General features: G+C 48.2%; 4 protein-coding genes across 9 annotated transcripts in view; all 4 read left to right on the top strand.

Moving 5' to 3' along the window:
* Nucleotides 1–7,579: 7,579 nt before the first annotated feature.
* On the top strand, nucleotides 7,580–50,441 carry ATL3 (atlastin GTPase 3). 2 transcript variants are annotated; one of them, XM_077323621.1, is made up of 13 exons: nucleotides 7,580–7,732; nucleotides 17,630–17,847; nucleotides 29,469–29,612; nucleotides 30,358–30,462; nucleotides 32,207–32,257; nucleotides 33,112–33,168; nucleotides 34,330–34,422; nucleotides 37,309–37,447; nucleotides 40,096–40,223; nucleotides 41,958–42,014; nucleotides 43,181–43,252; nucleotides 44,840–45,271; nucleotides 47,511–50,441. In XM_077323621.1, the coding sequence occupies exons 2-13, from the start codon at nucleotides 17,641–17,643 to the stop codon at nucleotides 47,595–47,597; spliced, it is 1,572 nt and encodes a 523-aa protein (XP_077179736.1). In that variant the 5' UTR covers nucleotides 7,580–7,732; nucleotides 17,630–17,640; the 3' UTR covers nucleotides 47,598–50,441. The 2 variants fall into 2 exon arrangements, with proteins under 2 accessions (XP_077179736.1, XP_077179726.1); XM_077323611.1 differs by lacking the exons at nucleotides 7,580–7,732; nucleotides 17,630–17,847; nucleotides 29,469–29,612; nucleotides 30,358–30,462 and adding an exon at nucleotides 31,007–31,486.
* Nucleotides 50,442–54,475: 4,034 nt separating this feature from the next.
* On the top strand, nucleotides 54,476–73,443 carry LOC143830691 (phospholipase A and acyltransferase 3-like). Of its 3 annotated transcripts, none has more exons than XM_077323559.1 (5): nucleotides 54,476–54,630; nucleotides 65,148–65,233; nucleotides 67,069–67,171; nucleotides 68,971–69,239; nucleotides 71,396–73,443. In XM_077323559.1, the coding sequence occupies exons 2-5, from the start codon at nucleotides 65,177–65,179 to the stop codon at nucleotides 71,495–71,497; spliced, it is 531 nt and encodes a 176-aa protein (XP_077179674.1). In that variant the 5' UTR covers nucleotides 54,476–54,630; nucleotides 65,148–65,176; the 3' UTR covers nucleotides 71,498–73,443. The 3 variants fall into 3 exon arrangements, with proteins under 3 accessions (XP_077179674.1, XP_077179683.1, XP_077179665.1); XM_077323568.1 differs by having other exon boundaries at nucleotides 54,532–54,728; XM_077323550.1 differs by lacking the exon at nucleotides 54,476–54,630 and adding an exon at nucleotides 60,671–61,735.
* Nucleotides 73,444–77,667: 4,224 nt separating this feature from the next.
* On the top strand, nucleotides 77,668–92,765 carry LOC143830707 (phospholipase A and acyltransferase 3-like). 3 transcript variants are annotated; one of them, XM_077323599.1, is made up of 4 exons: nucleotides 77,668–77,801; nucleotides 83,115–83,217; nucleotides 90,756–91,024; nucleotides 92,495–92,765. In XM_077323599.1, the coding sequence occupies exons 1-4, from the start codon at nucleotides 77,787–77,789 to the stop codon at nucleotides 92,603–92,605; spliced, it is 498 nt and encodes a 165-aa protein (XP_077179714.1). In that variant the 5' UTR covers nucleotides 77,668–77,786; the 3' UTR covers nucleotides 92,606–92,765. The 3 variants fall into 3 exon arrangements, with proteins under 3 accessions (XP_077179714.1, XP_077179705.1, XP_077179696.1); XM_077323590.1 differs by lacking the exon at nucleotides 77,668–77,801 and adding an exon at nucleotides 81,888–82,350; XM_077323581.1 differs by lacking the exon at nucleotides 77,668–77,801 and adding an exon at nucleotides 82,901–82,966.
* A 3,806-nt stretch (nucleotides 92,766–96,571) lies between these two features.
* The window catches only part of LOC143832208 (phospholipase A and acyltransferase 5-like), a 23,803-nt gene continuing 10,309 nt past the window's right edge, over nucleotides 96,572–110,065 (top strand). The window contains exons 1-3 of the mRNA XM_077326283.1: nucleotides 96,572–96,642; nucleotides 100,100–100,213; nucleotides 108,624–108,726. Of these exons, the coding sequence (XP_077182398.1) occupies nucleotides 100,151–100,213; nucleotides 108,624–108,726 (166 nt within the window). The 5' untranslated portion in view covers nucleotides 96,572–96,642; nucleotides 100,100–100,150. The remainder of the gene's footprint in view (nucleotides 96,643–100,099; nucleotides 100,214–108,623; nucleotides 108,727–110,065) is intronic.

The raw sequence follows: 110,065 nt of genomic DNA, 5'->3' as shown, positions 1-110,065 counted from the left end.
CGGTGCTTGCACAGGGGATACCTTTACCTTTACCTATTGGGTTAAATAATTGGTCCCCAACCTTGATGAACCTGTGAGCCCCTTTCGAAAGATGACACACCATCGTGTAGCTTTTTTCAACCTTTTGACCATGAAAGGGCCCCTGAAATAATTTTTCAGGCTTGGAGGAGCCCTGGAAGTGATGTCAGCTGGCCACGCCTCCCTGCCATAGACCCTGGAAATGACATCACATGCATTAGCAGGCAGGCTTGAGAAGACTGAGGGGGGAAAGACAAGTGTTGGTTTAAGGAAGGAGTATGCGTGCAGGCTCTTCTCCAGGACTCCCTGGAGAAGAGCCTAATGCTGGGAGCGATTGAGGGCAAAAGAAGAAGGGGATGACAGAGAATGAGGTGGCTGGATGGAGTCACTGAAGCAGTCGGTGCAAACTTAAATGGACTCTGGGGAATGGTAGAGGACAGGAAGGCCTGGAGGGTCATTGTCCATGGGGTCGCGATGGCTCATACACGACTTCGCACCCAACAACAACAACAATGCGTGCAGGCTCCACTCTCTTCCAGACAGAGAAACCAGGAGAGAACTCACTCATTCTCTGGGTGGAGGAAATTACCGTTCTCTAGCTTGTGGCCGAATTCATTAAGGCAGGAGGGGAAAGCTATGGAACCCCTCTGGAGCTCCTGCGCATCCCTGGGGGTCCATGGACCGTGATTGGGAAATATGCTTGCACCTTCCTGCAGAACTGGGCCCTTGCAGCAATTTTTTTAAAGCTAATTTTTTCTTCTACAATGGCGTTGGTGACTAGGGGAGGCATGACAGGTGAAAGAAGAAGGCCCAGGCCAAATTGCTAGGGTCACACAAGAAGTGACTTAATCAGACTGTACTGTAACTGCAGTGCTCTGCTATTTGGGCAAAGGCTCTGGTAAAAATGGCTTCTACCATAACATTTTTGCTCAAAACCCAAAATGTTGTCCAGACATCAATGGCACGATGAGATCACTTCCTCTGCATCACCAGTGATGTGGCCTGAACTACCTTCTTTCTCCTGGGACATCCCAGCTGATTGGCAGCCAGGGGGGACCTGGTGGCAGGAGACCCCCACCTCTACCAGGCAGTCTGACAACCTTAGATTGGATCCCTGTCTACAAAATGTGTAGTTTGGCTGTGACGTTCTAAAAGCTCAGTAGGACTTGCTTCTGACTCAGTGTGATTGAGCTGCATGCCTAAAACCCTTAATTGATTTAACTGGAATTTCTGCTGAAGTCATCAGATCTTCCCAACTGGAATGTATTTTTATAATTCAGGTGGACGTTACTGACAATTTAGGTCACTTTTCAAAACAGGAATTTATGTTCATCAGGCCAGAATCTCCAGAATCTTCCTGTGCACATGTTGAAGAAGCTTTCAACCACCAGGCATAGGAGTGCCAGCCTCCAGGTGGAAGCTGGAGAAGAAAGACAAGAGTTGAGATGGTGCGAAAGAGGTTTAAATTTGGAGATCAGAGGAAGTTTAAAAGATGATGGTGATGATGAGCAGAAGTCCATGAAGAGAGAAACAGCAAGATGAACCAGTGACAGATCAGGGTGTGTTTTGTGGATCCAAGAACAGCACTCATTAGATTGTGTACAGTGTGGTTTTAAATAACCCAAAATTTATCCTAAGGCCTGGTTGGGATGGTTAGCCCTTAAAACAATGTGTTTGAACTATTTCCTGGTACGAAATAAAGAAACAGACTAGCTAATGGTTCTAAAAAGTCTGTGGCAAAGAAACCTTGATAAAGTTAAAGGGAAACCTCCTGAGTCAGGTCATTCAAAAAGGGTTTTCTCAGGCAGTTGCAACATTGGAATTTGTACCTGAATAGGTGTTTCAGGGTGGCTGAGCCACTTTGGTAAAATGGGTTTGACTATCCTGGTGCACATGAATTGGGAAATCAATGGTAGATAATTTAAGCAGGGAAGAAATCACCAAAATAATTGTTCCAGATGTTGAGAAAGCACTGTGGACTATCTGAGAGGATTAGCAAACTGTTGGAGATCATTATACCTTTGTTTGAGGTGGTCCTGGTTGAGGAAAAGCCCCCCTGTGTAATTAATTATGTTATTCTGTGACAGCTAGAATCCTCTTGCTGGAGTTTAACATCTCACTAATGAAAATATGGTATATCTCTGGCACACAAACATGCCTGTGCAAACTCCCTGGGCTGGTTTAGCCATAATTGGCTAAGGTGTATCAAAAATACTATTGTGAGGGGGAGGTTTGCGAACAAACCTTGTGCACAGGGAGGGGTCCTGGGGTCCAAAGCAGAAGAAGAAGAAGAGGAAGAGGAGCAGCAGCAGGAGGAGGAAGAAGAACCCTTCTTCTTCTTCAAATTACAATATCCAGCCATATGAATCCTCCCACCTGCCTTTTTCTCCCAGTTGATCAAGCTTTATTACAGTCGTTCAGACCAGGTTATCTTTTTCACCCACCTTTCATCACTGGTAGGCTTCTGTCATGCTAAGCCTTTGAACCTAAATATTTCTGCAGGTATAACTGGCTGATATCCATTGATGCTTATTTATTTTATAATTTGTCCTCAGCTTTGAGTCTCAAAGAGATAGAATAATAGAGTTGGAAGGGACCTCATGGGCCATCTAGTCCAACCCCCTGCACAATGCAGGACACCCACAACCCTCTTGCTCCTCCACTGTAACCTGCCACCCCCTTGAGCCTTCAGAGAATCAGCCTCTCCATCAGATGGCTATCCAGCCTCTGTTTAAAAATCTCCAAAGATGTAGAACCCACCACCTCCTAAGGAAGCCTGTTCCACTGAGAAACCGCTCTGTCAGGAACTTCTTCCTGATGTTTAGACGGAATTTCTTTTGAATTCATTTCATCCCATTGGATCTGGTCCGTCCCTCTGGGGCAAGAGAGAACAACTCTGCTCCATCCTCTATATCAGTGGTCTGCCAACCTTTTTATCACTGGGGACCGGTCAATGCTTGACAATTTTACTGAGGCCTGGGGGGGAAGTAGTCTTTTGCCGAGGGACGTTGCTGCCTCCTGAGCCCCTGCTCCACTTACTTTCTCGCTGGTGCCCCTGACTTCCCACTGCCCACTGGGGGCGCTGCCAGCAGCAGCTGCACAGTGCCGTGCCAAGGGGGGTGCCCCAGCTATGGCGGCTGCCAGAAAGCACTAAACGTGAGCTGGCGGCAGAGTGGCAGGGCAGCACTTGAGGCAGCAGCTGGGGTGGACGAGGAGGAGCCGCAGCCTGGTACCGACTGATCTACAGCGCAGTACCGCTCCCCGGACTGGGGACTGGAGACCACTGCTCTATATGGCACCCTTTTAAATACTTGAAGATGGCTATCAGATCCCCTCTAAGTGGTCCCCTCTCCAGGCTAAACAGACCAAGTTCCCCCAACCATTCCTCATATGTCTTGGTCTCCAAACCCCTCGCCATCTTTGTTGCCCTCTTCTGGACACGCACCAGTTTGTCTACATCCCTCCTCAACTGGGGTGCCCAAAATTGAACACAGTACTCCAAGTGAGTACGAACCAGTGCAGAGTAAAGTTGTACCATCACCTCCCGTGATCTGGACACGATACTCCATTTGATACAGCCCAAAATCCCATTTGCCTTTTTAGCCACCAAGTCACACTGTTGACTCATTTTCAAGACTGCTAGATCCTTTTCGCACATGCTACTACCAAGACAAGTCTCCCCCATCCTGTACTGGTGCATATATAGTATAGTATCCTATATTGGGATATATATAGTATAGTATAGATCAGGGGTAGTCACACTGCGGCCCTCCAGATATCCATGAACTACAATTCCCAGGAGCCCCTGCCAGCATTAGCTGGCAGGGGGCTCCTGGGAATTGTAGTCCATGGACATCTGGAGGACCACAGTTTGACTACCCCTGGTATAGATAGTATAGTGGAAACTATGATGGTAATGGACAGGATGAACAATAAAACTGGATTGCTCAAATGAGACAATAGCGAAACAGAAACTCAGTAAAAAGGTAAAGGTATCCCCTGTGCAAGCACCGAGTCATGTCTGACCCTTGGGGTGACGCCCTCTAGCGTTTTCATGGCAGACTCAATACGGGGTGGTTTGCCAGTGCCTTCCCCAGTAGTACATTGCATAAACTAGATTTCACAATGCGACAGCAAAGAGCCAGTAACCCAGATTTCAGAATTCCAGGATGCTGAACTACACACAGTGTACAGCAGCTAGGCCAGGGGTCACCAAATTGTGGCTCTCCAGTTGTCCATGGACTACAGTTTCCATGATCCCCTGTCAGCATGTGCTCACTGGAATTGTGTTCCATGGACATCTGGAAAGCAACAGTTTGGTTACCTCTGCAGTAGGTAATGCAGTATGAAGGGGGGGGGGTTTGAGGAAAATAAGTAGTGCAGTTAACCATCACGTAGGACCTTGGAGATCTATAAACACCACTGATCTTTAGACTGCCATGATCAGTTTCCCTAGAGAAAATGGCTGCTTTGACAGTGGATCCCATACTCATGGTTGCCAACTTCCAGGTTGTGGCTTGAGCTCACGACTGCTCTCCAGGCTACCGACATCAGTTCCCTTAGAGAAAATGGCAGCTGTGGAAAGAGGACAGACTCCATAGCATTATACCCCACTGAGGTCCCAGGCACCACACCCACACCCACACCTCCAAGAATTTCCCAACTTGGAGTTTGCAGTCTTTGAAAGAATGCTGGCTTTCCTTTTGGAAGTCCCTCTGGCACAGTCCTATTTTACTACATCCATATTCCTTCTCTGCAAACATCGTCCCAGAACAGTTCCATTTTACACACACCGAGGAATGAGGAAAGTGATTAGGGCTGGCAGATCCACTGGTAAGGAACTGAATGTGTGTAGCCAGATCTAGGCTGGAAATCTGAAGATTTATGGGTGGAGCCTGGGGAGGGCAGGGACCTCACTGGAGTACATAGAGCCCACACTCCAAAGCATCTATTCTGTGGGGGAACTGATGTCTGTAGCCAGGAGATCAGCTGTCATTTTGGGGTATCTCCAGGTCTGACCTGGAGGCTGGAATCCATCCTCTGGCGTTCAGTTGTAATTCCAGGAGATCTCCAGGCCCTTGCCTTCCAGTTCATAACCTTACTAGAAATGAATGGATTTAAGCATTTTAAAAATGCTCTCCCAAAGGCACAATAAACATCAGAAGAGCTTTGCTGGATGAGACCAGAGGTCCATCAAGTCCCACATTTTGTTCCCATGGTGGCTGACCAGCTGCCTCTAGGAAGCCCACAAGCACTTTGGCTGCACTAACATACTCCCACCTGTGTTCCCCGGCCACTGATAAAAAAAGATACTTGAGCAATGACTGAGCAGGGCCAGATTTAGGGATCCCAGCCTCTAGGTCTGGCCTGGGGATCCCCTGGAATGGCGGCTCATCTCCAGACTGCTGATATCAGTTCCCCTGGAGAAAATGGCTGCTTTTGGGGGGTGGATTCTATGGCATTGTACCCCACCAAGGTCCCTAGCCTCCCCAGGCTCTATCCTCAAGTCTCCAGGAGTTCCCCAATCTGGCAGCCCTGCCCTCCATCCCCTGCTGGTGGCCAGGTGGGACCCAGTCAGATTCCCCAAAAAGGGGGACTTCCTCTTGAATCTGTGGGAAACAGTCCACCCATTTTATGCCAGACTAGAAATGTGTTAGCATTTCAGGTGTCACTTAGACCCCCTATGTATTGTCTCTAGTGAGCAGGGATGGTTAGACTGTGTCACTATGCAAACTGAACGAGAGATGGACTTAGTCACTCTTTTTTTTTCTGGGAAGAAGTTATGATTCATATCAATTTAATATTATAATGTTCATTGATTTTGGAGGACGTCTATACATTATTTGCCTGTCTCTTGGATGCTAACCAATGGTCAACAGAAATGGACCCTCTGTGCAGCTCACAGACTTGTATTACAGCATTGGAAAGATTGGACTGAGGGCCTTCGAACTCTACCTAATATTTGAATGCACGGCACATAGACGGCAATTTGGCCTGGACTTATTTTTAGATATTTGGAAACTGTTTCTAGAAACAGTATGTCTTCCACCCACATTGTATTTACTTTTTATTTTCACTTTATGGATATATGTATAAACATGTTTTTTGAATGTTTCTGGGTTTTTTTTGAAATAAATTAAAAAGGAATAATAATAAATAACTAGATCAGGTGAATCTGAGTGATCAATACATGTTAAAAGCCTGTATATTTGTAATTACTCTGTGTAATCTGCTTCCAGTCCAAGTGAGAAAGGTGAGAAATAAATAAATATGTGAGTGACTGAAGGAAAGTTGGGATAATTTAAAATTTAAATTTAAAAGTTAAAATATATAAGCTGTTGTCTGTTTTTTAAAAACAGACCCTGAGTATTTTCTTTACTTGTTCCCATTTTTTAGTATCATAACGGAGCAGAAAGGTTTTTCAGAGGACAAGGAAGGGCGGTCTAGACTGGCAGCATTAATAATACAGTGCCAGGCAGAATAATCGCAGCGTACGTCTGTTGATTTTAATAGGGCAGAGCAACTCTGCAAAAGGGCTGCTTTGTAAATAAAGTTAAGATCCTTCACACAAAGGCCTGTGTAAGCTGAGTGCGATAAGGGCGAAAAGGAAAGATAACGTCAACGCGGCTATCATCCTGAAGGTTTTATGTATGTTATTCTTTGTTTGGTTACATTTAAACACTTCAATTGATTAATAGGGTAGCCTGTATAATTCAGGATGATAGTGTCTGACAGGAAGTCTTGCTCTGTGAACTGGGTAGCCCGAGGCTAGCCTGATCTGGTCAGATCTTGGAAGCGAAGCAAGGACAGTCCTGATTTGGACGGGAGAGCACCAAGGAATACGAGGGTCCTGAATCTCTTGCGTTGACAACCCCATGGGATTGCCATGACAGGGAGATGGGTGGGTCTCAGAAGAGCAAGATTCGAGTCCACCTTAAAACCCCACCCGATTTGTAGGGCATTTGGTTTCCAGGGTGGGGAGGGAACCTGAATTCTTATAAAGTTTATACCCTGGAAATCTTGTGGGTCTTTAAGGATGCTCCTGGACGTGAATCTTACTCACTGAGGATGAGGTTGCTAGCTTGGGGGGGGGGGGGGGGGGGGGCTGGTGTTCCCGGCTCTCGGCCGTGAGACACGTGCGAAGCAAGCAGGGGAAGCTTTTGCTGGTTGCTTTCTGCCAACGTGCCAGGAAACAGGTTGCATAATCGACTTCTGCCTGTCATAGGCTGCTGTTAACAGTCCCGGAGCAGAGCGCCTAGAAGCGACACAAATGGACTTCATTTCCCAGCATGCCACTTCAGCGCGCCTCTACTAGGCGGGGTGGGGGGTAATGTCCGGGCCTGGTAGTTTTTTTGCCCGCTGTCCCCATTCCCCCCGTTTTTCCGCTCTAAAACTACACCTCCCAAGATGCACCGATCATAAACGGATGGCCAAAAACAGTTCCCCGACGTTCCCTTTCCTTTCGGGAATTGTAGTTCCAGAGGCCTCCCTCCGCGAGTCCTTGCAACGAGGCGGACGGCCGCCTGCGGACTCCGATTCCCATCATGCCTTTCGCCTCCCCTTTCCCGCCCGCTCGCCCCGCTCCATGCCTGCAGGGGGCTCCGCCTCGGTGGTTCTGCGGGACCAAATGGGATTGGGGCGGGAGGTAGGAGGTGGCTCGATGTTATTCCTTCGGAGGTGGTAGCTGCGAGAGCCGTCAAGCTGGCGGCGGCCGGTAATGGGCCCTTTTGCACTTATGGGGAACGTGGGACCCCCGTGTAAGGCTGGGTGAGATCCCTGGGGCATCTTGCGAAGAGCCCCCGGCGGGGACGGGGAGCTTCGTGCAGGGATCGGAGTGGGGCTGCGTCCCGCGAAAGTTGGGGCGCCCGTGGCGGGGAGAGCTTGGGATGCGGGCGGACGGAGATCCGGACTCTTCGGTCTAAGCGAATGCAGGGAGCCCCCTAGAGGGGTGATGCGGTGAGAATGCACGCAGCCCATGGATGCCAGCCTCCCGGTGGGACCTGGGGATCTCCCGGGATTGAAACTCATACTTGGGGCTACAGAGATCAGTTCCCCCGGAGAAAAGGGGTGCTTTGGAGGGTGGTCTCTGTGGCCTTGTACCCCACTGAGGTCCCTGTTCCCTCCAGGTTCGACCCCCAAATCTCCAAGAGTTAACCAACTTGGACCTGACAGTCCCGCCCCCGCTTCCCATCCCCTGCCGGAGGCCAGGGGGGACCTGGCAACCCTGACGCAGCTCCGTGTATGGATCGGATATGAACTTCGGTCCCTTGTAGGGATCTGGCACATAGGGGGGAAAAGATCAATGCAGCCCTGTAGAAGGATTGTGGGGACTTTTGGGAAGGCCACATGGGGAAAGATGGAGATGCCCAGAGATGGGGACCCTCCAGCAGGTATAGGACACATTGCCCCATAGATGCATGGGGAGAGTTTGGGATTAAGATGAGGCCTTCTGTCCGATGCTTCTCTCTCCTTTTTAAGAAGAGAATTTGGAGTTAGCTATATGGATGTGGTCAGAAGTGGAGCAGGAGGCCCTCTACGACTGGAGTGGAGACCTTGGACTCTGAGAGCCACTGGTGTTCCTATTGGTTCAGGAGGCTCTGTATGTGGGTGGGGATCCTTTGTGGGAAGAATGCATGGAGCCCCCCTGTGTAGATGGAACTGTCAATGGTAAAGAATTCATAGTACTTTCTGTATATATTGCGAGAGTTTGAGCCCATATAGGAACAAGGTGCCTGTGGTGAAGGATGCATGGAGTATGGTATAAGGATGGTGTAGGGATTTCTTGCGGCGATTGGGGCTTTTGACATTACGGGGGCATAGGGGTGGAGAGACCGTGGGGCTGTTTACGGAATGGACACAGGATAGACCAAGGTGTATGTTGGGATGTTTGGAAAGGACGCTGTTCCGCCATACTGCGCAAGGTAGATTCCTCAAGAGGGATTTCTCAATGCTTTCTGGAGTTCCTCTTAGGTTATTGGTCCATACTCAAGCTTGTTGGCAATCCCAGTTGGTAATGCAACCGTGACTTTCCTCGGTTGCCTGCCCCGTGCCCTGGATACACTTCCAAGAAAGTCTTCTTGCAGCAAAGAACTATGGAACTCCCTGCTGCAAGATGTAATCTATGAGTGTAAAAGGGTGGAGGGGAGTTGGACTTGCCTGAAGGAGGAATGAAATGCTAGGAGGAATTGTGACTGCAGCTGTGCAGTATGCTTGTGGGTACCAGATCCAGAGGCCTTCATGCCCAGGAGCCAGCTTGGTGTAGTGGTTAGGAGTGCAGACTTCTAATCTGGCATGCCGGGCTCGATTCTGCACTCCCCTACATGCAGCCAGCTGGGTGACCTTGGGCTCGCCACGGCACTGATAAAACTGTTTTGACCGAGCAGTGATATCAGGGCTCTCTCAGCCTCACCCACCTCACAGGGTGTCTGTTGTGGGGAGAGGAAAGGGAACGTGACTGTAAGCTGCTTTGAGCCTCATTCAGGTAGAGAAAAGCGGCATATAAGAACCAACTCTTCTTGTGACTGTCTGGAGGAATCTGGCTGGCCACTGTTGGAAACAGAACGCACGGACAACAAGAACAAAAATGACCCGTGGGTTTGTGCCAAGCATCTGCCAGGCCACATCGAGGGTTGGGCCTCTGATTGGTGGAGCAGAGGAAATTATTTCGGAGACCTATTTAGCAGAGAATCCTTCGTTGGAAATGAAAAGCAATGGCGGATCTTCATGCCGCTTAATGCAAACCAGGCCCGGGTTTTGAGATGTTGAATGCAGGGAGTGGTTTGAATTTCTGACTCACAGCAGTCAGGCACTGGCAAAACTTGTGGTATGTGAGTGCATTTCTCTCTCCCTCTTGGCTTGGGTGTGTGTCGAGTCTCTCTCCTCTTCCTTTCACCTCTTGTCTTCCTTTCACGGAAGTTTTTCTTCCCTAAGGCTGGCGAAACCGCCTTGCAGCTTGCCAGAAGAGCTTAAGACCAGTTAACCCTTTGCGCAGAATCCTGGTGGCTGGATTATTTTCCTTTTGTTTTGGAGCGGGGCTGGCGAATTGGCCGTGCTGCCCAGACATTTAGCAGGGCCTAAAAAGCAATCCGCAGCTATTTGGCATTGGGTGTTCCTGCAAAGCAGAGTATTTTTAAAAAGTCTACCCCTCCTTAAGACGGTTGTTTAATCTCATCCTGCTGCCTCTGCTCATTAGATGGAAAACTGGAAGGGAGGGAGAAGACCTCCTTCTCCCCAGCAGTTGGGCAGCCCAGAAAAAGGTTCGCCAGGTGACTTACCAGTGCATTCCTCCCACAGTCAAGGGAGTGGTTCTTTCTGAATAAGCCTAGTCTTTCAATATGCCTCTAGCCTTGTGCCTAGCCCTGCTCTGATGCAATTATCCCTGTAATTTATTTCAAATATTGATATGCCCGCATTTTTCTGGAGTTCTGCCATGTGGTTCCTCTGTGCTGGAATCCTTGACTCACCATCCCCCAGTGGCTTCCTCTCACAACCTCTGTAGTGCTGCTAGCCTCTCTCGTTTGTTGCCATACCCTGCGAACGCATGAAACTCCCTTTTACTGAATCGAAACCTGGGTCCTGCGAGGTCAGGACTGCAGGGATTTTCAGCCACGAGGCCATTTGTGGCTCCTCCCCTTTTCACTCCGTACAGGTATATCATTGACCATTTTGAAAGGGGGAGGGCAGGTCGACCTGATGGGCATATCACCTGATAAATGTTTAACAAACTCTCACCCATCCGGGAAACCCTTCCAGGGCCGTCAAGAAACCCTGGGGCAGGGTAGTCAAACTGCGGCCCTCCAGATGTCCATGTACTACAATTACCATGAACCCCTGCTAGTGAATGCTGGGGAACGTGTCAATACAGACTGGTATCCCCATACCTATGTGTACATCTGTGTCACAATCTATTGATTGATTGGCTGTTTTGAGAAAGGCTGTATTTGGCTGTGACACAGATGTAACAGAACTGATTTTTGCTATATATCCCCTGTCATGTAAGAAGATCATAGTCTGACGAAGGGTGCTTGCACTCGAAAGCTCACGCCTTGAATAAATCTTTGTTGGTCTTAAAGGTGCTACTGGACTCTGATTTTATTGTGCTACTTTAAACCAACACGGCTACCCATTTGAATCTATTCATAAAAGCAAGTCACTGCAGGCAGTCTCCCCCCCCCCTCCTTTCCCCGACAAGTCATAGCTGACCTATGGTGACCCATAGGGTTTTCAAGGCGAGAATTATTCTGAGGTAGCTTGACATTGTCTGCCATGGTGATGTCCTGAGGCAGAGTCTAGCCAGATATGTACTTTTGCAGTACAGTCTGCTTAGCTCTCATAAAAGTCAAATTTGGCCCATGTAGCTGGTCTCCCATCCAAATACTGACCGTGGCTGTCCCAGTTTAGCTTTAAAGATCTGATGAGATCAGGCTAGTCTGGGCTATCTAGTTCAGAGCAACACCCACAATACAAGGCTACAAAACTCTTGCATTATAAAGGTCCCCTCCTGTTCTGTTCTGTTCTGTTCTAATTCTAATCGCTTTATTAAAAGACCACATCCAATATTTCATTCTGCAGAATTACAGTGGAAGACTTCATGATCTCAAGTATTTCTTATTTTGTGCAGTGGTTAGGAGCGCCAACTTCTAATCTGGCGAGCTGGGCTTGCTTCCCTGCAAAGTAGCATCTTCAGGAGATTTTGCTTAGATCAGCAAAGGTGTCACAGTGGAGCGTGGCTTGGTTAAGCATAACTTTGTGGGATTTTAGTCCCCTGGGATGGTTTTCATTCCGAACTCAGGTGTGTTTTGTTTTCCAATCTGGTCACTAGGGTGTTGAGTTTCCCAGGTAGGAGAAACAGAGGTTGTGATGCTATTTCATTTGGCCAGTCAAGACAAAGAGAGAAGAGAGGAACCGGATGTCTTGCTGACAGACTTGTTTTGACCTCGTGGTAGAGAACAAGCAGGCTGGGAAAGTTCATAGAATCGCAGAATCATAGAGTTGAGAGGGGCCATACAGGTCATCTAGTCCAATCCCCTGCTCAATGCAGGATCAGCCTAAAGCATTGGATGGTACAGTGGGAGGACGGGGGACTGGTGGGAGTACTGGGTTTTGATCCCTACACAGCCATAAAATACCATTAGTCCTGGATCCACAATAGACCCCTGCAGAAATATATATGTGCTAGGACTTGTATAGGTACTTTATAGGAACTCCAGGCAGCTCACAACATAAGTAATTTGAAGAGTTGGTTCTTATATGCCTGTTTTTCTCTACCCAAAGGAGTCTCAAAGCAGTTTACAACCTCCTTCCCTTTCCTCTCCCCACAACAGACACCTTGTGAGGGAGGTGAGGCTGAGAGAGCCCTGATATTACTGAAGAAGAGTTGGTTCTTATATGCCACTTTTCTCTACCCAAAGGAGTCTCAAAGCGGCTTACAGTCGCCTTCCCTTTCCTCTCCCCACGACAGACACCCTGTGAGGGAGGGGAGGCTGAGAAAGCCCTGAGATTACTGCTTGGTCAGAACAGCTTTATCAGTGCTGTGGCGAGCCCAAGGTCACCCAGCTGGTTGCATATGGGGGAGTGCGGAATCAAACCTAGCTGGCCACGTTATTTAATAATAGTAACATAAAATGAAAGACATTAAAACTGCTAGTTAATATCAAAACCTTAGACTGCTGGTAGGCAGAAGAACTAATCAAATGCCATCATGAATCAAACTGCCTTCAGCCATAGCAAAGGTGACGGATCCGATTTAGGGCAGTTTTCCCAAGATTTTGTGGGCCATCAGGAGGGCCATGTATGGCATGCTGGGCCCACAACTTAAGCGTGGGGGGTCAGCAATTAGCTTCAGCCTGCATTAGAATTCACTTGCATATTTGGTATCTGGAAGCAGTTATATTTAAGGCAATTTATTTTTACTGGTTGATAAAGGAGGGTGACTCGGTTAGCAAGTCCTGTTCTGCTTACAGCCTTTGACAAGTGCAAAAAGAAAATTGGACTTGATGTGAACAAAGGGTGACTTTTTCTTTTAAAAAAAGGATGGAAAATACCAGCCCCTCCCATCCTTTCTTTCCTGACTAAATGGGGTTATTGCTTCCTCTTAGCTACTGTTGGCTGGGCTGCTGTTGCTTTTAACACCTTCATGAGAAGCATGATTACAAAAACTGAAGCCTTCCCCGTTATAACACACCCAAGCGGAGGAAAGCAGCACCGGTTGAATTGGCACGTGCGGTGTCATAGAACGATTTAGTGGTGGTAGGGAGAGCAGGCAGAGAAAAGTTGGCAGTTTTGAAATACGGAACACGAATTCTAAACATGCTAAATCGATCAGGAGAGCGCAAAGGATTCTGGGCAAGCATCTCTCTTTGGAACTCGGCCTAGAGAGCCTTGTGGTGGTGGTTGCCATGGAGATAGGGTTGTGATTTCCTGGATATTCCCCCCCCCCCTCTTCTGAACAGGGATGCTGTGTTTTGAGTCTCTTGCTTTTTTTGGTTTGGAAGCTCATGAAAACCCGGAGGAAGAAGATGGCTTTGCCACGGAAGCCCCCATGCTCAAATCCTGGGCCCAGCATTCACCTGATGGCCCACAAAATCTCAGGCAGTGTCCGCCAAGGCAGTTTTCAGCTTGGCATTGTGGAGAAAGGAGTGGTCCCTTACATGCTGAGAGCCTTTGAGGGTTCGATGAGGATGACCCGGAGCCTGGAGACAAAGCCCTATGAGGAAAGGCTGGGGAATGTTCAGCCTGGAGAAGAAGAGGTTGAGAGGGGACTGAATTGCTGTCTTTTTGGAAAGGTTGTCCCTTGGAAGAGGGCAGGGAGCGGTTCCTGTTGGCAGCAGTGGAGAGGACCTGCAGTAATAACTTTAAACGATGTGTAGATTCTTATCCTGGATGCTTGAGGTTGATCCTGCGTTGAGCAGGGGGCTGATTGCCTGTTGGGCTCCTTCTAAATCTATGGCCCTAGAACATAAGAACGTAAGGGAAGCCATGATGGAACAGGCCAATGGCCCATCCACCCCAACGTTTTGTCACACGGGGGCCAAAACCCAGATGCTAGGCTTTGACCCTTGGAATGCGTGGATGGATGGTGAGAAGATGTTATGTGTGGGTTTTCATTCACTTGGTTGCGATTGCCAAAATTGATTTCCGTGGTAGTCTGGGTGCATGCCCACGCCTGAAGATTTCCTTCTACTGTCAGAGCATTGGTCTTTTGAGGTCAGAATCTTCTGACAGGAAGTGGCTCTCAGGCAAAAGTCTTTAACATTAGCTATTAATAGAGTCTTTTAACTAAACATGCCAGGGCTTGAACCTGGACCTTTGTACATGCAAAGAAGATGTGATGTATGCAAAGAAGATATGCCACTGCTTACCCACAGCCCCACCAGTGCATGGGGCTGTGAACAAGATACGACATCAGTAGACCACAGTCGAAATACCAGCTGGCCAGAGAGGAAAGCTGTGTGTTCTGTCCTGTCCTAGTTATTTCCTTGCTTTTTTGTTTTTTTTTCCAGTAAGTTTTAAGAAAAACAAACCATACTAGGAGATTGTTTCATCTTGATAAGCTACTTTAAAGAATCCAGGGCTAGAAAGTCAATTTGTACATGGACAGAAGCACTGTATTGTATGTACATTTGAGATTCCATTTTCAAAACTGTCTCTGATTCCATTTGCTCAGAAAAGGCTCACACAGTCCCTCATAGAAGTCCCTGCCTTATGTTGCTACCCATCCTAAATTTGAAGGTGAGGGCGCACACAGCAGTGTACCTGACCCAGGTTTTAGCAAGATGGTAGGTTGATATAGGAATGGAAGGCCCTTCAAATGCCTTCACCTTAGGTCATTTGGCTCTACAAGTGGCCTCTAGTACTTTGAATCAAACATTGTAGGCTTTGGGCAGTCCACAGAGATCTTTGCAAACTGCTGCTGGATTCTCAACCAATGGAATTAACTAGGCCATTTTCTTGCAGTGTTCATTACAGTAATCGAACGTGCAGTAACCTAATAATTATATTAATCAGGTAATTAATTTTAAACAGCCTCAGGGGCTCAAAATGCAGTGAATATTGCCTAGGAGAATTATAATAACTCTAATTAACCATGGCTATTTCCAGATCAGGTGTGTCCTATCCCAGATATTGGTCTTGGCGGCAATACCAAAGAGGTCCAGACAAAAACAAAACCCACAAAAAACCAAAGGCCAGGGGAAAGCTTACATTCCTTGCTGTCACCCTCTGCCAGTGGACTCTTCTACCTGGACTATGGGAAAGTGGTGAAACTTGACCTCAGTCTTAGCTGACAGTGTACTGCAGCCTTTCTCAACCTTTTTACCCTTGAGAACCCCCTGAAACATTATTCGGGCTTCGAGAACCCCCAGAAGTGGCACGACCATGCAGAATATGCATAGAGCAGAACATGCGTAGAGCAGGGGGTTGGACTAGATGGCCTGTATGGCCCCTTCCAACTCTATGATTCTAATACGGGAGGGAAGCATAGCTGTATGCGTGCCCACCTGGGGCCCCTCTCTTTCCCACCCCCCTCCAGGCCCATCATTGGCTGTTTTGGAGGGGGGAGCAGGTTGACATGACCATATATGGTCATATCTCCCGATAAATGTTTAACAATTAAAAAAAATATTAAAAATTAATTAACTCCACCCATTGGGGAAACCCAGAGTCGTCAGGAAACCCCAGGGTTGAAACCCTGGTTGAAAAAGCCGGTTGTACTGGAACTTTTTCACTATGGAGAAGTACAAATTTATTTGGCATGGTGACCCATCCAGGGCAGGTGATGGTCTTGACACCCATCTAGTTCAGCCATCCATTTTCTACCCATGTCTAATAGGATGTTTCTGAGAAGCATCTCACATAGGGGTGGAGCTGTCCCCATTGCAAACCTCCACAACTGGCATTCCGAAATGTTTGTGGCGGCTACTTTCATTCATTCATTCATTCATTCATTCATTCATTCATTCATTCATTCATTCATTCATTCATTCATTCATTCATTCATTCATTCATTCATTCATTCATTCCACCCTACCATAAGGCTCAGGGTGGTTCTCATAGAACATAAAGAACAATACATTGTACTCTGTGACTATATTGAATAAAGGTAACAGTAATAATAATAGCAATAAACAGAAAATAACACAGACCCGTGGTTGGTCAGCATATAGGTTCAAGGGAGGGAGGTTCGGGGGCCCAGTCGACGTTTAGCTATGGTTGACCTCAACTGAATGCCTGGCGGAGGAGCTCCCTTTTGCAGGCCCTGTGGAACTGTTTCCTTCTCCATTACTTTCTCTACCCCCCCCCCCCCCCCAAGATTCTAAGAATTCCACTTAAAGGACCATCAGGGCACATTTTGCTTGGTCCACATGGATATGCAGTGAAGGAAAAATACCAGCTAATGTATGACATGGAAGGTGTTGTTTCCAGGGCCAGCTCTTGGTTCCTCAAATACAGAAAAGAGAAAATGGAAAAGTCAGGGTGGCCATTAGGGAGGCGGGCTGCAACCCACTTTCAGAGGCTTTGCAACACGCTTTGGGATCCTGACCCACCGCTTGGGTAACACTACTAGGACAGTGGCCTGAAGCTATCTTGCAGCAGAAGTATCCTGCACCTCACTAGAGAGTTTGATAGCTAACAGATTTGGTAGAGCAGCAGAAGGCTGAAAGGAGGAACATATAGCCGCTGTGATGTAATGGTTAGAGTGCTGGGCTAAGACTGGAAGCTGTAGTGGAACATGACAGGGCGATTCTTAATTGTCAGATGTGTGTCTGTTAGCTGTGAGACATTAATGTGGTACATGCATGGTGACTAAGCATGCAAAATTTCTGGAAGTTTTGCAGCCCTAGAGAAAAATCTGCTTTTCCCCCAGGGGGAAAACCCCACAGATATTTTGCGGAAACCTTCAAATATATGTAAAATATATGCATATATTGGGGAAACCTTCAAATATATGCAATAATTTCTTTCCCAGCTGACCCAGGGAGCCACCCTAAGCAGGTCTGCTGGAAATTACTGATTGGGGTTAGCTTGCAGAAAAAAATGCATAACTGTTAGCTAAACATAGGAGTCCGCAATGCGGTGCCCCTGGGTGTCATGGTGTCTGCAGAAAAGGATTAAGTGGAGCTTTTCCCCAGCAAGGGTTCTGATTGGCTATTGGAGACTCGCTTGCTGGTTTTTTAAAATGGCAGCAGCTGCCAGCACAGCACAAGGATCGTCACTGTGTGACAAGGTTAGTCATGGCAGCCATTTTGTGGCTGGCTTTGCCTCCCGTGGCAGCCATTTTGTGGCTGTGCATACCACTCTTCGTTAAAATTCCAAAGTTGATACCAGGCCCATAAAGGCTGGCGACTCTGACTTACCATATAAAATTGTGGAAAAATTTGAAGCCTTTGGAAAAAACTCTGCCCCCATGGACAGAGAGATTTTGGGGAAACTTGATATGTATGCAGCAGTATTTGTTGAGGCACCCTGTCACACCTCGCAAACTTTGAAGTCGGACTGCAGTGTCCTGTCTGTTGTGGCTCCCGGATACTTTGGGAGAGGAGTCAGCCTTGTTGGTCTACCTGTTGACATGTGCTCACTCCTCCTGTCCCTTTTTGTCCTTTGGTTCCCGCAGGGGGAGATGCCATGGCGCTGGGAAAGCCAGGCCCAGTGCAGATTGTGCTGGTGCACAAAGAAGAGCACTCCTTCGAACTGGACGAGAAGGCGCTGAGTCAAGTCCTGCTGCAGGATGCCATCCGTGACCTGGATGTGGTGGTCGTGTCGGTGGCCGGGGCCTTCCGCAAGGGCAAGTCCTTCCTCTTGGATTTCCTGTTGCGCTACATGTACATGCAGGTGAGGCCTTTACCAGCTGGCTCTAGTCTGGGTTTGAGTGGACCATGATTTGGGGAGAAGTGTGGAACCCATGGCAGAGGCTGCCGGCTTTTAGCAGTGGCGGTGGCACTGAGGGAGATGTGCTGCAAAGATGGCTGGGGAAAAGCCTTTAATTGGCCCTTAGTGGGGAAGGGCCCTTCCAGTGCGGGCCAGTGAGAGGACCCCCGGTTGGTTCTTAGAAGAAGAAGACTTGGTTCTTATATGCTGCTTTTCTCTACCTGAAGGAGTCTCAAAGCGGCTTACATTCACCTTCCCTTTCCTCTCCCCACAACAGACACCCTGTGAGGGAGGGGAGGCTGAGAGAGCCCTGATATTACTGCTCAGTCAGAACATTTTTATCAGGGCTGTGGTGAGCCCTAGCTGGCTGCATGTGGAGGAGCAGGGGATCAAACCTGGCTCACCAGATTAGAAGCCAGTAGCACCTTTAAGACCAACAAAGATTTATTCAAGGCGTGAGCTTTCGAGTGCAAGCACTCTTCATCAGACTAAGAGCTGAGCTTTGAGATTACTGCTCGGTCAGAACAGCTTTATCAGCTGGCTGCATGTGGAGGAAGGGAAAATGAAACCTGGCTCGCCAGATTAGAAGCTGCCACTCTAAACCACTACACCAAGCTGGCTCTCTCAATGTGCTTTCTGATGGCATGCCAGCCCACCAAAGTAGCTTTCAGGGGGGAGGGCTGGAATGTCGTTAGAAGGACCCGTCATATTTTATTATATAACAGGAGATAGAAGAAGATAAGATACATGAAAGAAAGAAAATGAACAAAATAATCTGAACATCAAGTAAGTAACTCTAGCAGAGTTTCCCCCTTGATTAATATGTTTGTGTGTAAAGCTGAGAACCAACTTGGTGTAGTGGTAAAGGGCGGTAGCTTCTAATCTGGAGAGCTGCTCCACATGCAGCCATCTGGGTGATCTTGGGCTCTTCACAGTCCTGATAATGCTTTGGATGCTTTAGGATGCTTAGGGCTGATCCTGCGTAGAGCAGGGGGTTGGACTAGATGGCCTGTATGGTCCCTTCCAACTCTATGATTCTATGATTCTATGATAATGCCGTTCTCACAGAGCAGTCCTGTCAGAGCCCTCTAGGCCCCACCTACCTCACAGTCTCACGCGATTGTAAGCCACTTTGAGACTCCTTCAAGTAGTGAAAAGCAGGATATAAGTAGTGAAAAGCAGGATATAAAAACCAACTCTTCTTCTAAAGCACCGTCATGTTGCAGTCAAGTTAACGGCAATCCGGTAGATTCTGCAAGGCAGGAGGTGAACAGAAGTGGTTTGCCATTGCTGCCCTCTGCATAGTGAGAGGAGACGACTGATTTATAACTATCTTCAAGTATTTAAAAGGCTGCCATATAGAGGATGGGGCAGAGTTGTTCTCTCTTGCTCCAGAGGGACGGACCAGATCCAATGGGATGAAATTAGTTCAAAAGAAATTCTGTCTAAACATCCGGAAGATGTTCCTGACAGTTAGAGTGGTTTCTCAATGGAACCGGCTTCCTCAGGAGGTGGTGGTCTCTCCATCTTTGGAAATTTTTAAGCAGAGGCTAGATAGCCATCTGACGGAGAGGCTGATTCTGTGAAGGTTCAAGGGGGTGGCAGGTTAGAGTGAATGAGCGAGAGGGTTGGGAGTGTCCTGCATAGTGCAGGGGGTTGGGCTAGATGACCCATGAGGTCCCTTCCAACTCTATGATTCTATGATTCTATGACCCGGGAATTCCTTGGTGGTCTCCCATCCAAGGACTAACAAGGGCCAACTGTGTTTAGCTTCCAAGGTCTGACTAGATCAGGTTTGCAAGGGCCTCTCTGCTCAGGACTACTCAATTTAAAATAGGTCTGAGCCAGAAGAGCAGGTTTCCTTATGGTGGAAGGGAAGGATAGCAGGAAGGGAAGGACGCAGATGATGAAAGGATGCAAAGTTGTATACCAGCAATCAGGTTTGGATTGATTCCCAGCTAATATCTTATGAGAAGTCAATCTCTCCTTCAAAGCTAAAAGCCCCGCTGGAGTGTCGTCACTGCAGGCTGAAGACGTATTTGGCTTTCGCCCAACGGGGAAAAATTGAACGTGTTCTTTGTCTGGGAAGACATGTAAGGAATGGACATCCTTAGTCCTGTTTTTAAAAGATTAAAAAATTGATGAGAAAGAACTGCAGAATCCAGGAGTAGCTGGAGTGAGCAGAGTAGCTAAGCCATGGAGTGGTGTTCTGGGATTCTCCAAGATCCTTGCGATCATCTGGCCTGGAAGACGATTTCTTCCTGATCCTAAAGTGGCAATCAGCATTACCCATGGCATATAAGAAAGGGGCGTGAGAGCCCAGCGCATCCCTTTCCTCCCTTTCATGATCTGCCTAATTGGATCGTGATCCTACTGGCCTGCTTGATGGCGTTGTTGTGAAAATTGCTGTGAATGAACATTAATTTATTTATAATTTATTAATATTCACATTTATTAACTGCCACCGCTGGCTTGTGCCGGTTTGCAATAAAAATCATTAAAATCCACATCCTTATCCATGGTTCCTCTATATATTTGTGAAACAGCCTTGGGGGTGGAACATGTCCAGCTATCCAAGTTGGAATAGGGCCAATCAGGGTGAGGCCAGCAACGCTGGCTGCACCCTGATTGGCCCTGCCCCTACAGCTCCTGCCCTCCCTTCCTGGACGCTAGCCACGTTCCTCTCAGATGCGCCAGAGACACACACACAGAGCCCTGCCAGACTTAACACGAGCCCTTATTCCCTCCTATTGCTCCTGCTGTGAGGGAGGGAGAGAGAGACGCAGAGAGAGCTGCCCCAAGCTGCTGACAGACACAGAGAGAGCTGCCATTGCTGTGACAGAGGGAGAGACAGACAGACAGAGGGCTGCCCCAGACTGCAAACCAGCCCTCCTTCACTCCTACAAACCAGCCCTAATTACCTGCTTTGCCTTCTGCGAGGCACACCAAGACCAGCAGCGAGGAGAGACAGACAGACAGAGAGAGATCTGCACCTCCTAGTGTCTCCTGGGTCCTAGCGCCCATTGCATTCCTGATTGCAGTGGGCTTTCTTGCTAGTAATACATAAAACAAGAATCCAATACTGGTGGCAAAATCTATAGACCTCCTCTCTCCCACCCATCCATGCCCTACCACAACAGCCACCACCGCCCTGGGATCTACTGGTGATATTGGGCCTATACAGGGGGGGACCCAGTCTTCCTAGCCTGGCCTCAACCAAATTCCTGGTGGAAGAGGTCCGTCTTGCAGACCCTGTGGAACACTGACAGCACCGTCAGGACCCTCAGCTCTTCCGGGAGTTCATTCCACCAGATAGGGGCCAGGACTGAAAAGGCCCTGGCCCTGGTCAAGGCCAGGTGTGTTTCCCGGTAGCCGGGGACAACTAGCAGATTCATACCCGCAGAGCAAAGAGCACTGCGAGGGGCATAAGGAGACAAGCAGTCCCTCATGTATGTTCTAAGAGAACTGTGATTGGTTCAAGGTCACCCAGCTGTCTGCTTGTGGAGGAGAAGTGGGGAATCTAACCGGGTTCTCCAGATTAGAGTCTGCCATTTTTAACCCCTATACCACGCTGGTTCCTAAGTACTTTTTTCTTGAAATCTATTTTGACTGGGTTGTGTGGGCCCATTCTCTAAAAGCAACACCTCCCATTAGCAGAACATACCTGTAGGCTCCTTCCCTAGGCCATCATAGTGAAAAAGTCCTTGCTATCAAGCTTATATTGAGAATTTGCCAAATCAATAAATGCGAGAACGAGTTCTCAGAAAGTTGGTCTGCTTATGATCTCTCAAATGGTATCACTTCTGCCATATCTGCAGGTTGTTTTCCCTTTCAGATTTTGGTTATCAGTCCTGTCCTGACAGAAATCCACTTAGCACTGCTGTTAACAAATCCCGTCCCAGCTGCTGGTGTTTGCTTCTCAATTCACTCATGCAGAAATGCACACAGACTGGTTCGGTGGGTTGTAAGGCAAAGCCTAATGAATCATCTGCATACTTGCAGATTAATTCTTTTTCCGAAATATTCTGACCCTAGGATGTTCCCCGCCAAATATGGAAGAAGCCTACTTTGGTTTGGGAGCCTGGCCAGCCCTTTGGCAACGGGTCTAGAGGACTTTTTACACTGCAGTTTTGAAGTCCCATCCGTTTTAAAGCTTCTTGTGAGAAACAGATGCCTTCTTTCATAGATGTAGGAGGAGGACTTGGTATAACAAGAGCTTAGAGGAGCAGTTGAGGGTCTGACTGTCTTACGAGAGTGCTGCTGGTAGAAATGGAAGAGCCTCTGACGGTTTTCCAGTGTCCAAAAAACCCTCTGGAATGGCTTGATTTGTGTGCTGTGATTTTTTGCACAGAGCAGTGGGCTAAGGAAATCTCTACAGTAGGCTTTGATGACCAGGCTTTCGTGGGACCCTGGGATTTCTGGACGGCCCTGGAAGGGTTTCCCATATGGGTGGGAGTTAACTTTATATATTATTTAATTTTTTAAAAACCTTTATCGGGTGATATGACCCTATATGGTCATGTTGACCCTCCCACAAATGGCCAATGATGGGCTTGGAGGGGGTGGGAAGGGGCGGGGCCGTGGGGGTGGGTGTGTCCACAGCTCTGCTTCCCAACTATATTCTGCATGATCATGCCACTTCTGGGGTTTCACAAAGCCTGAAGAAGGTTTCAGGGGTTTCTCAGTGGTTAAATAGTTGAGAAAGGCTGCCATATATGGTCATGTCAACCTGCCCTCCCCGCCCAAAATGGCCACTGATAGGCCTGGAGGGGGTGGGAAGAGGAGAGGCCCTGGATGGGTGTGTACCATACTTCCCAACCATATTCTGCACGCTTGTACTGCTTCTCGGGTGTCTCGAAGTCTGAAGAATGTTTCAGGGGTTTCTCAATGGTAAAAAAGTTGAGAAAGGCTGATCTAAAGCAGTGGTCCCCAACCCTTTCATCACCGGGGACCACTCAACGCTTGACAATTTTACTGAGGCCCGGTGGGGGGGGGGTAGTTTACTTCTCTACTCTCGACCACTGCCCTAACGCTCTCTGATCACTATGGTCATGTTTAAACATCCCTTCAAAATAAGATACAGACACGCTACAACAATGAACATAAGGAACATTTTATTTTCATGGAAATTTTAATTCATGACAATGAAAAATCAATGGGAACCCTGAGCTTGTTTCTCTACAACGAGATAGTCCCATCTGGGACTGATGGGAGACAATGACACCCAAAGTGTGTTGTAAAGGGCCGGGGGGGGGGGGGGGAGAAGGCGTCCTTCAGGGCCCACCTCCAATTAGTTGACAGACCACATGTGGTCCGCGGCCCACACGTTGGGGATTGCTAATCTAAAGCATAACAAAAATTCAGTCCGATAGCACCTTTAAGACGAACAGAGATTTATTCAAGGCGTGAGCTTTCGAGTGCAGGCACTGTTCCTCAGACACGTTTAGGATGCCGTGATACATCGATCAGTGATTCAGTAATAGGGAGCTGGTGCAGAGTAGTGGTTAGGAGACCAGGGTATGTTTTGGGACGTCCCGAGTTCAAGTCATGCCTCTGTAAAGCAGGGCGGTGTTCTCCCCGCTCTGCAAATGGACGTCTGAGAAGCTTGCCCAGGGCCACCAAAGGCACTTGTGACAAGACCACTGGAAGTGTCACAAAACAAGATGATGAGTGTAAAATGACCTGACTGTTGCTGTAGAAACACCTAGCAAATTGAATAACCCAGATTAGTCCTCTCTCTTTAGAGCTTGGTACCTGAGTCTGATTGGCCACGGTCAATACTTGAGCGGGAGACACCATGGAAGATGAGGGTTGCTACACAGAGGATGACAGGGCGAGCCGCCTCTGTTCATCTCTTTACTCACGACGGGTGGCCATAACTCGTTTGTGACTTGACAGCTTGGCGCTTCTTTCATTGCATGGCATGGAGAACCATCCCCAGTTGTTTTGTCTCCAGCAGCTGGTATTCAGAAGTTGTTGTTGTAGTGAGGTGCGAAGTTGTGTCCGACCCATTGCGACCCCACGGACAAGGATCCTCCAGGCCTTCCTGCCCTCTACCATTCCCCGGAGTCCATTTAAGTTTGCACCTACTGGGGATAATTAACTCTCTTGTACACCCCTGGAGAAAGAGCTACTTGCCACTGGCCTTCTCTCTGGTGCTCTTTTTACAATAGTGTTTCCTGCATTGTACAGAGAGTTGGACTAGATGGCTCTGGAGGTCCCTTCAAACTCTATGATATCATTCTAGGTCTATGTAGTACAGAGAACCACTATCAGCATCAAAAATTATAAAGTATTTATTTTAAAAAAGAAATGTTTGCAAGCATACACTTAGCACAACACCAGACTGAGCAAAGCATTAAAAAGGAATAGGTCAAATACAATTCCTCTGTCCCCCTCTCTATACATGCTCTATAAGATGTTAAAATTGCGATCAGGTTCCTTAGCTTAGGCTGTTATTGTTGTTGTTAGGTGCGAAGTCGTGTCCGACCCATCACGACCCCATGGACAATGATCCTCCAGGCCTTCCTGTCCTCTACCATTCCCCGGAGTCCATTTAAGTTTGCACCGACTGCTTCAGTGACTCCATCCAGCCACCTCATTCTCTGTCATCCCCTTCTTCTTTTGCCCTCGATCGCTCCCAGCATTAGGCTCTTCTCCAGGGAGTCCTTCCTTCTCATGAGGTGGCCAAAGAGTTTGAGTTTCATCTTCAGGATCTGGTCTTCTAAGGAGCAGTCAGGGCTGATCTCCTCCAGGACTGACCGGTTTATTCGCCTTGCAGTCCAAGGGACTCGCAAGAGTCTTCTCCAGCACCAGAGTTCAAAAGCCTCAATTCTTTGATGCTCGTCCTTCCTTATGGTCCAACTTTCACAGCCATATATTGCAACTGGGACAGCACTCGACAGCACTTGACAACACTTCAGTATTATTACTATGAATTAATAATACTTGAGAAAGGCCATGACAAATTTTCCTCAGTTCTAGGAGCCGGCCCTCAAATTAGCTAGATTTGTTTTTCTGTGGGATGGAGTGGGTTGCTGAAGAGTGAAGCTGGTCCTTTAGTAAATCTCCTCAAGGACATGGGCCTTTGGTTTGGAGCGCTGTTGAGCCCCAAGTTAGACCTGTAAGTCTGAGCACCTTAGACAAATAAATGGTGGGAGGAAATGGATTGAATTCCATACTTAGCCCCATTCTACATAAATAACAGAGTAGCCCAGGTGAATGGCTGGTCTTACACGTTATGAAGAAGAAGAAGAGTTGGTTCTTATAGGCCTCTTTTCTCAACCCGAAGGAGGCTCAGAGCGGCTTACAGTCACCTTCCCTTCCCTCTCCCCACAACAGACACCCTGTGAGGTGGGTGAGGCTGAGAGAGCCCTGATATCACTGCTCGGTCAGAACAGCTTTATCAGTGCCATGGTGAGCCCAAGGTCACCCAGCTGGCTGCATGTGGAGGAGGAGTGCAGTATCAAACCCGGCTCGCCAGATTAGAAGTGCGCAATCCTAACCACTACACCAAGCTGGCTCTCTGACTGGAATTCTTATATTGCCCATCAAGTTGCCAGTTTATTCCCTAGCTGCTATGAGGATGCATGGGTTAGCAGTGATAATGATCATGAACTAATTTCATCCTGATTCTGTTTAAGTTCATGATTATTTATTAGCTTGCTTTCCGATGCGTATATTTGCATTAGCTAAAAAGGTAAAAGGTAAAGATATCCCCTGTGCAAGCACCAGGTCATGTCTGACCCTTGGGGTGACGCCCTCCAGCGTTTTCATGGCAGACTCAATACGGGGTGGTTTGCCAGTGCCTTCCCCAGTCATTACCGTTTACCCCCCAGCAAGCTGGGTACTCATTTGACCGACCTCGGAAGGATGGAAGGCTGAGTCAACCTTGAGCCGGCTGCTGGGATCGAACTCCCAGCCCCATGGTCAGAGCTTCAGATAGCATGTCTGCTGCCTTACCACTCTGCGCCACAAGAGGCTCTTATTGCATTAGCTAGCTATGTAGTATTATAGTGTCGTCTCTGCGTAAGGAAGTTTCTGGACGGGGCTTCAGACGCTAAGTTGGATTTCATCCAAAGATGAACGACTGCCTCAGTCACACCCCCGGGTCACTCCGAATGCCACCCTTAAAACGCAGTTGCCAAGTTGTGGCTTCGTTAAACTTTTGGCCCTCGCTTGAAGACGGGCCCATTGAGCCGGTGAAGGAAAATGCCATAGAGAGCAAAATCAAATATGTGGCGTACTTTAGTACAGGGGTAGTCAACCTGTGGTCCTCCAGATGTCCATGGACTACAATTCCCATGAGCCCCTGCCAGCAAGCGCTGGCAGGGGCTCATGGGAATTGTAGTCCATGGACATCTGGAGGACCACAGGTTGACTACCCCTGCTTTAGTACGCCGCTGATGTAAACGTGACTGGCTTAGTGTTCTCGTGAATGACTGTCACTTTCAACCAACCAGAGGCTCACCTGTGAGGGATAGAAACGGTCTATATTGGAAAAGAAAGTCCTGTTTTGAATCGGTCTCATCTCTAACCTGGGGGTGGCGCTCTAGGTGGGAATAGTGAAGAAGAGAAACATTGCCATTTATACCCTGCTTTCTTCCCCAGTGGGATCCCAAAGCAGCTCACCCGTTCTCCTGTCCGACATTCTGCCCTCACAACAACTCTAAGAAGGAGGCTAGGCTGAGACGGTATCTGCAACAGGCCATGAGTGTATTTAAGCAGAAGATCAGAGATACTGGCAGCCAGTGGGATATAGCTAGAGCTCCTGGATTCCAGGTTCCAGCCAGAAATAAATAAGTTCTTTCCCTGGCTTTCTTTCCCTGACTTGCTCTGGGGAACAGCAAACAAGAAAAGCCCTTACTTAGCAGTACAGGAAGACCGTTACAAGAAAATCCCTTTATCTCCAAGGCTGTGTCCCTGGGCAAGTGGGCAGAGAGAAACAGTGGAGCATTTTTGACTTTATTGCCCCCTATACACCATGCAGTGAGATAGGTTATTGCAACCAGTGTTGGAAATATTTTCGGGCCTGTCCTCAGTAGGATAGATGAAAAAACTGCTGAGTGATAAGGACCATCATAGTGCAGCTTATACTGCTGAAATTTGTGCAGTTGCTATTAAGGTACTTATTAATCTAAGGATAATAAGAATATTTGTACACTGTTATGTGGTTTTACCGTCTCTGTTTTTTTGCTCGTATGTTTCAGCGACTTTTAAATTATTTAAAGAGAGCCAGCTTGGTTCAGTAGTTAAGACTGATGGTTGCACGGAACCAGTGCTTGCAAGGATCTGTGCCATTGATGAGCAGAGCTTTCTCCTGGCATAAGGAACTTGCTCTTGAAACAACCCCAAACCCAGTCTGATGTAGTGGTTAAGAGCGGTGGCTTCTAATCTGGTGAGCTAGGTTTGATTCCCTGCTCCTCCACATGCAGCCAGCTGGGTGACCTTGGGCTCGCCACAGCCCTGATTAAAATGTTCTGACTGAGCAGTAATATCAGGACTCTGTCAGCCTCACCTCCCTCACAGGGTGTCTGTTGTGGGGAGAGGAAAGGGAAGGCGATTGTAAGCCTCTCTGAGACTCCTTCGGGTAGAGAAAAGCAGCATAGAAGAACGAACTCTTCTTCTTCAGTAATATCAGGGCTGTTGTTGGCTGAGAAGGTGTGACTGGCCCAAGGTCACCTAGCAACCTTCCATGGCACCCATGGGGATTCAAACCCAGGTCTCCCATTTGCTGACACCCTTAACTATTCCTTGTTAACTAGATTCTTAGCGCAGCCATAGGCACCATGGAGCCAGACCCCAGTGCCGCCATAAGCTAAGCCAAGCGACGAAGGATTTGAGTTTTTAAAAGGTTTTGTCTCTTCGCTTGACTGCCTCTCCTCTGATTGCTTTTACTTCTCCTTAACCCTAGTTTGACCCCTAATTTCTGCCCCACTCCTACAAAGCAGTGAGATGTTTTACTCCCACATCCAAATAGAGGTACTGGACTAATTGGCTTCCATTAAACCATCCTTTCTCAACTTTTTTACCATTTAGAAATCCCTGAAATATTCTTCAGGCTTTGAGGAACCCCCCAAAATGGCACAATTATACAGAATTCTGGAGATAGTTTTTTGGGGGTCAGTTGGACATGAAATTGGGGTCACTCTAGGTGGGCAGGTAGTTGTGAGTTCCTAAATTGTGCACGGGGTTGGACTCGATGACCCAGGAAGTCCTTTCCAATGCTATGATTCTATGAATATGGTTGGAAGGTTTACCTGTGTATATGCCCACCTGGGGCTCATCCCCTTCTCCCTGCAGGCCCATCATTGGCCATTTCAGGAAGGGGTGGGTGGGTCAATATGGTCATATCACCAGATAAATAATTTAAAATTTAAAAAATATATAAGATTAATTAACTCCTACCCATTTGGGAAACTCTTCCAAGGCTGGCAAGAAGCCCCAGGGTTTCACAGAACCCTGGCTGAGAAAGCCTGAATTAATCTTTTAAAACAAGTAGCTCCAAGTAGCTCCAGGATCTCTCTGATAAAAGTTGTCTTTCTGATATTACAAATGAATGAATTGAGAGTTCAGTCTTTTGAATACCAGCAGATCAGACAGCAGACCCTGGGAGAATTTTATCTTTTAGTGAAGTAAAAAATAAAGAGAACAGTTGTCTTTATTAGACAAGAGCTTTGGAAAGACAAGTGAAAATTAACCCTCTAGTTACTGCAAAATCAAAAGCCAAAACGATCAAATCACTTCCTTTCTCCAACCATGTTAGAGTATGTAAAATTTAAATGGAGGCTGCAGCTAAGGCAGTAGTCCCCAACCACCAGGCTACAGCTCCCTCTCCCCGCCCCCCCCACAGTGAGAAACCTCCCAGGCCATAAGCAAATCGGTCGCCAAAGCTTCTTTTTGCGGGAGGGGGGGAGAGGGAAGCGTGGCCGCAAATGCGCATGCGCGGCAGTTTCGTGCATGCTCGGGAAGTGCCGTGCATGCTCGGAAGTGCTGCGCATGCACATTGCGACCATGCATGGCGCAAATGCGCATGCGCGGACCAGCCGCACGTGCGCTTTTGTGGCAGTGCATGGTGCAAACACGCATGCGCGGACCTGCCGCACATGCGCGGTGGCTGGATTGCCCTACCCCCCCACTGGGCATTGATCAGAGGGGTTTGACTAGATGGCCTTCATGGCCCAACTCTATGATTCTTCTGAAAATTCCATCCAGAGACATTTTATTTGCTTATCACAACTCATGTTTGTCGAAAAATGGCAGTCTTGCCTTAATGCTGCAGAGCTTTTGAATGCTAACAGAGTTCCATACGATTAAAGTTGAAAAACGCAAAGATGTAAACTCTGACCAAGAGCAAAGGGGTGACGATGAAATGCCTAGGTCCCATGGCAACCTGATGGCTGGGATTTGTGGAACCTTGTGCTAAGTGCTATTCTCATTGGATTATATTAATATTTGGATTGGATTGTCTACAAGGTGGCTGGTTTCTCATAATATTTGTTTCCATTGAATTTGCCTGTATCATTGGTCAAGCCCTCTTGGTGGTTAAGAGGCAGCCCTTTATGCAGAGTTCTGTTTTTCCGTAGAAAGAAGGGGGCAGTTCCAATTGGCTGGGAGAAGACAATGAACCCCTGACGGGTTTCTCCTGGCGTGGTGGCTCCGACCCTGAAACCACTGGTATCCAGATCTGGAGTGAGGTGTTTATTGTGGAGAAACCAAGTGGCAAGAAGGTAAAAGCAGTGTGGTGGTGGTACGAATTAGAGCCTGTCTTCAGAGGCCAGATTTTCAGTTTATAAAGGGGACCCTTGACAGACTCTTTCATCTAGTGTTTTGGTTGCCTACAGGCTGTTTCGTCTCCCTTTTGCCATTTGCAAACTATATTTATTTGATTTCTTCCCATCCTTTTGACCCCCATTAGCTCTTTGCAGTGGGTATAGCTATAAAGGTGGTTTCTCAGATATGCAAGATTTAGACAGTGGATGGCCTTTGGGTAAGAATCAGTACCTTACACTTGATCCGGAATTCAACTGGGAGCCAGCGCAGTTGTTGGCGCATGGGTCGAATGCGTGCCCTCCAGGACCGATGGTTTGGTTCAGCATATGTTAGCTTCTTTTGTGGCAGCATATGGCAGCTTCATGTGAGTTTTTCAGGGGCGATGGTTCAGTGATAGAACATCTGCTTGGCATGCAGAAAGTCCCGGTTTGATCCCTGGCATCTCCCGTTAAAGGGATCAGGCAGTAGGTGACGTGAAAAACCCCAGTTTGAGACTCTAGAGAGCTGTTGCCAAACTCGGTAGACATTACTGACCCAAAATCTGATTTGGTGCAAGGCAGCAGTTTTAATGGAAACTCTTGCTTCTCTGCTGGCAAGGTCGGGTCATTCCATTCACTGTTCTGAGGGATACACGGGAGGGTTTTTTTCTTCTTCATCTCCTTTTCTTACCCTTTGACACCCCTGCCACCCCCCGGCTGACAGGTAGCTGTCGTGCTGATGGACACCCAAGGAGCCTTCGACAGCCAGTCGACCGTCAAGGACTGCGCCACCATCTTTGCTCTCAGCACCATGACGAGTTCTGTCCAGGTGAGCCTCCCTGTTCTTGTTCTGCAGAGGAAGCAATACTGTCATTTACAGGCACGTGAGGGTTCAGTGAAAGCTAATTTGTCTGACTCGACAGTTATCGAGGGAGGGGGGACTGCAGCGTCCGGATAACTGAAACAGGATCATTACTGAGAAGGTCATGAATAACTCAAGCAGAAGGTCCAGGTGTGGTGCAGACAAAGGAGGAATTGGGGCGCAGGAAGCGTGTCAGGCCCGACTGAACCAGGGAATTCTGTCTGACAGCCATTTATCTCTGGCCTTCTAGGCATCTCGCAGTTCGAGGTATGCAAATACCAGCTAAAATCGACATCAGTTAAAGCAAATCAGATCAGGCAGACAGGCCGGTAATGAAAGCAGCTGCGAAATAAGCAGGCTGTGACAGACAGCTAACGGCTGATGCGTCAGTTGGGCCTGAAGACTTTGATTGACAGGGAGTTCAAAGGGAATTCTGCCGTTGACCTGAGGGAGTGGCAGTTGAGAGTTAGGAAGGAGGGAAGAAGGAAGGTGGAGGGAGTAGAGAGAGGGGGGAGAATGAAAGACTAAGAGGGGAGGGGTCCTAAAACAGGGAAATGGAACCAGTAGTCCTTTCCTGAGGGAAATAGCTCAGAGGAAAGGGGAGTGATCCCTGTCAAGTGTTAAAGAAGGAAAATTGGAACCTGCGTGTATAATGCCTGCATCTTTAGTAATTTTGTAACTGATTAACGGTTCCATTTTTGTGACAAATTATTTATTGGATATCATTATATGAAGTTTTTCTCGTTCCTGGTCTTTTCACCTGCCGAGTTTAAAACTGAAACCTCCGTGACAGTCTGACGTGAGAGTGAAGTGAGACAGGTTATGTGCGGTGAAATCGTAGCAGCCTCTCGTGTGTCATATTCCGACCTATACCAAAGAAGGCTTTAAACATCTTGGGCTGTGTGTGATGGAGGGCAAACAGAAACACAGAAGAAAAAGGAGTTGCTTGGCTAAGGAAGGGGGGAAAAGGAAGCGGGGAACCATCAGACAGGTAATGGGTGATAGAACTTTAGTGTTCCTCATCAAAAACATGAGGGGGAAGCTATAGAAATCTGGAAATTCATGTCTCGATTGTGCAAATGAGTAGCGCTTAGCATTACTACTCAAGGCTGGCCAAACCGTGGCTCTCCAGATGTCCGTGGGCTATACGTGTTTTAAAGAAACAATTATTTCAGAGGATAACTGAGTTGGTCTGTAGTAGATCGGCTCTCTTCGAGTCCGGTAGCACCTTAGAGACCAAGATGATTTTTGTGGCATGAGCTTTGAAAGTCAAAGCTCCCTTGGACCGTTTACGCACTGGAGGTTTCATGTCGGGCTGGAGTTTTAGTCGTGGCAGGTTGCCCCACCTCTTCCTGCACCCACACGGGGGAGCATTTGGCCCAGTGCACCTCATCCGCTCCCAATCTGTGCTCCTGCATTAGAGTTGGGGCAGTGAATTTCCCAGTGCATAAATGGTCTTGGCCAGAAACAAGTAGGAAATAAATGTGTCTCTTTGCAAGCTAGCTGCGTTTCCTTGCAGAAAAATATCTTGTGGATAAAGCTTACTTTGTCAGTGCCACGATTAATCTGTTATATTTTGGAGGTGCCACAGATCTTGCAGACTTGGTGTTTTTTGCTGCAAAACAGTAACATGTCTGTGGCATGGATCAGCATTTTATTTATTTTATATAACTGAGCAATGTGTTTTGTCCCTTCCCTTCCTTTTTTTTAGATCTATAACTTGTCCCAGAACATACAGGAAGATGACCTACAGCAGCTGCAGGTAGGCAGGTTTACGGATGAAATGTTTGCGATGAGGCATGCGAGGTGCTGTACTGAAATGGGCATTATTCCGACGTCCAGAATTTACAAGGCTGTGTATATTCTGTGATTCTGCCTGCGAGCAAAACCCCAAAGAAGGTGGTCCCACTGCAAATCTCAGCTTTAAGAACAATCCGGTTTTCAGTCTTTATACCTGAGAGAAATCTCAAACGCCCAGTGAATTTCTGAATGAGACTTCCAGGACAAGGTTTCAGGATAACTTGGGTTTGAGCTCAATCGTTGAGCACTCGCTTTATGGGCAGGAGGTCCCAGGTTTAATCCTTGTCATTTCCAGGTAAAGGATCTCAGGTAACAGGTGCTGGGAAAGTTCTTTCTGCACCCCAAACTCTGGACAGGGCCCTTCTTGGTAGAGCAGATAGTACTAACTTGGAAGTCAATGGTTCACGTTCATTTAAGGCAAAATAAATCAAATACTTAATAAGGCATATTGGACATCATCAAAATGAGTTTCGTCTGTTGCTGGTTGTGGCCATGGTTCAGTGGTAGGAGGCGTGCTTTGCAGGCAGAAGGTCCCAGCTTTGTTCTTTGGTACCATCAGTTACCAAGTGGTGGAAAACAGCCGTTCTCTGTCTGACACCCCAAAGGTTTGTTGGCAAGCTGAAATGGCCTGCCAAGGATAGACAAACCAATGGTTTTCATAAAGCCACTGGAAATATTCAAGTGCTGCAGGAGGTCCTCCACCCAGTTCGCCCTTTCTGGCTGTTACAAAAGAGCCTCTCAAAGTGTACATGGCTGCCATTGTCTTGCCTTAATGACCAAACAAGCTTGCAGAATGTCTTTTGTCTCCCTTTCTAGCTCTTCACGGAGTACGGCCGGCTGGCCATGGATGAGATTTTCCTCAAACCATTCCAGGTATGCGTGCACATGGGGAAGGCACACCTGGGCCTTGTCCTGCGACGCTGCTTGTCGCATCTCACGCTTGGAAGAAGAAGAAGAAGAACGATGATCAGGACCCAGATCGTTGCAGTCAATGTACTTGTTGATATGCTCATGCCAAACTAGACAGGAGCATTGATCTGGGTTGGGAATAGCGGCTCAGTGGCATACCCTGAAGGATGAGACTGAATTGGATCCTTTTCTTTCCTGCTGGCTGATTATACTGGTGGTTTTATTCTGGGGTCCCCAGCCTTTTTTGAGACTTTTTTGGAACTCTTACACCGAGCAGTAGGCACAACTACAAAATTACTGCTGCGGGAGAGAGACACAGCTAGAAAATGGCTGCCACAACTTAACTGTCAGACTCATAGGGAATTTCCTTGTGCTGCACGGACAGCTGCTGACAAAGGGACTTTGCACAGTCAATCAAATTTCAAGTGGCCAGTCAGAAGCCTTGCTGGGCAAAAGCCCTACCCACTTTATGAAGCACTTGGCAGACTCCAACAAAGGTGATGGTGGGCTCTAGGGCAGTGGTCCCCAATCCCCGGTCTGGAGACCGGTACCGGTCCGTAGATCATTTGGTACTGGTCCATGACTCCTCCTTGTCCTCCTCCCCGGCTGCTGCCTCGGGGGCTGCCTTGTCACTCTGCCGCCGGCTCACCTTTGGTGCTCTCTGGTGGCCACCATGGCTGGGGCTCCCCCTCGGCGTGGCACTTCACAGCTGCTGCTGGCAGCGCCCACCAGCAGGCGGCGGGAAGACAGGGGTGCCGGCAGGAAAGCAAGTGGAGCAGGGGCTCAGACAGCGGTGACATCCCTCGGCAAAAGAATACCCCACACCCTGGGCCTCAGTAAAATTGTCAAGCGTTGGCTGGTCCCCAGTGATAAAAAGGTTGGGGATCACTGCTCTAGGGGACCCCTGGTTTTCTGCCATTGGGTTTGACACTTATATTGTATTTGTAAGCTACTTTGTGGCTATGTGTCAACATGTGAACCCTTCATGTAGAAGCAGAGAGCAAGGGCTGAGACCCCCTACTCCACCCACTAGTTTAACCCATAGACACTAGTGGGTGGAGAGCTCTAAGCCCTTCCCTGCCATCATCTTTGTGTGTTGCTTAATGCCTTCCATCTTCCACGCAGACCCTGATGTTCCTGGTCCGAGACTGGAGCTTCCCCTACGAATATTCTTATGGCCTGGAGGGCGGCAGGCGGTTTCTGGAAAAGCGTCTGGAGGTAAAAACCAGTGGGAAGGCCAGCAGGGAGAGGCCCGTTGTGGCACTGTTTCGAAACTCATCAGCAGCATTTGATATTCAGTGAGAAATGGCAGTTTGGTTGGAATTTGAGGGTTTTTTTAAGGGCTGTTGCCCAGTTAATAACGTCCACGTCTCTCCTTTGGTCGAAGAGCAAGGCACAAACTTAATAATTTTTGTTATAGTATAAATTTAATAATTCCTAATCCAGACGATAGGCATGGCATTTTTTCAGAGCCTAAAAGAGATCGACCCGGGTTCAGGAAAGTAAAATTGAACTGTCTGTATAAAGGAAAAGAGGGACTGAAAAATCTAGACATTTAGGCAAGTGCAGGAAAGGATCAGTAAGGAAACCTGGCCAGTCAGACAAATACCGACGACATAAAAATGGTGCTAGAGGGCTCCCTTATCGAACCCCCCGGATGCTGGAGAAGAGAACAATCGAGTGACCCTCACCACTGCACTGCACTGCGCTTGGGCAGTAGAACCGGCATAGCTATTCCTAATTATCCACTCCAGTTTCTTGTCAGTTGTAGTTTGCTTCAGTTTAACCCATAGACTGCTTCTAGATAGGGAATCAAATGCGTAGGAAAGGTCTCCGAAGGCTGCATATAATAAGCCCTTCCTCAAAATGGCATACTGGATAATTGAATGAGATCAGACATGCCTGTGATTGAGCATCCTATGCCTCTATTGAAATCTCACCAGTTCCAGGCCAGCGATTTTCGAATTGGCCACCTGAGATTGAAGTCTGCTCCACAGAACTGCTGCGTAGATCTTTCTTCTGACTCAAAAAAAACAAATGGGTTGATAGTCCTTGGAACGGCCAGTTTGGTGTAGTGGTTAGGAGTGCAGACTTCTAATCTTGCAAGCCGGGTTTGAATCTGCGCTCCCCCACATGCAGCCAGCTGGGTGACCTTGGGCTTGCCACAGCACTGATAAAGCTGTTCTGACCGAGCAGTGATATCAGGGTTCTCTCAGCCTCACCCACCCCACAGGGTGTCCGTTGTGGGGAGAGGAAAGGGAAGGTTATTGTAAGCTGCTTTGAGCCTCCTTCGGGTAGAGGAAAGCGGCATATAAGAACCTACTCTTCTTCCTCTTCTTCTTCAGTAATATCAGGGCTCTCTCAACCTCACCCACCCCACAGGGTGTCTGTTGTGGGGAGAGGAAAGGGAAGGTGATTGTAAGCTGCTTTGAGCCTCCTTTGGGTAGAGGAAAGCGGCATATAAGAACCAACTCTTCTTCCTCTTCTTCTTCAGCTCTATGGATTGGGACGAGAACTCCATTCTGGGGGAATCCCACCAGTACAATTCACGCTAGTAAAGAGGTTAGCCCAGTGGTTCTTAACATGCCACAACCTTTTAATACAGTTCCTCATGTTGCGGTGACCCCCAACTATGCAAGTGTTCTTTCACAGAAATTAAACCGAAACTGACCAATGGCGTGAAGATCCATTGTTCATGATTGTATATAATTTTTTTCCCGGGGTTTCACAGTTCCGTTCTGTCTCTTATCCCCCTATACCGATTTCGCTCTCTTCCGCTGCTCCAGACAGATGAACGCTCTTTCTCAATCTACCCTGCAAGGCTGTTGTGTGGATGGTGTCCCCCTGGGCAAACTGCTTGCCCTGCCGCAACCCCTGTGAAAGGGTCGCTTGACCTCCAAAGGGGTCCCGGCCCCCAGGTTGAGAATCACTGGATTAGCGCAAAGAGGCACACGCTAGTCCATGTTATTAATAATACATTCTGCTGGAAGACCATCAGGGCCAGGGGCCTTTTGAGTACGGAGTCCTTTAATAAGGTTTGCGAGTTAATAAAATCTTAGTCAATTAATTTGCATACACTTGGATTTTTAAAATTTTTGTTAGCTCCCCCGAGACAGTGTGAGGCGTGGGATACAGATTAAATTAAAAAATAAAAAATAAAAACAGTCTACCTAAAAAGAAAAAGAAAAGGTGCTTTGGAAATGTGAAATGTTTGACTGGGATGGGTGTTTTATCTTCCATCTGTGGGATTCTTTATTTTTTTTATTGCCCGCCACTTGTGGCAGGTTACAATGTCCTCATTAAAAATCCTATTGAAACCTCCATTAAAAGGACAACGGACGCAATATCAAATACATAGCAGCAGGCGATAAATAAAGAAGAAGAAGAAGAAGAAGAAGAAGAAGAAGAAGAAGAAGAAGAAGAAGAGTTGGTTCTTATATGCCGCTTTTCCCTACCCGATGGAGGCTCAAAGCGGCTTACAATCACCTTTCCCTTCCTCTCCCCACAGCAGACACCCTGTGAGGTGGGTGAGGCTGAGGGAGCACTGATATCACTGCCTGGTCAGAACAGTTTTATCAGTGCCGTGGCGAGTCCAAGGTCACCCAGCTGGCTGCATGTGGAGGAGCGCAGAATCGAACCCAGCATGCCAGATTAGAAGTCCTCAATCCTAACCACTACACCAAACTGGCTCTGCACCCAAGACTAATACCCACTATTGTGGAGGAGAGAGGGCCTAGCTGGCAACGCCCAGGTGCTAACACCAGCCGCGGGGGGGGCGGGGCGGGGGGGGGCGTGATCTTCCAGTGATCTTCCTCACTGCCCTGGCCTCAGCTAAAGACTTGTGATTACTGGGGGGGTTTAATTTGAAAGTGATTTTCTTGTATTGTTATATTTTATTTTATCTTGTTGTGAGCTGCCTCAAGTCAACTTTGTCGGGAGGAGCAGGGTAGAAATTAAATTATATAAATAAATAAATGTCCTTGGACCCCCCGCCCCATGTAGGCCACTTTGGATGGAGGAAAGCAGAACACTTGATGTTTTGGGTTTTTTTAATACTTTAAGCCCAGTGCAGAATGACGTATTGGTCTCTCCCGTTCCCTCCAGGTGAAATCTCATCAGCACGAGGAGATCCAGAACGTTCGGAAGCACATCCACTCTTGCTTCGCCAAAGTCAACAGCTTCCTCTTGCCCCACCCTGGCCTCAAGGTGGCCACCAGCCCGAACTTTGACGGCCGCCTGAAAGGTAAGGGCTCGGTCTGTGTGCTCAAACTGCCCCCGCCCCACGGATTCATCTAGGCCAGGGGTAGTCAAACTGCGGCCCTCCAGATGTCCATGGACTACAATTCCCAGAAGCCCCTGCCAGCGAATGCTGGCAGGGCCTCCTGGGAATTGTAGTCCATGGACATCTGGAGGGCCGCAGTTTGACTACCCCTGATTCAGGCGGTCCTTGCGTGCAAAGATGCAGGCTCCATCTAAGCAGCACCACAAACTCGAGTTCTCCTTCAGTGGAGTCGAAGTCATCCTAGGTTTTTAGGTCACGCCTGTCACAGACATCACCCTCGGGGGGGCCAGGATACGCACACACTTGGCAAAGGTTTTTCTGCCAATAGACAAGCAGACAAAAATCACATCTCTGGTGGTGAGAGATTGCGCAAGCAAGGAGGTAGATCTGATGTACACGGCCTGATGATATCCATGCTGCCCTGGGCATGTTTTCATGCCTGGCCACTTCTATGGACCCTTCTTCCCTACCAGCAGGATATTGCGAAGAGACAGAACAGGAAGGTCATGATCCTGGCATCCCTAGGAGACAAGCTTCGCTAGTGGACATACTCTGCCCACATCAGGGGGGGCACGGAGTTTGTACAGCCGGCCCAGTTAATCGTGACAACCGACGCAAGCCAGTTCACACAGCATCAGCTGGCTAGACCTTTGAGTGGTCCACTTGATTCTGGGGGCCTTCCAGCACACCCATCACTTTCCGGGTCAACCAGGCGTACGAGTTGTAGGGTGAGATTCTGCCGGGAAATCACCCACAGCTTTCTCCACTAGAGCTCCTGTGTGAGAAATCTGCAGAGGTGGCCACATGGTCATCATTTCCCACCTTCGTCAAAGACTCCTTTATTGACCAGGTGGAATTGGCGGATGCGACCTTCGGCCGCAAGAGTGCTACAACAGGTGGAATGGGACTGACGGAACTGTCCCCCACCCTGGCGTGACCTTGGGTACAGCTATCCCCCTAGCATGACTTTGGCCCCACTGAAGGAGAACGAAACATTGGACCTTACCTGAAGGTTACTTCTCTTGTGTGGGGCAAAGTCGTCCACTTCCCATCCAAGCGAGGACGTTCACCAAGGGGGTCATGGAGGCCGCATGGACTGGCATACTGCGGCGAACAAGTAGCCAAGCAGAACGGCAGTACAGCGAACAGTGTGTCCAGGCATAACGATGCAGCAGGCCTTGGGCAAGACAGGAAAGTTCACTCACTGGTCACTCAGGAGGCTTGGCAGGAATTTGCATTTCAATTGCCCTACCTACCTGAGCGAGCAGAGGCGTGACCTAGCCACCTAGGATGACTTCGCCCCACTGAAGAGAAGAAACCTTCAGGTAAGGTCCAATGTTTCGTTTTGTGCAAACTGTCCATTAGAAATCAAACTGCAGTTGGGGACCTGAGATGCACTGCAGGCAAAAGGTGGCATTTTATTATGCAACTTCTCTACCACTCTCTCGTGATTAGACGTCCCGGGGCAGTATGCAGCTGCTCTCCTGCTTTCTCTTTGCCTCTGCTCAGCGTTCCTGTCTGTAGGCAAGTGGAACGACTGCTCTGTCTATGGTTTGTCAGTGCGGAGATTGTACCTGACTGACGTTTGCGCAGAACCAGTGCTTGGAAGGGTCTGTGCCATTGATGGCAGTGCTCTCCCCTGGCGCAAGGAACTTGCTCCTGACACAACCCCAAACCCAGCGTGGTGTCGTGGTTAAGAGCGGCAGCTTCTAATCTGGTGAGCCAGGTTCGAATCCATGCTCTCCCACATGCAGCCAGCTGGGTGACCTTGGGCTCACCACAGCACTGATAAAGCTGTTCTAACCTAGCAGTGATATCAGGGCTCTCTCAGTCTCACCTACCTCACAGCGTGTCTGTTGTGGGGAGAGGAAAGGGAAGGTGTTTGTAAGCCGCTTTGAGACTCCTTCAGGTAGAGAAAGTGGCATATAAGAACCAACTCTTCTTCTTCAGTAGTATCAGGGCTCTCTCAGCCTCACCCACCTCACAGGGTGTCTGTTGTGGGGAGAGGAAAGGGAAGGCGAATGTAAGCCGCTTTGAGACTCCTTCAGGTAGAGAAAGTGGCATATAAGAACCAACTCTTCTTCTTCAGTAATATCAGGGCTCTCTCAGACTCACCTCACTCACAGCGTGTCTGTTGTGGGGAGAGGAAAGGGAAGGCGAATGTAAGCCGCTTTGAGACTCCTTCAGGTAGAGAAAGTGGCATATAAGAACCAACTCTTCTTCAGTAGTATCAGGGCTCTCTCAGCCTCACCCACCTCACAGGGTGTCTGTTGTGGGGAGAGGAAGGGAAGGCAAATGTAAGCTGCTTTGAGACTCCTTTGGGTAGAAAAAAGGGGGTACAAAAACTAACTCTTCTAAATCATTATTTGATTTTTTTTGCTGCCACTGGAGAAGAACGAGGAATTATGCAGAGTGTTGAAAATTCTGAGAATTTTACTGTTCCCCCCCCCATTACTTTGTGATTTCACCTAGCATTACCACACTCTTTCAAATTCCTCCCTTCCATTGTTTAAGGCGAATCCTTTAAGATACACTTGTGCTCTGATCAGAAAGCACGTTGTCTCTTGAGCTTTTGAACCCTCTGATTGCTTGCTTTCCCTTTTCGGTAGACATTGCAGATGAATTCAAAGATCAGCTGAAGGACTTGATCCCTTTTGTTCTGGACCCTAGCCAGCTTTTGGAAAAGGAGATCAACGGTTCTAAAGTCACCTGCCGGGGTTTGCTGGAATACTTCAAGGTATATCATGTTGCAGGGTTGGCTTATAGTTGTAAACCTAATTTGAAAAAAACCTGAATTCCCCCCTTCCTCTGAGGAGCTCAGGGTGGTAAGTGGCATTTTCCCTTCCTTCATGAAAATAGTTTCAGAGACCCTCAGCTCTTGAAAGGTGCTCTGAAACTGTCGTTGGTCTCTAAGGTGTACCTGAACATGATAATGTGAAGGAAAGGCTAGATTTATCACAATTATTGTGTGAGGTAGGCTAGGCTGAGAAAGAACTTCCTCGGGTGGCTTCCTCGGGAGGTGGTGAGATCTCCATCTTTGGAAATCTTTAAACAGGGGCTAGATAGCCATCTGACGGAGAGGCTGATTTTGTAAAGGCTCATGGGGTGGCAGATTACAGTGGAGGAGCGATAAGGTTGTGAGTGTCCTGCATAGTGCAGGGGGTTGGACTAGATGACCCATGAGGTACCTTCCAACTCTATGATTCTATGATTCTATGAACGACTGCCCCAAAGTCACCCAGTGCCTTGGTAGAGTGGAGATTTGAGTTTCGTTCTAGAATCATAGAATCATAGAGTTGGAAGGGGCCATACAGGCCATCTAGTTCAACCCCCTGCTCAACGCAGGATCAGCCCTAAGCATCCTAAAGCATCCAAGAAAAGTGTGTATCCAACCTTTGCTTGAAGACTGCCAGTGAGGGGGAGCTCACCACCTCCTTAGGCAGCCTATTCCACTGCTGAACTACTCTGACTGTGAAAATTTTTTTCCTGATATCTAGCCTATATCATTGTACTTGTAGTTTAAACCCATTACTGCGTGTCCTCTCTTCTGCAGCCAACGGAAACAGCATCCTGCCCTCCTCCAAGTGACAACCTTTCGGATACTTAAAGAGAGCTATCATGTCCCCTCTCAACCTCCTTTTCTCCAGGCTGAACATTACCAAGTCCCTCAACCTATCTTCACAGGGCTTGGTCTCCCAGATCCTCATCTGACACTCTAGCCCAGGCTTTCTCAACCAGGGTTTCTTGATGGACCTGGAATGGTTTCCCCAATGGGTGGAAACCGCTCTGGGCAGTTTACAATAAGAATTGGCAATTTTTGAACTCATGACATTATGAACATTCTAACATCACAGCCTGCATAACATGCAACCGTTAACTACATAACCAAAAGTGCAACTGTTGCTTAATGGGCAGCCAAATCAGGAGCTGCCCTCTGCTGTATCTGTTGGGTGCAGCGGGTGGTAGGGAGGGGGTTTCTGGGGGGCCCTAGTCAGTGGTGTTTTATTGGTCTCAACTGAAGGCTTGGTGGGATAGTTCAATTTTCCAGGCTCCGCACAATTGTATTACCTCTGGCAGGACCCTGAACTCTTCTGGGAGCTCATTCATATATGTTTTTAATTTGCTAAAGATTTATCAGTGATATGATCATATGTGGTCACGTCAACCTGCTTCCCCCCTCCCAAAATGGCCAATGATGGGCCTGGAGGGGGTGGGAAGGGGAGGGGCCCAAGGTGGGCGTGTCCACAGCTCTGCTTCCCAACCATATTCTGCACAATCACCCCACTTCTGGAGTTTCTTGAACCCTGAAAAATATTTCAGGGGTTTCTCAGTGGTAAAAAAGTTGAGTAAGGCTGCTCTAGCCATTAACCATTCTTTCTCCTTAAGGTCTTTGCATATAAAGGATGAGAATTGCTCGAATTCTCATGCTATTTCTTTTGTTCACGGGCCATTTGCATTTACTAATTTCCAGGCTTATATCAAGATCTACCAAGGAGAAGATCTGCCTCACCCCAAGTCCATGTTGCAGGTGAGTCTTTTGGACACTTCCACACCTGATGAGTAACTTCTCATTGACGTTCAGTGTACTTTGCAATGGGATTTTTCCAGATGAAATGGCCAGATCCAATTGCAAACAATTGCTAAAGTGCATTTAAAGTGGATTGAAAGTGCACTATTCAGTGTATGTCTTGAGGTGAGGCTGAGAGAGCCCTGAGATCACTGCTTGGTCAAAACAAGCTCACCCAGCTGGCTCTATGTGGGGGAGCGCGAAATCAAACCCAGCTTGCCAGATTAGAAGAAGGTGGTGCAATCCTAACCACTGCACCAATCTGGGGACCACTGGAGGGAGCAAAACATTCATGAGACAGGACCCCCCCCCCCCCCCGCCCGAGCAAGTGAGGAAACTGAGAATATGGGAAGTACCTTTGTTTGACCTGGCTGAATCTCAGAGGTCCATTATTTTAATCATCCAGCCAAGTGTGCATGGCGGGATCTGAACTACAGGGAACTGCATGGAGCATACCTGGCTAGAGAAAGCAGAGCTTCTAATTGTGTGTGGGTGGCCCGTCCTCAGCAGTAACTCGACACAGGCTATAGCTTGGTGGGTGTAGGGCAGGGGTAGTCAACCTGTGGTCCTCCAGATGTACATGGACTAGACTTCCCAAGAGCCCCTGCCAGCAAATGCTGGTGTAGGGTTCATGCTTTCTGGAAGTTCCAGGATCATTCTCCAGCTGTTAAAGCACCCAGGAAAGACCTCATTTTCCTGCAGAGCCACTGGGCAGAACGGACCAGTGGTCTGACTTGATAGAAAGTACCTTCATATGGGAAGGAGCCAAGCCTAGAGCACAGGTGGGTGGAGATGTCTGTTTTTTCTGCCCTCTGTCCTATCATGTGCTGAATCTCTTCCTGTTCCTGGGAAGGTACTGGAGCACGGCATTGTTGGTGCAGCTGCTGATTGGGATGTGTGGGGTGTGCAATTCAGCTGCTTAGAAATAGCTTTTATTTTTAAAAGCACCCAGGTTTCTAGACCTTATGATTGCCAAGGTATGGTCAGAAGTGCGTGGGGGTGTCTACCACCTTTGAGGAGGGTACAGAAAGCTGCAGAGTTGGGCAGAGGACCCTCAGAGGTTCGTGGGAATAGAAGGGTGGAACTGTTGGCAAACGTAGACTGCCTTTGTTCTCCTATCCTCCCAGGCCACTGCTGAAGCCAATAACTTGGCTGCCGTCGCTTCGGCCAAGGACATGTATTACACCAACATGGAAAAGGTGAGAGGACTGCAGAAAAGGGCTTGCCGTGTGTGTGTGTGTGTGTGTGTGTGAGTGAACTGGGCATATCCATCCATGCATCCATCCACGCATCCACGCATCCATCCATGCATCCATCCATCCATCCATCCCTCCATCCATCCCTCCACCCATAAAAACAATAAAACATTCTGCAATCTCCGCTTCCCTCCCCTTTTGTAATCTAAACTGTAACCCAAGTCCTTGAAACTTCTCCCATATCTTCCCTTCCTGCACCTGCTTAGGAACATTGACCACACCCACCAACTCTTACTGGCTTAAGCTACCTGGCCCTCTACGGCTTTCTTGCCCAGGTAGACTCTGGGACACTTTCCACCTTGGATGTTCTACAAATCCATGCAGCTCACAGAATAGTCATCCTTTCTCAGTGCAGTGGCCAGCTTGGCGCTTCTTTCATTGCATGGCATGGAGAACCATCGCTTTAGCTGCTGTGGCTGGTGGTCTTGACTGCCTTCTCACTTGGATATGTGAAGCCTTTCTGTGCTGAATCAGACCATTGGTCCATCAAACTCAACAGTTCTCCACGGTGTCAGGCAGAGGTCTTTCACAACACCTTCAACCTGATCTTTACTAGAGATCTGGGGGATTGAACCTGGGACTGTCTGCATGCCAAACAGATGCTCTGCCACTGCCCCTCTTAGTAGTTTGAAGTTAACTACCTTGGTAGCTTGCTGGTCCTTTTAACTGGAGTTGCCAGGGATTGAACCTGGGACCTTTGGCATGCCAAGCAGTTGCTCTGCCAACTGAACCATGGCCCCTTCCCTCTCCTTCTTTGATTTGTCTGATCCCTTTTCAAAGGCACCTGTGCTGGTGGCTGCTGTTGCATCTGATGCCGGTGAATTCCCTAACACCGTGACACTGGGATGTCCCGCAAATGTGCAGTTACCCATTAATTTTCCCACTGACTTTTAGAGAATTTGCTTTTTTAAAAAAGCTGCTGTCCTCTTTTTAGGTTCAACAGTTTTAAATCTCCCCTGGGGGGACAAGTGTAGTGTAGTGGCTAAGAGCGCTAGACAAGGATCTGGGAGACCTTCATTCAAATCCCTGCTCTGCCACGGAATCCCGCTGGCTGACTTTGGGCCAGTCACACACCAGCCAACCTCACAGGAGTGTAGTGAGGATAAAATGGAGGAGAGAGGACAATGAGAGCCACTTAGGGTCTCCAATGGGGAGAAAGGTGGGGTGTAAACGCACGGATTATTTTCCCTACACTGAAATGGCTTTGTCCAGGGATCCCCAATGTGCTGCCCAGGGGCACCATGTGTCCTTCAGACACCTTTCCTGGCACCCACCAAAAGATTTTAGGAGGTGGGCGGGGCCAGGTGGGACTCTCGACCAGCAGGGCTTCAGATTGGCCAGATTTGATTGACCACATCATGAAGATCTTCCCTGGGTGACTGAAGGTCAGCTGTGGCAGCCTTTTTCGTGGATGACTCCGCCTCCTGCGACAGCCATTTTGCAGAATTCAAAAGGAGCCCATAAGCCCAAAAAGGTTGGGGACTCCTATTTTTGTGTCTGTCCACGAACCCCTCTTGCTCTTTCCTCCAGCTATGCGGCGGGGACAAGCCGTATGTCTCGCCAGAGCTGCTGGCGGAGAAGCATCGCATGCAGAGCACCCTGGCCCTGCAGCACTTCCAGCGCATCAAGAAGATGGGGGGCAAAGAGTTCAGCCAGCGCTACGAGGAGGAGCTGGTCCGGGAGATGGAAGAGCTCTTTGAGGACTTTAGCAAGCACAACCAGAGCAAGAACATCTTCAACACCTTCCGGACGCCTGCAATCATCTTCAGCGGCATCGTCTCCCTCTACCTGAGCTCCAGCATCACGGGCTACGTTGGCCTGGACATCGTCTCGCAGCTCTGCAACGTAGTGGTTGGGTTGCTGCTCATCTGTCTCCTGGCCTGGGGCTACATCCGCTACTCCGGCCAGTACCGCGAACTGGGCGTCGTCATCGACACCACGGCTGAGTTTGTGCTGGGAATGGTGAGTGCCCTGGGGCGGTAGGATTTGGGAAGGGAAGGGTGCTCGTGGTCTTTGTGGCGATCTGTGGTCAACATAAAGGCACAAGAAGAATAGAATCATAGAGTTGGATGGGATCTCCAGGGTTATCTAGTCCAACCCCCTGCACAATGCAGGAACTCACAACTACCTGCCCACCCACGGTGACCCCAGTTTCATGCCAAATGATCCCCCCACACACAACAAAAATCTCCAGAATCCAGCGTTACCTGGAGGGAATTCGCCTGCCATCCCAGAGTGGCAATCAGCCATTCCCTTGGTATGCAAGGAAGGGCCACAAGAGACAAACCCTGGCACATCCCTTCCTGCCCACCCACTCACCATCTGCGTAAGTTCATAAAATCAGCCTCTCTGTCAGATGGCTCTCCAGCCTCTGCTTAAAAACTTCCAAAGATGGAGAACCCACCACCTCCTGAGGAAGCCTGTTCCACTGAGAAACCGCTCTAACGGTTTGGAACTTCTTTCGGATGTTTAGCTGAAAAGTCTTGAATTAATCAGTAGTCTGACATATGGCCACCATTCGCTGAAATCCTCTGTTGGCACAAGATGGTATCAGTCTAGGCTGTGGTGTCTCTGTAGTGAACCTCCTGGACCTTGCTTTGGAAAGTAGTGCTGGTAAAAGCAGCACTGACCTGCAACTTAGTTGTTGGTTTGTAGCCATACTCGGGTTCACATTTATGTCTTGGTATTCAGGAGGAGGAGCTGTGTTGTCAGCTGCATTTAAGTGACTGTGAGCATTCTCCAGGGCATGATAGTATAGCTTATAGGAGGTTAGGCTTTGACCAAGAAGTCCGGGTTTCAGATACCTGTTTCACTGTAAAGCTGACTGCAAGTCACCTTGTAGTCTGATTGCTGCCATAAAATGCAGTAGCCTCCATGAAGCTGGAGGGAGGGTGGCTTTTCCTTCTCGGTTAAGGACTGAAAGGCATGGGTTGCACCCATGGATGGGGTTCCCTTTTTCAATTCATTTATTTATGGTCCTTCGACCAGCACATGGTGTTCCCTTTTCTCCCGTTCCCATTGGGCTGCCATGATGATCTATTAATTCTTTGCATCTACATCTTTGGTCATGCAGCCTGAGGCAGTATGCGTGGGGTTCTTGGGAAATCTCCCATCCAGGCACTGGTCAGCCCCTGTCCTGTGCTCTGTTTGTGTGCGTCTAGTGCTCATTTATGACAACCCCATAGGATTTCCAAGACAAGAAACGAACGGTGGTGCTTATACGAACATAACAGGAGCCATGTTGGATCAGGCCAGTGGCTCATCCAATCCAACACTCTGTGGCCAAATCCAGGTGCCATCAGAAGGTCCACCAGTGGGGCCAGAACTTCAGAAGCTTTCCCCTGCCGCCCCCCCCCCAGTACCAAGAATACAGAGAATCACTGCCCCAGACAGGTGATTTGCCATTGCCTACCTCAGCCTAGCAACTCTCATCCAGGCATTACCTTAACTTCCAAGATCTGACTCGACCGAGCCACCCAGGTCAATCTTGTTGAGCTTCTGCTAACCATCTTATTTTTCCTCCACCTATACCAGGGGTCCCCCAATGCAGTGCTCATGGGCACCATGTCACCTGTTGACACCTTTCCCAGCACTCACCAAGTGTTTTAGAAAGTGGGCGGGGCCAGGTGAGAGTTCTGATCAGCAGGGCTTTGATTGTCCACTGGAGACCGTATTTTTTAAATTTGATTGATTGTTGCATTTCTAGCTCACCACTCTCCGGAGACTCGTGGCGGAGTACAGTATATAAAACCCCATCAAACTCCCTAAAAACCCAATAACCATCAGACCCCCTAAAGCCCCCAGTAAAGCAAGATTGGTGGTATAATTCCTCCCCCCCCCCAACCTAACAGCAGTCTACCCCAAAGTGGGGTGCACAAGATGTTAGTTTGTAGCCTAACATTGCTTTGGCAATATTGCTTCACCCGCACAAAAACACATTTTTATTGTCAGGGGCATTTGAACACACTACTGTTCATTAAAAAAAACAAAAAAACCCAGATTCTTCTGCAAACCACATGGTCCACTGAGTTTGCAGAAAAATCCCTTCAGCCTCTGCATGGCCCTGATCCATGGATTTAGATATCCTCATATGGCAGCCACAGATAGCTAATAGCATAGAGATATCTTTTTCTGCTTAATTTTTTCTTGCCTTTTTAACCAGCTTATCATGCCTCTCTCATCTCCACTCTCTTCCTTCCAGGTGTCTTCCCAGCCGAATAGTTCCGCTCAGGCAACGCAAGCCAGTTCATCGTCCGGGACAAGTGCCAACGACAGAAAATCCCAGTAAGGTCTTAACACGAGAGGTCCAGACATCGCTGGGCTAAAGGCCATGGCCTCATTCCAGCCTGCAAACCCAGGCGCGGCTTTCCGGGCTTTCTACAGAGTACCTCCGAGCCCCTGGGCTCTGGATATTTTCCCTTTTTTGAATTATTTTTTAAAAAAAGAACCCTTTCCTGTTTATTTTGCTTCCTGCACTTTAACAAAGGAAAATAATGCAGCTTTAAAGTTCTTTCTGTACCAATTAGTGCCTTCCTCAGGGAAGGGAGGGGGGAGAGGGGAAAAACAACAACAATCCAAGTTGCTTTTGTCATTCCTTTGACCACCTGCTTTTGTCACTTTCTTCTGGACGCTTGTCAAGGAGAAGCGGTCGCAGCGCGGCCTCCCCCCCCCCTCGCTGGACCGCAAGCTGTTTGTCCATCTCCTTGCTGGGGCCCTTCCTTGGCTACATTCCGCCCACCGAGGACAACAGCGCAGGAGGCCGTGCAGTGCCCTGGGCCAAAAGAAAATATAAAAATTGAACCACACATTCCTTGACACCCCTCCCACCTCCCCTCTTTTGTGCCTTTTTGTGGATCGCACCTTGCACCTCTGACCGTGGAGGGGAAAACTCCCTTGACCCATCACTGCCTTAGAAGTCCACCTCCAGAAGCTTTTGTTGGGGGGCAGGGGAGAAGACCAAATACTTTGAGCATCCTCTGATTTCCCTGACCTATCGCTCCTTCCTCCTCCCTCATTTGCTTAATTCCTTTCAAGCTGTGTCCCCGTCTTCCCCTTCCTTGGATTCCGTTCATGTTCCAACTGTAGACTTTTTTGGGCTTTTCTGGCAGCCTGGGTGGGAGCCAGAGGCGTGGGTGATAAGCACCCATGTGGCTTATGTCGTGAGACCGCCGCTTATGTGGCTTATGTTTGATGTCGTGAGACCGCTGCTCCTTGCCCTCCTGTGCATGTTGTGATTCAGGAACGTGGGAATAGATCTATGCAGCTTCCGGCCTACCTGCCACTTACAGCGGCTCACTTGGAGTTTGTTAAACCATATACTTTGTCCTCCTGGGATGATAATGCAAGGGTGGTGCTTGGCAGACAGTGGCTCCAGACAGTCATTTTCTGCTAGCGGACAGGTAGGTGTAATTCTTTTAGCTCTCCCTTCGGGGTGCAAAGCCCTGATTTGTCCCTTACGCTGTTCCTGCGAGGAGCAGCGTTGTGGGGAGATCAGTGGGCTTGCTTAGGGATGGGGGGAGTCAGGAAAGTTGTACGCTGCTGACAGAGGCGCCTTTGTCAGCAGAAAATGTAGCCTAATTCCACCCGATTTGGTGAGGCCTGGGCTAGTTTCATCAGCGAAGTCAAACCTACAGCATTTCCTAGAGGGGTCTTGGTATCTGGAGAAATTTCTTGGAGATCTACCACCTGTTCTGCCCTAGGTGAGCGGTCAGAGATGCTAACTTTGGGGAAGGTTTTTGTTTTTTTTGCAGGGGGAAGGAAAGAGCTCTTCTTGCCCTACTGTCCTTGACCTGCCCCATTTCCAACCTGTTTCAACCTCCTTCTGCAATCAACTAAATCCTCCCCCCAAAAAAACCCTCATGACTGTTAGATTCTCTAGTCTGTAAGCCAGTAAGCTGGCTAGGCTTTAGAGGGACAACTAGAAGGTCTGATCACATGGTCTTGCTCTTGGATCTGGTGTCCTCCAAGGACCCATATCTCACCTGAATCGGTTTGTTCTTTTGTAAAAATCCCCCTTCCCCCAAATTGAGTGGTCCTTTCCCCCACCCAACTCTGTGCCACAGCTTCTCCATGTTTGTGGTTCGATAGCTTTATTAGATCAGGGGGCAGCCTCCTTTTTTTTCTGGCTGTGCTCCTCAGCAAGTTCCTTCGCCCTCTGCAGCACAACAGGCGTCCTTTCCTCCAGGCGGAAGCACAAACCTAACTCGCTCTGTGTCTGCACCTGTTGAATCAAGAGCCACCCGTGAGTGATCCTGTGGTGCGACCTTGTCATCCTTTTCACCCCGCATTCGGCAGCGTTCTCACTCTCGGTTCCCACATCCTCCCCCCCTGTATGTCCAGGTTCACAATACCATTCTCAGTCGCACCTTTCCCGTGGCTTGTCCATGTTCATTGTGACTGGGGTGGGGTTTTTCGAAAACTAGACCTTCAGGCTGCTCGCTCTGGAGGAGAGGGGTGATGGATCTCATCCCCTGAAGGCTCTTTCGGGGAGGGAATAACACCCACTTGATTTTCCTGCGTGCTGAAGACAGAGAGCCATGCACCTCTGCCATGCGTGCTTTTAAAAGCAGCAGAAAGGACATGGCTCCTCCTCCCCCCCCCCCCGTGTCCATTTAATACGCAAAACCAGCCTGCACAGGTTGTCAGGTGCTAAAATCTATGCCCCCCCTCCCCATTCTTTTTTCCCCTGTATAGGCTTGTGTTCTATAGTTAGAAGATTGCCTGCCAGTTTGAGAAGAGGTTTCAAGCACAAATCAGTTTGGAAGATTGGAAGTGTGCTTTTTGCACAAAGCATATCTTGAAAGGGGGAGGGAGGGCTTGGGCTCAAATCAGGGACTCGCTATCCCTCCCCAAGAAAGTTTTTAGAAATAATTGTTGGGCAAGGGGGGAAACAGTATCCCCTGTAACGTGTTTCTGTGGCCAAAGGTGGTATGCTGGCTCTCCTGTTGGGGAGAGCCCTCTGTTTCTGTGTGTAAGAAGCTCCCTGTCTGGCTCTTGTTTCGGCGTACACTAAACTCTGGCTGGGGACCAATGCTGTGGGGCGTCGCTGCCAAACTGTATTTATAAAGCGCAAAACAAAAAAATGCATTCCACTTTGAAATGGCAACAAATAAAGACCAAGATGCTGAAATCATGGCAGGCTGGAAATGTGTATGTATTTTGTTGGTTGCTGGGGATGGGGGAGGAGGGGGTGATGTGAAGAGAAACACCTTTCATGGTGAGATGGGTGGCTGGGTATTCCATGGTGGGTTTCCAGAGATTTTGCACATAATGGCACATTTGGGAGAACTCTTGGTGTCAACCGTCAGGAAAAAAAAATGGCTTGGATGGAGGGGTTAGACAGGTTAGTGAGGCTTCCACGGGAGGTGGTGGGTTCTCCATCTTTGGAAATTTTTAAACAGAGGCTGGATAGCCATCTGGCAGAGAGGCTGATTCTGTGAAGGTTCAAGGTGGTGGCAGGTTACAGTGGATGAGGGATTGGGATGTGAGATTCTCATATTCTATGATCCTACGATGTTGAATTTTTCAAATCTTCAATCAATTAAGCTTTAATGTATTTTAACCATACGGCAAACTGCCCCAAGCCCACCATGGGAGGATGGTGGTATAAAAATCCAATAATCATTTTCTTTGAAAACCCTACAGGGCTCCCCTTATGTTGAGCACTTATCTACCTTAATGGGTAGCTTTATTAGTCTCCCAGAATCATAGAGTTGGAAGAGGCCATACAGGCCATCTAGTCCAACCCCCTGCTCAACGCATAAATCAGCATAGCGACCTTTATTTTAATTTTTACATTTATTATTAAATTTATATCCCGCCTTCCTTCTTGGACTCAAGGCGGGTTACAAAGAATAAAACTCCCCATAAAAACTCCATCCTAAAACAGCATTTCCCACTGAAACTAAGATGGCAAGATCCCTCCTCCCTCCCGCAATCCTCTAACAAGGGGGGGGGCACGAGATGCAATTGTGAAGCCTGAGGGGGACCCCTTGTTCTCATGGACCTGACCTCAACCGTGCGCCACCTTGACGACAGGCACCCTTATTGTGGCACAAAACTTTTGGTGCTCCAGAGCCTGCACTGGCAGAGCCAAGACACTCTGCAGTTGTCAGATCTGTGCGCACATTTTGCACATGAATTTGCAGAGAAGCAATTTTTGCAGTCGTCGGCCCCCAGTCGTCGGCTCCGCTTCTGAACGTTGAGCTCAAAGGTATCTGAGAGGAGTGACAAGCCGTCAGTAGCGTCAATGCTATCTGCCAGTTTTACAACCCAGGAAGGACAAAAGCTTTGGTAGTGGGAAAGATAGTTAAGAAGGTGCCAGGGGATCGATGGCGCCGTACCTGCTTCGTGTGCAGAAAGCCCCAGGCTCAATCCAATTAAGCTCCAGGCCAAACAGAAGGCGGTGAGGAAAACCTTTCCGTGCTTGAGATCCTGTCGAGCTGCTGCCAGTTACAGGAATCAACGCCGAGCGAGACACTCTGTAGTCTGTCTGGATCCGAGGTAGATTTGAAATCTCTTCTTTTGAAACTTGTTTATAGTCCACCTGACGGAAACTCAAGGCAGGTTACACGGCGCAAGACAATGGAAACAAGAGGACGATGAAAAAGAAGAGTTGGTTCCTATATGCCTCTTTTCTCTGCCTGAAGGTGCCTCAAAGTGGCTTACAGTCACCTTCCCATTCCTCTCCCCACAACAGACACCCTGTGAGGGAGGTGGGGCTGAGAGAGCCCTGATATTACTGAAGAAGAGGAAGAAGAAGAGGAAGAAGAGGAAGAGCTGGTTCTTCTATGTTGCTTTTCTCTACCCGGAGGAGTCTCAAAGCGGCTTCCAATGGCTTTCCCTTTCCTCTCCTCACAACAGACACCCTGTGAGGGAGGTGGAAGAAGACCTGGTTCTTCTATGTCGCTTTTCTCTACCTGAAGTAGTCTCAAAGCGGCTTCCCATTCCCTTTCCTCTCCTCACAACAGACACCCTGTGAGGGAGGTGGGGCTGAGAGAGCCCTGTGATATTACTGCTCGGTCAGAACAGCTCCATAAGGACCGTGATGAGCCCAAGGTCAACCAACTGGCTGCACATGGGGGATCAGGGAATCACCAGATTAGAAGTCCACACTCCTAGCCACCACGCCAAGAATAGCTGGGGTTTTTTTGTACCCCACTTTTTACTCCTCGAAGGAGTCTCAAAGCGGCTTACAATCACCTTCCCTTCCTCTCCCCACAAGAGACATGCTGTGAGGCAGGTGAGGCTGAGAAGGCTCTGAGAGAACTGTGAGCATCCCAAGGTCACCCAGGTGACTGCATGTGGAGGTGACACGGGGAATCAAACCTGATTCTCCAAATCAGAGTCTGCCGGTCTTTACCGTGACACCATGCTGGCTCTCAAATGCTGAGACGCCTAATAACGGGAGGCCATGGACAGCTCACTGCTGATGCATTATACCGGTCTGAGAACCTCGATTGACATTGAAATGGGATTCTACAGTTGACCTGAGGGAGTGGCAGTTCAGAAGAGTGACGGAGCGAAGAGGATCCCGAAATAGGGAAGCAGAACCAGTATTCCTTCCCTGTGGGGAGAAGCTCCTAGAAAGACAGGCGGGGATCCCTGTCAAGTGTTAAAGAAGGAAAAATGGAACCAGTGTGTACTCCAGCCTCCACAGCCGGGGTAGTCAAACTGCGGCCCTCCAGATGTCCATGAACTACAATTCCCAGGAGCCCCTGCCAGCGAATGCTGGTGATCTCTCTCCACAGTTCTAAATGCCTCTTGGGAGAACAGCCATGTTTTTGTAATGAACGATTGTACACAGTTACGTGATGTTTGCATTGCTTTTATACGAAATTTAACCTGGACTTGGATGGCCTGGATTAGTCCCGATTTCGTCAGATCTTGGAAGCTCCACCACAACGCTTTATTTACAGGCATTTCAACCAGTTCAGTAAATGCTTGGGGTATCAGAATACAAGGTAAAAGGCTGAATACAGTTAAATTAAGAATCATAAAACCACACTTTAAACAGGAATGCACAAAGGTTTGTTTTCCTGTTAACATTTTTGGCCCCTTCCCAACTCTATGATTCTGTCTCTTGCCTTGAAAACCCCCTTGGGGTGTCCATGAAGCAGCTGGGACTGGATGGTCACAACAAATACAAAGTTTCCTTCATTTCTGATGCCTTTCCCACTGCTGAGTGTCAAACTGAAACCTCCCTGGCCATCTGGCTTGACCATTTCTCTGGGAGCGTGAAATAAAACAGATCATGTGTTGTGAATTCATATCATCCTCTCATGTGCCGTATTCTGACCTGTACCAAAGGAGGAGGAGGAGGAATTAGTTTTTATACCCTGCTTTTTACTACCCGAAGGAGTCTCAAGCGGGTTTATAATAACCTTCCCTTCCTCGCCCTACAACAGACACCCTGCGAGGTAGTTGGGGTGGAGAGAGCTCTGAAAGAACTGTGGATGGTCCAAGGTCATCCAGCTGGCTTTTTGTGGAGGACTGGGGAATCCAACCCGGTTCTCCAGATTAGACGCTACAGCTCTTAACCAGTACAACCAGCTTCGTGGTTCCACAGCATCTAGGTTAGGTCAGAATATATCTATATACATTTAACTATCTCGGGTGGAGGCAGACAAAGAAGAGAACTGCTGCTCCCCCTGCCCCTTCCCGAAAAAGTGAAGCGGGGAACTGTCATACTGAACTAAAAATGCAGACATTTGAAAGCAGGCCTAATGGAACAAATGGTGTTATGTAACTACAAGCGAGTACAGTGAGAGCAAGATAACACAAGAAGCAGAGAATACGTGCGACACGCAGTATCCACAGTCCCTTTCCCTTTAGCAGAGCACCTTCCTGAGCCAGTCTGTGGCAGTACAGTCCTGTTAATATTTTAATAAACGCCCTCCTGAACAATTCTGTTTTACGGAGTTTGCAAGGATGCCAGCGGAGGGACCCTGGCTCGATCTTTGGCTTAAAATCCTAGCCTCTCCATTGGTCCTTTCTCTGCTTGGGGGCCATGGACAGCTGCTTGTCAGTAGACAATGAGATCCGAGTCAGCCTGCAACCCCTTTTGGACCAAGTGTGCTTGAAATTCCCCCCGATTTCGGCCTGCTTTTCGCCAGTAGGGGGCAGCAGGCCCTGCTGTTTTGTTTTGGCTTTTTACCTCTGCCCTCCTCCTATGACAGCAGGCAGGGGAGGAGTGTGAGAGAGTGTGCTCAGCCTCTCGCTGCTGACAGGTTCTCTGGTGGATGCTTTTCTCTCCCTCCCTTCATTTTCGATGTGGCGCTGACAGCCAGCCAAGCCGGACTGCTGGAGCGGCTGTGAAAAAGGTCGGTGGGCTTCTTTCCCAGATCTGCTAGACTCCGTTCAAGAATTAAGGCCGCCTGGCTCAGCGTACCCACCTCCCTGCTAGCAACAGAGGTCCAGGGTGGGTGTCTTTCCCAGATCTTATCAGGTGCAGGCAGAGCTTCCCGGGAGGTGGTGGCAGGAAAACATGCAGCCCGCAGTTCTGCCTTTGGGAAGGGTTTTTTAAAGCAGCAGCCCTGTTCCCCTGCCTTCTTTCCTGTGTTGCGGGTTCTGAAAGTTTCGTCATGCTCCCACTTGTTGGGAGGAGACTGGCGTAACTGGAAATGCTCCAGGAAGGAGAGGCCGAATTCCCTTCTGACTCACTGGCCTTGGCTCCGTCCTTTGACTCAAAGGCTGGCACCAGCTGTTCGGCCAAGGACTCACTCAGGGCAGGGTTGGAACCACCAGGCTGGCAAAGTTCAACTGGGGAAACTGTGCAGAGGTGGGATTGGTGGCGTGCTAGCTGGCAAAATTCCTCATGGTCAAGCATGGGAGCTTGGCTGGGAGCGAAGGTGGCAACCCGATTGGGGGTTTCCAGATTCTGTCGTTGTTCCAGGAAAAGCTGTCCAAACAATGTGTGCTTTGTGTGTCTCTGTGTCATGGGGCCCTGGCTCCCAGAAGTCATGTGCTTGGCGCACAGAAGGTCCCATGCTCATCTCCTGTTCAAAGGGTCAGAAGGGAGCAGGACTTGAAAGACCTCTGCAGAAAATCCTGGAGCGTGGCTGCCGGTCGGACAATATTTACCTGGATAGACCAGTGGTCTGACTCAGTGGAGTCATGTGTTCATGTATAGGGAGGAGTGTCCTTCTGGTTTTCACTGTGTAATACGGCACATGTGTAAGTTGATGTTATGTGTATGTGTGTGGGTTGATTCTCAGTAAAGTCCACCTACAGTTACATTCAGCTTAGTGGTGCTTAAGAGTGGTGGCTTCTAATCTGCCGAGTTCGGTTTGCTTCCTCTGCTCTTCCACACGCAGCCAGCTTGGGTGACCTTGGGTTGGTCACAGCCCTGATAATTCAGTTCTCCCAGAGCAGACCTGTCAGAGCTCCCTCAGCCCAACCTACTTCACAGGGTGTGCGTTTTGTGGGGAGAGGAAGGGAAGGCGATTGAGACTCTTTCTGGTACAGGAAAATGAAGCTTAAAAAAAATATACTCTTCTACAAGACAAAATTGCCAGCAAAGGAACTGAGGCCCTCTCTGTCCAAGACGTCGTTGTGGTTACTTTCCCAGGATCTGAAGCAACTCGGATTTGATTGATTGCCAGTGGTGATAAGGGAAGGAGTCTGAGAACAGGAGGACATTGGACATTGGACTAGATGGCCTGTATGGCCCCTTCCAACTCTATGATTCTATGATTCTATGACATTGACTCATGGGATTGGCAGCAAATAATTTCTCTCCAGGAGGTCCTTTCACTTTTGCTTCTGGTGAGGGGGTTGCCAGGCAATTCTTGTCCAGCATGGCCAAACTGTGTTTCAGGAATTTCCATTGTTTTCAAGAGATGCCAGTCCCCAGGTGTGACCTGAGGATCCCTTGGAATTACAGCTCATCCCGAGGTGGGACTTGGTGGCTAAAAAGGCAAATGGGATTTTGGGCTGTATCAAATGGAGTATCGTGTCCAGATCACGGGAGGTGATGGTACCGCTTTACTCTGCTCTGGCTCGGCCTCACTTGGAGTCCTGTGTTCAGTTTTGGGCACCCCAATTGAAGGGGAATGTTGAGAAACTGGAGCGTGTCCAGAGGAGGGCAACAAAGATGGTGAGGGGTTTGGAGACCAAGACGTATGAGGAAAGGTTGGGGGAGCCTGGTCTGTTTAGCCTGGAGAGGAGACGACTGAGAGGGGATTTGATAACCAAGTTTTTAAAAGGCTGCCATATAGAGGATGGAACAGAGTCGTTCTCTCTTGCCCCGGAGGGATGGTCCAGAACCAAAGGGATGAAATTAATTTAAAAGAAATTCCGTCTAAACATCAGGAAGAAGTTCCTGACAAAGTGGTTTCTCAGTGGAACAGGCTTCCTCGGGAGGTGGTGGGTTCTCCATCTTTGGAAATTTTTAAACAGAGGCTGGCTAGCCATCTGATGGAGAGGCTGATTCTGTGAAGATTCAAGGGGGCGGCAGGTGACAGTGGATGAGAATGTCCTGCATAGTGCAGGGGGACTAGATGACCCAGGAGGTTCCTTCCAACTCTATGATTCTATGATTCTATTCTATGATTCTAGGGGACAGAGATCAGTTACCCCTGGAAAAGACGGCTGCTTTGGAAGGTGGACTCCAGAGCATTATACTTCACTGAGGTCCCTCCCCGCCCCAAATCCCACCCGCTCCTGGCTCCACCCCCAAAGTCTCCAGGTTTTTCCCAACCCAGAGCTGGCAATCCTATTTTTGTCTGGCTTTAAAGCTATTAGTTGCTCTTTTTTTCTCCCAGTGTTCAGGATACCAATAATCAAAATAGTTTGAGGTTGACTGTCTACCCATATTTACTCAAAGGGCAGAAGGCCCTGAATGTAAGGTGATTCCCCTCCCAAAACATACACAAAAATTGCACATAATTGTAACTTGCATGTGAATTTAAGATGACACCCTCTCTTTTTTTAGCACCATCCCCTGAGGGATGCTGTCATATTATTCCTATCATATTCTTCATAAAAAAACTTGTCGCATAGGTGGATTCTGTGCTCCAAACATACAGAACAGTCCTTGGCTATTAACCTACTCTAAACCTACTAGAATCAATGAGTTTATACTGGGATAATGCTAAAACCTCTTGTGCTAGAGCCTCTTGTGACGCAGAGTGGTAAAGCAGCAGACATGCAGTCTGAAAGCTCTGCCCATGAGGCTGGGAGTTCGATCCCAGCAGCTGGCTCAAGGTTGACTCAGCCTTCCATCCTTCCGAGGTCGGTCAAATGAGGACCCAGCTTGCTGGGGGGTAAACGGTAATGACTGGGGAAGGCACTGGCAAACCACCCCGTATTGAGTCTGCCATGAAAACGCTAGAGGGCGTCACCCCAAGGGTCAGACATGACTCGGTGCTTTACCTTTATTGCTAAAACAAATAGTGGCAAATCACTTCTGATCATGTCTTGCTGTGAAAACAGCAGCCTTTCTCTTCTTTTGTACTGCTGAGAAACCCCTGAAACATTCTTGGGGCTTGAGAAACCCCAGAAGTGGTACAATTATGCAGAATATGGGTGGGAAGCATAGATGTGTACATGCCCACCGGAGACCCCTCCCCTTTCTAACCCCTCCAGGCCCATCATTGACCATTTTGGGAGGGGGGTGGGTAAACATGACCATGTATGGTCATATGATAAATATATGACTATTAAAAATATATTAAGAATTAATTAACTCCCACTCATTCAGGAAATCCTTCCAAGGACATCAAGAAACCCCAAGGTTTTATGAAACGCTGGCTACGAAAGCCTGTTCTACGGCACTGCCAGATGTCAGCTATGACCACCACCATGAACTCCGCATAGATTTCCACGACCAATGCACATTGATAGATTGATTGCCTGCCTTTCTTACTGAGATTCATGGTAGATTACACAGTGTGAAACAATGCAGTCCCATAACATAACGGCCCAGAAGCTACAATTGGCACAGAATGTGACCATTTGTGTTGACTGAAGTGGCTCACAGGGTCCATAATCCTTCAGTCTTTTCCCATCCACACTGGCTTCCATTTTGCTTCTGGCCTCAATTCAAGGCTGTGGCAATGAGCTTTAAAGCCTGGGACAAGCATGCCTGCAGGATGGTTCACTCCATAATTGAGAGGGTGCAGAAGAGAATCACAAGGATGATCCAGGGCCTGGGGACCAAGCCCTATGAAGAAAGGCTGAGAGCCAGTATGGTGTAGTGCTTTAGAGCAGTGACTTCTAATCTGGAGAGCCTGGTTTGATTACCCACTCTTCCTCATGCAGCCAGCTGGGTGACCTTGGACCAGTCAGTCCTGTTAGAGCTGTTCTCACAGAGCAGTTCTGTTAGAGTATTAATTTTTCATAACATTTTCAGGTTGAGAAATTAAAATAACGTTGCAATGCACAGCTGGAGGGTTATGTTTGCTGCCTGTGGCCATACCATAGGGAATATTGCTCACTAGTAAAGTGCACACCTTGAGCCCGGCCTCCTGAATGTTTTCAGCTTGTGTCTCAATGTCCTTTAAATTTTGCTGGTCGACAACTACTTCCGTAGCAGATTTCCGTTGCATTTTTCAAATATTTTCTCTATGGGTGCTGCATAATATGCTTTCACATCAATCAATATTTTATTAGTATACCACTCCATCCTGTTAGCTTGGGGCAGTTAGAGGAAGAAATATTAGAATCATAGAATCATAGAGTTGGAAGGGGCCATACAGGCCATCTAGTCCAACCCCATGCTCAACGCAGGATCAGCCCAGAGCATCCTAAAGCATCCAAGAAAAGTGTGTATCCAACCTTTGCTTGAAGACTGCCAGTGAGGGGGAGCTCACCACCTCCTTAGGCAGCCTATTCCACCGCTGAACTACTCTGTGAAAATTTTTTTCCTGATATCTAGCCTATATCGTTGTACTTGTAGTTTAAACCCATTACTGCGTGTCCTCTCCTCTGCAGCCAATGGGAACAGCATCCTTCCCTCCTCCAAATGACAACCTTTCAAATACTTAAAGAGGGCTATCACGTCCCCTCTCAGCCTCCTTTTCTCCAGGCTGAACATTCCCAAGTCCCTCAACCTATCTTCATAGGGCTTGGTCCCTTGGCCCCAGATCATCCTCGTCGCTCTCCTCTGTACCCTTTCAATTTTATCTACGTCCTTCTTGAAGTGAGGCCTCCAGAACTGCACACAGTACTCCAGGTGTGGTCTGACCAGTGCCGTATACAATGGGACTATGACATCTTGTGATTTTGATGTGATATTTTATTTAATTAGAAAACAACTCTATAAAATGGGCAAAATAGATACAAAGAGAGAAATACAACTCGATTACAATGTTGGGGAAAGCTGAAATAGAAACAACGTAATACATCCAATAAGCAAAATAATCTTCACATTTTTCAGTTCTTAAAGCTACAATTCTTTTCTTTTTTTAAAACTGGAGCAGAAGGTCAAAGCTGGGCCTTACCCCACTAACTATTGTCACTTCGAGTGCTTTCAAACATGATGAATAATTCACTTTCAGTCCACTTTCTATGTACTTTGACGATCATTTGCGTGTGGATTTTCTCATTTGACATATCTGTTTGCAAACTGCATTATTCAGCATGTGAAAACCAGCCAGAAATTTCTATTGTCCCTAACACTGCTTTCTCCTTTTATCTCCTGCCTTTAGTTGGAAACCACTAGGGCAGCTGTCCCTTCCCTGGGTATGGCTTTGGCTAGGGCTTTAAACTTTGGGTCAGGAAATTACTGGAGAATGGGGATTGCTGGGTTTGCGGAGGGGAAAGACTTCACTAGGGCATAATGGTCCACACTCCATCCAAGGAAGCTCCATCCTTGGGGAACTCATCTTGGTCATCTGGAGTAGCAGCTCTTCAGGTGACGCTCGGAGGCTGGCCGTCCTAATGACAGTGTCTTGGACCAGTGCGCTAGCTAGGGCCATAACTGGAGCCTTAATCATAAGGGGCGGATGAAACCGTGGTGTAACAACAGCCCCTCAGCCCGTCAAGCCGCTTAGCAGGATAGAAATACGGCCTCGTCTAAGGATATCTCCACAAGGACCATTTATGCACTGGGAACTTCCCTGCCCTGGCTCCCATGCAGGAGCACAAATTGGGGGCAGATGAGTTGCACCTGGCCAAATGCTCCCCTGTGTGGGTGCAAGAAGAGGTGGGTCAACCTGCCACGGCTAAAACTCCAGCCTGCAGCCCAGCATGAAACCTCCAGTGCATAAATGGTCAAGGTGAAAAAAGTCATGATAAGGGCTGGATTCATCTCAGTTGTTGAACCCTAGTTGGTCACGATGATTCAGGGTGTCCAAACCTTAAAGTGGCCAAAAAAACAAAACTCACACACACACACAACAGTTGCCCCTGAGCAGGAATCCTGTGTAACACAAGAAGCAGGGTCTCCTGGAGGGCACTGTGGGTGGAGGACAGTGGCTCCCCAGCTTGCTCCTCCCATCATTCTGATTCTAGACGCAGAATAATGGGGTAGAGTGAGGGAAGCGACTAGGCCCTGTTGCCCCCGGCAACCGAGCGGCCAGAATTTTTCAGGACAATCACCGGAGAGCTTTTGCCCCCGACTGGGCCGAAGGGAGTGAACAGCTCCGACCAGTGTGATGTCTGGGTTCTTGTCCTGGTACCGTAAAAGCTTCAGTCACAGGGCTGCCCACAAGCCAAAGACCACGTTGGCCAAAAAGGGGAATCAGGCCGATGTGGGGGGCGCAGTGCCCCTCACGCCCTCTCAGTGCCAGAGTCAAGCTCTTCTGCCTCACCCGGATAGTCACGTTCAAACTCAACCCGGCCAAGTCATCCATGGTCTGAAAGGTCTATTGAGGTGGGGGCCCGAAGGGAGCCCCTCGAGTAAAGAGCCTGCTGTCCTTAAAAAAGTCCCAAATGTCACCTGGAAGAAAGTGAGCCGTGGGCAGGAAACCGGGAAAGGCCTTGTGAATCCAGAAGGTGCCTCCAACCAGACTGGCAGAGGACTATTTGTAACTCCAGAAAATGCCACAAGCAGAACCAGCAGAAGCCTTATCTTAATTCCGGAAGATACCGTAAACAGAACCGGCAGGGGCCTTGGGGTGAATCCGGAAGATGCTGCAAAGAAGACCAGAAGAGGACCCATTGCGATTCCGGAAGATGCCGTGAACAAGACCAGGAGAGGACTAGCAGTGATTCCAGCAGATGCTGCAAACAAGACCCTCAGTGGACCTATTGTGATTCCAGAAAATGCCACACGTAGGAAGTTCAGCCATACCTGGGGGGGCACCCCCAGGGGTTTTGGAGGCCGTACACCCCAACCGTGTCTTTCTCATAAGCAACCATCTTCATGTCCGGTCCATGCAAAAGCTCGTAGATACCCAGCTGAGACGTCCGGCAAAGTCCCCCCGTGCATTGGAGGATGGAGGAGAACCAAAAAGCCCCCCCCTTGTCCAGCCCCCTTCAAAGGTATGAACATTATGCCCACCCACCGTGATACCTGCCCATTAAAACCTAGAATCATAGAATCATAGAATAACCTATACCAGTGGTCCCCAGACTTTTTATCACCGGGGACCACTCAACGCTTGACAATTTTACTGAGGCCCGATGGGGGGGGGGTAGTTTACTCCTCTACTCTCAACCACTGCCCTAACGCTCTCTGATCGCTATGGTAATGTTTAAACATCCCTTCAAAATAAGATACAGACACGCCACAACAATGAACATAAGGAACATTTTATTTTCATGGAAATTTTAACGCATGACAATGACAAATCAATGGGAACCCTGAGCTTGTTTCTCTGCAACGAGATAGTCCCATCTGGGAGTGATGGGAGACAAGGACACCCGAAGTGTGTTGTAAAGGGCCGGGAGGATGAAGTAAAGGGCCTGGGGGGGGGGCGTCCTTCGGGGCCCACCTCCAATTAGTCGACGGACCACGTGTGGTCTGCGGCCCACAGGTTGGGGATCGCTAACCTATACCACAACATTGCATAAGCAAGGAGAAAACACTTGCCAAGTGAAGAGCTCAAGCCAGTGAGCCAAACCACATGTAAAACAGGGAGAAAATGAAGCAACAAAACACACACAAAAATGTCTGCAATTATTTACCAGTTTGGCTGGGGGGGGGGATTTTTGTTCCGGTCCCTCAACCAAAGTAAAAGGATTGGAAAGATCATTTCATTTCCTGCCTGTAACCGACTGGTAGGAAATTGTTTTCTTCTGATTCCACAGCATTTAGGGAAGTGGAAAGATAGATATATAGATATGCTGGTTTATCAGGGTGGAATAAGTCATTACCCCTTTTCCATCCTTTGCTGAAGAACATCAGTGGAGAAACTGTAACCCACCCTGTGGATTAAGACCCTGGCCTTTGCTGGGTTTTTCCTGCTCCCGATGCTAACGAAAGACAGATTGGTCTATATTCTACCCTTATGAGGAAGTCTGTATTTTATACTCCTAGTTGGTGCAGCAAATTATGTTCTTCATTTCAGCAGCTTGTTTGGCATGGGGGATTCAAGGAACTATGCCATACCTACAGGCTACAGCCTTGCCCACTTGGGTGTCTTGTCCCACTGGTGTTTGGAAATAACTGTTTATGACTGACCCTTTTTTCAAATTTGCAGTGCCACAGAGTCTGCAGGGCTGGCTGACACTTTAAAAGAACTTTACAGGCATTCTATTGTAGGAATTACCGCACAGGCCAGTTAGGTAGGCTTGCGTTGTTATTGGTGTGTTCCAAGAGGCAAGACTGGGACTGACGGGGAGTGGCTTGCGTAAGGTCACCGTGTTGCCAGTAGGAATGCCAGCCTCCAGGTGAGACCGGGGAACCCCCTCCCTGGAATTACAGCTCATCTTCAGACTACAGAGATCAGTTCCCCTGGAGAAAACGGATGCATGGAGGGTGGGTTTTATGACACTGTACCCCACTGAGGTCTCTTTTCCTCAGGACTCACTTCCAAATTTTGAGGAGTTTCCCAAACTGGATATGGCAGCCCTGCCCCTCCATCCCCTGCTGGGGGCTTGGGGGAGCAAGCCTAGTTGGCCGGGTTTAGATATGCAGAGAGGAGCACAGCACCAGCATGCTTAAAAGCATAACATGGTTTGATTATGAAAGGAAACAACCGTATATAGAATGAAAGAGGAGAGAGAAATAATCCTGACAGTCTTTTCTGTTCATTCTGTCCATTGCTCTCAAGGCAAGCAGGGAAGAAGCCTGCTCGAAGGACACATCTCTTCCGATGAGCCCTGCAGGATATACTTTTTGTGGTGTTGAATCACAACCAGGACAGACAAAATTCAGATAAGGGACTTCCTGGTCGATAGCTCGTTCCATTACATAAATGTGCTCCTTAACAGGATGTTTTGCAAGCATACACAATGGCAGGATGGAGGTTTAAACCCCAGCTCAGGCACAAAGCTCAGTGGTTGATCTTGTGGTTTGTTTTTCATTCTGCCTTCAAACGGACTTCATTCTCAAAGCTGCCTTCGGATGAGTCTGGCGCTCGGCCTATCAAGTGCAGTATGGTCTACTCTGATGAGCAGTATCTCTCCAGGGCAGGGTTCCCCAACACGGCTCCCATGGGTGCCACAGCACCTATTAGTACTTCTACTGGCTCCTGCAAAGCTTTTGATAAAGCGTGCAAAGCTTTAAGGCTTGTTGTTGGCAGCCCTTGTTCCAACAAGTTGTGAATTGTTCAAACGAGTTGTGAATTTCCTGCATTCTGCAGGGGGTTGGACTAGATGACCCTGGAGTTATCGTCCATGATTTTATGATTCTATTCAGGAGGGTTTTTCTGGGTTGTACTAGCAGCTGCTGGTGCTGGGGGATGAGGCAGATTGCCAAGCACCTAGGCTTGTGGTCCCATTCTGTCTTCAGGCTTTGTATTTCCTCTTCCCTTTCTCCCTGTCTCTCTCTCCCCTCTGTGGGGTTTCCTTTATTTTGTTTTATTCTCCTTCTGTGATTTTTTTTTAGCAAAATGAAGAGGCAGGTATTGTGTTTGGCTCCACCTTCTGTGGAAGACATTTTGGGTTTGTCCCCACCTCCTGCAGAAGCCACTTTGAGTGGCGCTTTGTACCACCTCCCCAAATCCCAAATCAGTCTTGAAAGGCTAGAAACCCTTGCCCCAGAGTCAAAACCACCATTTATTTATTATCTTATTTAAATTTTATTCCGCCCTCCCTTGGCAACCTCAGGGCGCATCGCAACATAATTAAAATCATGCATCATTCTAAAATACAATATAAAATCAAATTAGGTTAACATTTCGAATACAAATTGAACTCTAATATTGTCCACGAAATTCCCAGCGTGTGATTGGAATGAAAGTGGGACATTTTGGGAAGCTCAGTCTTGTATTCCAGTCCAGTTTTGGGGTTGGCTTATCTCCACTCCAAGCTCCCAGCCACCCCCAGGGGTGGCCAGCCTTCAGGTGATCTCTGGAGATCTCTTGGTCTTATAACTCACCTCCAGGCCACAGAGATGAATTCACCTGGATTGAAGGTGGACTCTTTCGAAATCCCTCTCCAAACTCCACTCACCGCCGGCTCCAGGGATAGTCAACCTGTGGTCCTCCAGATGTTGATGGACTACAATCCCCATGAGCCCCTGCCAGCAAACTGGCAGGGGCTCATGGGAATTGTAGTCCATCAACATCCGGAGGACCACAGGTTGACGATCCCTGCTATAGAGGGCGAGAGATCTCCCAAAGCTCTTCTGACTTGGCCCGGCAGTTCCAAATTCTGAGGCCATTTGGGCTGGGATCTATGAAGACTCATCATCTCAGAATGCTTCCTCCTGAGAAAGGGCTGGCTCCCCGCACTGCCTGGTTGTTGTGCTGTTGAAGCATAAAACTGCATATGAATTTTGTCCTCACAGGGACTGCCTCTGCCATCGTGCATGGGACTATGGAAGTCAGGAGGAAAAGAAACCATAATGTGGCTGAACAGATGTTTCCGGATCTGGTAAGTAACCAAGGCAAACGAATGGCTGAACTTCAGGGGAGGGACGTGGTGGGTGAGATCAGCTCTTTAGGCCGCCAGATATTATTTAAGAAAACAGTGGGCTGATTAGCTCCTGTGCTTTGGGTTCGACTGTGTAAGATGGGAAAGTGAAAAATGTGCTTTGTACCATTTTTTCAGGGCAGAAGGTTGCCAGCTTTGGGTTGGGAAATATCTGGAGATTTTGGGAGTGGAGCCTAACAAGGGTAGGGTTTTGGGGGAGGGACTTCAGAGGGGTATAATACCATAAAAGTCCATTTTCCAATATGGCGATTTTCTCCAGGGGAACTGCCTGGAGATCAGTTGTAATGGTGGGAAGTTTCCAGTCACCACCTGGACGTTGGGAACCCTAGCAGAGCAGCAGAGAAAAATGTAGGGAGGGGGCTAGGCTTTGCTCCACTGATGCTATGTCATTTCTACTGTGAACCTGGAGGAGACATGATCATGTCCGCATGGCACACTAGCATTTCTCTGGGCTAAACTTAGAGCAGGCTTTCTCAACCACGGTTTTGTGTTACTCTATAACAGCCTAAGCTAAGGAGCCCGATCTCAATTTTAAGATCTTATAGAGCATGTATAGAGGAAGGGACAGAGGAATTGTATTTGACCTATTCCTTTTGAATGCTTTGCTCAGTCTGGCGTTGTGCTAAGTGTATGCTTGTAAACATTTCTTTTTTAAAATAAATACTTTATCATTTTTGATGCTGATAGTGGTTCTCTGTACTACATAGACCCAGAATCATAGAATCATAGAGTTGGAAGGTACAACCTAAGCTAAGGAGCCTGATCTAAATTTTAACTTCTTCTAGGGCATGTTCAGAGAGAGGGGCAGAGGAATTGTGTTTAATCTTTTCCTTTTGAATGCCTTGCTCAGTCTGGTGCTGTGTGAAATGTATGCTTGCCAATATTTTCTTTTTTAAAATAAATACTTTATAATTTTTGATGCTGGTAGTGGTTCTCTGTACCACAGAGACCTAGAATGATATCATAGAGTTTGAAGGGACCTCCAGAGCCATCTAGTCCAACTCTCTGTACAATGTAGGAAACACTATTGTAAAAAGAACACCAGAGAAAAGGCCAGTGGCAAGTAGCTCTTTCTCCAGGGGTGTACAAGAGAGTTAATTATCCCCATGGTGATCAGGTGCTGGGCAGTGGGAAACTCAGAGACAAGGCCTCAGAATTGGAAAGGAACTTGGAAAGGAGTCCTGATCTGCCCAGTAGGCAATTTCTGCAAAGGTCAGGTCAGGAGACAAAGGCCACAACCATCATTAATAAAACTTGTCCAGGAAACCATCAGTTGTCACATGCGTCCAATATGCAAGTCCAGTGCACAAGAATTCCCCACCCCTTTATTATGATTTGTAGTGATTTGGACACGGGACAATGCTTTGAGAGCAGTGCAGAATCAGATAGAACAAATGAACTATGAGCTTTCCCTGAAACGTAGCATCTCATTGAGTTTAAGGACATAACAGACAGTAGAACGAGATATTTTTATGTTGTCTTTCGATTCATTTTAAAAAAATGTAAGCTTACAGGACAAAAAAAGACTACAATGAACAATAGAATCACCTACACTGTAGAAAAAAAACAGTCCCGAAAGAGGACATGTTTTTATTTGCACAATTTCCTTGTGGGATGTTTTGGAATGTCCCTTCTGTGTCCCACGGTTAGTTGGTTCTGAATTGTCTTTTCCCCTTCTTTGTTTTTTGTTTTCCAAGCCTGAAATGTCTCCTCCGCTGCTTTCCCGTTCCGGTCTTGGTTGTTGACATTTTTTGCTCCGTTTCCTTTCCTCACAGGCTGATCTGGAGCCTGGGGACTTGATTGAGATCTTTCGCTTTGGATACCAGCACTGGGCCCTCTATGTAGGAAATGGCTACGTGATCCATCTGGCTCCACCAAGTAAGGAACTCTGCTACCTCCTTAGGCTTCTTCCATTGGGATTGGAGGGCAGGCCTCTCAATATGGAGGAAGACCTTCAAGCGTCACTCACTCTAGGAGGCTTGACCAGCTAGCTGGAGGAGTATTGGGCAGACGGTAAACCACACAGATAGCCAAATCCTCAACTGTACTCCTACTCCGATGCACTCTACCCCTATGATTGACAGTACTGGGAAAGCCCTGTCTTATGACAGTAATGTTTTTGTTGTTAAAGCCATCTGATTCAGGCTGTGGTACCCCCAGGCCAAATGACACATGTATTGTGGCCTTTTAAGGGTTAATAGTCATTTTTTTCTCCCCAAAGGACTGTGGGAAATGTTGGTGGTGGTGGTGGTGGTGCAAAGGGATTTCCAACATAATTCTGTGCACTATTACCAGACGATGACCCCCAGGGTTCTTTATGCTGTGTAATGCTAATTAAACAGCTGTATTAATACTTATTTTCCACATTGGTGGCTTTAGCTCAGGCTGGTTTTTAGCCTTATTAGTTTTATGATGTGGTTAAGAGGAGAATTATGGGCTGGTTGTAGGTGGATAGGTCTGGAGTTATCGTAATGTTTTATTTGCTTGTTTAATTTGTTGTAACGAACGAGGGCCCGTTTTGCAGACAGACAGGTGGGATACTAACCATCATTTTAATAAAAGAAAATAGAGAATTAAAACTGGCACATGTTTTAAATGTAGATAGTCCATTAAACCTACCATGCTGAGTAGGATTCCCAGACCTGTTGGTGGAGGCGGGGGTCTCCTTTTGACAGGCCCCACCGCCCAGCTACCAATCAGCTAGTCAGCGAGGGGGGGACGACTTACCCTCCAAAAGAGGGAGGCTCTGCTGAAGTGCAACAAAACGCTTGGCCCACATAACCTGGAAGTAGTATTATGACTTCTGGGATGTTGGAGCGATGCTCTGGGAGTTGGGTAAAAACTCTCTGGTAAATTTAACTTCTACTATAGAGTTCTCCCCGCCAAATACCGAAAGTTGGCACAATGTCCAAGAAGTGATGACATCACTTCCGGGGCATGTGGACTATGACATGGGAAAATTGTTGCATGTCAACAGAGTTTTTCTCCTGCTCCCAGTAAGCCCCCTTCCAGTTCCCTGCCGGTTTCCAAGAAGGACCTGACACCAAAAATATATTTAGTTTCACATTCTGTTTCCAAGAGTGGCATTTTGTAACCTCAGCAACAAAAGTAGAAGAAGAAGAAGTAGAGTTGGTTCTTATATGCCGCTTTTCCCTACCCGAAGGAGGCTCAAAGCGGCTTACAGTCGCCTTCCCATTCCTCTCCCCACAACAGACACCCTGTGGGGTGGGTGAGGCTGAGAGAGCCCTGATATCACTGCCCGGTCAGAACAGTTTTATCAGTGCCGTGGCGAGCCCAAGGTCACCCAGCTGGTTGCATGTGGAGGAGTGCAGAATCGAACCCGGCATGCCAGATTAGAAGTCCGCACTCCTAACCACTACACCAAACTGGCTCTCTGTATACTGCGCTTGCACATGGAAGCTCCATCAGATGGTTGTATCTCCTGCTAGACCTATCCTTTGCTAAGCCAAGATTGTCTCTATATTGCGAAGCATATGTACTGCATAATGTAGAATGAATGAACAAATGAACGAACAAGTGAATGAACGAACAAATAGGATATGTTTTGCCAGAACTCTAAAATCTTTTGCTGATCTGATGGGAAAGGTTTTGCAACAATTTTTTGTGCCCACCGTTGCCCCTCTTTAGGGCTCACGAGGCCTTTTCCCTCCTTGTAGCTGAATATGCCGGGGCAGGCTGTGCCAGCCTCATGTCCACGCTGACGGACAAGGCCCTGGTCAAGAAGGAGCTGCTGAGGGATGTGGTTGGGAGGAACCGCTACCGAGTCAACAACAAGCACGACTCCAAGTATCCCCCCCTGCCTATGACCAAGATCGTCCAGCAGGCTGAGGAGATGGTGGGCCAGGAGCTCCTGTACAAAGTCACGAGTGAGAATTGTGAGCACTTTGTCACTGATCTACGGTATGGCGTTGCCAAAAGTGACCAGGTAAGTGGCATAATAAGAAAGGGGCTGCATCCCGTGGGTTTATTCTTCTAACAGTGTGCTTTCCCCGCATGCCTCTTATAGAGCAGGGGTAGTCAATCTGTGGTCCTCCAGATGTCCATGGACTACAGTTTCCATGAGCCCCTGCCAGCATCTGCTGGCAGGGGCCCATGGGAATTGTAGTCCACGGACATCTGGAGGACCACAGGTTGACAACCCCTGTTATAGAAGATAGCTCCTTGTGTCAGGGAAAGCACTGCCGTTTCTACAGGAGGTCCGTCGGACACAATAATACTAGCTTATCCTAATAATGAATCATAAAAATGTGTGTGCTTCATAAATAATACAGTTGGCGACCCTCTGAGCAGAACTGGGAGGAGCAAAGAAGGGTGGTGGTGTTGTCACTTCCAGCGGATGACAATAGAGTTTCAGGAGAATCCCTGACATGGGGCTCTCCTGCATTCTCGTTTTACTCACTTGTAAGTTCCTGTTTCTTTGGGGGTTCCTGCTGCTTGTTCCTCATGGGGTTTGCTCCCCCTAGTGGTTGATTCGATATTACACAATTTTATTTCCAGCATGAAGAAGAGTTTGTTCTTATATGCTGCTTTTCTCTACCAGAAGGGGTCTCAATGTGACTTATTATTGCCTTCCCTTTCCACAACAGACACCCTGTGAGGTAGGTGAGACTGCGAGAGCCCTAATATTACTGGTTGGGCAGAACAGTTTTATCAGTGCTGTGGCAAGCCCACGGTCCCCCGGCTGGCTGCATGTGGAGGAGGAGCGGGGAATCAAACCTGGCTCGCTAGATTAGAAGTCAGTGCTTATGACCACTGCACCAAGCTGGCTCTTCCTGCAGATTCCAGTATGCTGGAAATAAATCTATTTGATACTGAATTGACCACTAGAGACTACAATGCAGAACAGGAAAAAATAGGAGGTTACCAGGAAGTAAATTGAAAATATGAAAAAACCCATAATCACTGGCAGTGATGCTGTGTGTTGTTGTATCAGAGGTGAATGGGGTGTCAAACATTATTCTGGCAATCCTTACAACAGTCCTGTAAGGTAGTTCAAGCATTGTTCTTCCCATACTGGAACACATTGGCTGTTCTTGAGACAATGGTGGGGCACTTAAGCCTGCTTAGTTAGTTCACAACAAAGCTAATACTCAAACCGAAGACCCCCCTCCCCCCAAAAAAACAGCTCATTCACTTAGTCACTATCCAAGTGCTTTTCTTGTGCTGGACACGTGGAAATAGGCTTTAATTTCGGGCTTGTGAAGAATACATGACTCCTGATTTATTTTTGTTCCTTGATGTCATTCGAGAAGCCCTTCTTCATCCTGAGACTGGATTATCTCCTGAAAGTCAAAGCCAGAACTGTTTGTTTTGGAATGCCACTGAAAAAAAGCATTGTTTCTTAAATGAAGGCTGTATACAAAGGGGGATCTGAACAGTGAGAAAATGTTGTGACAAGTATTTAAGCAAGAATAGCTTTTCCAGGGAAGCTTTGAACAAGATAACTGGGTCTCTCTTTTTAAAAATGAGGCTCTTCCTCCTGGCAGCTGTCCCTCCTAGGATCTCCTGGGAGAAAGGTGATATGACTCCAGAGTTGCACCGGGACATTGCAGATGGAATGTGCCATTTGGAACATTTCATTAGGCTCTTCGAACGCCCTAACGAAACTCCCAAATCCTTTGCAGCCTAAAAGTTCTGCAGCAGTTGTGGAGAAAGGAAACTTTGGTAGATTAAGTAATAATATTTATCGCCATTGTTTTGTGAAATTATTTGGGGGTATTAATGTATCTAATTTTGATGTTTTTATGGGGTTTTATCATTATTTTTAGGGATATGAGATGTAAACCACCACGAGCCAGCCATGCTGGGAATGGTGGTATAAAAATGTAATGAATGAATGAATGAATGAATGAATGAATGAACCAGTTTTCTAAAGCTAGAAAGTGTGGGGGGAAAATGGCTGTAGAAACCCATTTTTGATGCACATCTGACTGGGTGTCGCTTTGGCTCTGCTAGGTTTTGAAAGCCGCTCTTTCCAAGAACCAGCTCTGGAACAAGCAACGAGTTTTCCAACTTGGATCAGTTTCCCCTTGTGGCACAGGACCCCTGGCTTAACTGACTGGCTTTCCATTTAACTTGCAGGTCCGAGACGCCTTGGTGGGTGTCGGCATTGCAGGGCTGGGCTTGGCCGCCCTGGGAATCATCAGTGCCGTGGTCAAGAGGAAGAAGCAACAGAACCAATAGCAGAACCAATTCCAGAGACTCTGAGACTTCCGTGTTCTCCTGGGTTGTTTTGTCTGTCTTAATAGTCTAAAGAAAATGTGGTTTCCACGGGGGCCGTTGCCCCGGAGACCTTCTAACCCATAACTTCCTGCCAGGCTTTCAGAAGTAAAAACAGGCAGTGTGACATACATATAACTGTGTCGGCTCCATTGTGTAGAGAGAGACTACATTGCTCATCAAATTGCAACCAGCGTATGGCGACCCCCAACAAGGGGCTTCCAAGTGAAGTGAGAAGCACAGGTGAGTAGTCTGCCATTAGCCTCCCCCACAGAGCTGACCCTGCCGAGCTCCTGAGATCTGGCGAGGTGGGGCTATACCATACCATTTCATGTCCTGACAGGCGTTTCATGGGAAAAGTCAAAATCCAAGTCGAAAACCTTGCCAACTTCTTATTGAGGCCTTGGACCTACCTCAGCCTACCACTAGGATTCCCGGATTTGGAATTGCTCCTGTGCCTTTAACAGTGGTTGGGTTAGTAGCTCGTGAGAAGTCTTATTCGCTGAGTTCTGAATAGCAAACCTCCATGACTGTTTTTCCTCCTTAGTCAGTTGACATTCCCCATTTGTCAGTGAGTAAGGCTGAGGCTGAGTAGGAGCAGCTTGCCGGTCAGAGAAACTTTAGCATAGAGAGGGTTGGGCTAGCAAGACCTGAGTTCAAATCGCTGCTGGACCATGAAACTGAGGAAGAGAGCTCTGACCACTCGTTCTCGGCTTAACCTACCTCACAGGGTTCTCATGGCAATCATGTGGAGGAGAGAATCACATGAGCCAAATGAATGCATTGGAGGAAGAGAGTGGAAAAAAAAAGGGGCGGGCAGATTGTCTGAGTCCACCAAGTAGCAGAGAGGTTTGAATTTGCCATACTTATGCTTGTGGAGTGCCAAATCGATATGAATTGGTGGAAGGTTCGGGGGTTATTTATAGCCTTACATTAAGTTTCTCTGCCATCGTGTAGGGATCTGAATTCAAGCTGCATGGGCTCCAGAGAGCCAGTTTGGTGTAGTGGTTAAGACTACATTCAGTATTACAGCTGGTCTTTTTTGCCTGAGCGTCTTTACAACTACAGCTTAGGAGCAGGGCCAGCAAGAGTCCTGCAGAAAAGAGGGGGGGGGGGGGAGAGTTATAATTTAGACTGGTTTTACCTTGATGGCATTTATCAGCATAGTGATTTTAGATTATACTGCTGTCTTGGCTGCTGTACAGTGCTTGGAACCTCTTTCCCATCTTAGATTTATTTACTTCATTTATACCCCATTCTCTTCCCCAATGGCAGACCCAAAGCACTTTACAACTTTCTCCCCTTGTCCACCGTATCCTCACAACAACCCTGCGAGGTTAGTTAGGCCAAGGGGGTATGGCTGGTTCAAGGGGAAGTGGGGATTTGAACCAGGGGATCTCCAGGTCCTGGTCTAACACAACTGTTCTACCACACCGGCTCTCACAACATCTGTTTATCCCTCTTCGCTGAACTGGACATCAGCCTTAGGGCTACCCGCTCTGGGTTACGAACTGCCTGGAGATTTGGGGAGTAGAGCCTGCAGAGGGAGAGGTTTGGGGAGGAGTAGGACCTCAGTGTGGCAAGTCATAGGATACACCCTCCACCCAGTTTCTCCTGTTGTGTGGAGATCAGTTCCAGTTCTGGGAGCTCTCCAGGCCCCACCCGGAGGTTGGCAACCCTATGGGCCAGCAGGTATCACAATGCAGAATAAAGTTAAAAACTGATTTTTATGAAATATACAGTCTGACCGCATGGCAAAGCATCCTAGTTTTATTCTCTCGTCTCATTAAAAACAGCTTTATTGACTGGAAGCAGTATTTTTACTCACCTTGGTTTTAACAGATGTTTTATTTTATTATGATGATGATGTAAATATCGGGTCATTAATAAAAAGCTCTGTCCGACCAGAATTCGGAGTGATTTATGGGTAACTTAATGCTGGCAGGGGCTTCTGGGAATTGTAGTCCATGGACATCTGGAGGGCCGCAGTTTGACTACCCCTGCTTTGAAAGGTCACTTGGAGGGGGGTAGTGAAAGGTTCCTGTTGGCAGCAGAGGAGAGGACCTGCAGTCATGGGTTTAAACTATGAGTAGTACTGGAGAGATACAGGAATTTCCCCCCCACACAGTAGTTCAGGAGTGGAATAGACTGCCTAAGGAGGTGGGGAGCTCCCTCTCACTGGCAGTCTTCAACGAGCGGCTGGACAGATAGACCATTTACGCACTGGGAATTTCACTGCCCCAGCTCCCGTGCAGGAGCACAAATTGGGGGCGGATGAGGATCACCCGGCCAAATGCTCCCTCGTGTGGGTGCAGGAAGAGATGGGGCAACTTGCCATGACTATAACAGCCTGCAGCCTGGCATGAAACCTCCAGTGCATAAACGGTCATACTGACCATGGATGCTTTGAGGCTGATCCTGCTTTGAGCAGGCAGGTGGACTAGACGGCCCACACGGTCCTTTCCAGCTCTATATTTCTGTGATCCCAATGGATCCTCTGACAAAATGGGGAGATGCCTAAGCACACGGGGAAGAAGCACTCAGGCCTGGGATGTAGAAGAAGAAGAAGAGTTGGTTCTTATAGGCCGCTTTTCCCTAGCCGAAGGAGTCTCAAAGCGGCTTACAGTCGCCTTCCCTTTCCTCTCCCCACAACAGACACCCTGTGAGGTGGGTGAGGCTGAGAGAGCCCTGATATTGCTGCCCGGTCAGAACAATTTTATCAGTGCCATGGCGAGCCCAAGGTCACCCAGATGGCTGCATGTGGGGGAGTGCAGAATCGAACCTGGCATGCCGGATTAGAAGTCCGCACTCCTAACCACTACACCAAACTGTAGTGGAAGCACACTGAGGAGAATCACGGAGTGTTATCAACTGGGAATATTTTAATCTCATCTTTCTCCTCATGCGCTACATCCCTGCTACGAACCCTCCCTGTCCTCCATGCCAGGCTCCACTGGCTTGGCCCTCAAAGAAGAAGAGTTTGGGTTTTTTTACCCCTCTTTTCACAACCCAAAGCTATACGTTATTAATTTAATACACACTACTGGCTGCTGAGGCAGTTTACTGAAAAACCAATGCCACCGGTATGGTTTTCAGCCGTTGTTTTGAATAAGCAGTTACGCTAATCACAGTTTATTTGGGAGCCTCAACGTAGTTTTGTTCTTTGGTTTGATTATCTCACCTGGCAATTGGCAACCATACTGAGGACCGCTTTTCAGAGGTAATCCACCTTGTTCTTCCCACACACCGCCAGGAGGCAAACAGCCTCCCTCACAAACTCTTGCTCAGCCGTATAATTCCTTGTAACCCTTTCCCACCACCACACCACCAGCTTTTCACCCAGCCTTTAAAAGCCCGTTTCACTCCTGCCCCTCATCCCAAAAGCTTCCTTCATCATTTATATCCTCATAGCAACTCTGAGAGCTAGGCTTCCCTGAGAAGAAGAGCTGTTTCATTATGCCCCACTTCCCCCTACCCACAGGGATCCCAAAGTGGGTTACAAACACCTTTCCCAATCCTCTCCCCACAACAGACACCCTGTGAGGTGGGGGGGCTGAGAGAGCTCTGACAGAACTGCTCAGTGAGAACAGTTCTAACAGGACTGTGACCAACGCAAGGCCACCTAGCTGGGGGCATGTGGAGGAGCAGGGAATCAAACCGGGCTCTCCAGATTAAAGTCTGCCGCTCTTAACCTCGACACCACACTGGTTTTTGATGAGGGAGGGTGACCCACCCAAGTTAGCAGGGCACAGCACTGATCTCCATGCTATGGTCACGTGCTGATTTCTCATGCTACTGGCAACACGATTAGGGGACTGTCCTTTCCCCCCTCTTCCAAACAGAGCTGGCTCTAGTGTGCCTTTGTTGTCAACAGCACCGCAGGCACAAATTAAGTCCGTCATTTTTTTGCTGGTGCGAGAGAGGAGAAAAGCTTCATTGGTTACATTTCTGCCTGCCGGGTACAAGGTTTTGAAACTGGCCCCTTTCATAGTCCTTTGAACAGCAAGCAATTATCAGCTGATGTTGTTTACCTGCATGCCCTTTAGAGTGTCAGCCCCTGAGCTCTACTCATCATTAAACTTTTAAAGGAAAAGAGCAAGAATCCAGGAGCACCTCAAAGGCTGAAAACATTTGTGGCAGGGTTGAGGCTTTCCTGAGTCACGGCTCTGAAAAAGTGAGCCGGGACTCACGTTACAAATTTGGTTAGTCCTGAAAGTGCTCCTGGACTCTGGGGGCCATTCCGCATGACTTTAATATAGCGCTAGTCTTACATTTTGTTTTCACCACTAAAACTGCGTTCCGCATGACGTCGTGAGCAATCTGCAACACTCCTGCGACACTAGCGCCAAAATCGCTTTGTTGTAGCGATTTTCGGGGAATCTGGAAAAGTGGATTCACCCTCAGAAAATTGGGACACTCTTGCCAACAACCAGCAACACTTGCGAAAAAGACCTGTGCCTTCTCAATGTAGCGGTTGCAACAAAGTCCCTCCCCCTGGCTCTCTCCTCCGAACTTCTGGTGAAGCGATCACCATTTTTTCCCCTTGGAGCGGGGAAAGCAACGAACCAGCGAGGCTTCATTCACCCAGCGAGGCCTCTCCGGCTACAGTCCCTCCACAGAAGTGCTTTAAAGCTCCTCTAAGTCCCCAAGCACAACACAGCCCCCTGTTCGCCAGTCCCCTTTAATTTCGGCCAAACATTGCGCCCATGCGGGGGGGGGGATTTTTTTTCCCACTTGGAGGAGCGTGGTAACGATGAATCGCCAGCTCACACGCCAGCTAGATGTTGCAACGAATCAACGCATATTTGTTGCAACGTGTGTGTGTTTTTTTAAAAACCTGTGCTTAAAGGGAATGGGGCTTTTCGGGAGCATGATAACAACCGCCCATTGGCTGTTCCGTTTGATTGATGGCCAGGGGCACAAGCACAGAAAAAAATTGCTTCCTTTCTAGCGATTCCTGGGAGACCGGAAACCTGTGGGGAACGAATGTAACGCTACTGGATTCCACTACAAATGCAGGTATACGGAACGCCGAGATTCCACTATTTAAAATAGCATTTCCGCTTTGTGGAACCAATTGGCAACATTGGTCCTTGTGCGTAATGGCCCTGCTTTTCAACTGCTACGGACAGACCGACATAGCTGCCCATCTTGATCTATCTCGTTTGAAGACTGTTCAGAATGGAAATCCATCAAGGCATCTGGAGAAGTGAGCCGTGACTCACGAGAGCACCTCCCCTGTTGCAAATCTGGTTAGTCTTTAAGGTGCTCCTGGACTCTGGCTCTTTTGCTACGGATACATGGCTACCTGGCTTGATCTTTCACCTTTTAAAGGGATAGAACAGCCCCCAAACACCCCCCATACCAATTGGCAACCTTAGCCAGGCCGCTGTAAAAGCCACAGGAGAGAAAAAATGTCACCAATTCAATTTCAATTTAATTTTTTAAAGAAAATTAACCATCAATCAATTAGTACCTTCCATCACCAAACATCCATACATTTCCAAAATGCGTTCAAAGCTACGCACGGCAGGTGGTTTCAGAGGGCAGCTGTGCTGGTCAGCCGAGGAAGAGCTGGATTCGAGTCCAGTGGCACCTTAGAGACCAAGGCGATGTTTGGGGCATACACTCCCTTTGTCAGACACAAACAGGAAGGGAGATCCCCTGAGTCTTTGTTTGTATTATTTATTTATTGGAATAAAAAGACAAACCGGATCTGCCTTCGTGTCTAGCTTTGACTCTTGAAAGCTCCTATGCTAAAACCCTCACGGGTCTCTGAGGAGCCGCTGGACTCAAATTTTACGGTTGTATAACAGAAAAGCACAATACTCACGGGATAACAGCTTCATCAGGATACGGCTGGTTTAAAAGTTATTGGATTCTCTCCAAGGCGGCTATAGATAATCATGGCCATTTAAAAGTCGGTGCATCTCTCCTCTCCTAGCTACCCCAGTGGCTCCATTCCCTGGTTCCTTGGCACAAACATTTCAACATTAAAACCAGAAACCCACAGACTGCTCAGATTCTTGCTTCGGCCTCTGGAAAGTCACTCGATCCTGCTGGGATTCTCTCCGCCGTCTCCTCCTGACCCAGCTGGGCCAGGCTTTTGCAGCGCAAAGGCGATTGGGAACCCTGCCAATCCGGAGGCCCTTCCAGCCTGCCAGGCTGCAGCTGTCTGTGGTCATTAAAATCACCGCCTCTTGACATCTCCCTACCGCTCTGACAAGTGGTCGTACCGGACAAGCATCGGAAGATGTCCGATTATTACGTGAGTAGGCTGCTCCGGGAGGGGAAGGAGCTTTCGTTGCAATCCCTGCCCTCCGTGTCCTCTTTTGCTTGCTTGTCTCTGTGGTTTCAGCTTTTTCCGCAAGGTTAAGTCCTGCTGGGCTGGGGTGTGTGCTGGGCCACAGACAGATCCCTTGTAACATTTTTCGCCTCTCTTTCCCTTTGCGTTTTCTCTATCAGTCCAGTGGTGGTTAAGGTCAACAACTTGTGAATGTCAAACTAAATATAGGTCACTGACAGATTAATTTATTTTAAAAATATAATTTCTTTTCATATTTCAAAAAGAGAAAGGGATAGACAAACAGGAAAGAATCGGAAGTTGTGCATGTCAGTAACAGAAAAAGATGATACATTTTGGTTTTGAGATTAGGGTACAGCGGAGAATATCATCAAATGCAAAAGGAGAGGTTATCAGGCAAGGAAATTCTCCCTGACTCCACTGCATTTAAATCATTACTTAATCCTTCCTGTCGCTTCCTCATTTCAGTCTTAACAATAATTAGTACTTAACAAAAGGCTTGCACTATGTTACAGCTTCTTAAAACTAATTCCATTATATATTTTGTTGCCTCTGCACATTTTCATTTAAATTATAATTAAAAATATTATTTTAGCATATTTCAGAACACCATTTCATCATATATTGCATCTGGCTTATTAATTTCCACTGTATTTCTGAGGAAGAGGATATGCCTCAGTCTACAAGTAGAATTTAGCTTCTAGAATGGAAACCCAGATGAATGTCAGATTCCTAAGAAATTGTAAAAAAACAAAGCCAAGTTTCTGGGCCTTATGAGGCACAAAAAGTTTGAAAGCTGAAGACATTTGACCCTTAACACATAATTTTGCACAAAGATGCTTCAGTAACAGAAATAAAATGACAAAGGATTCTGGGAACTTTTAAATTGGTTCAAAATAGTTTTATAACATTTTTTGTTCTTGAGACAAAAAATAGTTGGTTTTTATAGTCTGCTTTTCAATGCCTGAAGGAGTCAAAATGGCTTACAATTGCCTTCCCTTCCTCTTCCCACAACAGGCGCCCTGTGAGGAAGGTGAGGCTGAGAGAGCTCTGATAGAGCTGCTCTGTGAGAACAGCACTATCAGGACTGTGATTGGCCCAAGGCCACCCAGCTGGCTGCTTGTGGAGGAGCAGGGAAATCAAACCTGGCTCTCCAGGTTCCAAGCTGCAGTTCTTAACAACTACACCACTCTGGATGCAGGGATATCTTTCTATCCACAGTTGCCAACTGGCCTGGAGAAAAATAGCCAGCCCCTTTAATAGAAGTTTAGGGGCTTTAGCAGGATGTGGATTACTAGGTAACACTATTTGCCTCCCTGCCTTGAAAAGCTTCAGCTGCCCTTCCCACACGTAAAGTTTCTGTTAAAGGGACAGGACACAGCCCTTCCTCCCACCCACTCTCCTTTTACAGTTAGAGCTTGCTGGAGTTCTCATTGGACCTTGGCTACTAAAGAATCTCTCCTTAACATTGTGGGTCTGTAAAGTGCCCTCAAGACCCAGCTGGCTTATGGCAACCCCAGCGAGGGGCTTTCAAGGCAAGGGAAAAGCAGAGGTAGTTTGCCAGGATTTTCCTCTGCAGAGCCTTCCTTAGTGGTCTTCCATCCAAGTACCAACTCTGCTTAGCTTCCGATGTATAAGGACCTCAGCAAGGGGCTTTCCAGGCAAGGGAGAAGCAGAGGAAATTGGCCATGGTTTTCCTCTGCAGAGCCTTCCTTGGTGGTCTCCCATACAACCCTGCCTAGCTTCCAATGTATAAGGACCTCAGCAAGCGGCTTTACAGGCCAGGGAGAAGCAGAGGTGGTTGGCCATGGCCTTCGTCTTCAGAGCCTTCCTTGGTGGTCTTCCATCCAAAACCAACTCTGCTTAGCTTCCAATGTATAAGGACCTCAGCAAGGGGCTTTGCAGGCAAGGGAGAAGCAGAGGAAATTGGCCATGGTTTTCCTCTGCAGAGCCTTCCTTGGTGGTCTCCCATACAAGTACAACCCTGCCTAGCTTCCAACGTATAAGGACCTTAGCAAGGGTCTTTGCAGGCCAGGGAGAAGCAGAGGTGGTTGGCCATGGCCTTCCTCTTCAGAGCCTTCCTTGGTGGTCTTCCATCCAATACAAACTCTGCTTAGCTTCCAATGTATAAGGACCTCAGCAAGGGGCTTTCCAGGCCAGGGAGAAGCAGAGGTTGTTAGCCATGGTCTTCCTCTGCAGAGCCTTCCTTAGCATTCTCTCTTCCAAGTACCAATCCTGCTTGCCTTCTGAGATCTAACAAAGTGGGCTGTTACTATTCTCCCCCTCCCCCCTAATACTGCTTAAAAATATCGACAATCGCTTCTTTCTCTTCTTCTGGTCCCTCCGCCCTCCTCGAAATGCGAGACATAAATCCATAGCAGCTGGATTCTGTTTTCTTGGTCTCGGGCGGCTTATCCGATAAATCCAGGGAGCTGGCCTACTTCTTGCCTCTGGTTTCCACCCTGCTCCTTCCTCTTCTTCCCAGCATGCTTCTTTCTCAAGCGCTCAGATCAAAGGGACATTCTTGAGTGTTTGACGGGACTGAAAATTCTTCAAGGAATGAAGCTGGGAGGATTAGCACTCGGATCAAGCTGGGCCCCAGGGTTTGCCTGCGGAACCACCGCAGTTCCAGAGTCTTGTGGCCAATGGGAATATCTTGCCCAAACCTTCATTTCAGTAATGGGGGAAGCTTTGGAATGAGGGGCTGCCCGTTTTGAGCTGTGGTCTACAAGAAATCTGCTACATGTCTGCAAATGGTGGAATATTTCCTAGGTCGCACACTTGTGTGAACACAGGAATGGAGGCATCAAGCTCAGGCATCCATCTTTGACACTTAATAGGGACTTCACTTACCTGCTGCAGGAGATCTCTTACCTACCCTGCTCCTGTTGAGCACTAGAGGGGTAGGGGGAATCTGTTAATATCAAGACTGGTGTGACTTCATGTATGTTTTTTTTTCTGTTGTCGGATGGGTACCGCATGTCAGTGGTCCTCAACCTTTTTATCACCAGGGACCGGTCAATGCTTGACAATTTTACTGAGGCCCGGGGGGGGGGTAGTCTTTTGCCGAGGGACGTCACCGCTGCTGCCTAAGCCCCTGCTCCACTTGCTTTCCTGCTGGCGCCCCTGACTTCCCACTACCCACTTGGAGATGCTGCCAGCAGCAGCTGCGCAGTGCCATGCCGAGGGGGAGCCCCAGCCATGGTGGCCGCTGGAGAGCACCAAAGGTGAGCCAGTGGCAGAGTGACAGGTCAGCCCCGAGGCAGCAACCGGGGAGGAGGACGAGGAGGAGCCGCGGCCCGGTACTGACTGATCCACGGACCGGTACCAGTTCCAGGACCGGGGGTTGGGGACCACTGCTGCATGTCACTCTCTAGATTTCTGCCAGTTGCCAGATGATGGGTGACAACCCTAACACTTGGTACCTCCTCAGTCCTGGGCTCAATCTGCATGAAGCTTTTATTCCAATCCCAGGTCAATTCAGTCCCTCCCGTCTACACTTTTCTCCGCCCCCTTCTGAGCTTTCCTAATCAGGTGCAGAAAAATTTTCTGTTTCAATGGGGAGGGGGGGGGGATAGAGGAAGACCCGAGTTCAAATTTATCTGAATTCAGCAGGATCCACAACAGAATAAACAAAGTAAGTGCAGAATCAGCCCTGGTTTGGGGGTCTTCAAAGTCTGTCCCTGACCTATGGAAGCCTGCCCCCTGAAGTGACCTGGGGATCCTTTGGAATTATAGCTCACTTCCAGGCAAAAGAAATCAGTTTGCCTGGAGAAAATGGCTGCTTTGGAAGGTGGACTCCAGAGCATTATACTCCATTATACTTCCTGTCCTAAATCCCGCCCACTCCTAGCTCCACCCCCAAAATCTCCAGGTAACTCCCAGTCCAGAGCTGGTACCCTGGACGAGATGGCCCAAGCTTGCCCACTCTCACCAGATTTCAGATGGTAAGAAGAATCAGTCCTGGTTAGTACTCACATGGAGGACAGACACCAAAGTAATCCAGGGACACAAACATGGAGGCAAGCAATAGCAAACACCTGGGAACAACTCTTGTCTTAAAAGCCCCATACAGACCCTGTCCCTCACTTGTAATTTGAAGGCAAAAACTTGAAGGCTCTGTATACACAAATGTATGCTTGGAGCAAAATAGGAGAGACTTCTTCATGTTAGAAAGTGATTTCTCTTAAACTACCAAAAAGTGGACAGGAATAGGAACCAGAAAGTAGAAGAACTGGTTTCACTACTCAAAGGAGTCTAAAAGCAGCTTATAATCGCCTTCCTTTCCTTTCCCCACAGCAGGCACCTGCTTGGAAGGCATGGTTACAATTTGAAGAGTGTTTGCAATGGGGACGGCTGAATGCTAGGACCAAATTACCCAGAATCCTTTGCCTCTTCACAGTAGAAGAGCAATGGCCTTCTTAGAGAACTTTTGCTCACTGTGGCTGTTTTTTCTCCAAGTACGGAGATGGATGAACTGACAGCAGCACCGGATTGTTGCTCAGTAGTACATGTGTGTGTGAGTGGGGTGAGGCCTGGGGGCATCAGGAAGCCCATCAGCACCTATCCCGGTGCCTGCCAAGTGTTTTTAGAAAGTGGGCAAGCTCAGCCAGGCGGGATTTGTTTTCCCCAATAAGACTTTTGATTGGCAGTCTAGATTTTTAAAAATTGCTTTGACAGCACTGCCACCGTACCACAAGAATCTTTACTTGGGGACTGAAGGTCAACTGTGGCAGCCATTTTGTTGCTGGTTTTGCCTCCTGTGGCAGCCATTTTGTTGCTGGTTTCGCCTCCTGTGGCAGCCATTTTTTAGCTGGTTTTGCCTGTGGCAGCCATTTTGTAGCTGGTTTTGCTTCTTGTGGCAGCCATTTTGTAGCTGGTTTTGCCTCCTGTGGCAGCCATTTTATAGTTGGTTTTGCCTCCTGTGGCAACCGTTTTGTAGCTGGTTTTGCCTCCTGTGGTAGCCATTTTATAGCTGGTTTCACCTCCTGTGGCAGCCATTTTGTTGCTGGCCTCCTGTGGTAGCCATTTTGTTGCTGGTTTTGCCTCCTGTGGCAGCCATTTTGTTGCTGCACACAATGTCAGAATTCCAGAGGTGTCTACAGGCTCAAAAGCTTTGGGGACCTGAGGTATAAAGGCCGCTAGTGCTTGAGAGTCTTTAGCACTGCTCCCACCACCCTCCATCCTAGTTTTCTAAGCCTGCATTCAATTCCCCCTCTTTTAGGTTCTCCCCACAGGCCCCCTTTGTCCCTTGATTCTCTGATTCTCTTTCAACAGGTAGAGCCCCAACCTGGAGACCTTATAGAGATCTCTCGTCTGGGTTACAAGCACTGGGCCATCTATGTAGGTGCTGGTTATGTGATCCACCTAGCGCCCAAAGGTAAGATCTCAGGTTTATTGTATGTTTTTAATCCAAGTGGGGCAAGATTTAGAACTTCAGCTTCTCAACAGTTCCCTGAAGTGGCCTCTTTAACAGCCAGGTTGGAATTTAAGGAAAAAAGCCTTTCTTGAATCAGATGGAAGGCCCTTCTGGTCCAGCATCTTGTTACCCACAGAGTCTTCCAGGAATCCTGCAGACACAACAGTATGAGGGATGCTATCCTTCAGGCAGGGCCTGGGAATCCTCCAGAATCTCCAGATTACAGAGATCAGTTTTCCTGGAGAAAATGGCTCATCTGGAGGGGTGTATATATCTCTATGGAAGCCTTTCTCAACTTTTTGACCATTGAGAAACCCCTGAAACACGCTTCAGGCTTCATATGGCTCTTCAGGCCATCCGCAGTCTGGGCCCAGTGTACCTGAGAGGCCGCCTCTCTGCCTACACCCCCAAAACAGCACTCTGCTTTGCTGTCACCAACCGGATGGTGATCCCTGGCCCCAAAGAAGCACATTGGTCTTCAACCAGGGCCAGGGCCTTCTCTGTCCTGGCCCCCATCTGGTGGACCTCAGGGCCCTGCCTGAACTCCCACAATTCTGCAGGGCCTGCAAAAGGGAGCTCCTCCACCAGGCATTCGCTTGAGTCCAACCGGCCCAACAACATCTGCTGGTCCCCCCTGACACCCCCTTACATGACTAAATATGTCCGTTTCCTGATAAGTTACATGTTATGACTGTTATATTTGTTGTGATGTTCTGTGTAATTGCCTCATGATGTTTTATGTAAACCGCCCAGAGCCGTTTGGAAGGGCAGTATAAAAATTTAAACAAACAAACACCATTATGCAGGATATCGTTGGGAAGCATAGTTGTGTACACGCCCACCCAAGGCCCCTCCCCATTCCCTCCAGGCCCATCATAGGTCATTAGGGGAGGGGAAGGGCAGGTCAACATGACCATATATGGTCATATCACCCAATAAATGTTTAACCAATTTAAAAAATATATATTCATAATTAATGAAGTCCCACCCATTTGGGAAACCATCCCAGGGCCATCAGGAAACCTCAGGGTTTCACAAAAACCTGGCTGAGAAACCTGCTCTGTAGCATTGTTCCTTGCTTAGGTACTGCCCCTCCCCAGGCAACATCCTTAAATCTCCAGGACCTCCAACCCAGATCTGGCAACTTCCTGTCCCCTGCTGCTGGCCACCTTATATGACATGAAGACAATAGCTTTCTCTCGCTGTTCCTTCTTAGCAACTGATATTCAGAGGTAGACTGTCCCTGAAAGTGGAGGTCCATTTATCTTTTTATCACTCCTTCAGGAACTGAAAAAGTGAGGTATAAAAGCCTGCTCCTCTTCCTGCTCCTGCTCCTGCTCCTGCTCCTGCTCCTGCTCCTTCTCCTTCTTCTACTACTACTACTACTACTACTACTACTACTACTACTACTACTTAGTCCGGCCTGGAAGTAAACTGAATTTCCAACCTCTTATTTCATCTCCAGCACTTATTAATGCCTTGTCGTTTAAGCAACAGAAGGCCTCAGGGGCACAATTGTTGGGCTGTGTTTAGGGCAGCAATTGGCCTTGATCCGGCCACTTCAAGGGGAGGCCTTGGACTCTGTTTGCCAATCCTGCAGGGCAATTAGTGGGCTGTGTGAAATAGGTGTTTAGACTGGATGGACTACTGGTCTAAGCCAGCAAGGCTCTTCTTGTAGTCCCTATCAGGTGTAATTTCATAGAATTATAGACCCATAGAGTTGGAAGGGGCCATACAGACCACTGAGTCCAACCCCCTACTCAATGAAGGATCAACCTAAACCTCTCTTGTTGCTTCGTCATCTTTCTTCTTAAGCGAAAAAGACTAAACTTTAGTTACATTATGGGAAGATTAGAAGTACTGGAAAAGACAATAATGCTAGGAAAAGTGGAAGGCAGTAGGAAAAGCGGAAGACCCAACAGATGGGTTGATTCCATCAACAAAGCAACGACCCTCAGTTAGCAAGACTTGAACAAGGCTGTTAATGATAAGACATTTTGGAGACTAATTCATAGGGCCTCCATAAATCCAAAGTAACTTGACAGCACATGCATGTGCATGCACCCCACCACACCCACGCATAGGAGCAAGAGCAATGGAGGATGAGTCCTGGGTTCAAGGGTGCTGTTTCTAGGGAGCTCTGTCTCCAATCAGAATTTGCAGGAGGTCTCACCCTATCCTTGGCTACAAATCAATCCCCTTAATTCTGCTGCTGTCAAAATACTTTGACAATGTTATCTTCTTCTGGTGCCCCTGGGAAATGTGAGGCATAAATCCACAGATTCTGGATTCATTTTTCTTGGTCGCAGATCAGGTGTCTGAGAAGTTCAGAGAGTTGGCCGTTTTCTTGCCTGTGGTTTCCACCTTCTTCCCTCTTTTCCCAGCACGCTTCTCCCTCAAGTGCCCAGATCAAAGGAACACTCTTGAGTGTTTGATGCTACTGAGCATTCATCAAGGGATGAAGCTGGAAGGATTAGCACTCAGGCCCAGAGCATGCCTCTGGAACTTCCACAGATCCGGAGTCATACGGCCCGTATGATTATCTATCATACTTCCATTTCAATAGCTGAGAAAGAAATCAAGGCTGCCTGTTTTGATCTGCAGAAAAAAATGTATGAGTCCAGGGGCCCCTGAAAGACCAGCAAAGTTTTAATTCTGGGAATAAGCTTTTGTGTACATGCAGACTGAAGAAATGTGCTTGCACTTGACAGCTTCTACCCAGAATTAAAACTCTGTTGGTCTTAAAGGTGACCCTGGACTTTGTTCTGCTTATTCAGACCAATGCAGCTACGAGGGTGGCCTGATCCCTGCTGTCCACCAGCAGTGGATGGGGTGTATATATTTTCCCCCATACTGCCCAGATAGTGTTAGGATCAAGTAGTCAAAATCTGCTAGGAGTCCCTGGCTGTAGAGATAAAACTGGCCTCAGTGAGGGATGGCTTTTCCATCTGTGGCCCTGGCCTGGTGGAATGCTCTGCTTGTGAAGATCAGGGCCCTCCGGTAATTTAAACAATTAAATTAAGAATTTAACAATTAAGAATTTATCTGTCTCCCTGCCTGAGAATCCATCCACCAGCAGAAACCCCTCTTAGGTCTGACCATCCTCAGAAAGGTTTGAATTATTCCTAGGAGGGGGGCGTTTAATTGTTTTAATGTTTTTAAATTAAATTTGTATAATGTTGGTTATTACTTGCCCTGAGCCCGAGTTGGCTTTTATACCCCGCTTTTCAGTGCCCGAAGGAGTTTCTAAGCGGTTTCCGATCACCTTCCCTTCCTCTCCCCACAACAGGCACCCTAGGAAGTTGGTGGGACCGAGAGAGCCCTGATATTACGGCCCTGTGAGAACAGCATTAACAGGGCTGTGATGAGCCCAAGGTCACCCAGCTGGCTGCATGTGGAGGAATGGAGATTCAAACCACTATACCAACAACATCAACAACATATTAGGGTTGCCAGATTCAGGTTGGGGAATTCCTAGAGATTTACTTAGGAATGGTGCCTGGAAAGGAACGAAGAAGAAGAAGAAGAAGAAGAAGAAGAAGAAGAAGAAGAAGAAGAAGAAGAGTTGGTTCTCATATACCGCTGTTCTCAAACCCAATGGAGTCTCAAAGCAGCTTCACAGAATCATAGAGTTGGAAGGGGCCATACAGGCCATCTAGTCCAACCCCCTGCTCAACGCAGGATCAGCCCAAAGCATCCTAAAGCTTACAGCCACCTTCCCTTCCCTCTCCCCACAACAGACACCCTGTGAGGTGGGTGAGGCTGAGAGAGCCCTGAGATTACTGCTCAGTCAGAACAGCTTTATCAGTGCCGTGGCGAGCCCAAGATCAGCCAGCTGGCTGCATGTGGGGGAGTGCAGAATCGAACCGGCTTGCCAGATTAGAAGTCCACACTCCTAACCACGACACCAAACTGGCTCTCAAAGGGATTTCAGTGTATATAGTGCTGAAGAGTCCATCCCCCAAAGCATCCAGTTTCTCTGTAACTTGGAGATCAGCTGCAATTCAAGGGGATCCCCGGGTCCCAAATGGAGGCTAGCATCCCAACGGCTCCCCAGCCAATTCTGTTTCAATCTCTGTGTCTGCAAAAGCTCAGAATATCTTCTTGGTCACCCTTGTACGACCAGTGGACTGGAGATGAGACATACAGATGCCTACCTCCTACTCGAATACCTCTCCAACTCTGGTTTAGGGAACTTTAAATTAAACGACCAAAAAGGCAGGGAAAGGAGCCAAAAACCAAAGCAATTCTCTGGTTTAGCAGCTATTATTTCTTTGCCGCTGCTCTTAAAAGTCATATCGATGTCTCCAAGGGATTATCTCGGCATGATGAAGGTGAAGCAGCATGGTGTAGTGGTTAGCGTTGGAGTAAGAGCAGGGGGGATGCAGGTTTCAAATCCTTACTGTGCCATCAAGCTCATGAAAGGCTGAATGGGATATTATTTAGCAGGGAGCATTATTTATGGCATTTGCAGGGCATTAAAAGCTTCTACTGCCTATTTCTGTACATTAAATCAATTTTAAAGGGACTGGGTATTATTCCCCAGGAGAGTTGTAATTTGATGGTTGTCAGAGAACTTTGTGGGTGGAAGAAGAACAAAGAAATTACCAGTCTGGGTTTTTGGTAGGCTTTTTTGTGATCCTATGATTGTGGGGTGAAAATTCCCTCTTCCGAAGTTACTTTATAGAATGGTATAGGTGTTACCCAAATAGGCCATCTCCAAATTAGTTGTGGGAAATCACCTTTAGGCAAAGTGAGATGGGGTATTTCTGCACCCTTTAAAAATAGTGAGATGCTTACCTTTAGTTGTTGTTATATTCCGGCCCCTCCACACGATGACGCCAATATGCAATGTCTGAGCAGTAAACAGCCAGCTACATCCGTCATTTTAAAACACTAGTTGGTGAATCCCAAAAGCTACTGGGTTTGATGAATAATGTGTGTAGGGATTGAGGCTGGATAATGATGAGATTAGTCAATAGGACCTTGGGAAGTCCATCATCCTAAATTATGCGTTTCTCTATGGTGGAGAGGAGGTCATCGGCTAGCCAGTCTCTGTTACTTACACTTCTAAGAGCCAGTTTGGTGTAGTAGTTAGGAGTGCAGACTTCTAATCTGGGGAGCTGGGTTGGATTCTGCACTCCCCCACATGCAACCAGGCCTTGGGCTCAACACAGCACTGATAAAACTGTTTTGACTGGGCAGTGATATCAGGGCTCCCTCAGCCTCACCTACACCACAGGGTGTCTGTTGTGGGGGGAGGAAAGGGAAGGCGACTGTAAGCCGCTTTGAGCCTCCTTCGGGTAGAGAAAAGTGACATATAAGAACCAACTCTTCTTCTTCTTCTTCTTCTTCTTCTTCTTCTTCTTCTTCTTCTTCTTCTTCTTCTTCTTCTTCTTCTTCTTCTTCTTCTTCTTCTTCTTCTTCTTCTTCTTCTTCTTCTTCTTCTTCTTCTTCTTCTTCTTCTTCCATGTCCAGCTTTGTCCAGGCTGGCATCCATTGTGTACCCCATCCTTCTCTCCAATTGCGATCCCAAGTGACTGACACTGTTGTCCCCTTTTGTCCTCACAACAACCCTGACAAGTAGAAAAGGTGCAGAGAGTGTGACTGGCCAAAGATCATCCAGTGAGCCTCCAGACTTCTGCCCCCAGTCTCCCAGGGGTTTCCTGCCAGATCTGAGGGCCTCCTTGCAATGCAGGAAGCCATGCAGCTGCCATGGCAACCTCTGCATCCATGTTGGCTCTCAGCTCTGACCTCATTGGTTCTCTGGGCCTGATGACATCAAATGGAGGGGTGGAGTCTGGTGATACCCTGGGGCAGAGTACAGCCAGATATGTACTTCTGCAGCACAGCCTGCTTAGTTCTCATAAAAGTCAATTTTGGCCCACGTAGCTGTTAGAGCTGTGGGCCCTTGTTCTCAGGAAACCACTTTCAGACTGTTTTAGCAGGAATCCATAGTTAATTGAAATCCCCATGTAGTTCTAACAATGTTTATTTACAAATATAATTACTTTCTAAATATTCTCTGGAGCATCTAAACTCCTTAGTCCTGCTGAATTACTAATTTAATTTAGCAAGTTTGCAAATTTAATTAAAGATATAACTTTCCTGGATCTAGACTTGCAAACCAGGCTGTTTATAAAAATGAGATGGGCTAGGATATCACAAGGACTGAATCTGAGAATGCCTGGGTGATCTTTTTTTCCCCTTTTGTTAAACAAAAATACTCCAGGTAGTCTGGTTTTGTCTTGATTCAGAAGGACTAGAGATTTGAGGGTCCCATCTGATTTGGAAATCTAGGCTTTCTGTCTAGATGGCAGAAGCCCACCTTGTTTGAAAGCAGAATTAGTATCTGGAGTTCTTCAAAGATCCATGGCAATCATTATTTTGAGTTTTCTTTGTTGGAGAATCCCTTCATATAATTTCAGTCTCCAGTAGGGCTGTGAGATTCACTAGTACAGGTGTGGGGAGGGGGTCCCCTGCTACCAGGCTCACCCCTACTGCTGATCAGCTGGCTAGTGGGGAGGACTTACCAAGAGACAGAGCCCAGGTTATTTTGCAGGCAATGTGGTGATGCCGCTTCCGGTTTGGACTGGAAGTGACATCATCACGTTGGCCGTGTCTGGGTGACACTCTGGTATTTGGGCAAAAATTCTATGTTAGAAACTATTTTGACCATAGAGTTTTTGCCATTAGTAGTGACATCACCATGTTGCTCGGAACAGGGGGTGCAGGGGGGCTCCCCTCTGTCTCTGGTAAATCCCCCCCTCCCTGCTGGTTTCCAGGAGGGAACAGGCAGCCCCAGTTTCTAGCTTCCTCTACACAGGAGCTATAATTGTGGAAATGGTTTACTTCTGTTGTGTGAAATCCCCACGAAGAAAATGGTATTCTTTGAGAGGTTTCCAGTGTCCCGATGTGGGCTGCTCTGTAGCATTTGGCAACTGGTGAGAAAGTGTGGGGGAGGGGGGCAAAATCTCGGGAGAAGAATTTAAAAAGAAAAATAAGGCCCCGCCTACTGACAGGAAGTTCTGACCTTAGAGTTACTGCCAATTTCTAGAACAACCCAGAAGTTACCAAGACAGCTCTAGCAATCACCAGAAACTCTATGGTACTCTTACCATAGAGTTCCCGGCAATTCATAGAATCATAGAATCATAGAGTTGGAAGGGGCCATACAGGCCATCTAGTCTAACCCCCTGCTCAACGCAGGATCCTAGAGCTATCCTTACCACTTCTCGGTAGCTCTCGGACTTGCCAGGAACTCTGTGGACACAACTTCCTGTAAGCAGACGAGGCCTTATTTTCCTTTTTAATTTTTCTCCCCGGGACAATTTCCCCTTCCCTTTTGCCCCAGTTCTTGCCCGCCAATCAGTTGAGCATCATCGGTTAGCGAGAGCTGTGGCTGCTTGGGGATGGGGGGATCTGCTCCCGTAAGCGGTCACGTGGGAATCCTCGTCCTCATGCTTCTTTGTGCTGCTGTCCTCCTTTGTCGTTCCAAGATAACTTGGCCCAGGCCAGCATCAACAGCATCATGTCTGTCCTGTCCGAGAAGGCGGTGGTGAAGAAGGAGCTCCTGTGGGAGATTGCGAGAAGCAACGCCTGCCAGGTCAACAACAAATACGATCGGAAATACAAGCCGCTGCCTGCAAGCCAAATCGTCCGGGAGGCCGAATCGCTGTTGGGAAAGGAAATAAATTACCGAGTGGCCAGCCAGAACTGTGAACATTTTGTTACGCGGTTGCGGTACGGCACAGCTCAGAGTGACCAGGTGCGTATGTGGACAGAGACCCCTGGGCCTGGGGGGGTGGGTGGGGTGGGGTCTGTGCTTGTGTCCTTGTGTCCCTGTGAGCCATAACATTATTTTCAGGGAAACATGGAAGTGACAACGGGTATCTATAGGAATTACCCGAAACTCTATGGTTTTTACCTTAATACTTCCAGCGTTTCCTAGAGCTATCTGCCATCATTTCCGGGTTTTTAGAAGTGATGTCACAGTGCACAGGGTGCCAATTTGGATTGGTAGCAGACAACAAGGTTTCTAACATAAAGTGGTGACATCACTTCTGGAGCTGTACCTGGAAGTGACATTTCCACACCACGCCAATTTGTACGTTTCTGCCTTCCCTAATTCCCTGCCAGTTGCCACTGAAGGATGGACAACCCTAGAGCAAACCAAACCAATCTACTTTCTCCTCCTCAGCAAAACAGATATTAATTTTAAGGTCAGTTTTACACTTGAACGTGGTTATTTTGGTTGGGGGCAAAGATGTCCCACGCAAAAGGAACTCCAACTCTCTAATGGAGCTAGGGTACAATTAGGATTGCTGCCCCTCAGGCCCCCCAGCCACTGGCAGGATGTAGAAGTGTAAGACAGCAAGCTCTGATGATTTGGGGATGGAGCTTGGGGAGGACAGGCGCCTCAGCGGGGTGCAGCACCATACAGGTTACTGTCCCAGAAGTATCCATTTTCTCCAGGGAAACTGATGTTTGTAGTCTGGAGATGAGCTGTAATTCTGGGAGATCCCCTGGCCCCACCTTAGTAGCCAAGCGGTCAAATTAGGTCCCCTTGCCATCCCAAAAATCATGCTGAGAGAAGAACCTTTTATATTTTCACTGCAGCAGAAATACAGACACAGGGGCATATCCCAAATTCCCCAAATCGGTGTACAGAACAAAGGACTGCATGAGACTTTATAATATTCCATTGAAGGCAGGGAAAGATGATGTCCTTTGGGTCAAAGCAATAACGTGGGGTCTCCACCCCTTGCACATCCCACAGGACCACCCATTGCCATTAGGCTAACTCCCTGGAAAAAGGTTACTAAAGTTCTCTTGTTAATATAAGCAATTGCATCCGGCCTTGAGAATAGAAAATAGATACAGTCAAGAACAAGTTCCTGGGCCTTCTGTTACAAAACAGTCTGGTACACTAAGCTTCTCTTTACAGAACGATAATAAAGAAAATATTATTTCACCCCCTTCTCCGTCAACCTGGCGGCTGGACTCTGTAGGTCAGGGGCAGTCAAACTGCGGCCCTCCAGATGTCCATGGACTACAATTCCCAGGAGCCCCTGCCAGCATTCGCTGGCAGGGGCTCCTGGGAATTGTAGTCCATGGACATCTGGAGGGCCGCAGTTTGACTACCCCTGCTCTAGGTAGAATGGAAATCCAGCAACCTTCCCAGGTTGGAGACACAGTCTGATGTTTCTGCTTCCTCCTCTTCTGTGACCTATTGCAGGTGAGAGAGACGGTGGCCACTGCTGTGGGGCTGGTTGGCGTCGGGGTCGTCCTGGGCATGGCCACAGTGCTGGGCAGCCTGTTCTTGCCCAGCAGGCATGAAGAAAAATAATGGAAGCACCTCCTGTTTTGACCGTGGGATGAACTGTTCCATCCCGTACTTGGAAGTCACGTTCTGTCTCTTCTTTGCTTCTTTCTTACTTTCTCCTTGACTTGAACGTAGAGGATCGTTTATACTGTTCTATGATTAAAATTTTAGAATTTTAAAGCAAGATTTCGTAGGGTGAAGCTGATTTTTTCAGAACTGTCCATGTTCTTCCACTGTGATAGACCAAACTATATCGGTTCCTCTGACACTTCATCTCCGAAAGCCATCATAGCAGAGAAGGTTCTTTGGAACAGAGTTTGTTCGCCATTGTTGAGTCTCCTCTTCAATGGGCAGCATTCACTGGCCATCTTCAAACAGCGGCTGGATGGTTACTTATCCTGGATGTTTTAGGTGGTCCTGCACTGAGCAGGGGGTTGGGCTAGATGGCTTGTAAGGCCCTTTCCAACTCTATGGTTCTATGATTAGATGGCCTGTATGGCCCCATCCAACTCTATGCTTCTGTGATTCTATGGCAATGAGTCGTAATTCTGGGAGAGCTCCATCCTTCACCTGGAAATTGGCAGCCTTAAGCAACTCAGCTCCCACCACACTGGCCTAGGGCAAGGTATCACGGGAGCAAAACCGAAGGCAGGACTACAAGGCTGAAGACAATGTAGTCAAAACCAGTAATGCAGAATGCCAGCAACGATGAAATGTACACGGCAGAACCATCCAACACTCCACATGCTGGAATGCCTATTCCTGTATGAAGGTGCCATTCTGTTGCAGTGCATTACAATCCTACTTCTCTCATAAGAAATGGAACAATCCACTCCAGTAATCCAAATGGCCACAACCATATAAAAGCTGAGAAAGCTCTTCAGCTCTAAACGCTTGAATTGCTGCAGGGATGCAACTTGACCCTCGGCAGAGAAAAAAAAAAGCGACAGAGAGGCTACAGAGGACCTGCGGACATGGAAAGCTTTTCTCTTTGAGCTTTCCCTAAGAAAGCCTCTTGGAGAAGAATGCCCTGATGATGAAACTGGGACCCTTGCTCGCTTGGCTGGCTATTCAGCCTCCGGAAGAGTGTCTCGAGCCGAGACAGTATTGAAAAGATCACAACTCTAGGTTTTTCGCTGTTTATCACCAAGCCTGAAAGAGTTCTGAAATACTTTTGGGAGTCTATGTAGATCCACTAGTGATCTAGATAGATGGAGAGTACTATCTTCATGGGATTCACAATGGGATCTGACTGGTAACTAGAACAAGGGCATTGGAATTCTTTGCTTCCAAGGCCCCTGCAAGACCATTAATGTCGAGATTAAATGTAGGCTTGAGAACTTCTGGGTGGCCCCTGGAGAACTCTTGCTATCACAGTTGATCTCCAGGTGACCAAGATATGAAGTAAATAGCTAATAGTAGTTGTGGCCTCTAATCTGGTGAGCTGTTTTTGATTCCCTGTTCCTCCTCCATAGGCAGCCAGCTGGGTGATCTTGAGCTCGCCACAGTCCTATTAGAGCTGTTCTCACAGAGCAGTCCTGTCAGAGCCCTCTCAGCCTCCTCCCTCACAGGCTGCCTGTTGTGGGGAGAGGAAGGGAAGGCGATTGTAAGCCACTTTGAGACTCCTTCAGGTAGTGAAAAGTGCGGCATGAACTTTTCTTCTTTGGAGGATGGATTGTATGGTGTTATATCCTGGTAAAGTCCTTCCTTTCACCAAGTCCCACCATTCTCCAGATGTTTCCCAACCCTAATTAAATGGCAACCCTAATTAAATGGGTGTGGAACTAACAGGTAAGTCTGCTCTCCCTCCTGGTCAAAGATCTTTGCCTGCTTCCCTTCAAGGGCCTATTGAACACAGGCAAATTAAGTCCAGAAGTATGTGATTGATGGAAGACCCATGAAGTTCAGTCCACATATGCTCTCCAGGCACAAAATCAAATGCAGCCTTTAATTCCACAAAGGGTATTCAAAGTATGCCCATAAGAAATGAACATTTCAGTTTTACATATTGTGTGAAATACTATGGGATCACAAGTGAAGCTGCCTGAAACTGAATCAGACCCTTGGTCCCTCTGTTACCAAAGATAGACCCGTCTCCTCAATATTGCATGGGTAACTTAGCAAATTTTAGGAGACAACTTAGTGAGAGGCGAAACAAGTGAGATCTCCACCTATATATACCAGGGTGTTCCCACCAGAAAAACTCACACAGTGGCTGAATTTGAGATAAAATAAAAAGGATCTTTACTAAATTTAAAGACCTAACAGACTTGCACCCAATTTAAAGTGACACAAACGCACAAGAGGAAAGTAAAAAGTTGAGATGGTGTGATAGGAGGTATACTGTTTGGGTCAGAGAAAGATCAATAGCTACCTTCCACAGTGTGAAGGTCAGAGAGATACAGCAGGATCGACCTTATTGGCTTTGCTGATGGATGAGTCAGGCCCTAACACATCAGGGTCAGTATTGCTTACTCAGACTGGCAGCTGCTCTCCAGGGTCTCAGGCAGAGCTCTTTCACATCACCTACGACCTGGTCCTTTAACAAATGGAAATTCTGGGGACTGAATCTGGGACCTTTTGCATGACAAGGTAGAGGTTCTTCCACTGAGCCACAGGCCCCCTCATAGCCCCTCACCTCCTTTCTGACCTCCTCGGGCAGGCTGTTCCACAAAGCATGAGCCACCACAGAGAATGCAAATTAAATAGGGGGGGGGGAGGCATGCCCCTGTCCCACTCTATAGCCTCATCGATGAAGGAATTTTGTCCACCCCAATGACATAAACAAAATTTTAAAAAGGGCAAAAAGTAAATACATTTAATTTCCCCCATCTGCCTACGATGCTGTTTCTTTGTAATGTCTTTTGCCTGCTTCATGTTCAGGGTAGTTTCTTGACTAACAATGACTCACAACAGATGCCTAAACCATCTCTGACTTGGGAAGCCACCTCTAGCTTGTGAGAAATGGACTCCCTGACACCTTGGCACCTGCAGTAACAACTGCTTTGAAATGCTTTTAGGAACTCTGAAGGAACAGCGTATTTATTTTTTGGCTACGTATCCCTATTCCCTCCCCGGGGAGTTTACATCACTGTTCTCACTGCCTCCTCTTTTCCCTCATGACAACAACAACCCTGTGAGGTAGGTTAGGCTGAGAGACTGGCCCAGTCATCCCATGGGCTTCCCTGGTGGAGTGGGGATATGAACTGAGGTATCCCAGATCTTAATGTGGCACTTTAAGTTCGACACCATGCTAGAGACGTCTGCCTCCAGGTGACACCTGGGATCCCCTGGAATTACAGTCCATCTCCCCCTTCCAGTTTGGTGTAGTGGAGAGCCAGCTTGGTGTAGTGGTTAAAAGCATGGACTTCTAATCTGGTGAGCTGGGTTTGACTCTGCGCTCCCCCACGTGCAGCCAGCTGGGTGACCTTGGGCTCGCCACGGTGCTAATAAAACTGTTCTGACCAAGTAGTAATCTCAGGGCTCTCTCAGCTTCACCCACCTCACAGGGTGTCTGTTGTGGGGAGAGGAAAGGGAAGACAACTGTAAGCTGTTTTGAAACTCCATTGTGTAGAGAAAAGCGGCATATAAGAACCGACCCCCTTCCCCTTCCCCTTCCCCTTCCCCTTCCCCTTCCCCTTCCCCTTCCCCTTCCTCCTCCCCCATCAGTGGCCAGGGCAGACCTCGCAACCCTGCATCATATTGGTGTGCCACTTTATGCACACCCGTTCAGCAAAAACCTAAAGACCGAGGAATAGCATGGGTCAGCTATCTGGGTAGCCGAATGCCTGGTTGTTATGCAGCCCAGCAGCCATCTTCCCAAGCAAATCAAAATGGCCCCTCCCTACTTTCCGGAGAGAGAGATCATGATCTGCTGTTGGGTTCCTCCTGCTGATAGAGCTACATGGGCCATCAGCAGCATCTCACACAGGCCAGGGTAGTTCATGGTTACCGGGTAACAGGTGAGCTAGCAACTTCCCTGTGACCTCACTCCTAGCACCAAGTAGAAAATGGGATGGCTAATTCGCTTTCCAGAGGAAAAAAGTTGCAGGCCATTGCAGGTATGTGGGCTTCTCTGGGGCTTAAGAAGAGCGGCTCTGGGTGTTTTCTTCACTGGATGTTCGCCTTGGGCTGCCAGCTTTGGCCTGGGAAATACCTGGAGATTTGGGGGGTGGGGGCCTGATGAAGGAAGGATTCGGGGAGGGACCTCAGTAGGGTCAAACACCATGAAAGCCAGTCTCCAGAGGAGCCATTTTCATTAGGGGAGCTGTTCTCCGTTGCCTGGAGATAATTTCTAATTCCCATCTGTGCCCGGTGCCAAATTTGGACCCACAAGCGGCTCAGGGCCTCTTAGGAGGACCCACCGGGCTGTCAGAATGCTGCCTTTTTCATCTAGCTATTGGGTCGGATGATTTCCCTGGCTGTTGGGCTGTCAATTGATTCAGGTCCCTTTTCTTGAGACTCCTTATAATTGAAATTTCTACTGAGGAAGGTAGGACGGCCTGTGATAAGGGCAACGAGGGAAAGGAAACGTGTGAAGGCATATTAATTCCAGATGATTAATCAACTGTGCCTTTTAACTGATTAAATGCAAATACAGTTGCAAATGAGAGAGTGTCAGCCTAGCTTCCCCTTGGAGACAGTGAAGGAATCTCGTCTCATAAACAAGAGCTGCAATTCCTTCGGCCGTCTCTTTCTCCCCCTTGCTCTCCTGTTGCGAAAAATGAGGCAGAACCAAGGCAGAACCCAGAAAACCTCTTGACATTTCTTGAGAGGTTTGAATCCTCTTAGAAGTGCTTCCCGTGATGAGTCCCATACCCTTTCAGTTAATATAATGATATTAAGTGCCGTCAAGTGGCCACCAACCCATGGGGATTTCAAGGTGGTTTGCCCTTGCTGCCTTCTACACACGGGCCCCAGTCTTCCTTGGTCTTCTTCCATGCAAGGAATGACCATGGCCAAACATGCTTAGCTTCTATGAGTTGACACGCTCAGGCCAGTTAGTTCAGACGCCTTGGGCTGACTCAAAGAGGTTTGTCTAGCGAGTTCGTGACGGAGGTAAGATTTGATCTGGAGACTCCCTGGCTTGTGCAGTTCATCACTATTGTACAGTGTGTGTATGTGTGTGAAGTGCCATCAACTCACAGATGACTTATGGTGGGTCTGTTGGGTTTTCAGGCCAAGAGAGGCACAGAAGTGGGTTTGTCTTTACTTGCCTCCAAGTAGCAGCTCTGGACTTCCCTGGTGGTCTTCCACCCAAATACCAACTAAGGCTGACCCTGCTTAATTTCTGAAATCCAGTGAGATAGGGCTTGCCTAGGCCATCCAAAGAGCCTCCTGTGGCGCAGAGTGGTAAGGCAGCCGTCTGAAAGCTCTGCCCATGAGGCTGGGAGTTCGATCCCAGCAGCCGGCTCAAGGTTGACTCAGCCTTCCATCCTTCCGAGGTCGGTAAAATGTGTACCCAGCTTGCTGGGGGGTAAACGGTAATGACTGGGGAAGGCACTGGCAAACCACCCTGTATTGAGTCTGCCATGAAAACGCTGGAGGGCGTCACCCCAAGGGTCAGACATGTCCTGGTGCTTGCACAGGGGATACCTTTACCTTTACCTTTAGGCCATCCAGGTCAGGGAATTGTACAGTAGCCCATAGGTCAGGGATGGCCAAACTGTGGCTCTCCAGATATCCATGGGCTACAATTCCCATGAGCCCCTGCCAGCATGCATGGACATCTGGAGAGCTACTGTTCGGTCACTGCTGCCATAGATGTTCTGGTTTCACTGAGAGCCACTGGGAAGAGGGGGAAAGATCTGCCCATCTCTTAGGGTATAATTTCAGCACCAAGGACAGCTCCTTGTGGATGGCTGGCTTTATTCTGGCACATTCTGAGTCCTCATTCCCAGGTCTGGTTTCTGGCACACCATCCCTTCCTCCTCCTCCTCTCCCACTGTTCCTATGGCATTGCTACCTACAGTATTGTGCAGAAGTGAAGGGAGACATATGTAGACACATGGGCTGTACCACTCAGACAGCAAGTGAAGACCCGCATGAAGAAATCTTTCTTTGTTGGGGGGGACCCCATTCCTAGCACATAGAGCCAGCTTGGTGTAGTGGTTAAGAGTGGCAGCCTCTAATCTGGAGAGCCAGGTTTGATTCCCCACTCCTCTTCATGCAGCCAGCTGGGTGGCCTTGGGCCAGTCACATATTTCTCAGAGCTGTTCTCACAGATCAGTTTTCTCAAAGCTCTCTCCACCCCAAGTGCCCCCCAGGGTGCCTGTTGTGGGGAGAGGAAGGGAAGGTGATTGTCAGCCACTTTGAGACACCACCAACTTCTTCTTCTTAACATATCAATAACTCATCCATATGATGCTTATTTATTTTAATATGTATACTGCCCTTTTCTCTCCTGTGGGGATCTGAAGCAGATTACAACATAATTCAGTCTAGGAATGTGCGATTTTGCTCGGATAAGCCAGAAAATACCCAAATCAATGCTGATTTGGGTATTTTTCAGGCTTATTCAAGCTAAATTACACATCCCATTAATTTAAGTGAGCTGAATCAGAGAAGGGCTCGTTTGTGATTTGGGGGCTTGAGAAAGACCTAAATCAATTTGGCCTGAATTCAAACATTTTTTTTCTTGGTGCACATCCCTTCTGCCTTCCCCCATTTTATCCCTACAAAAACAAACACACGAGATAGGCTTGGCTGAGAGAGGGACTGGACCATGTTCATTCAGTAAGCATCCCTGGAAGAGTGGGGGATTTGAGCCCAATACTCTGGGCACTACCACCACGCTGGCAGACAACTTCCCTCTGCTTAAAGTGGCATAACTCAGAGGCAGATTTAGCAGTGAGCATTAGGCTTGTATGTTTAGTATAGGCTTTCTCAACCAGGGTATTGTGAAACCAGGGAGTTTCTTGACAGCCCTGGAGGGGTTTCCCAAATGAGTGGGGTTTAATTAATTTTTATTTTAAAAATTTGCTAAAATTTAATGGGCAATAAGATCATATATGGCCATGTCCACCAAACCCCCCCCCCAATGGCCAATGATGGGCCTGGAGGGGGTAGGAAGGGGAGGGGCCCCGGGTGGGCGTGTCCGAAGCTCTCCTTCCCCACCATATTCTGCACCATCGCACCACTTCTGGGGGTTCTCGAAACCTGAAAAATGTTTCCCAAGGGTAACAACATTGAGAAAGGCTGTTCTGTTGGGTTAAGAGTCCATGAGCCTTTTAACGCTAATAGATGGGAAGCCCAGGTTAGAATCCTCACTGTTCCACCAAAGCTCACTGGGCAACTTTGGACCAGTGGTTCTCTCTTTCAACTAGTCCTACCTCACAGGATTGTTGTGATAAAATGGAGGAGGAGAGACTATTGTAAGACACACAGGTGCCCATTGGGGAGAAAAACAGGGAATAAATGAAGTAGAATCTTTCTCGGAAGGGTCCTCCTTAGAGAGAGGCTTGGTCAGTGGGGATCACAGGGCGTTTCTGTGTCTCACCCCAACGCCTTCCCTTCTAGCTATGCCCATAGGAAGTCGACATTGAGAAGAACACACGGATCCCAGAGAAAATGAATGAGGAGGAGCAGAACCACTCAGCCTTTTTTATCAGGGTGAAGAACCCAGCTGAGCGAGTAAGTAGACGACTCATTAAGGTGGGCAGGTGGTTCTGAGTTCAATCCTTGATATCTCCAGTTCATAATTTTAGAGCGCACGGGGGGGGGGGTCTTTGAAGAGCTGTTGGCAGGTGGAGTAGATGAGCAGTTCTAGAAAATGCTACCCCATGGCACCATGGCCTCTACCAATGTGTTTCCGCATGCTCGCTTCTGAGAGCCAGTGTGGTGTCATGGTTAAGAGGAGCGGTGGCCTCTAAGATGGAGAACCAGGTTTGATTCCCAGTTCCTCTATATGCAGCCAGCTTGGGCCTGTCAGAGTTCTCTTAGAGCTCTCTCTAGCCCCACCTACCTCACATGGTGTCTGTTAGGGGGAGAAGAAGGTGATTGCAAACTGCTTTGAGACTCTTTCTGTTGAGTTCATCTCAGAAGAAGAAGAGTTGGTTCTTATATGCCGCTTTTCCCTACCCGAAGGAGGCTCAAAGCAGCTTACAGTCGCCTTCCCATTCCTCTCCCCACAACAGACACCCTGTGGGGTGGGTGAGGCTGAGAGAGCCCTGATATCACTGCTTGGTCAGAACAGTTTTATCAGCGCCATGGCGAGCCCAAGGTCACCCAGCTGGTTGCATGTGGGGGAGCGCAGAATTGAACCTGGCATGACAGATTAGAAGTCCGAACTCCTAACCACTACACCAAACTGGCTCTCAGTTCTCGATCCATGACTTGGTGCTTAAATACTCTCAATAATTAGATCAATTGGCTAGACCATCAGCCCACTCCCCTACCAGTTGTTCCCATGAGGCATGGGAATCCCATTGAGTATTGGGGTGGGAGAGAGAAGGTTAGTTTTGCTCCCGGGGAGGGATAATTTCTTATCTTCTTTTAACAGGGTTTTATTGTGGGGATTTTAGTATGTTACCCGCCACAAACCAGTTTACACTTAAAGTAAGTGAGCAAGTGAATGAGTGATTGGTTGCCTTATCAATAAGAATATATGAAAAGAAAAAGATCTTTCTTCAACATCTGTGGAATGAAAGAGAGGCATGTGCCAGAATCATCAAACAGAAGCTCGCTGAAATCTAAATGCAACTAATATTTATACATATGCATATTCATAGTATTATTTCTCTAAACCAGTTTCCCCCCACTTTTTAACCATGGAGGAAGCCCTGAAATAAATTTTCAGGCCTCAAGGTCCCCTGGAAGTGATGTCATCTGGCCACGCCTCCCTGCCATGCCCCCAGAAGTGACATCACCACCCGCAGCCTTTGCCCTCCTTTAACTCCTTACCCCCACCTTTAGTACTACTATAGTGACTCCACCTCCTGTAGGCCAGAAAGAAGGGCAGGAGCTGAGAAGACAGTCCAGGCCCCCCATACCACACCCTATCTGACTCCCCTAGCTTGATTTTTACCCCCACAGCCTATCCACTGAGCCCTCTTGACAGAGGGACCCGTTTTCCTAACTTGTGACCAAGTTCATTCAGGCAGGAGGAGGACGTCTGTGGACCCCCTCTGGAGCTCCCGCAGACCTTCAGTGGTCTGCAGACCCCGTGGATGGGAATTCCTGCTCTAAACCCTTTCCAACTCTCTTCTGAACACCTCCGATATCAGCACGTTCTGCAGGCGCCCTCATTTCTTTTTGTCCTGACAAACCAATTACAATTCCTATATTTATGACTTGTCATCCATCAGTGAAGTGGCAGCTTATATTCTTTCCCAGGGATACTGGTGCCTACATACCAGCAAGTGAAACTGTTTCAAGGACCCTTTTAATGAAACTTCTTTAACCTCTTTGGGATTTCTGTGTTCTCTCGTTAGCTGATAACAATAAATGAATCATAGCTAACTGCTATAATAATTAATAAAGAGGTTATAAGCTTTCCTTTTTTTTTTTGGTTCTGGCTAGTCATCTCCAGCCTTGGAGGTTAGCATAATATAACATATAAAAATGTGCGTGTTCTTCCAATGACGTGTTGAACATTCCGAGCCCTCCGATTGGCCCCCAGTGGGGGATATGCACCCAATAGGGAGAGGGCACTGACCCACTGAGGGCCAATTGGCGGTCTTCCTTCCCCTCCTCCTCCTCCCCCTCCTTCCTTCTGCTTCTTGCTCACTTACTTGGGCAGGAGAAGAGCTAGCTCTGTTCTGTAGTAAGATGTTGACTGTAAGCTGGGGCAGCAGATGGAGGGCCGACCCTGGTGGCCTGACTATCCCGGCTTTCCTGGTTGGGCTGCTCCATTCCCCATGTGTCTTCCTGCTCACCAGAGAGCGGGGGGAGGAGTCCCAGCCATGCTCACCAGCTGAGCTGCTCAATTCCAAAGCTGCCTCCAACACACAGGGCAGCAGGAGGCAGGAAGAACAGTTGGTTCTTATATGCCACTTTTCCCTACCCGAAGGAGGCTCAAAGTGGCTTACAGTCGCCTTCCCATTCCTCTCCCCACAACAGACACCCTGTGGGGTGGGTGAGGCTGAGAGAGCCCTGATATCACTGCTCAGTCTGAACAGTTTTATCAGTGCCGTGGCGAGCCCAAGGTCAACCAGCTGGTTGCATGTGGGGGAGTGCAGAATTGAACCCGGCTTGCCAGATTAGAAGTCCGCACTCCTAACCACTACACCAAACTGGCTCTGCTGGTTGCACCACAGGTGCCATAAGCGCTGCTCTCCAGCTGGGCCGCTCTGGTTCCCCCACCCCCTCCCGCCCGAAAGACCTCTGCCTAACACCTTGATGGACTGACAAATTAAGCCCAGATGAAAGGCACCCAAGAAGGGTACAGTACAGGCCTCTGGGCCAGCACCTGTTGTCTGCCCGGGTACAATGGTCTTTGCCTCTAGTCTTAATATATTTCTTATTGATTTTTCAATTTATGCCATTCCTACACTTCAGGGAGTGAAGAGTGGGGTATAAAAAAACAACTCTTCTTCTGCTTCTTAAATCTTGGGCATGAAATTCCAATAGGCTCAAATGGTATGGGGGGGGGGGGGGGGAAGAAAAGAAACAGAAACCTGAAATTCCAGTGGAGCTCTGAGTTCAGCCCAGGCAGATGCACCTCAGCTTGGTTGTAAGCACAAACTGTCTTCTCTCTGTGTGCTTGAATCATTTTCTCTGTGGCTGACAAGGAAACAAACCAAAGGGGGGGCATTGCCCTGAAGCAAAGAGCCAATTCCAGCTTTCATAGAATCATAGATTCATAGAGCTGGAAGGTACCTCCAGGGTCATCTAGTCCAACCCCCTGCACCATGCACTTCCTTCATGCTTCAGAAGAGCCCCTGAAGCTACATTTTTGCATCTGCAGGGGATCCTTGTTCAAAAGCAGCTGCCTCCACTGAAGAAAATACTTGGTTGGAAACCTCCACATTTTTTCCTGATGGGCACCATTCTTTTCTTTTTTTTTAATATACAATTTTTTTCATGAAAGATAGAAATAGAACAGATATATAAAATATGAGTTAGTAAACCTCAAGTAAGTTATGCTTTACATATGTTTTGCTGTAAACCACCTCCATACAATATTCCATTTTAGTTTATTTTTAAACTACAAGTACAACGATCTAGGCTAGATATCAAGAAAAATTTTTTCACAGTCAGAGTAGTTCAGCAGTGGAATAGGCTGCCTAAGGAGGTGGTGAGCTCCCCCTCACTGGCAGTCTTCAAGCAAAGGTTGGATGCACACTTTTCTTGGATGCTTTAGGATGCTTAGGGCTGATCCTGCGTTGAGCAGGGGGTTGGACTAGATGGCCTGTGTGGCCCCTTCCAACTCTATGATTCTATGATTCTATGATTCTATGATCTTCTGAGGTAATTCAGATAAGGGCCCCATTGTTCTTGAAAAACATCTTCCGTTTTCCCATTGGCTGTCAACACCAATTTGGCCATCTTAGCAAAAGCCGCCAGTTTATTCAACCAATCCTCTATTGAAGGTAGTTCTTGGGCTTTCCATTTTTTTGGCCATAACTAACCTTGCTGCCGTCGTCATCTGAAAAAATAAGCACCATCCTTGTGCCTGCCATTTGGCAACTGGCTATCCCCTGTGAGCAGCCATTTTGTTCGGACATCCAGCGCCCTTCCTCACAATTTGAAACCCACCCAGAAACTCAAGAAGTTCAGGGGAAAATGGAGTCAGTTCTTAGTGGTACGGAGGCTCTAGGACTGCGGTGCATAGGGAAATAGCTGAACTAAGATGCCCAAAGGCCTACTCACCTACCTTCCCACCACTGATGAATTCCGTGATGGCAGAGGAAAAAAACAAAGCGGGACGACGGCACGTTGTCGCTGTTGTGACATCATTTTTGGTTGAAAAACCAGAGGTGACGTCATTCTTCTCTCGAAATCATTGGAAACTCTGTGAGCTGGCGGAGTACTGCAGGCCCTGCAAAAGGGAGCTTGTCCGCCAAGCAGTTGGTTGAGGCCAATGAAACAGACAACAACCATGGAGCCCTCCAGGATCCCTTCCTCTGATTTGACCCATCTGTAGGGTTATGGTAAAGAAATTAAAAGACGCTTGCTCCTGGGGAGGAAAGCTATGGCAAATCTAGACAGCATCCTAAAAAGCAGAGACATCACCCTGCCAACAAAAGTGCGTCTAGTCAAGGCTATGGTCTTCCCAGTTGCAATGTGTGGCTGTGAAAGTTGGACCTTAAGGAAGGCCGAGCGTCAAAGAATTAAGGCTTTTGAACTCCGGTGCTGGAGAAGACTCTTGCGAGTCCCTTGGACTGCAAGGCGAACAAACCGGTCAGTCCTAGAGGAGATCAGCCCTGACTGCTCCTTAGAAGGTCAGATCCTGAAGATGAAACTCAAATATTTTGGCCACCTCATGAGAAGGAAGGACTCCCTGGAGAAGAGCCTAATGCTGGGAGCGACTGAGGGCAAAAGAAGAAGGGGACGGCAGAGAATGAGGTAGCTGGATGGAGCCACTGAAGCAGTCGGTGCAAACTTAAATGGACTCCGGGGAATGGTAGAGGACAGGAAGGCCTGGAGGATCATTGTCCATGGGGTCGCGATGGGTCGGACACAACTTCGCAACTAACAACAACAAAGGGTTATGGTTGACTTGGTAAGCGAATACTCATTGTGCTCCGTTACGGACATTACTGTGGCCTGACTGATGTAGTTGACGGACGCGATTAGCATGCTATCTATGTATTATTGGTTTCATATTCTCTGTGAGCCGCCCTGAGCCACAAGAGAGGGCAGCATAGAAATGTAAGAAATAGATAGGCAAATCTGTTCCATATATAATATGTTTGGTAAGGCCTTGGAGGAGGAGCTGGTCTCATGGCTTAAGTGCCACTCAGCGCTTAACTCCCACTCAGGGCAGCTGTCCCGCCCCTGAGTGCCTCGTCGTCCAACTGGCTTGCCTGTCTGTCCAGCGGCCAGCCAATTTCTTTCCGCCTCCCATCCCTGACCACCCCACCTTCTTCCACTTCCCTCTGAGGCTCGGAGGCTGCAGATCCCTGCCACGTGAGAGCTGCCCCTGCCAGTGAGTTCCCTAACAGCTGCCTGCAGCCTTTCCAGGTCCTGGGGGGAAGGGGGAGGCCATTGCAGAGTTCTTCCGCTCCCCCATCTAGCACCTGTTGTATTCCTGAATGCAGTGGGCTTGGCCCCTAGTATATATAATCAATAATTCCAAGAATTCTGGTAATTCCTAGAAAGGACTGCCATCACTTCTGGGGTTTCCTGGAAGTGATGTCCCCCCATTGATCTCCCCTCAACCCACCCATGGCTGCTTGGAGCAGCCGTGGGAAATGAGAGGCAGGTGATCTCCCCCTGGCAGCCTGACAGTATTTATGGTGTAACAATCTTATCTACTGGAAGGTTTACTTTACACAGATCCAGGGAGGAAATTTCCAAATAAAATCATTCCAGGAGCATTTTCTTCAGCTCGTTATAAGTTAAGGTATTTGCTTTCCGATACGGACACATTTGTGACACAAAGGGCTGCCACCTTTGCCTTGACTGCAAGAAAGATTTGAGCTGGCCTTGTGGCAACTACTGTGGGCTAATGAGCAGAAGGCATGGGTTAATGTATGTAATGTTATTCTGCATTTGTTTTTTTAACAATTTTATTGTATCTGATTTTGTGATGGCCTTTGTGGTGCAGAGTGGTAAGGCAGCAGACATGCAGTCTGTAAGCTCTGCCCATGAGGCTGGGAGTTCAACCCCAGCAGCCGGCTCAAGGTTGACTCAGCCTTCCATATTTCCGAGGTCGGTCAAATGAGTACCCAGCTTGCTGGGGGGTAAACAGTAATGACTGGGGAAGGCACTGGCAAACCACCCCATATTGAGTCTGCTATGAAAACGCCAGAGGGCGTCACCCCAAGGGTCAGACATGACCCTGTGCTTGCAAAGGGGATACCTTTAGCTTTACCTTATGGCCTAGTATAATAAAGTTTGACTGAACTGGTGGACCCATCCCATATACAATGTGAGGACTTTGTATTGTGAGTCAGGATTTGAACAAGGATCTCCAGAGCTTAGAATCATATCTGTTTACGACTCTCTTTCAATTGGAAATTGAAATCCATTCAAGAACCTGTATTAGGCGGTGTAGAATGAAGAAAACAAAGAGACCCAGAGTGGCAGTCTTGGTTTAAATTTCTACTGAGGAAGCTCTGTGGTTGACCTTCAGCTACTGTGACTCTCAGCTCAGTCTACCTTGTAGGGTTGTTGTGAAGGTAAAACAAGAGGGGACATATGCCTTTCCCCGACCTTCTAAGAAGAGGAATGGGGGAATAAATCAAAGGGGGGGGGGAAGAAGCTGGTTTTCCTTTGCATATATTTCACTATTCTCGTCCCTCATTCCCCTGCAGAATATGGTAATGCCAGCAGAGGGAGCTCTAGTACAGCCGAAAAGGCAAAGCTTGGGGATTGTCAAGACTTAGAAGTTTGGTTGCCAGCTCCCGACCTTGAGAAGGCTGCTGTACCTTTACGAGTTGACAGGGGGCAGAAGTGTTGCTTTTCATCTCCACAGGGCCAAGGAGGGAGAACTGAAATTCTTCACAGCCTGTGGCTTTGAACAGTAAAGGAATTCTCTCAGGATCTGGTTCTGGTAACCCAGAATATAAAGGGATGGAAGGCTGGCCCCTTGGCGGACAGGTCTAGGGCAGATATAGTTCCGCTGGAGCAGGGGTGGCCAAACTGCAGCTCTCCAGATGCCCATGGACTACAATTCCCATGAGCCCCTGCCAACGGCTGGCAGGGGCTCATGGGAATTGTAGTCCATGGGCATCTGGAGAGCTGCAGTTTCACCATCCCTGAACTAAGCCATAATGTTTCCCTCTTTCAGGGGGAAACTGGAAGGAGACAGAGAGTAGCTCTAGAAACGCTGGAAACGCTGTGGTAAAAGCCATAGAAATTCTAGTAATTCCTTGAGCTAGCCCCTAGAGACGAAGATTTGGGAGTCCCAGCTTCAAAACACACTTCTGTAATGGAACCCAAGAGACCTCTCTCAACCCAAGAGACCTCACAAGAACCAGGTTCAAATCCCGTTGCGCCTTTGAGACCAACCATGAAAGCTTCCCTGCCATCCAACCCCAGCTGACTGCCGGGCACTGCCTAGCAGCCCTAGCTCAGACGAGTAAAACGTCAAGTCTTCCCTCACCCTATCAGAGAAGCAGGCTGCATTTCGGGAAGCGAGGCCTCCTCATTGCATACAGCAACGCTTCTCAACCTTTTGACTGTGCAGGTGGCCCTGAGATCTTTTTCAGGCTTCGAGGAGTCCCGGAACCAGGGTGGACGTGTGGCTGAGTCCATTCATAGAATCATAGAACCATAGAGTTGGAAGGGGCCATAGAGGCCATCTAGTCCAACCCCCTGCTCAACGCAGGATCAGCCCTAAGCATCCTAAAGCATCCAAGAAAAGTGTGTATCCAACCTTTGCTTGAAGATTGCCAGTGAGAGGGAGCTCACCACCTCCTTAGGCAGCCTATTCCACTGCTGAACTACTCTGACTGTGAAATTTTTTTCCTGATATCTAGCCTATATCGTTGTACTTGAAGTTTAAACCCATTACTGCGTGTCCTTTCCTCTGCAGCCAACAGAAACAGCATCCTGCCCTCCTCCAAGTGACAACCTTTCAAATACTTAAAGAGGGCTATCGTGTCCCCTCTCAACCTCCTTTTCTCCAGGCTGAACATTCCCAAGTCCCTCAACCTATCCTCATGGGGCTTGGTCCCTTGGGGTGCCCCAAGCTGGGGAGCCCCAGGGGAATTCTTATGGAGCCCCAGTTTGGCCTACAGTATCACAGCAACCTTGTGCGCCTCTCTGGAGTGACTGTGAAGAGCAGACCTCTCCTCTCTTGTGCTTCCTTTCCGATGTTGGGTATTCTGGCTCCCGAGCAGGTCTCCGGAGAGGTCGGCCTATCTCTCTTTTCTCAAGACAATAGAATAAATAGTGTTAAGCCTCAACCAGACTTCACTCTTGCTCTTTCTAGGAGGAATTAAAACCTGGAGACCTCATCGAGATCTTTCGACCATCTTGTCAACACTGGGCCATCTACGTGGGGGACAGGCAGGTGGTCCACTTGGCAGCCGAATGTAAGTTCAGCGAGATTCCTGGTGCCTGGCGTCAGTTCTGTAGAGCGGGGGTCCTCAACCCCCGGTCCGTGGCCCGGTACCGGGCCGTGAAGTCCATAGTACCGGGCTGCCAGCAGCCGCGCCTGCCTCCCCCCCGCAGCGAGAAGGGGGGAAAGAGGCAGGCGTGGCCGCTGGCACGCCAGTGATGCCCTGCTGGCGAAAACGTGCATGCGCGGCAACTCTGTGCATGCGCGTTAGCGCCACCTGGTGGCAAAAACGGCAACGCGCGGCAACTGCGCATGCACATTTATGCGCAGCTGCTGTGGCCGGGCCGCCAGCTCTCCCCCACCCCTGGAGGTGGTCCCCGACCACAGGAAGATTGGGGACCGTTACTGTAGAGCACACCTCGATGAGTCTCCTTTCATTGCAATTTTAACAACTCTAGCTACTGACTGTGTGTTGTGCTGTCAAGTCGCAGCTGACTTAGGGCGACTCCAACCAGGGGCTTTCCAGGCAAGGGAGAAACAGAGGTGGTTGGCTGTTGCCTTTCTTTGCAGAGCCTTCCTTGGTGGGTTCCCATCTAAGTACTGACCCTACTTAGCTTCCAAAAATTTAACTCAGCAATGGACTTTCTAGGCAAGGTAGAAGCAGAGGTGGTTGGCCATGGCCTTCCTCCGCAGAGCCTTCCTTGGTGGGTTCCCATCCAAGTACTGACCCTGCTTAGCTTCCAAAATATAATAACTCCAGCAATGGACTTTCCAGGCAAGGGAGAAGCAGAGGTGGTTGGCCATGGCCTTCCTCCGCAGAGCCTTCCTTGGTGGGTTCCCATCCAAGTACTGACCCTGGACTTTCCAGGCAAGGGAGAAGCAGAGGCGGTTGGCCATTGCCTTCCTCCACAGAGCCTTCTTTGGTGGGTTCCCATCCAAGTACTGACCCTGCTTAGCTTCCAAAATATAATAACTCCAGCAATGGACTTTCCAGGCAAGGGAGAAGCAGAGGCGGTTGGCCGTGGCCTTCCTCTGCAGAGCCTTCCTTGGTGGGTTCCCATCCAAGTACTGATCCTGCTTAGCTTCCAAAATTTAATGACCCGGCAGGGGGCTTTCCAGGCAAGGGAGAAGCAGAGGTGGTTGGCCATGGCCTTCCTCTTCAGAGCTGTCCTTGATAGTCTCCTATCTGAGTATCAATCCTACCTTGCCCCCAAGATCTGCTGAGATCAATTCCTGCCCTCCAGCTGCTGCTCGCTACCTGTTCATTCAGCTATTCCATTCAGCCGAGCCAAAGCCAGCATCAGTGAGGGCCAGTTGCATGCTTTACGGTGTCGGTCTTCATCCCGTGAATGAAGACCCAGGGTCACGGAGAC

The sequence above is a fragment of the Paroedura picta genome, chromosome 1 (assembly GCF_049243985.1).
Source record: "Paroedura picta isolate Pp20150507F chromosome 1, Ppicta_v3.0, whole genome shotgun sequence".
NCBI classification, from domain to species: domain Eukaryota; kingdom Metazoa; phylum Chordata; class Lepidosauria; order Squamata; family Gekkonidae; genus Paroedura; species Paroedura picta.
Note: the sequence above shows the minus strand (reverse complement) of the source record. Positions and strands in the feature narration are given on the sequence as shown.

Bases quoted from the DNA above. Each gene is read 5' to 3' on its own strand.
- ATL3 (XM_077323621.1), top strand. From the start codon at position 17,641: ATGGCGCTGGGAAAGCCAGGCCCAGTGCAGATTGTGCTGGTGCACAAA. The intron at 29,613-30,357 runs GTAAAAGCAGTG...CCCGGCTGACAG, and splicing joins AGAAACCAAGTGGCAAGAAG to GTAGCTGTCGTGCTGATGGA. The intron at 34,423-37,308 runs GTAAAAACCAGT...CGTTCCCTCCAG, and splicing joins TTCTGGAAAAGCGTCTGGAG to GTGAAATCTCATCAGCACGA.
- LOC143830691 (XM_077323550.1), top strand. From the start codon at position 60,907: ATGTCTGGGTTCTTGTCCTGGTACCGTAAAAGCTTCAGTCACAGGGCT. The intron at 65,234-67,068 runs GTAAGTAACCAA...CTTTCCTCACAG, and splicing joins AACAGATGTTTCCGGATCTG to GCTGATCTGGAGCCTGGGGA. The intron at 67,172-68,970 runs GTAAGGAACTCT...CCCTCCTTGTAG, and splicing joins GATCCATCTGGCTCCACCAA to CTGAATATGCCGGGGCAGGC.
- LOC143830707 (XM_077323581.1), top strand. From the start codon at position 82,916: ATGTCAGAATTCCAGAGGTGTCTACAGGCTCAAAAGCTTTGGGGACCT. The intron at 82,967-83,114 runs GTATAAAGGCCG...CTCTTTCAACAG, and splicing joins AAAAGCTTTGGGGACCTGAG to GTAGAGCCCCAACCTGGAGA. The intron at 83,218-90,755 runs GTAAGATCTCAG...TGTCGTTCCAAG, and splicing joins GATCCACCTAGCGCCCAAAG to ATAACTTGGCCCAGGCCAGC.